The 144,179-nt window shown below is 38.3% G+C and overlaps 1 protein-coding gene across 1 annotated transcript; it reads left to right on the forward strand.

Moving 5' to 3' along the window:
* The first annotated feature begins 31,274 nt into the window (after positions 1-31,274).
* Positions 31,275-117,257, forward strand: Slc13a1 (solute carrier family 13 member 1). Its single transcript, XM_040728655.1, has 15 exons — positions 31,275-31,427; positions 47,689-47,817; positions 59,886-60,022; positions 62,147-62,334; positions 62,946-63,003; positions 63,085-63,133; positions 78,914-79,065; positions 90,703-90,822; positions 95,094-95,192; positions 95,687-95,788; positions 98,605-98,711; positions 100,225-100,334; positions 113,248-113,409; positions 114,937-115,074; positions 116,721-117,257. The coding sequence occupies exons 1-15, from the start codon at positions 31,329-31,331 to the stop codon at positions 116,856-116,858; spliced, it is 1,788 nt and encodes a 595-aa protein (XP_040584589.1). The 5' UTR covers positions 31,275-31,328; the 3' UTR covers positions 116,859-117,257.
* Positions 117,258-144,179: the final 26,922 nt, after the last annotated feature.

Consider the following 144,179-nt stretch of genomic DNA (forward strand, 5'->3'; position numbering starts at 1 on the left):
AGGCAAGTGGATCTCAGTGAGTTCAAGGGCAGCCTGGTCTACAAAGTGAGTTCCAGGAAAGCAGGGCTGTTACACAGAGAAACCCTGTCTTGAAAAATAAAAAAAAAAACAAACCAAACCAAAACAAACAACCAAACAAAAAACTGCATAAACAAAAACAAAAACAAAAAAGGCAGTGGATCTGGATGGGAGAGGAGGTAGGAAGGAACTGGGAGGAACAGAGTGAGAGGAAACCATAATCAGGATGTATTATGTGAGAAAAAATTATCTATTTTCCATAAAAGGGGGAAACACATTCTGAATGGAAGAGAGTTGTGGCCAGGATGGGACAGGAAATTTTTTACCAAGTGACATCAGATATCTTACTGGCTGGAAGGTGGCGAGGCAAAGCATGAAGGCTTTGAAAGTAGTGAGATATGGTCAGATTCTAGGTATAGTTTAAATACAGAACTGAGAGGATGGACTGACAGCTGTTTGTGACAGAGTTCAAGACATTGTTTTCTCTACCAGGTCTTTGTTTCGTTTGCCTTCACAACAAACTTAAGGAGTGGTTGTTGAGATATTTGCTGTGGGCACAAGAGCTACATCCACAACAGAGAAGTAGAGTCTTGGACCTTGCTGTTATGCCTAGCTGCCTTTCCTCCAGGAGACTTTCTGAGAGGTCCCACCATCCCATGAGACACACTCAGTGTCAGAACAAACAGTGGTTCATTTCACAGAGCCATTCTAGTACATATCTATTCCATTAGGCTTTGAGAAATTTCCCAGAATTCTTAGAGAGGGCCTGTATGATGTCCTGGGAAGAAGAGTCAAACCGCTCTGAGCAGCCACCCTCTGGTTGACTGATTGATAACTCTGGTAGCTTCCTCTCAGGCTCAACTCTCCAATGCCATCCATCCCCACAAGCACACAATAGCTACTTGTGAAATATACTAGTTAGAGCCGGGCGGTGGTGGAGCACGCCTTTTATCCCAGCACTCAGGAGGCAGAGGCAGGCGGATCTCCGTGAGTTCGAGGCCAGGCTGGACCGACAGCCTCCAAAACAATACAGAGAAACCCTGTCTGGTAAAACTAATATATATATATATATATATATATATATATATATATATATATATATTAGTTAGGTGTAGTTTCCAGGTTACCATATCGCAAATATGTATTTCATAATGTGGAAGGGTAAAGAAATTTGGTATGGACAAAACAGAAACTAGAATTTAGTCTTCATAAAAGCCAGGTAGTAAAGCCCCACTATCTTCTAAGGATGTCATCTTTGGTTTTGGCTTTGTCTCTCAGTGTAAAAGAACTGTAGCTTTGTGCTTTTAAAACACCCCTGGGACAGGGTTAGGGGAAAAGCGGTTTGGGGGCGCTGAGGCAAAAGGCAGTTTTTAAGTAGGCAAGTTCTTTCCCTGAGCGTAATTAGGATTTAAACAGCATGGCACTGATTTTTCTTACTTCACTCTGTGGTGGTGGAATAATGAGAATTAACAGCGTTCTGAGTGAGACTAAATATAAAGTGATTCTAGCTTAGTACCTTAGAAAATCAAGCTAATTTCCATTCCTGGGATAAACAGATCCTCAAAGGCCCATAAATGAAAACTCAAATACGATCCTGGGCAATTTTGTTCACTTTAAGTCCTATTTGCTCTTTTATAAAGGCAAGCACAGTATGGGAGGGCCATTATTTGGTCTCCAAACAACCCTTTAGTTCACTCTGAGACTCGGAAACTGGTGAGCCTGTTCAAAGAGCCACAGAATTCTGTTCTCGTGCTGGATTTGGCATGCAGGATGCCTTTCTCCCTGAGCCAACATGGCACCAATATAGAGTAATTTGGCTGGATGGATTTCCTCAGGAATTGGGCTGTTATGTGTTTTAGTATCCTCAAACCCTGTGTAGAGCCAGAGAAGGTCCCAGTGTGCCTACCGGTTATTGTCTTTGCATGCGAATCTCCTTTTGTTGTTGTTTGTTCTTTTGCTTGTATGTTTTTTAACGTTGCCACTTTGTCTTCAGTCAAAGGAGTCTGTGTAGTTAGCGTGGAGCTGTCGTGAGGAAGGATGATGTACAAGTGTTCTGACCATGATGCACACTGTCTCACGAAGACGGCAAAGTCCAATCTTAGTCCAGTGCTTTGCTTTTGCGGGTCTGCCCTATCCTTCTAAAGAATGGCAAGTCTTACGTTGAGATCAATGGGCAGAATGAGTTTTCCACATCAGTGAATCTATAATAATGATCTTAGAAGTAAAATAAAAAGTGTGACCTTCTCACAGAAACCCAAGGAAGTGCTAATTGACAAATGCACAAAACAAATAGATCTAGAGTGTGGTCCAGTTACCAATAAAAATCAACTTGTTACTATGCAGCCATTGTTTTCTGTAGATCTCATTCATTCATTCATTCATTCACTCATTCATTTGTTATTTGTAGTCACATGAAAAGTATATGTTTTTGAGTAACATACTAGGTTATTGGTTACTATCAAATTTATTGATTGTTGTAGGTTAAATCATTCAAAAAATAATTAAATGCTGGGCTTAGTGTGGGCTTGCTTAGGACATATAGCCACCTGAACACACTTTTTGCTCCTTTGATTTGAGCTCAACTGTTTGTCCTGTTGGCCAGGGAGGTGTTAAGAAAATCAAACTGTAGCTGCATGATTCCCCCAATCTCCTTCATTTCCGCCATTGCTATGTGATATGTTCTGGATGTAAAGATATCTTAATGGTCTGCCCATTAAAGAGGTGGACCCACGCTTGACACTATTGAGTTGTGGTAGGAAATGAAAGAGGCTCAGTGATAGAGCACACACCTATATGTGTGTAGTCCTAGGTACAATCCCAGGGCTGAAAAAGGAATAGAACTAAATAAAGACACAGGACCTTGTGAGAGATCTGCCTCTAGGACAATAGAGAAGGGTCCCTTCAACTGACCTGCATACATGTAGGAATATATTGTTTAAGTCACTATGTATATGTCTGGAAGGGTCATTATTATGCAGTTACAGCTAGGTAAAACAATGGGTGCCTGGTGGTTAAATATACTTACTATGCTCTCACTCACTGTCTCATTTAATTCTTATTTCAAGCCCCTGGACTAGAGGGTATTATTCATATTTTGAAAAAAGTAGCATCAGATAGGGGATGTGAACTTTGAAACTAATAAGGCCCCTTTCTGACTCTAGAATCAGTGGAGATCAAATATTTTTCAAATAAAAATTATTCATTAAAATTAACTGGGTATAATGACACACACCTTTAATCCCACTACTCAGGAGGCAGAGGCAGGTGGATTTCTGTGATTTTCAGGTCAGCCTGGTCTATAAAGTGAGTTCCAAGATAGCCAAGGCTACATAGTAAGACCGTGTCTCAAAAATCATTAAAATTAACTAGTTCAGAAGTAGTTGTCCTTAATTTTGAAAGTTGTTTCCTTTCTATCATTTGGATTTCATAAAAGCCTACCTGACTACAGTACAGTGTCTTCCTTTCTGTTATTCCCTCTCTCACTTCCTCCTTTGTTTCTGCAGAGTGTTGTTACACTTTGGAAACGTTTTATTCCTCTCTATGGTGCCCACATCAGATGTAATTCCCTTTAGGAGGAGAATATGTTCATCTAGTTGACGTTTGTATCTAATACATCTATTAAGAGAATGGTGGCTGATATGCAGCATGTGCTCAGTGCATATGTGCAGAATAGATACGAGATAGGATGGGGATATGGGAGGAGGCTGGCAAGCAGGGAACTGCAAACCTGAATTGGAAACTTTGAAAAGGAGCCCCGAGTAACAAGAGCCAGATTTAGGATTTGATATATGGGATACGTGGGAGGGCTTTATGCATGTATGGAAAAGAGTAAGAAAAGAAATGCATCCACTTCAGGATTATACACAAAGCATGACCTGTGTAATCAAGATTCTTTTCTTTTTGATAAACTCTAGCCAAATACACACTATAAAAAACACATCACTGTGTGGACATGACTAGTTTTTAATTTGAAATGTATGGGTAAATTTTTAGGGTTTTATTAAAAAAGCCAAAGAACAAGTCTCGCAGTAACTGATGTTTAGGAATCAAGGGGGTTGCAGCAAAAAGGACCTCCAGGAAGCTGTCTTCTCCAGCTTCTGTGTTCATATCCAATCCTGAGACTAGTGAGAGAGTAAGTCATACAGCAGACCAGAGAATGATGAGACTTTCTTTGCTGATTTCTATGAGGTCAGGAGAAAACAAAAACTGTGAACACAGATTTGCTTTATTTCTACTCAGTTTCTAGCAGACTACCACCCACAGGATTTAAGAAATGCCTTGTTTGCTTCTATGGCTTTCTCCCCAGTATTTATTATGATCAAAGGACTCACTCATGGCAGTAAGAGATATGGCTCAGGGGTTAAGAACACTTCCTGCTCTTACATAGGACCTAGGTTCAATTTCTAGTACCCACATGGGCACCTCACAATTATCGGTTACTCTAGTTCCACGGGATCCAATGCACTCTTGTAACCTCCACAAGAACCAAACCAAATCAAGATGTGTGTGTGTGTGTGTGTGTGTAAGTGTGTGTTTGTGTGTAGGCAAATATGTATGCGTACCATGTACACACATATGTATATATAAGTGAAGACAAAACACTCAAACACATGAAATAAAAATAAATACATCTTAAATGACTCAGCGAGCAATCAAAGAACTTATAACAGTGGTCCCAGGTCAATGGAGGTTATTAGTCTTACCATGTTTCCCACCATTTAGAGGCAGCCAGCTAACCAAGTAGAATGATTCTTTGAAGACAGGTATAGTACCAACTAGGTGTAACTATCTTGCAGGGATAGGAAAGATTCCTCAGGAGTCTGCACTCATTCTTAGTTCCTAACATTAATTACCCTTTCTCTGAATTCATGGGTAGAAATAGGAGTGGCATCACTCATTAAACTAGTAATCCAATTGTCTCCTTTTAAATTTTGGCTTCTTGTCTTGGCAACCTTATGCTTTGATAATTACATATCTCAATTCCAGAGGGAATACTGCTTCCAAAAGTAGATGTAACAATTTCCATTTAACTCAGCAATTGTGTGCTTCTCGTGCTTTTGAGTCAACAACTGAAGATGAGAATTACCATGTTGGCTGTAGTGACCAATATGAACTACCAAGAGAACACAGAAATTCTCAACATTGGGACAAGAAGGAGTAATGTCTAAATCAGAAGACATTTAGGGTCTCTTAGGCTTGACAAGCTCTGAAAAGAATAAGCGTGAAAGTACAAAACTGATTCATGGCTGAAGTATAAATGTCCCAGAGTCCTCAGGTAGAAAGGGCTGGCTCGCCCTGCTAAGCCAAGAACCATGACTACCTAAGTCTCCTGCTGAAGGCAAGAATGGAAAATAGCTGATTATAAATAAAGTTACAACCAGGTGACCACTGAGAAGTGAGAAATGTAACACCCTCCTTATATTGTTATTATTCATTTTGTAAAACGTTTTCTGGGATTAGTATCCATGACTTCCTGGTTCGCAGACTTGGAGACTCAGACAGAATTATACCATTAGCTTTTCTAGTTCTTCAGCTTGAGATGGACTGCCATGGGGTTCTGAATTTGTTTACACAACTAGTTGAGTCAATATGAATTTCTTCTTATGTATCTCTGTCATCGGCGTCTATAGGTCCAGCCTCTCTGGATAACCCTCATTAATATAGCACAGGATGCAGAGATGCCATAATAGGTTGTAAAGGTGAAAAGGAAAGCTTAAATGATTTTTTTGAAGACATGTAAGAAGTAAATGTAACATAGCAAGAGACAGGAGATGCTATACTAACAAATATTGAGACCGAAAAATTAAAATACAGTTATTTAAAGAGAGTAAAAGGCTCATACAAGTTCTTTTAGAAAGCTGTCTTCCTTTTTTTACTGTTGTTTCAATTTATTCTGCTAGAATTTATTTCTGAACACATGCATAAGTATTGTGAATGTACACAGTGAGGTCTTTTGTTGTTAGGTTTAGGAACAAGTGAATGAGGTGGGTTTTGTTCATATTTTCTGGTTTTTATGATTATCCTCTATTCTGTTTGCCACGTTCTTAATTGTCATCGCTAGGATGATGAAAGTGTTTCATACCGCAGACGCTGACAACAAACAAATTTGTTACTTTGGAAAAGGAAACTCCAATCTGTAGATAAATGAATGTTTGGAAATACAGAACAGAGATTGTATTTATAGACAAAACAGCTTATCTGATGTTCCGGAGTTCAGGCTGAGAATATCTGACATAAGGAATGACTTCCATCCCAATTCTAACAAGAATATTAATTGTTCTCCTCTTGCCTTGCATCTGGTGCCACAGAACAAACCTTGCTCCTTTAATTAGATTTCAGAAGATTGAAAAAAGTTGAAGGCCATCAACCAACCACCAAGTTTCTACAGCATCCCTGCTATGGAGCTGTTTTTGTGTGAGGAGTGCTCTAGGAGTACATAATTAAATTGAGGAGGCAAAATCTGCACATATGTAATAGTAAAAGAATAATGAGGGCCACACCAAGTGGAACCGACTTTTAGTACAATATAAATTTAGAAAAAGGAGAAGTCAGTATAGGCTAAATAGCCAAAGGCTTTTAAAATTATTGTTATCAATTACTATCATTATAACAACAATGCATTTTCAAACATTATGTATTCACCACATGACAGGTAGTATGCAAAGCACTTTGTGAGCCTTCGCCGATTTAATAACCTATTATTATTCCTACTTGTAGAGAGAAAACAATGCAGTCTTACAATTTGGAGATATTTAAGGTGGTTAGGTAATTCATCCATACCTATTAGACCCATAACAAGGCAGAAGCCATAATTTAATGCAAGTTTTCACAATCCCAAACCACTATACCCATTACCAAGATTTAGGAAGGTGTTTACTCAGATTTATAGCATGCTGCAACAGGTAGATTCCAACAGGCAGGACAGAAGAGTGAAGGCATGCATTTCTGCAGAAGTCTGTGTAGACATCTAGAGTCAGATGAGGGCATACAATCTATGAGGCACAGTGGAAAAGCACATGTGCAAAGCTGACCCCTTGTGCCTTGAGGCTTGGGAAAGCCTGGGTGGGGCCATTTTGCACAGCTAAACTGTATCTCTGCTCAGAGCAGTTTGATGTAAGAAGCATGATACTTTTAAGAAATAACTATCATCTTAGCTATCAAAACCTCTACCTCAGATTGAGTGTTCAGGAGACCGAGGAGCAAATGAGTCAGAGGAATAGAGGATGACTAAGCAGTTTTTGTGTCCGGTTTGGCATGCTCAGTGGTTTCATTTTTATTAGTTCACATTTCGGCGAGAATTTATAGGTGTAGGCTCTAATATTACTAGGAGACACAATCTTGATATCAAACTTCCTGGTCTACTGGCTCTTAAGATCTTTATATTGTTCTGCAATCTTCCCTGCCTAGGTGAATGTTTTGTGATGTATCCACTGGGACTGGGCTCCACAACTCTACTTTTGTTTTTCCATATAAAGTTGATTAATGTTCTTTCCAGGTCCTTGAAGAATTGTGATGGAATTTTGATAGGGATTGCATTGAATCTGTAGACTGCTTTTGGCAAGATTGCCATTTTTATTATGTTGATCCTACCAATCCAAGAGCATGGGAGATCTTTCCATTTTCTGGTATCTTCTTTGATTTCTTTCTTTAAAGACACAAAGTTCTTCATATACAGGTCTTTAACTTTCTTGGTTAACATTATCCCCAGATATTTAATGCTGTTTTTGGCTATTGTAAAGGGTGATGTTTCTCTGATTTCTTTCTCAGTCACTTCATCATCTGTATATAATAGGGCCACTGATTTTTTTAAGTTTACCTTGTATCCTGCCACATTGCTGAAGGTGTTTATCAGTTCTAGGAGTAACCTTGCGGAGTTTTTTGGGTCACTTATGTAAACTATCATATCATCTACAAATAGTGAAAGTTTGACTTTTTCTTTTCCTATTTGTATCCCCTTTATCTCCTTTTGTTGTCTTATTGCTGTAGCTAGAACTTCAAGTACAATATTGAAGAGATATGGAGAGAGTGGACAGCCATGTCTTGTTCCAGATTTTAGAGGAATTGCTTTGAGTTTCTCACACAGGAAAGACATCAGACCCTCCAAGACCCCAACCCCAGTGAGTCCAGCTTCAGGTGAGATTGGGTCTCCCGCGGGGACCGCCCGCCCATCACCCATCCCCTTGATCTTCCGGGCCACTCCTGGCATCCAGAAGACTCGGCCACACAGGAAAGACATTAGCCCCTCCAAGACCCCAACCCCAGCGGGTCCAGCTTCAGGAAAGACATCAGCCCTTCCAAGGCCCCAACCCCAGTGAGAGACATCAGCCCTTCCAAGACCCCAACCCCAGCGAGTACAGCTTCAGGAGACCTGCCCACACAGGAAAGAAGTCAACAATTCCAAGACCCCAACCCCAGCGAGTTCAGCTTCAGGAAAGACATCAGCCCTACCAGGACCCAAACTCCGTGTCAGCATCTCCAGCTTCAGCTGCAGGAAGGAAGGAGACCAGTGGAGACGGAAAGACCCCACCAGCACCCACTGGAAGAAGAGATGGGAAGAAGACAGAATAAGAGATCACTCAGCAATAAAAACACCAACATGACCCCACCAGAATCCAGGGATCCAACACCAGCAAGACCAGAAAGGCACTACATAGACGAAGAAGAGGAGACAGACCTTAAAAATTATTTCATGAAGATGATGGAGACCCTCAAAGAAGAAACGAGGAAATCCCTTAAAGAAATAGAAGAAAAAACAAACAAAAAATCCATGAAATGGGGGAAAATTTCAAGAAATAAACAAATCTCTCAAAGAATCTAAAGAGCACCAAGAAAAAACAACCAAAAAAATTAAGGAAACAACTCAAACAGTTGAAGGATTGAATGCTGAAATAGAAACGATAAAGAAAACACAGAATGAAGGGATGCTGGAAATAGAAAAGTTGGGTAAACGATCAGGAACTACAGATGCAAGTATCACCAAAAGAATACAAGAGATAGAAGAGAGAATTTATGGTGTTGAAGACTCATTAGAGGATATAGAGTTGTCAACCAAAGAAAATCTCAAAACCAACAAATCCTTAACACAAAATATCCAGGAAATATGGGACACCGTGAAGAAGCCAAACCTGAGAATAATAGGTATAGAAGAAGGTGAAGAAATTCAACTTAAAGGTACAGAAAACATATTCAACAAAATCATAGAAGAAAACTTCCCTAACCTAAAGAAAGATATGCCTATGAAAGTACAAGAATCTTACAGAACACCAAATAGGCTCGACCAGAAAAAGAAGTCACCTCGCCATATAATAATCAAAACATCAAACCTACAGAGTAAAGAGAAAATATTAAGAGCAGCTAAAGAAAAAGGCCAAGTAACATACAAAGGCAGACCTATCCAAATTACACCTGACTTCTCAATGGAAACGATGAAAGCCAGACGATCCTGGACAGATGTCCTACAAACGCTAAGGGAACAAGGATGCCAGCCCAGACTACTATATCCAGCAAAGCTCTCAATTACCATAGATGGAGAAAACAAAATATTCCATGACAAAGCCAGATTTAAACAATACGTATCCATGAATCCAGCTCTACAGAAAATGCTAGAAGGAAAAGCTAGAGCCAAGGAAGATAACTACATTCACAAAGACACAGGCAATATATAATCACACTTTACAAAACACCAAAAGAAAAAGGGAGGAGAAACTACACAAAATAACTTCACTAACAATAAATCAAGCACAAACAAGGATCACTAATCAATGGTCATTAATATCCCTCAATGTCAACGGCCTCAACTTGCCTATAAAAAGACACAGACTAGCAGAATGGATTCGAAGACAGAACCCTTCCTTCTGCTGCATACAAGAAACACATCTCAACATCAAAGACAGACATTATCTCAGAGTAAAGGGTTGGGAAAAGATCTTCCAATCAAACGGTCCCAAGAAACAAGCGGTGTAGCAATCCTAATATCTAACAAATTAGACTTTAAATTAAAATCAATCAAAAGAGATGAAGAAGGACACTTCATATTCATCAAAGGAAAAATACATCAAGACGAAGTCTCAATTTTAAACATCTACGCCCCAAATACAAAGGCACCTACATTCGTGAAAGAAACATTACTAAAGCTCAAAATGCACATAAAATCTCACACACTAATAGTAGGAGACTTCAACACTCCGCTCTCACCGCTAGACAGGACCTCCAGACAGAAACTTAACAAAGAAACAAAAGAACTAATAGAAGTTATGACCCAACTGGGTTTAACAGACATCTATAGAACATTCCACCCAAATACAAAGGGATATAACTTCTTCTCGGCACCACATGGAACCTTCTCTAAAATTGACCACATAATAGGAAACATAGCAAATCTCCACAGATACAAAAAAATTGGAATAACCCCTTGCATCTTATCAGACCACCATGCATTAACATTAGAATTCAACAATAACACAAATCGCAGAAACCCTACAAACTCATGGAGATTGAACAATGCACAATTGCACCATCCCTGGGTAAAGGAACAAATAAAAAAAGAAATTAAAGACTTCCTCGATTTCAATCAGAATGAAGACACAACATACACAAACTTATGGGACACTTTGAAAGCAGTGCTGAGAGGAAAGTTTATAGCACTAAGTGCCCACATGAAAAAACTGGAGAACAGTCATACTAGAGAATTAATAGCACAGCTGAATGTTCTAGAACAAAAAGAAGCAAACTCCCCAGGAGGAGCAGACGCCAGGAAATAATCAAATTGAGGGCTGAAATCAATCAAGTAGAAACCAGAAAAACACTGAGAAGAATCAATGAAACAAAGAGTTGGTTCTTTGAGAAAATCAACAAAATAGATAAACCTCTGTCCAAACTAACCAAAAGACAGAGGGAGAGCATGCTAATTAACAAAATCAGGGATGAAAAAGGGGACATAACAACAGACTCTGAGGAAATCCAGAGAATCATCAGGGCATACTTTGAAAATGTGTACTCCACAAAATTTGAAAATTTAAAGGAAATGGACAATTTCCTGGATAGATATCACTTGCCAAAACTAACTCAAGAACAGATAAACAATCTAAACAGACCTATAACCCCTAATAAAATAGAAGCAGTCATCAAAAGTCTCCCAAACAAAAAAAGCCCAGGCCCAGATGGTTTCAGTGCAGAATTCTACCAGAAATTCAAAGAAGTGCTAATTCCAATACTCCCCAAAGTATTCCACACAATAGAAGCAGGAGGCTCACTGCCAAACTCTTTCTACGAGGCTACAATTACCTTGATACCCAAGCCAATCAAAGACACAACTAAGAAAGAGAACTATAGACCAATTTCCCTCATGAACATTGATGCAAAAATACTCAATATAATACTCGCAAACCGGATTCAAGAACACATCAGAAATATCACCCACCATGATCAAGTAGGCTTCATCCCAGGAATGCAGGGATGGTTCAACATTAGAAAATCTATCAATGTAATCTACCATATTAACAATCTGCGAAAGAAAAACCACATGATCATCTCACTAGATGCTAAAAAAGCCTTTGACAAAATCCAGCACCCCTTCATGATAAAGGTCCTAGAGAGATCAGGGATAACAGGAACATACCTGAATATAATAAAAGCAATATACAGTAAACCAACAGCTAACATCAAACTAAATGGAGAGAAACTCAAAAATATTTTTATTCTCTTAATGGAAGACCTTGCCTGATGTTCAACCACATACGGCATGGGGCCAAATCTGCTAGGACATGTCACCAGTCATTCAATGTCTTCACCAAGGGACGAAAACTCCAGGTTCCAGCTAGGGACAACATATTGAAGGCATTCCTACCATGATCTCATCTAAGATTAAAAGAGAACCTGCTGTAGTAGATGCCTTCTGCTAAACTACCTGGAGTAGAAATTTGAAGACATGGTCTGGCTCTAGAGTTTGCTAAGTTGTATAAAATCAGTATGTTTGGCTCTCAGTAAATGATAAATGATAGTAAGAGCATTCAGCTATGTTTATGGTTCTCAATAAATAGTAAATCTATCTAGTAATAAAAGAATGCAGGTGTGTTTATTCTGTGTTTCATGATTTGCCTCCTCCCTCATTACAACAGAAGCATGTCAGGGAAAAAGTTACAATGATCCAAGAAATTGTGCTTGCTTACACAAACTAGCCTCTGCATCACTGTGTTTAGAAGTCCAGTGCTTGTAAGAACAGAAAATTCAGTAACAGAAACCCTTCTCCACACCAAAGAAAGGGGCTTTAAAGGGCAAAGTAGGCATGAAGTAGTATGTGTTTACAGAGCTTGAGAAGTGAACAATCCAGTTTTAATTTGAGGCAAAATTCCTGTAAGAAATGGAAATCACAAAAAGGAATATGTAATAACAGAATTAGTTCCTTTAATGCCAATAAGACCACAATGTGCATTTTAACTTGGAAGACATATATCTGACAATGGAGTATATTGAGAACATATAAAAACATTTTCAATTTGATAATAGCAATAATAGTAGGAAGAGTGAGACAACAAAAATTCTAAATATGCATAAAAGATTTCATATATCACCAATGAACACATATGTTTATATATACACATATCTATCTATGTATATACCAATTTATAATAACCTCACAGAAAGAACACATCACTAATCAATAGAGAAATAAAATTTAAGCTATACTTAGACACCAGTAAAATAAACCACAATTATTAAACTTACAGCTATTGATACTACCAGCTATTGGTGATAATGTAAAAAACTGGAACTTACACTTCACTAACAAATAAACAAAATAATTAAGCTTCACCAGAAAATACTGGGGTAACCTTCTATCAGGTGCTCTCCAAATGCTCCAAGTTCCTGTTCTTAAGTGTTTGCTCAAACACAGAGAAGACATAAGTCCACAGAAGACATAATGCAAATGTCTTAATAGTTTATATGTAGAAGTAAAACACTTGGAAACTGTCCTCATGCTCATCACTTACATTATGGCTTCATCTACTCACAAAACAATATTGTCAGTGACAAAAAGGAAGGAGATGTTGGTCACACATCCAGTAGAGCTCAATCTCATAAGCAATATAATTAGTTTAAGATGCATATTTTGTGAGTACACTATGTAACATTCTGTAAGGACAAAATTATAGAAATGTGAACAAAATCCTTGGAGGCTAGTGGATACATCATGATGATCAGAATGTGGGGTCAATTGATTTGAGTGGTCAGTCTAAAGAGCAAAACCTCAGGGTGCTTACCTACACAAGAAATCCAAGATTTTAACTGGAGATAAAAAGAAAAAGGAAAAGATGTAGTGGGTACTAGTCACCTGATAATAACTCTTGCCTTCTGACAGTGTCTATCTCAGAGGCTGTCACTATTTATATTCAAAAGCTGTCAGATGAATATGCCTCTCGCACGTGTCATTATCCACTTTTCCTGGCCCTTTAGGAGACATGAGTTTTCCCTAATCGCACACAGTTCCTCTAATTAAAGATGTTTTCCCAAAAGGAGCTTTGGATTTCTTTTTTAATCAAGATATTTCACCTGAGGATTGAAGAGCTGGAAAGAATGCTAGAAAATTGCTGGCAGTATGAAGTCTTACAGAGTCTTGATGTGACACATATATGATCACTGAGTAAGCAAGGGAGAGTAAGCCAGGGGAAGATGATGGAGAGTAAGGATAGAGTTTCCTCAGAGTGGTCAGATAATTGAGGACATTATAGGCTTTGCAGGCTCCTAACCATGTCACAGATCATTGGTCTAGGAATCCTTCATGGCCCATCTGTTTGTAAACTTTCAGAAACTGATATAGCAGTTCAAGAATGATCTCAAAGCCCTTAACATGATTCTGCGTTTTAGACAATGGCCAAATATGGTAACTGACTTGCTCAATTCAGAGAGTTTAAATTAAAATCAATCTGCAGCATGGGCACTATAACATAAGATTGAGCTGGGGAAATGGTTCAGTAGCTAAAGTGCTTGCCGTGCAAACATGAAGACTGGGGTTTGGATCACTGGGACCCATATAAAAAGCCAAGTTCCATAGCATGCACCTATTTCCTATACACAGGTGATTAAGGAGTTCATTGGTCAACTAGTTTTGATAAACCAATGAGATTCAGGTTCAGTGAGAGAACCTGTCTTAAAAAATTAATCTGGATAAAAATTGAAGAAGACTCCTGATGTCAACATCTGCCTTCTACATACACATGTGCACTTGCACTTTCCAAACACTTGTGCACATGCATGTATGCCCCAAACACACATATGCTCACCTTCCAAATACAAAAGAACCCATGCTTGACAACTCCAATCCTCAAGATTTTCCCATCACATGACAGCTAATATTTTGCTTACTAGATTATATGCACCATATTCAGGCAAGTAAGCAATGTTCTGATGAAATGAGACTTCCTTGTCTCTGTTATACAAAGATCATTCAAAGATGTCAAAAGCATTTTGTTGTTGGTTGGTTGCTTGGTTGGTTTTGTAAGACTGTCAGAATCAAAAGACAAGGAGTGGAATTTTCAGGCCATATAACACTAGTTAGGTAGAGCCACTTGGGTGAATGGACTCTATTAAGGCAGATCTGTGTTTGGAACTGGAGGAACCTACTTTTTCCAGCCCCTGCCCTTGAACAGATAAGACTATCTACACTCTTCACACACAAATGCAAAGAAAATGAATGCTTGTACCTTCCCAAGTGGGAGAGATGACAATGAAAGGTTATTGTCATACCCAACAAAGGTCCTAAAAATCCAGAGAGAGCTAGAAGGAGGTGATCAACACAGACAAGGCCCTTGCTTTGCTGTTCTGGAGCATCCTTCTGTGTACTCAGCCAGGGGCAGTCTGTGCCTGTCAATCAAAGCTGTCTAGGACTGTGTTCGACGACTGCCAGGTCTCTGCTGAGAATAGATCAGGCTCACTGCTTCCTCCCATTGACATTCTCAAGAAATTCACATAGTTCCTGCTATGGTAATGATGGGGTAAGCAGTAATCTTTCCTCGTTATTTAAGTTTGAAGTCCAGACTGGCTCAATTACCACAAACTTTGCATAGGGAAATGTTTCCTATAGATACTACATAGCAACACCAATTATGTGTTTAGATAAGTAAGTCATTAATTACTGGCACAACCATTAGCTGGACAATGAACTACCAGGAAAAGCAGCATCTGATGATTTACTTGACTCTTTAATATTGTTCTCTCTATATAATCATCATTTGAAAAATTATAATGCATACCTATTCCAGAAAAAATTAGAAGTCAAATGGTTTTAGTTTACTTCATTGAACATAACCAGCAACTTTGTGAGTATATTATTTCATTTGGTTAATGTCACTGGAAGACAAAAGATTTCTATATCACTAAAAGTTAATTCTTTAGATGTCAAAAATACATTAGTTTCTTCTTGTTACCTTTATCATCAATAACCTTTCTTTTTCATAGTTCTACTTAAGGATGACATTTTGTCTGTCTTGAAGATTCCTTTTTTTCCTCAGGTTCCTTACTTGATGCTTCTGTTCTGTAGCTGTCACTCCTAAATGTTCAGTCTCCACTTTCCCTTTGCATTCACACGACTGATGCAAGAATCCATTTATCACTTGTGCAGTTGTACAGTGCTCTTGGTGTTGATTCCTTCCTACTCATCATAAACTGCATGGTCATGTGAGGTGGCCTCTCAATTGGAAAGCCCAGCCAGCACCTGCAGTCTATGATAACTTGACTGGAGATTTTCTACTTTACAGACCCATTATTCCTATGGCATTGCCAGAGATCTACCTTCTCATGCTGCTCACTACTAAGATCTCAGACATGAGACTGGGGAGATAGTAACAACTGTTCACAAACAGCCAGATTCCTGGGAGAGCAGGTGGAGGATGACGGTTTCCATGAATTCCACTTTGTTAGTGATGGCGGTGGGAGTATTATGACAGCAGAGTTACTCTAGTATCCAGTGGCAGCACTTTGTGGTCCATTTTGAAAGTGATTTTGAGTGTCAAGTCTCTGATTAGCCTTGAGTCAAGTCCTTCAGCTCTCCTGAGGGTGAGGGTTTCTGTGTATCACCAATGGCCTTTAAGGAAATTCAGTTCAATTTCTTGAGCCTATTGTAGTAATCTTCCTGAAAGCAAAACCGAATCTCTTCAATTTCAGATTAAGGTAGTTCACGGATCCCTGCTGTTCGTGGAATAATGTCTAGATTTCTTAAGATGTAGTTTAGGACCCATCATCATTTACTCTCCATTGGCTTTGTCAGGTTCTTTCTTTCCCCTCATCCATAAAGATACTATAATCCAAACACACCAAACAACACACTAGATTCTACCTGCTTATATTTCAATGCTATTGACCCTTTGGTGGGTTACCCTTACTTCTTCTTCCATTGTCTAATAGATGGCCATGCTTTTGTATCTTGGCTCATGCCTGTCATTTATTCCCTATTGTCTCCTTGTCAAAGTTATGCATGCTTTTTCTGTGTTTTTACAATGTGCCATACAACTGTTTTGCTGAAAGTTGTGGTGATATAAATTATTTATGATTTTTTAAAGCATGCCTGAGGATTCAGAAAGCAAAGTCAGGCACACACCTTTAATCCAGCAGCCAGAAGCTAGGAGGTAGTGGTATACATCTTTAATCCTAGAATGCAGGATTAAGAGGTAGACTGATCTCTGTGAGTCCAAGGCCGCCCAGATCTACACAAGAGTGAATTAGTCTAAAAGAGAATTATAGCTCACACCTTTAATCCCAATATTAGGGAAGTATATAAGACGGAAGCAAGGTCTGAGAGAGTGGAGACATTCGTTCTCCAGCCACACTGAGGAGAGACAGCAGTTTAAGGATTGGTGAAGAGCTCATGCAAGGATCAGCCCTTTCAACCTGAGCTAGAGGTGAGAGCTAGTGACGGACTGCTGTGCTTCCCTTCAGCTCAAACCCAAATATCAGTCTCTGGGTCATTTAACTAATTTCTGTTACAGAAAGAATATGTTAGTCCCTCACTTACCATTTTCTTCTTCCTTGTAACCCCACTCCTAGTACAGTACTAGATATTTGAAACAGATATGATAAATGAGTGGATTACTTACTCCTTTTAATTCACCTTCCTTTAAGTTTCTCAATTCACTTCCTACCTACTTGAGCAAACACTTCCTCAAGTAGTCATAAAAGTCCCGAGGGCTCTCTATCCTTGGCTGAGAACTCCTTCTTCCAAATATTCTCTTGGAAATACCAACTCTGCTAAAAGGTTGGTCCCTTTACTTTGAGCAATTCTATCCTTACTCTGGGACATTTGACTGTTCTACTATTGGCGTTCAAACTATGCCCTGTTCCAAAGCTCGTTAGTTTCTTCTCACGCTGCTGTGACAAAAGATGTAACAAAAGTAACGGGCGTGCAGTTCTAAAGGAGTCTGTCATGGTGGGGACATCATGGCATCGGGGGGCAGAGTGCTGCTGTCTCATGCTCAGCTTGCTTTCTGCCTTTATGAGGCCCAGGATGTCAGCCACTGGAATAGTGCAGCCTGCATTGGAGTGGATCATCCACCTAAAGGAACTCAATCCAAATAATTCATCACAGCCATGTGCAGAAGCTGAAGTGTCTGGGTCCCGTCAAGTTGAGAGTCTGTGTTAACCACCGCAGAGGAGACATGAAATTCTACAACAGTTTATTGACCTTTTTTCACAGATGCTATTTTTTTAAACTGTGCTATGAAGTTTTTGAGGGTACCATGGTTTGAAATGGTCATAATTGTCATATCACAGACACTCTTGAAACAGTTAATAAAACTTTCAAAAAGACTTTAGGTTAAAATTGTTACATTATTTAAGTACTGAAGTCACATTTTTGGTTAAAGCAATATTTTAGACTTTCTTCTTCATGCCTTCTATTTCTTTCTGTCTTCTTTTCCTTTGCCCTAATTACTAGTTTACTTAAACAGAATATTGCCAAATAAAGTAGCATTTAAAATTTAGTTTTTAAAGGAAATGAACAGATAGATAAATAGATAGACAAAAATGAAGCACTACTTAAAATTTTAGAAATACTATAAGTTGGTGTAGCTATATTGAAAATATTCTTGGATTTCCTCAAAAAATGAAAAACAGAATTAACATAAGCATCTCTAATTCTTATAATGTATTAATCCATTTTCTGTAACTATAATGAAATATCTGAAGCAATCTATGTTTATGAGCATCAGAGATTTATTTAGTTCATAGTTTTATTTGGCTTTCAGATTGGGTGGGTCCCAAAGATTGTACCTCTGACAAAATGTGTGTGGAAGCAAGAGCTTATAGAGCAAACCAGAAAGTCAGAAAGTGGCTCAGGTTTGCTCTTGTGACACTTTTTCTGGTAGCCCTGCCTATGCTTCCTGCCTGCCTACTGACCAGTGTTTTTATTCATCAACCAATAAGAGAAACATACACAGACATTCTAACACGTTATTTTTCAATTTTAGAGGAAACAACATCAAAGGCTAGAAATCATTTCTAGAAGTTTTGATAATTACAAATTTATTACACAGGAAGAACAATGCTGAAGAGAGTTTTTTAAATCAATTCTGAACTTACACAATAGAGAGTTTAATGAGATATATTCTATCACATAAATATCTGATTTTTTAAAGGGGGCATAATGATGCCTACAAAATAGTTATTTGTCTGGAAGATGCCAATATAAAAGAAGCCATACAATGAACAAAGAAAATAAGGACATGTTAGCCTTGCACTGCTAAAACTGACCTCAAGTTTACTTGGCTCAGTTTTGGACATCCCTGCTCACGATTGGGTGCCTCATGAGCCTCTATGTAGGGGTGTGTGTGAAGGATACAAGGCACTTACCTTCTCTCTGTGAAGCAGGAGACTGAGATATCAGAATCCAACAATCCCCTTGATGCCACACCACCATATTAATTCCCTTTCAATAGGTCCCACCTCCTAAAAGTCCACAATATTTCACATATCGACAACCTGGGGATCAAGCCTCAAATATGAGTCTTTTGTTAACACTTACCTGAATCACAGCAAGATGCTATCTCTAATATCCTCAAAACATTAGAAGGAATGAAGGGATTTTCAAACGAATAGTAACTGTTAGAGGGGAACTAGAGAGATGGCTCAGAGGTTAACAGCACTGACTTCTATCTCAGAGGTCCCGAGTTCAGTTCCCAGCAACCACATGGTGGCTCACAACCATCTATAATTGAGATCTGGTGCCCTCTTCTAGCAAGAAGGCAGAACACTGCATACATAATAAACAAATACACATTTTTTAAAAAGTAACTGTTAGAGAAACCACCTGCTTAGTAAGCAGCTGGGAAATTTTCTTCAAATATGACAACACTGATGTATTAACTGTCATGACATCACACTAGCTAAGCTAATGTAACCAAGCAGTATGGTTGCCATAGAAAGCAGTACCTGAGTGTATCAGACCAAGTATGCTTCCTGAGTGGATTTTAAACTCAGCAGCAGAGCTTAGAGAGATAGCCCATCTGTCGAAGGAACTTATTTTCTTCAAAGGACATGTGCAAGGTCCTAGGAAACCCATGTCTCCTGCTTCCTTTTACAAAGCATAAAGCCCTTGGTTTTATTCTTAGCTCAGAAATAAAACTAAAAATTTTGTGTGAATGTATGTATGGGGAGGGAACAGTAGACCAATGATGTATGCCTGAGAAATGAAGAGACTCTTTAAGTTGAAATGAATAAGCTTGAACAAAAGCAACATTTCAAATATTTAACTAGGATTTGAAGAGAAATCTATAAAAAGAGACCAAGTATTTTTTTCCTTAGGAAGAATGTAAGTTTGCCAATCTGATTGATGTTTTTTGAAATGCCTTGGATGGTAAGACTATTGGTATTGCCTGCATTTATTTTGCATCTTCATGTAGGAAGGTATCAAGTCCCTCTAATTTCAGCCCAGGTGCTCGATCTAGGTATTTCCACATGGGTTAATGCACATGGATACAAATTAGGAAGATGGCACAGGACTGTGCCTAGCAGCCAGACTGGCACATAAAGTTAGCAAAAGAGAGCTGGAAAGTGTTTTTGTATGCATTGTGTTTCATTGTATTTACAGTGCTATTCACAGTATTGTTAGGTGATGGATATGAGGTTTTTGGTAAACCACAAGAGTACTGGAGTTAGTGGACATGCTTACCTGTTTTAGAGAAATTTAAGTACTTATTTTGAATCATAATTTTTTCTCAGTCTTTACTAGCCTTGTAGGCATACTTGAGTGAGATTTTCAATCAAGTGCTTTTATAATTAAATTTTCTCTCATTAGGGTTCTATAATCCTTCTACCATAGATATAAGCCCAAAATGTCTATTATGCTGTTTGTATATGTAAAAATTGGTAACAAAAGCAATTATCATCCCAAGGTTAACAGTCAAGGCACTGAGACTCAGAACAAAGGTCCAGTTGAGAAGGCTCCTTGCCACAGTTTTAAACTTTGTGTCAAATATGATGGCATACCGAGAAAATGATAAGAGGATGACAATCTCAACAACACCCACATGGACACTAATCTCTCTTTCCATATAGCTTATTTTAAAGTCATTATTCTAAACAACTTGTGTCTGTTTACCCACTTAAAACTCCACTCCTTGGAAAGAGTAGAAACTGGGGCACAGAGAAGTTAGAACGTTTGAACCTGTAATATGGGCTGAGGGTGGGATACTGACACTGTATTCTGGATTCATACATTGGTCTTCTTCACAGAAAATCATCATCATTTCTCCTAATCACAAATGGCAATTTCACCAAGAAGACACGATGCTGCTGCCCAGGGAAATAGCTATGAGATACAATGACTTAATTTTATAATATAGAATAGATTGTTACACTTGGTTTGTGGAGAAGTCAAGATTGTTTCCATGTTCATGACCGTTATCTAGTAGGGCATTGCAAAAACATGTGACTTGGCTAGGGAATGAAGCCAGAGGTTGAGTGTTTACTTGGCACCTCAGATTAAATTTACGGTACTGGAAAGACAGACAGACAGACAGACAGACAGACAGACAGACAGATACCATTCTGTTAGTCTAATGGTTCTGTTACCATCTAGGGGCTTGACTGCATTGGGTTCTTTCTGTTAATTAAAGAATTAAAAGGCAGGAAGACTCTCAGACACAGCAAACAGCAGTAGTTAGCAACTTCATTAAAATAAAGGAGCACAGAAAGAGAAAAGAAGGGACTGGGGATCTTAAGCAGATTTGGTGGCTTTCCATGGGTTTCTTTCCCTTAGTTTTGAGCTAGTCAACTTAAGCAAAGAAAGGGAAGCTGATAAGGTAAACATTGTTCAGGACCAGACTTGAGCATTTGATGGGTGAAAAAAATATTAGCTATCAATAATTTGAATATCTTCTCTTGGATCTTTCATAATCTGATGAAACCCTGTGATGGAGAGCTCCCTGAGGGCTTCTTGCAGAGTTTTCACATATTATTACATGTTACCTGGGGAACATGTTACTCACACATGTGGCATTATGTATATTTTATATTGAGTATAATTCCTTTATTAAATGTATAAAAATTTCTAATTTTCTAGTTAGAAAATTAGGGCAAATGTATATTTCATACTATGGTTTCTTTATGTTCTATAGTTAAAGTGTGTGCTTCTTCAACAATAGGATCTTACCATATAGTAATGGCAAGCAGCCAATAGCAATGGCAATTGCATGCATTGTTTTGGAGACCTCTGTGGTCTCCCTGACCAATAACTTGTTGCGAAGTATTCCCATGACTGGCACTGCAATTTTCATTTAATAACTCATGTCTTCTGGAAGCAGCATTGCCCACACATACAAGGTAGCTTAGTTCAAATGCATTCAAAATTATATTTTGAAATTCACATTCTATCTAGTGGATTTCATAAAGCTTTTCATATATCCTTAGTTTTTCTTAACCCTTTCACTATCCCCATCTTCCCTCTACCATCATCCTTGATTAAACCTTTAATCTCTACTATCTTCTCACTTATTCTCATTTGGCAAGGTTCTACTACTGCCTCCAATTATACTTCTAATTGGATTGTGAAATAGTAGCTTTTAATATATATTTCATACTCCTGCCTTCAGGTTAACTTTTACCACACCACATAATTTCCCCATATTTTCCCTTGGTCTTCCCTGACATAGAAAATCCCAAGAATAATTAAGACAGTAGATAAACCTACAGGAAGACAAAATTTGGCTCATTGTCACTGAAAAAAATAAAATGAACAGAGAGGAAAGGAGTTGTTTAAATCTGGAAGGAGAAATGAGCCACCTGTCAATAGAGAAATCCAGCCGTATGCTGAGAAGGAACAGGTTTTGACCTGCCTATCTCCTTAGACTTAGAACAGTTTTGCAAACCAAAAGTACTGAGACTCTAAAAATGTACAGGAGACCATATTAGGATGAGACATTTGCTTGAGAGTTTATAATGAATTATTGTAGAGGAATTATTATGCACACTAACAAGGTATAACTAATTATCCTCCAATAACACTTGTCTTATCTCTACCAAATCAGAGGATTCCTTGCCATGTCCAGACAGTCTTTCAGTTTGCAAGAGATAGTATCTGTGGATAAGATAAGGTGATTATCAGAGACTGTATTTGGTCCTATTTTATTAGCCACTAAGTTGGCTTGTGTTCTGTGGCTTTAATGAGGTGTCTGAGTCTGGTGACTTTTTAAGGAAACTGCTTTAGGACGTGTCCTTGGAGGTGCAGAAGTTCAAGAACCTAACCCTGTTTTTGCTTGGCTTCCGATGAGGCCCATGTAATGGAAGATAGGTTGGCTTGTGTGGGAGAAAAGTCACATGATCACAGAGAAGTAAGAGATGCTGGTGTGCTTGATATTAAACCAGTCTCACAGTCAGTCTCAATCCCATCCTGTCCTGAGAATACTAGTCTCTTGAGAAGTACTTTCGTACATTTATGAGTGTAGTTCCTGTAGGCATTTCGGGCGGATCAAGATGGGGCAGGTATTCTGGCACTCGGGAGTCACAGAATACTGAGTGTTACACAGCTCAGATGGAAAAGTATCCTGGAGCTCGGGAGCCAAGGACTACCACAAGCCGCAGTAAGCATAGCAGCTTACAGCCCTGCCTAAGGGAAAGGCTTCCCCAGTGTATCAGCTCTGCTCCTGCAGGAGAGGTTCTTCCAGTTGGGGATGTTTGCCTAGGGTAGCAGTTTTGCTTCAGCAGGAGGTTTCCCTGGAGAAGTTCCTACCGTTAGCTCTGCTCCAGGAAGAGTGGAGAGCAGAGTGTAGCAACTCCACTATGCCAAGAGAAGGTTTCCCAGATAAAAGTATTACAGCCCTATTTGCTCTGCTCTGCCCAGGGTGGTCTCTGCTCTGGCACAGAAGAAGGTCTTCACCCAAAGCTCATCCAAGGGATTTATTGGGAGGCAAGAATCCAGGAGAGTGGCTGCCCTCTGCCAGAGTGGCAGAGGACAGCCAGGTAGCGTGAACAGCCACAGGCTGAACAACACATGGTTTATTTAGGGCTTCCAGGGTGGGGACTGGTCAGATTTCAATGCTGAGATCACATTGGGTAGAGCTCCTGCTCGAGGATTGGTTAGTTTTCTGCACAGGGTTAGGGTCATATTTGGCTCTGGTTTTAGGGCCAAAGTGTGTTTCTTTCTCTGGTCCTTTTTAGCCTTTTGGCTCCAATTTTAGGGCCAGGGTGTGTTTCTTTCACTGGCTCCAATAAGAGGGACAAAGTGGGTTTCTTTGGCACTGGTTTCAGGGTCAGGGTACATTTCTTTGGTTCTGGTTGCAGGGCTAAAGTGTGTTTCTTTGGCTCTGCTCAGAGTGTGTTTCTTTGGCTGGACCTTTTTCCCTATAGTTCTCATACTCGATTTTTGTTGAGTTCCACCTGTAAAGCATTTTGTCATCACCTCTCAATATTGTTAAATTGGGAACTAAACCTCTGAACTTTGAGGGGAACACACTCATCACAAGCACAAATGCCTAGTTCCCTTTCAAGTGTCCCAGAGTTCACACTGTTCCTTAATACCATTGTTTGTGCACTCAGGTCAAAAGTATATACTCAGATGGATCCTCAGGGCTTTTCAGATGAGATGATTTAACCATACAATGATATAAGTTAGGAAGAAAATGTTCTGAGATTTTATCTCTGTGTGTCTATGATAAGAGAAGAGGAATTTGCCACCAAACTAAATAATAAAAGAATCCAAGTGGTGAAGAACAGAGAATGCTGTAACTATGCCAACAGAAAATTATTGCAGAAGGGCAGTCTGGCCAGCTTCCATCTTCATGCTAATAGCATATTGTCAAATAGTCTACACTTAGGTAAAAAAAATAATTTTTGAAAGAGATGGGTCAGCTTGACTGCAAGCTGGACTGTGTCAAGGCCGTTTACTACACTTAAAATAAAATCGCCATTAGGAACCTTAACATTGTGTTTCATCATCATCAGGGACAGGAAATGTTTCAAAGGGAAATATTTTTGGTAGTCAAATAGGGGAATTTTTTCCTTCCTACTAAGAGAGATAAACAAATACATTTGATTGAGAGCAATAATGATTTTGTAGCAGAACTGAACCTGAGGGTGGGGGTGTGTCTCTGTAGACTTTCTCAAGAGTTGTTTCTGACTGACTCAATATATCAACATGACAGAAGTCTTCTGACTTCACAGGAGGTGTGACAACTTGCATAAGCTCATGTTGTATGGTAGACCCAAATAATCAATTGCCAAGAGTCTTCAGTTTTCCTTACTGAGAGTACTAAACTTCTGTCAATGTTCTAGAACATCACAGACCCTACTTCCTTCCCAATTCATGAGCAAATATAATAATGTTGCATTCAGGAGTCCTGGGTTTGTTTCTGAATATTCTGGAAACTCTCATTAGAACTGAGATACTGACCACCAAGACTGTTGGAATGTGAATATTGCACTAGGTAGCTAGGAAAGAAAGTAAGACTCCAGCATACAAGAGGCAAAAGCACTAACCTTGCACTTCTTAGGATACTTTTACTCACTTTCCCTTTTTATTCTAAAAAATTTGGATGATATTTTGTTTATTAATTTATCTTTTCATTCCTATATCAGACATTTATAAACGGCTACTCTATGAAAAATGCCCACTGAAAAATGTTCATAGCGAACTTGTGCTCTATTCTTCCTGATAAATAGCAAATCAGACTATGCAACAAAAATAGTTCGGCATTAAAAAGTCATGTCATCTACTTAGGGCTGAGAGGTCATAGATCTTACAAGGGAACCATTTACCACCACTAGACCAGCGTATTTCCTAAATACAATTTAAAACTTCTCATATTTACAGATGTTTGTAGGTCTCACTTTCATCAAAGAAAATTCTCTACAAAGCAAACAAAGACCATTACAGAAAACTACAACAGGTCATAGAGATAAATAGATCATGTAGAACCAGCTCCAATAGATACAACTACTACACAAGCCCTGTGCTGAAGGCACAGGAAACATCATGGAAGAAGGGATCAAAAGATTCTAAGAGCCAGCGAACCAGGCTGTGAAGCTGTGCCTACTGGAAATGACAAGGAAGTGTCACCCTGATATTGCAACCATATGGTTGCCTAAGCATCAAGCAATAACACCACTGATAGACAAGCTAATGTGAAAAGAGGAAATCTCATCAAGTCCCATTTCCCATACAAAAACGACTGATAACTAATGACTGTTGAGAGAGTGAGAATTAGACTTTCCTAGAGATGAGATTCCTTTCATTATCCAATACACAGTGGTAATCATTAAGTTATATACACACAGGACACACTGAATAGACTCAAGAGGTTGTATTTATGTATTTATGCATGTATGTATCATATTAAGAATCAAAAAGGGTGGTCAATGTGAGAGGGAATAAAGGGTGGCACATGATGGGTTGGAAGTAATGGGGAAGGAACAAGTGATATAATTTTATTTTAATACATTTTTGATAAAAGAAAAAAGTTAATTAAAGAAACAATAATTAATAATATAAAACAGATTTATATAAAATGTCTGTCCATAATAAATAGAAATAACCACACTAAACCATAAATGGTAACTATTTTCTCAGCTGCTTTATAATATATTATATTGGAGGTCATTTTACCTTATAGAATATAATCTTACTTTAGAAAAAAATGACTTATTGTAAAACATTCAGATTGTCAAGTAAATAACATCATCTGTGACTTTAGTTCTATCAATGACATTGATCCTTCAAAATATAACTTCATCTGTTGGCATTATTAGCTAGCAGCACTATGGGCTTATTATGTAAGTAATAATTAATTACATTTGTTTACAAATCATAATGCCAGGGACTCTAGAGAGAAAATATGACACTCTATAAAGAATACATTCATCTAATTTTATTTAATATTCAAATCTCTGGGCTTACAACTAACATTCACTGCTTATTATCCCTTTTGAATGAGTTAGTGTTCTAAATGTTCTTTTTCTTCTTCCCTCCCTCCCTAGTCCTCACCTCCATTTTGTCATCTCTGAGTTTCTCACTTCTATCTTCAAGTGGTCCCAAATAAAAATGAGGTAAGATTTACTCCAAAAGAAGCATTTCTCAAGCTAGCAGAGGGCGTGGCCAGTCCTGTGTTGGCCCCGCTGCTGAGACAGTTGCCTAGTCATTGTGTAGTCCCTCCTCCTTTGGAATTTGCTTCTCTTCTCGGTTCACAGAAGCCTAGGTACCTGCCTCTCAGGACACAGTTCAATCTTTATCTACTTGGTCAGTTATTTACTTCATGATTATTGAGGTTACGGTTAATGAATGATGCCAACTTAAGCATTTGGGAAACTAGTGTTTGAATCTATAGTCTACATGGTAGACATCAAACAAATGCTTTATTTGCCAACATATTTTTAAATTTAGTTTTGAAGCATGGTCTCACTCTGTTGCCCCTGTTGCCTTGGCTGACTTGGAACTCATAATTCTCCTGTGTCAGCCTTCTCAGTATTTGGAACAAATAATTATTAGTCATGTAACATCACTGCCTACGTTTTGGTTACATCAAGAGGATTTTGTTCATCTTAAGGCTTTAATGTGTGAACATGAAGTAATTGAAAACAATAAAACATGGCAAGGTAAATGACAGGACTACTAGATGGTAGTAAGAGGAAAATGTCTTAATGGCTTGTAAAACGTTTGGAGGATGTCTCACATACAACACTTCATTTCCCCCATGCAATGTCTAAAAGCTTTGAAGTTTATGATGCTGTTTGGAATATATAAATAGAAATCTCAGCTGATGAGCTGGCTCAGCAGGTTAAAGGCACTTGGTACTGAGCACAGTGACTTAAGTTCAGTCTTCAGTACCCACATGGCCAAAGGAGAGAACTGGTGCCTACATTTGTCCCCTGATCTGTATGCATGTGCCATATTGTGGAAGTGTGTGCACAGCCATACACACAGAATAGGAACATTTTAAAAGTAAATAAATAAGAACCCATCAGGAATGACATTCAGTTTGGGGAGTGGTGGAGGCTTAGGAACAAATGAACACCAGGAGGAATCCTGGTTTTCATTCCCTGATCAAAGCCTCGGCTGAAATTGATTGACTAAAGTTGATAAGCAGTTTATACTCTAAAAGTTCAAATAATAAAAATAGCAGTGTGACTGAAGCAGATGCTGATTTGGTAGAGAAAAAGCATTTTGACTTTTGGTGTTTTTCACCCTTCTTAGCAAGTGCACATTAGTAGACACTTTGTTTTTTCATTGTAGAAGCTTTTGAAATGCCTTGTGTCTTTTGAAACCTGAACACTCTACTTATCAACAGCACACTATATGAGCAGTGTATCTATTTGGCTTCATTTGATTTCAAGCACAGGTAAGCACAGAGATGACTACCCATTGAGTATGTACTTACACCCAGAACTTTGCTAGAGACATGAGAGGTAAATGAATGCCCCATCACTCAAACAATTAACAGTCTTACTGAAGATCTAAGATTTATATGCATTAGTAAAGTAGTGAATAATGTGAGTTATTCTATTCCAGAGCCACCAAAGAGTATTTTACAGATCTTTAAATCAATGATTCTCAAAGTTTAGAGTGCATAAAATTACATATTATGCTAACCAAACATGAAGAGTCTCAAGACTCATTTTGGTCCAATGATATACTAATTTGCATTTAGAACAAGCACTACAGGATACATAGATGCATTTGGCCTCCGAGGCTTCCTGGGCTATACTTGTAAAGTAATGACTCAGGGACTTGGGCACAGATTGGAGTTATCATTATACAGAAGCAGATTGGATGGGAATAAGTAAGATCAAATTTCAAGAAGAGTAGGATTGGAGGAGAGAAGGAAAGCATATTCTTAGCAGGAAAGGCTTGAACAAAAGCACAAAATGACAATGAATATGTCATAAGAAAAAGATACCCAGAAAACAGGTATGAGGGAAAATCACTTCTGCTGTTTCTACTGATTGTTTGCATAACTCAAGTGTGACAGGTAATTGTGCTGCCTTAAAATAGATGGGATAGGGGGCTTCTTTCATCTTTTCTCAAACCTTTCATATCATTTATGTTATCTATAATGACTAAGAGTGAATCACAAAGATATGATCCTTAAACTTATCAATCCACATCCAAAGTCTGTATTTGCTGATGAGTTGAATAATCAATATTGTAGATGTGTGCCATAGTTTATAAAAGAAAAGAAAGCATTTCCTCAGGAGTCAGAAAGCATTGGAATCAAGTTACTACTGTGCCACTTAATTCCTGACACATTTTATCTGACCTCTTTGATTCTGATAACAGCAAATAACAATACAGATGCTCATGACTTGTATTTGTGTATTCCCCTGTTGTTAGAGAGTGAACCTAGAGTCTCATACTTACTAGGCAAAGGATATTCCACTGAGTTATTATCCCAACCTACTGCCCCTTTTTGCTTTTAAATACTGAGACAGGGTCTCACTAATTTGTCTTAAGCTCACTCTGTAGCTCAGAATGTCCTTGAACATTCTGTCTTTCTGCCTGAGTCTCTCAAGTAGCTATATTTATTGCCTGGATTATAATAGGTTTTGAAAATTAAATGGGGTAGAAATTGCAAAATCCCTGGTGCATAGTAAAAAGATGTTGTAGAAGGCAACAGTATTAATAATTTTTATATTTGAACAGAATGTGTCTTAAATGAACTAATGTTCACCTGATAATATAACTTAATTTATATACAACACAACTATTGTATATTAAAATACCAAAACTACAGTATGTCACAGAAGTTTAGGTTTCTCTTCATAAAAATGAGGCACACTTTGCCACAGGAAACTAACTTGTCTTTGACTTGAAACTGGCTAACACTGGGGCACAATTTGCAGGCACTTAAGACACATTCTCTAGAAGCTCCAGATATCTTGGGTCTTCATTCCCTGGAGGCCCCCGAGTGACATTCATTGCCTACTAACTAACCCTTTGTGTTCACTGGGAATTACTTTGTCTGATCTTCCCTGTCTGTGACGGCAAGAGAAGGAGGATTAGGCAAATGGATGTACAGCAGAGGTGAAGCAGAAAGTGGACATTTTGCAAGTATGGGCTGCAATTTCTTGTGTGGACACCCACAGGAGACTGGTGTAGCTGTAGCTTCAGCCCACAGAATGAGGGTCCTGAGAACCTCCTTACAGGGAGAAACTATCCCCAGAAGAGAGCAGAGGCACAGACGAGTGTTCTCCTTAGCCTCTGAGTCACTGAAGTGCCTCCTCTCCCAACACTGCATAGGGACTCATTTTGGTTAAATGACACACAAATGCCTTTTCATTTTTTGATATCGTTTCACAAAGTAATATCCTCTAAGATGAGAAAGTGAAGTTCAAATGGTCGCACCAGGTGGCCTAAGAAAATCAGAACAAAAGTTTCCCTTCAAAAATTTGAAAAAGGAAAAGTATGTGATGAATTGTCAGGGCCTTAGTGGGAAAAATAGATATAATTCTGAGAAACTCAGCTTCTTTAATCTGGTCTTAATGTTCTTTATTATTGCTACTTTGTGGATAGTCACAATTATATTACTGTCATTACTCAGATGGCCTTTCTTTCATCTGTGAATTTTTTTTTACATAATACACTATTCTTATTTGAAATTTTTTTTCTGTTTACTTGTCTAGTTTTCCTGAATCATTGTGTGTAATTTGCCTGGAAATGTATCGGTTTAGAGGGGAAGAAATTCTTATTTACATTATTAATACAGGGACTGTTATTGAAAAGAATCTTTTTCCTTGACAGAAAAATAAAGCAAAGTCAACACTATGATGGAATTAGAAGTCTGATCTAAATGATAACCATACATTATAAAAGAGTGAAACCTGTGTCAAGAGAAATGCACTATAAGTTATAGGAGCTCTGGGGAAATGCTTTGTCAATACCCAAGGCTGAGTCACAGTTACTTAGTTGAGCCTTAGTGGATAATAAATTTACAATTATAAATACACCAGAAAGTCCCTAACCATCCTTTCTATTCCACCCAGTAACAGTTTTCATCACACACACACACACACACACACACACACACACACACACACACACACACACACCTTGAATGACCCCAGTGAATTATCTCTGTACAGCTCCCTTGATAATTACGTAGCTAGTATCAGGGCAATAATATAAATTCAAACCCATAAAAGTCTTAAAGGTGAGGGTTTATATAAGGCTTATTTTTGTTTCTTTTCTTACAGAACGAGGCATTAATATCTATAAGAGATGCTTGCTTTCAAAGGAAAAGGATAAAATTGCTATCCATTTTTCAGAATGCCGACTCAGTACAGGACCTGACAAGCCCCAGGAAAACTCACCAGCACCAAACCCTTTCCTTTACCCACACCCCCACACTGAAGTCCCTGCTGTTGTAGTTGCTATTTCAACTTAGACATTGAGTATGCTTTCCTAGGAAGGGCTCTGGAGACAGTCTGTGGAGAAATACTGAAGGGATCACAATGGTGACAACTCCAGCTAGGAGAAGCCAGAAATCATCAAAAGGGGATTAAGTGTGGACAAATCCAGTTAACTTCACGAGCTTACTTTCTTCTGGTCACTCAGGATACAATCCAGTTACTGTGCACTAAGGAAGAAAGAAAAGGAACCACTATTACTTTTTACAAACCCCATAAGCATGTGGTCTTTGAGTTCTCAAGCACTCTTGGGCTTATCTCTCTGTTTTAATTGTGATAGTAAAACAATAAAAATGAGATTTAATTTTAACTAACGTTGGGCTCTCTGAGGCAGTAAGTAGAGATGATGAGGTAGAAAAATATTAATCCAGGCTGGTTATTTAACATCTGCCAGAGTGTGAGGAGGATACTGTTGAAGGTAACTGCTCAGGACCATGAAACTCCTCAATTATGCTCTGGTCTATCGCCGCTTTCTCCTTGTGGCTCTTAGTGTTCTCCTTTTATTGCCTCTCCCTCTCATCGTCCGCAGCAAGGTAAGTAAGCCTGGAGCACAGCCTGGCACATTCCTTGAGCTATTCAGGTTGTCCTTCTATGCTGATAATGGCCTGGTTCAAAGCTGAATGAATGGTAATAGTTTATGCTTCGTTATATATTGTATTTTTCCCTGTGGTCTATGTTTTCTATGGTTAGTCTTATTTGTCCCTCAGCATTATTAATTGGAATAACTAAACATAGTAGTCAATAAGAATTGTTCTCCTAAAAGGAAGAACAAAAGAAACACACCCCCCTTCAGATCTGCTCTTTGCAGTTGTCAACCTGTAAGGAATATCATGGATAACAACTCCTTCCCCTGAAAATAGGCAGTGATAAATGTCTGTATAAAAGACTAGCAGGGATGTCCAGTCTTGTGACATTGTGTCATGAAGCTGTTGACATCTACAAATGTGTTCACTGTATTCATGGTTATTCTAGGACACAGGAGGCCTACAGGTTAGGTTACAGGTTAGACAACCCTAGGCAGAGCAATCAGCAGTGGAGGGTCTAGAGTCAGCCACAAAACTTCCCAGAAACTTAATTTCCTCCTGGAATAGACACATTAAAAGTGTGAAGTTGTTTTCCAGGTTAAAAAGAAAATGGAATAAATCACCGTACCATTTCAGATTTTAGTGTGCTTTCTTCGGTGTGCTTATGAATATCTTTCAGTTTGCTTTTGAAAAGAATCAGTATATTAAGTCCAGAATATTAAACTCAGTGAATCTACCGTGTTTTGGTGGTGTGTTCTGAACCAGAGAACACTTAGCGAGTGCCTTCTCTGTGCCAGGCACAAGTGGGATTTGCTGGTAGGAGAACAGGTGCCGAGACAGGCTCTCTGCTTGAGATGCTGCATTTAGCATTTGCAAGCTGTGTGACCTGAGCAACTTACATAACCTCCCCATGCTTCTGTTTTCTCCTAAGAGCAGACTCATAGCAGCTTGTGAGGATGAAATGAAAAGCAGGGGCCTCCAAGTCTCCCTGTGTTACCTGCACAGCCAGGATCATGCTTTTACCTCCTGTGATGTGCAGTCCCTCCACACAGTAGAAGAGAACCTACCCGATGCTCTTTTCTCATAAGTTCTATTGGATTAATAAAATAGAATAAGTAATTGTGACACACTGGGCACTCCAGCTTCTCGCGGAATTCTCAGCCTCCTATCTGGAAATCCCTGAAGGAAGTTCATATGCAGTAATAGACTATTTTATATTCAGCCAAGGCCCCCTCTACTTGCAAAGCTGGCAGAGGGACTGTTCCTGCTTCCCAGCTGTGGGTGGTCCTCTACCAGGCATGATCTTTCTACTGCAACTTCCTACGCTAGATTTCCACCCATGAGGCTAGGCAGCTGTATGACCCTGGTGGACAAACCAGATAACGGGATTGACTTTCACATACAGGGCTCCAATTTAGCCCCTGTCTAGCATACTTGCAGGTCTGTTAGTCTATCTAGTGTGTATAATAACCTCTTTTAAAGCCCACTGATTTATACATTTCCAGATGTGGCAGAATCTTCTCATGGGCACATTTTGATTCACACATTGATGTCACATTTCAATATTTCTGTCTTAGTCTTGACATAGGCCCTTACTGCAGAGAACACAGGAAATTAAACTAAAGTCAATCTTCCGCCATGCCACACATGATTTGCGCTGCTCCTCTGACGTGTGAATGAATCTCACTCTAATTATCATCCATAATTTTAGGGGAAATAGATATAAGTTTATTGAGACAGAAAACAAACACATAAATAAAAAGCAATAATGCAAGTTCATGATTGACTAACTGGAAAATGTACTATTGCCGAGAAATGTACTCATTAATTTTTCTTTTCCAATATGCAGTGATAAAAGTGTATTACGTCTATACATGAGACCAAGTACATTGAGTGCAAAGCAATGAGTCCTGTATGAATCTGTATGAATATGTTCTTCTTTTGTTTCCTCCCAATCAACTCATTTGTTAAAATTCAATTAATGTTAATGAGAAAAATTTTCCTAACATGATAACAGAATTTTATTTTTTGTCTATTTTGAGTAGATATTTTATCATTAGCCAACTGCTAACTGAACTTAGAAGAGAATATTTTAACTCTTGAAATGAAAGCAGGAAAAAGAGTATGAAATTTGATAGAAGCTTACATTGACAAGAATGTACATCGATTTATTGGTAACATTTTTGGTACTGAAGTGAGACAGCCTGCACTTGGAGAGACACAACAATAAGTTAACAGAAACATTAAAGAAAACAAAGTCTAATTTGTCTTTTAAAAACACAATGGATCTATGCGAAATAGAAACAAGAAGCAATGAATCATTGGCTGATAGTTTCATTCTTCTACTGGTGACTGGTACTTTTGGGGACTGGCCTTGTCTCCCATCTCAATTCCATGTACAGCCAAGAAAGTGTCATCAACCAAGGGACCCTCAGAGAATTTTTAAGCAGTGTTAAAAGGGAAGGAGAAAGGACATCTTTACAGGGCACTTCTCTCTTCCAGGCATTCTGCCAAATGCTTTGCTCAAATTGTTATATTTAACCTTCTAACAAACCAACAGACGATGGCAGACATGCCAGCATTCTTATTTTGCATTTGAAGGAGTCCGTGCTCAGAGACACTGAATACAACAAAGGCTGAGAGACTTGTTTGAACTTGGGTTTTATCAAATCTCAGAATTCAAGTATTAACAGGTGTTTTAGACACTTCTCAATTTTGTGTTTTTGAAGGTTTATTCCCTGTGGATGTTAATCATTTATCAACAACTAAGGCAGTTCTAAACATGATAATGCTTCCAGTGAGCCAAAGAGCAAAGGAGGCTGATCCTAACCATTTCCTTAATTAGCATTATGTCATTTAGAGGCTTCAGGTAGAAAAATGGCATTGATTCACAGCACTGGGGAAAGGTCTTTTGAGAAATGATGCAATCAGCTAGGTATGTGCCATTTCCTGATGTCACAGAGTCCCAGCTGTATTGCATGGTTATAGTGACCCTTTCCCATCCAGGACTCACTATGAGTCATGGCACTGGGTTAGTATCTTCTTGCCATCTGGGTGAATGAGAACTGAGTCCATGTTTTTCAGTGCTTTCGTTGGAAAGGTATTTTATAAGAAAGGAGACTGTGCCTTAGCTCTGAAGCTTCTGAGCATAAGTCAAATAGAAAACCAGATTTAATTTTTACCAGTTGGTTATTACTATTACTCATTCTCTCAAAATTTTCAGAGCAAAAATAGAAAGAGAAGCCAGTAAAGAGCATTCCATAACCTAGTTGCTTGCGTTTCCAAAAACTTGTTTGGGTCTATTGTCTGACTATAAGTATTAATTACAAGTGAATCTTTGCATTTGTGTTGCTTCTATGATGGTAAAAAGTTCCATTGCAGTGCATTTCTGTAGATGCTCCTTCAATAAATTGTGTCTTCTCATGAACTGGAAGTACCAGAAATACTTTTGAATTCTCACATAATCACAGTTACTAGTTACTGATCAGTAAGTAGACTTCTAAGGCGACTGTTATTTGTTTGAATTAAATAGTCATAGTATCTTTTTTCTCACTTCAAAGAAGAAATTCCCTATAGAATTCCACACAGAAGTCTGTTAACACTGGCCTAGGCGGTATGCCACAGTTTCATTTATATTCTCTATGTAACTACATTGGTTTATGACTATTTCTCACAGTTTGCTAATTTTAATCTCTTAAGTGTGTGTTCAGTTTTAGCTTCATTCTTATTTTTACAATGCCTTGGCTTTTCTTAGTGTTACTGTTTATGAAACAAACAAAAAGATTGAAAGGAAGACCAACTAAGGATATAGCTCAATCAGTACAGTGCTTGTGAAATCCTGAGTTCCAGGCTCAGCATAGTGTATACAAGGTGTGGTAGTCCCTGCCTATAATCCCAGCATTTGGGATGCAGAGGCAGAAGGACCAGAGGTGGAGGTTAAGGCCAGCCTGGACTTCAGTAGGCACTGCTTCTGTAAATAAGTAAAGAAATAAACAAGCCCAGATTGCTTGAGAAGCAGTAGGAAAAAACCTGAGCCATCATGTATTATCCCATTGGGTGCATTTCTCCAAGCATGCCTCACTCCATCTAATGCCTCACTCCATCTAGCTGATGTACTGGCTAGGAGCCTTTTTCACAATAAAGAGACAGGGAAACAATCATATGGGTACTGAGAAACGTTTATTAGTTGATGGATTGTAGAATGCTGGTAACATTTCAGTTTTCTCATAGGGACGTCTGGCTCTCTTTGAAAAATATTTCACAGCGAGATGGACTCAAAGGGAGGAGAGAGCAGGAGAGTCGTGATATAAGTATGAGTCCCACACCCACCCGTGTGTCCTTTCCGGCTCCATCATCTTTCCATTACTGAGTATCCTGTCTTTCCATTGAGATTTTCCACTCCCCACCCATCTTCTTCCTGTTGTCCATTCTCACTGCACTTCCCTTGAGAGGACAGTCTTCATTTCAGTTTTTCATATATCATCATCTTTTGACACCTTCTTACAAAAATCTCACCATAGTTCTGAGTTCAGAATACCAGCTTGATCCAGTTCTGCATCTATGACATTGGTGGCAAATTTCAACTTTCATGTTTGTCCTGATAACCTCCCATACCTATCTTCTACTTCCCACCATTTACAGCCCCTAGTGTACCAGTGAATATCCCTGGCCATCTCCCCTTACAATTTCTTCCAGGAATGCCCATCTACTTTGTCCTTTCCTCCTTGAGAAGACAGGCTCAGACTGGTACAAAATGAGATTCATTATGGATACTCTTTTTATTTTAACCAGAGCTACAGTGGCCCCATTGTATTTTGTATCCCATGTGTCAGTTATCTTTTCTCTATGGACTGCAAGTGCTCTAAGAGAACCATGCAGATTGTTTACCTGTGTCCCCCAGTCACAAACACAGGACTTGTCATGTAGTTAGTAGATGGCCATGTTGAACGAGCTGATAGATTTTCTCAGGTGGCAGAAGGATTTGGGATTTAAGCTGTATCTAATAATAAGAAAAGGGTGATGGGATGAGATGGCTTCCCACACAGAGAGAAGAGTAGTGAAGAGACAGAACAAGACCATGGGCTCAACAGGAAGATGCCCCATGCACAAAGCTCAGTTTCCCTTTTTTGGTAGGGTCTCGTGCCTTGCTTGGTAAACATGAAAATTATTGGAAATTATTAGAAGTAGTCTCATAATAATTATTAGAAATAGTCAATTTCTCCATCCTGCAGTTAAACAAACTCAGGTTAAAAATTTTTACTCAAAGTCACAGGAACACAAAAATGGAACAAAAAGGTTAGAAAAACACAGACTACCTGACTCTTGCATCCACAGAGACAGTGCTGTTTTTTATTGTGTTTTTAATTTTTAAACTAACATGTAAGGTATTAGAAACACTATGGCATTTTATTCTATTAAAACCCACTTTGTTAGGAAATGCCATTGTTGTTGAATAGTGTTTCTATCAGGTCTTGAGAGGGTGTGCTCATTTTGAATTAAGCTGATGTTTCCACACTTAAAACTATGCAAGGCTCTTTGAGATGCAGCTTCACTGGGCCTGTAACTGTTGTGTGCACCAGACCCTTGACCCACGATGGACTCTTAAGGTGATTCTGATAGCAATTTATGTATTGAATCCGATTTCACAGAATATAGAACTATGGTTATTTCCAAGTCAATGGTGGGTGTCAGTTGTGGGGGTAAGACGAGAGACATGCCTTTAGGATGCTAGCTAGGTATTGAGGGTGAGTGAAAGGGCAGTTAAAACGTATCCCTGACATGGCATAGTGGAGCCACCAATTGCCTGTCTCTGCTATCCATTTTAAAGTGCAAAATCTAACAAGAGGTGCTGTTTTTCCTTTATTGTACTGGTGAACTCCATAATTTCCTTCTTTAAAGACAGGGATCTCTAAAGTCAGTAAGCTTTGCAGTTAATACGGACTCAGCTCTGAGCAATAATCATTGGGGTGTGTGTGTGTGTATCAGAAACCATGCAAAGCCTCCTCAAGTTTTTCCAGTAATAACACCTTCCTTGCAGCACACAGAGTGGATGATCCCCCCTCCTTTCTTATTTACTTTGTGTTCTCTTCAGCAAATCAGTTGTCGTGAGTGAGACTTGTGATGAATCTGCTTTCTGCAAGCTCTGATGGGGGGGGCTAACTCTCTTACCCACACTAAGGACTATGCCATCAGCTAAAGTACTTCCCAGTATCAGTGTGTCATTTAAAAAGGGAAGGAATGATAAAAAGGTATTTTAAAATGGAATTTATATTTCAGTTCCATCTGGAGCCATCATTGGAAAGAGAACCAAGGTGATTTTTAAACCTATTAGCCAAATTTCCCAAGATAATATGACAGAACTTAATGAAAGGGAAAAATGCAAATTATCGAGTCATACCTGCATTTACTTTGGCTGTTCTTAGCTGAGGTGGACGAGACAAGACAGGACTAAGGTGTTCTTAAATCGGTATTGGGTGCTTGGGAGACTGCTTGCTGTGAGGACTTCACCTCTGCACATAAATATTTTGGTTATAATTCTTTTGGTTAGAGACATGAGGACTCTCTGGGCAGAAATGGAAAGACATGATCTCAGTTAGAGGAGAGTCATAGTTCCAGGGCCCAAGCAAGTAGAGAGAAAAAAAGAAAACACACAAGTTAAAGTGACAGATTCCTATGCTAAGATATCTTGTGCTAGAATGGATGGCAAATGTTTCCTGTAAGCATCAAAATAAATCACTAGACATGATAGTAGAATGATCATAGAAAACCTGTGGTCAACAGCTTCCAAAAATAATAATGGAGTCAGATACAGGTCAACACCAGAAGCTGGGGGCTGAAAAGATGCTCTTAAACCCATGAAAGTCAAAAGAATTAAGACTGACTGTTACTTCTGGTCCAGATGAAGCAGACACTGCCAGTTTTCCAGGCCAGGAAGACATAAACATCAGCTCCATTATTTAGTCAGATGTCCCATTTGTGTCATAGCAAGCAAGATTAGGACCCTCCGATGACAGGATCTTATCTAACGAACAATGGAGGTCAAATGTGAAACTCCCAGATTGGGATCATAAGTATAGAAAGAGAAAACATGAAAATAAAATAATTGTGAAGTTCCTTTTGTGTGTATGACTTCAGGACTGACCTCTTGGTACTGGAAACCAATTTGGGGGTTCTTACCCAGGGAAGACAATTTCTCCTATTTTCATCATTCCTTAGTAGCCTGTAAATCTTCGTCTAGGGTTGAAACACCATGATCTTTCCCCCTTCTCATGTAAACACATCTATTGTTGTCATCATGTTTGTTTAAGTCTTGATTAGACAGCTATGTTGATGAGACTTCATGTAAGCAGCTTCTCTGTCGTTTCTATGACGCAAAAATCTCACAGCAAACTTCTTGTTTCTCTGGCTCTTACAATCTTTCCACACCTTCTGCTGTGATCCCTGAACCTTAGGTACAGGAATTGTGCTGTAGATGGATTGCAGGTTGTATTGATGTATTTATTAATATGTATGCAACAAAAATTAAAGAAATAGAGGCCATGAAACTGAGTGATCACAAAGTATTGTCGGGAGGTATGTGGAAGGAGTAGAGGGAGGAATGAGAAGGAGAAAACAATGTAATTTACTTTAATTAAAAAGAGTAAAATTACATAAATAAATAAATAATAAATGAAACAATTATTACCAGGATACATTTGAAAATCTCAGAGAGAATGAATATATTACAATAAAGAATACTGCAGAAATCAATATACAGGTGACAACACCCAAAGTACGATAAAAAATCATCAAGAATGCAAGATATATTAGGGGAGACATAATTTGTTAAACTAAAAGTATAAAGCATGGCATATCAAGTTGAAAAAGGACTAAGTTCCTCCCTTTGTATTAAGTCTGGCCAAGGCAACCCAGTCTGAGGAACAGGTTCCCACAAGCCAGTCAAAACATTAAGAACAGGCCCCGATTCCCCACAAGGAGTCTCACAAATAGACCAAGCTACACAACTGTCACACATATGTAGAGAGCCTGTCACTCTCCCGCAGGCTTCTTAGCTGTTGGTTCAGACTCTGTGAGCTCCCATGAGGCCAGGTAAGTTGTTTCGGTGGGTTCCCTTGTGGATACCTTGAGCCCCCAGCTCATACAATCCTTCCTCCCTGACTTCAACAAGATTCCCCAAGCTCAGCCCATTACTTGACTGTGGGACTCTAAATCTGTTTCCATCAGTTACTGAATGAATGCTCTCTGATGCCAATTGGGATAATTACCAATCTGATTACAGGAGGTAGCCACTTCAGGCTACCTATCCACTATTACTGGGAGTCTTAACTAGGGTCATCCTTGTAGATTGGTGGAAATTTCCCTTTTATTTGATTTCTACATACCCTCAACTTGATATGCTATGATTTTTTGACACCCAAGGGAGGCCTGCCCCTTTCTGAACAGAAACAGAGGAGGAGTGGATTGGGGGTGGGTGGGGGAGGGAATAAGAGGGGGAAACTGCCCTCAGGATGTAAAGTAAATGAATAAGAAAGTTAAATGTAGGAGAAATCTACCTACCAAAATAAACATAGTTTGAAAAAAACTTGCCAATTGTCTCTACTTAATATTTTCAGACTATAGGTAAGTGTCAGCAACTGATGGAAACTATACAAATGAAAGTAAATAAAGAAAGCTCATTTGCTACAAATGTAAAAACATAGAAGCATAAGTAAGAAGGGATGACTGACAAAAATATCCTAGATAGATATCTCAGACATGAATAAAGGCAGTCATAGATATTAAAAACAAAAAAATAAATAAACAAAAAATCAGAAGTGTGTTGGGGGTTTTGAGTTGTCCTAGGTAACCATCTTCCTGAAGGATGTATTTCCTTTTGGGTTTAATTCAGTTCTCTTAAAATTGAATCGTACATATCAACTAATACAAGCAATTTACTGTGACAGCATCACACATGGTTAGATGAATAGCAAGTCCGCACCAATGTCATGGTTCAGGTTTAGCCAGGAGATGCACTTATTAGGAAGGTATCTGTTGGTAAACTCTTGTCCCTTATGCCTGAGTAAATGGGGCACTTTTTCCAGGTGTTGCTTTCCTACAGAGATTTTAAGACATTCCTAGGAGGGTAAGCCTTTTTTTTTCTACTCTTTGCTGTGTTTGTCCCGTCTCCTGAAAATCCCTTTTCCCATTTACAGCAAGAATGGTAGCTAAATGTCAGGTAATAACAGCTCTGCAAGATGTTTGAATTAGGCTGATGTCCATCATTAATTTCAGATTTTCTTAAGGCATACTACATTCCACATCTTCACCTTGAAGGGTCAATACTCCAGTCTGCCAGCACATGAAAAATGTACCCCAGTGGTCTGCCAAATATTAAGGAATAGACATTGGAAAATGAGGACATCTTTCTCCAAAGTCTCTGAGTGAGAGTGTTGAATGTCTTCCAGGCCCTGGGATCAATCAGGAGAACAAATCAAGGGACAGAGAGGCTTCTTAGGTTAGGTAGCTTTGGTCTAGGTTTCTTAAGTATCTGGCAAGAATCATCTACCCATCAACAGCAAGAGTAAAAACTCAAGGAACAGAATCCTCCCTGAATGTCAAAAGGTAGCTAAGAATAACAGTATTATGTAAAAGTATGACCCCTAACAGTCAATTAGAGGACAAAGATCTCAAGAGGTTTGGATGGCAACTGCAACAGATAGGGTATTTTCTTTACCATTATTATTTTGGCCACCAAGGGGTATCTTTTTCTGATATAAGACACATCTACTGCCCCCAAAGAATAAATTCTCCATAACAGCCACCACAATTGCTCTACCACACTTCTATTGAAGAGAAGTGGAAAACAAGAACCTGGAAAACTGGCTACATACATGTAAAGAAATTCAGGAAGAGGGAGGTTGACTCTGGATTGGCTAAATGGGAATTTCTAGAAACAGACCACCATGTTCATTCAGGACTATTCAGGTGAGAGGATGATCACGAAGTCATAATGTAGGCTCCAGTCTGAATCCTATAGGCCAGGGTATCACAATCTAGTGCTAACAAGAAAGGAAAGGGTTCCTTCCACAGAACAATCTGGTGATGCTAAACCACATAACTGTCAGGGAAAGCAAAGTAGGTCCATTATCCAGCTGGGCAGTTAGAGAGCATGAGAGTTAAGCTCAGATATAGATCCAAAGCAGGCACCAGTGGTGAGGTAAGATTGGTTAACAAGCCATCCACAATTGTTTGGGTTGGGACATGGATTGAGTGTGACTTTCTGGGGCTTATATGTTGGAAGGTGAGCCCCAGTGTGATGACATTAAGAAGTGATAAGACTTTTAAGAGGTGGAGACTAGTCACTTGTTGTGGGATTCCGCAAGGGTGAAGCCATCTGCAAGGACTCTAAACAGTTCTTTGGGGCGCTTAGTTCCCATGGAAGAGAGTTATAGAGAAGAGCAGGTCTGGGCCCTCTCTAGTCTCTGGTTATTTGGCCACATCATGTGCCTCCTCCACTGTGACACCAGCCATAACAGGATAATCCTGGTTTCCCAAAGCAGAACACCCAGTCTTGGGTATTTCCATTACGACAATTGAAAAACTTAATAATACCTGGTGCATAGACCAGTTGGAGAAGTACAAGAAGGTCTAGCATGAAACTAAGATTTATTTTTCAAGTAAAGCTCAAGTCTATTAAGGCAAGTTTGAGGAAAATAAAGCACTTTACTATATAGATCAGAAATCTTACTGAAAAACCATAGAAATTTTAAAAAAGAATGATCATTTTGTAAGAAACAATTTGGAAAAGCAGAAATGAGGAAGGGGTTTGGAATTGTTTTGCATTGTTGTACCAATAACAGTATTATAAGTTAGTATAGCCATCTTTTTAGAAAACAGCACAAATGTTGATCTCTGCACCCACTAAAAGCCTGTCAAAAAATAGGGAAGAGAAGTGTTGAGAAAGACATTCTAATATGAACCTTTGATGTCCACACATGCCTGCACAGGTATGTGTATTAGTACACAAATCTTCACACATGCACATACACACACATACACATACACAGAGAGAGAGAGAGAGAGAGAGAGAGTTATTAAAATATTAATTGTCTTGCCAGGTAGTGGCACAATCCTTTAATCTCAGCTCTCCGGAAGCAGAGACACTGGATCTCTGTGAGTTTGAGGCCAGTCTGGTCTACAAAGCAAGTTCCCGGACAGCCAGCTGTTACACAGGGAAACCCTATCTTGAAAAACCAAAGAGGAGGAGGAGAAATATTAACCGTTTCTATATAGCAAAAATCACAAAAACACAGATGGGAAGTGACTAATCACATACTAGCTAGACAGGGGCAAATCTGGGGGATGAGTACAAGGAAAGAATACAAAAGAGTGACTATGACTACTATTTCACAGAAACATTTTATATCTTAAAAACAAAGTAAATGTGATAAACAACTATATCTGTTATGTAATTTTCTAACTGTTCTAAGTATTTTAGAACTTTGAAGGCTCTTTTCAAAGGGTTTGCTCCAAAGCTTTTTCACCTTGATATTTTCACTGTAAAGGGACAGTGGTGTCTTTCCATGACACTTCCGTCACCCTTAGTGGTGGAGAGGCTTCCTGCAGTAGAAAAAGGTAGAGATGCCAAGAGTGGGCAGGGGAGACACACAGGCAAGCATCCTCGGTTACGGGACAGGGCATCACTTCAGTGGGATCTAATGGAATGTCTGATGGCCAAATAATAAACAGTCTCCTCTGCCTGACAAATTATACATAGATAGATAGATAGATAGATAGATAGATGATAGATAGATAGATAGATTATAGATAGATAGATAGATAGATAGATAGATAGATAGATAGCAGCATCTAGAGACTTTTGAATAGATAGGTGACATTTTTAGTCCTGAGGAAGTTAATGAAAATTTTTTGTCTTCCTTTTTCTTCTTTCCCTTCCTCTTTTCATTCTTTCCCCGTCTTCATTTTGCTCACTTCACATGTGACATTTAGAAATCGACATCCAGGATTTTACAGGCATTTTTTTACTGTGATAGTCATAATTCCAAATAGCTCTCTTCTTCCTGTATTTTCTGTCATAATATGTAAACAAGATAAAAATAGCCACTAGTCTGGTTTCTGTCTTTTGGTTCGAGAATTTATAACACTAAAGGGCTTTTCTAACTCTGGAACAGAATTTGGATTAAAATGTATACTTGGCATGGTTGTGGCTTATTATAACAACATCACAAGTATTGCATACTTCTACTAGACTTTGGATGGTGGGGTTGAGGTGGGGAGAAAATAATTTCCCCACTCTACCTGAACAAGGGTGATCCTATTTCTTCTTTGTATAGGCCTTTAGTTTCAACAAGGCATGGAAAATTCCTGTGAATTGTGGCAAGTTAGCTAACAGGGGCAACAGAAATATGGTACAATTAAAATCTCATTAATTGCTCACATGGAAAAAAATTAATGTTCAAATGTCAATGGGGGAAACTCCATGAATGAGACATAATTTTGAACTGCATACTGCAGCATTGTCAGACTTTACAAATAACACATAAATACATCTCACCTGGCAGAAAGGTATTCCCTGCCAGTAAGACACTAGACCAAGGGGTAAATATGAGAAGAAAGGACTAAGTCATCTTAAACCCAATGGATTTTCAATCATTACCCTAAACAACAACAACAAAAATATCACTTGGTTACCTTGAAAATACTGGTCTTGTTTCGGTATACCAAGGAACAGGCCATCATCTTACATTTCTTTTTTTTATTGACCAGAATATAATTTATTGAGATGTCTTTTTAAATTTTTTATTAAAATTAGAAACAAGCTTACTTCCCATGTCAATCCCAGCTCCCTCTCCCTCCTCTCCTCCCATGCTCCCCAACAATTCCCCCAATCCTCCACCCCATCCCACCTCTGCTCCCCAGGGAGGGTGAGGCCCTCCATGGCGGATCTCCAAAGTCTATCATATCAACCAGGGCAGAGCCTAGGCCCTCCTATCCAGGCTGAGAGAGCATGCCTCCATGTGGAATGGGCTCCCCAAGTCATTTCATACTCCAGAGATAAATAATAATCTACTACCTAAGGCCCCATAGATTGCCAAGGTCTCCTCACTGACACCCACATTCAGGGGGTCTGGATCAGTCCCATGTTGGTTTCTCAGCCATCAGTCTGGGGTCTATGAGCTCCCCCTTATCTCTGTGGGTTTCGCCAGCCCAGTCTTGACCCCTTTGCTCATCACTCCTCCCTCTCTTCAACTGAGTTCCAGCAGTTCAGAGAGGGGGAGAAAAGGATGGGAGAGGAGGACATGGGGAAGCAGGAAAGTTGACACAGGAAGAATAGAGGAGAGCAAGATGAGAGATACCATAATAGATGGAGCCATTATAGGTTTGAGGAGAAATCTGGCACTAGTGAGATTTCCAGAGATCTACAAGGATGGCACCAACTGGCAATCTAAGAAATAGTGAAGAGGCTACCTTAAATGCCCTTCCCCGATAATGAGATTGGTGACTACCTTATATGCCATCCTAGAGCCTTTATCCAGTGGCTGATGGAAGCAGAGGCAGACACCCACAGCGTATTACATTTCTTGCAAGTTCCCAAATGATGTAATATCGCTGGTTCATGGATTATATGGGATATATGCAGAGAAAGCCAATGAGCAAGCAAAAAACTCAGGAATAATGATAAAAGCAGGGAAGTAAGAATGAGGAGGGAATGGCTTGTTACTAAACGCTGACTCAAAGGCTAAGGAAGGCCAGGAAAGGAAGCGGATGGATAGGGAGTATGCAGGTGTTACTCAGAGCTAGAAAGCAGCTGTCACTCTCTAAGTTTTCTTTGAATCTGGAGAATTGTTGCCATGTCACAATATGATGCTAACATTACCCAGTCTCTCACTTGCTAACACATAGTTTCACTGTATTTAATATAAGATCTACTGATTTATAAATCTTCCATGTATATAGAGAAATAAACAAGCATTCTGAGTCAAGGAAATTGAATTTTCTTCTTAGACTTTCAACTACTTCAAATCATTAAATAAAGAGTCCAGAATTTGAGTAGAAGTAAGTATAAAGGAGTCCTTTGCTGGGTCCTGAGGCTTACTGGGAGACAACTTGGCTAAATGTTGTGAATGGGAGTTGAGGTATCGGAACCAAACATCAAAATGGTCTAAAAAGGAGAGTTGCTTGCTTTGAGACAATTTTGCTTTGCAGACCAGGCTAGTTTCAATCTCATGGCATTTCTCCTCCTACCCCAGTCTCCCAAACTCTGAGACTAAGGGTGTGTACCACCATGTGTGGCTCTACAAGCATCTTTGTAAATAGACAATTGATGTCAAGAAGAATTGGGATAAGTTGGACTGTAGAGCAAAGGTGGTTGAATACAAAGTTGAAAATCCTGAATTATTATTTGTTTAAAAAAAGCAACTGAAAGGTGCTGACTCTCACAGTTGCATTAGTTAAAATATGAAAATCTCCCAAGAAAGGTGATCATTCAGCGATTAAAATTTTGCTTGTTGTTCTGTAACCAAACAGGCCCCATCTCAGAAGATTAGGGTTGCTGAGGTAAATTTCAAGCCCATGGCAGAGGTTAGAGGTGGTGACCAGAACCATCCAGCCTCATTTGGCTTTTCATTTTATTTATTTATTTATTTTGTGGCAGACTGTTCTATGTGAGTGCTTTAGGGTGGTTTCAGTGTGGTCTGCACTTTAACCTAGCTTTCTGAAAGAGAATGATGAAATCAAGCTGTGTTCTTAGAAGATGGTCCAGTCTTCAAACAAGCTTTCCTTTAATGGCCTTGGGTGGAGGCAGAGGGGCAGATTTGAGGGTTAGTGTAAGGACAGTTAACAGCACCAGGAGGCTGGTCGGTAGGAACTAAGGAGTATACGATAGTCAAGGGGCCCATGTTGTCATTGAAACCTAGCTTCTTGCAAATAAGGCAGGAAACATAGTTATAAGGAAAAGTTTTGGGTCCATCTATGTGTTATCGTTAAAACAAAATACACAGCCTTCCCTCTACACTGGCATTTTAAACTAAACTAGCGCCCACAGATTCTCTCTAGAGCTGTTTCAAGGATTCAGTGAAGGCACCGCTTTATTTTGCTGTTTTATTGTTTGTCAAGACCACAGAGGCAGGCTCTGTAAGAACTGTCAACATCAAAACACCTTTATTCTTTTTCCTTTAAAAACATAACACAATGAAGATATGGCAGCCTCTGGGCTTATTAAGGATCCCTTAGACTCACTGAAAGAGCCAGGACACTGGGGAGCAAATGCCCAGCCCAGAGGATTCAGCCTGATGCAGGTGAATCACAGAGAGGAAATCTGGATATTGTACAGGCCTAAAGAAAAGGCCTCATCAAAGCCCTAGCCGCCTTCTCTCTTGGTAAATTTCCAAATGCAACCCAGAGTTCTCAAACAGCCAACAGCACAGGAATGAGAAGCAGCAGTATAGTGGATGACGACATTGATGGATTGTTTAGCACTTTCCAGGTGATTTCATACCAAATTACACAAATCACAGGTGCTTATCAGTTTAACCACTTCCTTCTAATGGCCGAAAACAGAAACCTACAATGTTTGATTAAGTAAAGCAACAAATTTCCTTACAGTTGAGATTCCCTGTGTTGTCTGTTGTAACTCAGCTGCCTTCCTTAAAACGCAACTTTCTTCTAAGCACATGAACCTCGGCACCCCCAGGTGAACCTCGGCACCCCCAGGTGAACCTCGGCACCCCCAGATTCGTGTGCTCAGCAGCTCTCTCATTGTTGTACTGGCTCTGAGACACACTACCGTGTCTCTTCTTGTAGGTTGATTTTTTTTCACGTTTGGTTAGAAATATCAATGCAGTTCCCATCCAGACATGCACAGTTAAAAGAGAAAAGGGATATGATGAAAAGAAAGGCACATCATGAAGAAATGTCTACAGCCCGCCTAGTTTTCATTCCAACAATTCTCAGAGAACATTTGAGATGCCAAATGACAGTGAGGACAGACGTCTCTGTGCACTAATTTGAGCACAGAAAATTGACTCTAAGATATTCTGTTTGGAAGGCAATGTAAAAGTAAATAGTGAAAATTTTTCCAGGTTTCCAATTTTCATGTTTATTAACTTTTGCTCCAAAACCCTTAAAAACAATGATCTGGTGGCAACTTAACAATGCAGAAATTTCCACAGTTCCTTCCCTCTCAGCTCCACCCAGCAAATGTGGTCAGGATTTGAAGGATGATTTCTGAGACTCATTTTTTCACCTCATGCCTTGTCTTGACTCTTTGCAGGAAGCAGAATGTGCCTACGTCCTCTTCGTTGTTGCCATCTTTTGGATCACAGAGGCCTTACCCCTGTCAATCACTGCTCTACTACCTGGCTTAATGTTCCCCATGTTTGGGATCATGCCTTCTACCCATGTAAGTTCTCCTTCAAATGCTGTCAGAATTTGATTGCTCATTTTATGTAGTGACATCATTTCAGAAAAATTGCCTTAAAAAGCAGCTATGATCCTGAGGCGAGGTCCCAAATTTTCAAGTGCTCCCTCTCTGAGATTCTGCATGTTTGTTTACCTTTGAGGAACAGACAGGTCAGAACTTCTTGAGTCACGTATTTCTAAAGAAGAAATGGGTGCCCATCTTCTCTTGCTGACATTTTCAGCTGGTGCTTTTCTCCCAACAAAAGGGGCCATCCATCCTGGATACTCTTATATGATTCTTCAGAATTTGAACTGACAGCACACACACACACACACACACACACACACACACACACACACACGGAAACACTTTGTGCTTTTAATGAAGGAAAACCTTCCCTGTTTTCTTTTCCAGAAACCTGATATTTCAGCAGATAAAGTCAAGTTAACTTCCATGTGTATTTCTATTTTGTTCTTGCTGAGAAGAGTTTATTCCTGCTGAGAGTAGTTTTGTACCTTTATGCAGTCTAAGGGTGCCCATCTAAAGAAAACAGATTCAGTCTTCCCTTAAATACATGAAACACCTTGGAACAAGAGCACTTATCTCCATGTAATTTCCAGAAAGTGAGCAAATAATTGCCTAAACTAGAGTAGCATTATTCATTGGAACGAGTTCATGTCCAAGGGGTCAGTCAATGCCATCTACCTTTTCTGTCTTCTGCTTAGGTCTGATGCTACTGCCTGGGTGCTCACACATCTTTCATGTGGACAGGGAGTTTTTCCTTCTAAGTAGTCTTGATTAGGTTCTTCCTATGAGAGAAGTTGTTCCTGCTTCATTTTCACATATCTCTTCCCCATTTTGGAGCCAAAATCTGTTTGTGCTTATGAGCCTGCTTGTTCCTCTTTTCATAGCATGTTTCTCCCTTCCTCCTATTTTTGCTTCTGTTCTTTCTCATCATGATTGCTTTGGAGGAGAGTGTGGCAAGGGTTGTCCTTCAGTCCTTCTTGCCTCTAGGCTGAGGTTCAGCTTCTAAGGAATCTGAGATCCAAAGTCTAAGTTTCTTAAGTGGTTTAACATGTTGAAGGGTGGGTAAGACCAACCAGAGACAGCAAATACGTTGTAGTAGTTAACAGCTATGGTACCATTATGACTGGCAGTACCTTCCCAGAACTCTTTATTCTCAAAGGTGACATTGTCACCAGCCCTAGGGTCTATCTAAGACATGGAAAAGTGTTCTTCTGGGGCAACTCTCACGTAGGTCAGGCATCTCCTCCATTTATGTCCTACAAATGACATCACTCCATGTCTTTCTGGTTATAGGTGTTCAGTAACTCAAAAGGGGGGATTTTGACTTTGAAGTAATTCGGATTTGTTTAGATCAAGTCTGATATTCAATTACATTGATCCATGCAACTTTGACCTAACATCTGTTCTACAAACAAACATCATCTTTCTTTTGCACAAAACATATCTTGGATTTTACAATTAATGCAATCTCAACCTCAAGTCTTTATGATTTCTAGACCTTAACTCCTCTCCAATCCTACCACCTCCAACCGTATCACCACCACCATCCCGTCTTTTCTCATCATAGAACTAGCTCTAGTTTGTCAACACTACTGAAAATTAAGCCAGTCAGTTAATTAGCTATGTTTCCTGTTGCTGTGATAAATTATCCAAACATATGTTTGGGTATACAGTCCATCATTCTGGGGATGTTAGTAGCAGGAATTTAAGGTAACCGGTAGCATTATATCTGCAGTCAGGAAGCAGAGAACAGTGAGTACTACTGTTCAGCTCAATTTCTCCTTTGTATTCAGTCCAGGCTAGGGTATACAGAATTGTGTAGCCCACACTGGGAAAGTATTCCCTCCTCAACTGACTCAATCTACATACCTCTCAGGTATGGCTAGAGGCTACAAAATCCCTTATTGCCATCTCCTCAGGCTTGTGTACCAGATGAACCTAGATCTCATCAAATTGACAATAGTATCACAGGTATTAAATATAAAATCTGCTACAAAGTAAGCACTCAGTAAATACTAGCTGGTAGACTGACAAAAACAGATCATTTTAGAAATATCTGGAGTGTTGCAAAGACAAACAAATGTACCATTTATATTGTGGTCTGATGTATTTAAATCTTTTGAGTCTCTACACCTAGTAAGCAGAACTGGAGCCTACAGGAAGTCAAAGAACTTAGAACTTTCAGTAGTTATGTCTGTTCTCCATCTTGTGATCCTTTACAACAAAGGACAATTAAGCTTTAACAAATAAATGTCTGACCAAAGCTGGTATGGACAGAGCTACAAACTTAGCACAAAAGACGTGAGTTGAGTTGTCAAGATCCATCCTTCATATGTGTGTGAATCTTTATCATATCTCTTTATTCTTTTTTTCATCTGCAAGTGGAACAAGAAGCCACATATGTCATGGTTGTACAATCACATACAATATGTGAAACAGTGTTCAAATGCTGATATAACACCCATGAGTTTTCATCTCTCTGACTCTGTCTCTCTGTCTCTGTGTCTCTCTCTGTCTCTGTCTCTGTCTCTGTCTGTCTGTCTGTCTGTCTGTCTGTCTGTCTCTCTCTCTCTCTCTGTCACCATAGTTAATATTATATACTTCAAGGCCAATGCTGAACATCTAAATTTTGCTGTGCACATTACTATAATAAAAAACTATCAACTATTGAATTTTTATACTATTTGAATTACATGTAAACAGCTAAGTACTTGAGTGTGATCAAATCTTCTATAACAGATATTAGTATTACTACTGTTGAAATTATACTTATAAATAACATGAGAAAATCTATGCATATAGATGTTATGTTACATATTTACTCAGTCACTCAATAAATATTTATGTGGTAGGGCCTGCCAGATACTTGGAAAACATTAATAAATAAAACTTGTGGAAAAGTTTATGAATAAAAACAGAGGAAAATCCCCTATTTTTAGGGGGATGGAGAGAGTAAATAATATATCTGATAAATAGATAAGTTGAAGAGTTTGTTAGAAATATAATTGATGGGGCCTAAAGAGATGGCTCAGTGTTTAAGGTACTTATTATGCAAACACAAGGATATGAGTCTAGAGCCCCAGCATCCACACACAAAACCAAGTATGGCAGCATAAGCCTGTAATGTCAGCTCCAGGGAGATAGAGGATAAGGGGTACATGGTCAGAAGCCAATCTACACAATCACTGAGCCAAAAATTCAGTGAGAGAACCTGTCTCAGAAAATAAGGTAGAAAGTGATGAACATATGGTTGACCACTTCTTGACTCTATATATGTTTGTTCAGGCATTGGCACCTGCACACACATGTGCACATACATGGATACATCATGTACTCACACATACACATACAAGAAATGTAATCAATGATAAGGAAAAATGCAAAAAGTTAGTGAAAATCAGAAGGAATAGCAATTTCAGATAGGATTGTCTATTCTAATGGGAGTTTGTTATCAGGGTAGAACAACCCAGTTAATTAAACAGAGAGTTACTGGAGATAAGGAAGCTAACCATTTGAATATTGAGAAATGCCCATGTAAGAGAGAAACACCCAGTACAAAGGTCTCAAGTCAAGCCAGTATCTACAGTATAGCTGTAACCAAAGGAATAAGTGAGAAATCAACTATGGTGTCAATAGGGTAATGTGATAGGATTTTGGATGGCCATGGTCAAACAAGGTCATGGTAAGCTTTTACCAACTGAGGGAGTAGAAACTTAATGGAGAATTTGTAGGAAAAAAGTAACATGATTAACCTGACTTTGATTTTCACAGAATAATTTGAGCTATTGCATTGAGAAACTGAGCCAGAAGACAGGCAAGCTATTGCAAGCTAGGTATAACCATGGTAACCTAGAACAGAGCTCTGACACACACATTGACTATCTTGTTAATGAAGTTTGAAAGAAACTCCAACTGACTTCCTTTACTTATTAGATGTGGCATATGATTTAAAGAAGAGATTCACAGATTACGGGTTTTTGACCCGTCAAGGGGAGAAATGGAATTGCATCCCATGAAATTGGAATCATTATGGGAAGAGCAGGCTGGTTGTGGAAAAGGGTTGAAGCATGGGTTTGTGCAGAATGTGTACTTTTGAAATGCCTGTTGGGTATCTAAGAGTTTGAGAAAGGATGTGGAGATAGCTCAAAAGAAGTTCAGAGTTCCCGAGAGATGGACTTGTCTGGAGTTACTAGCTATGTGACAATCATCAGCATACTGATGTTTTTTAACATCTATGACATGAGATCACTTATAGCAGTAAGTGAAGACAGAAGACTGAATCAGAGTCGTGGATACTCCTACCTTTAGGAGCTGGTGAAGCTGGGTATGGATGGTAACATAAACCTGTAAAACAAGTATAGGTAAATCTGGAGGTAAATTTGAGGCTAGCCTGAGTTACCTTGTAAATTTAAGGTCATTCTAAGATGAATAGGATAAGTCAGTCTCAAACAAAGCAAAAGAGAACAAAAGATGATTAACGAGAAGAGAAAGTACTGGGCAAGAGACCAGAAGAAAAGGTTGCTGAGATAAAAGGAAAATCACAAAGGTGTGACGCCCTAGGATCCAGTGAAGTAAATCCTTCAAGAATGACCCAGTGACCAGGCTGTCAAATTTGCTGTTAAGTCAGTTAATATGGAGACCAGAAACTTTAGCAAAACAGCACAAATAGATATTTTAAAATGAACAACCTAATCATATTAATTTTAACCGAAAGCACATTTTAAAGAAACCTTTTTATTTAATACACAGACAGTGTGAAGAACTACTTTTTTATGACTTTTTATTGATTTGTGCAAAGGTCCCTCAGCTGATAAATTATATGGTTAGGCAGGAACTCAGGTGTTCTGATTGAAAAATTCCATATCTTTAGATGAAATCCCATTTGGGGGCAGGAAAATAACTATCTTGATCTTGTAAATAGACTTTAAATCTCATGAATTTTGTTTGACATATCCATTTTTCTCTCCAAATAGTTATATTCATCAGTGCCATTTCTAAATCATCAGCACTTCCTCCATTTATTTATTTATTTATTTATTTATTTATTTATTTATTTATTTTACAGGCTCATGTATCCAATGCTGGCTTCAGCTTGATATGTAGCCAAAGATGACTGCATATTAAGGCATGCACCAGGCCCTGGTTTATTTGGTGCTGATATTAAAACCCAGAACTTTGTGCATTCCTTGGGATCTGTGTGTTACAGGAAAACACTCTACCAGATGAGTCACATGCCTAATCCCTAAGAGAGTTTTCTGCTGTTATCACCTGTACACCATTTTTTTCTCAAGTCTATCTAATCCTTATGAAAAACTAAAAAGTGTAGAATCTACAATAGCAAACAAAGAATATAGGCCCCCTTGTTTAAGAAAATCCAACTGACTTCCTTTAATTATTAGATATGGCATACAATTGAAATAAGAGATTCACAGATATAACCCCTAGGTTTTTGACCTGTTAAGTGGAGAAATGGAATTGCATCGCATGAAATTGGAATCATTATATATTATTTTACTCTTGAATGCCACTGACAGAGTTGAGTAATTTTTATAGAGAACATATAATTACAAACATCTAGAACATTTACTATCTATCTTTTAAAAGTATAATACTCCCTCAAGAAACTAAATAGGTTACAAAAATATCTTTCTGGACATAGTGGTATATATCATTAATCCCAGCACTCCAGAGACAGAGTCAGGTGGATAACTGTGATTTTGTAGCCAGACTGGTCTACACACAGAATGCTAGGACATCCCAGGCTACAAAGTGACCCTTCTCAGTGTCTCCTCTCCAATACCCATAAAAAGAACATCTCATAGTCATGAACTTATTCTTCTGCTAAATCACTTATTAATGTGTTATTTCCCCCTCACTTTTAGGGGATATATTACAAGATGCCCAGAGATTGACCCCAAACTGTTGGTAGTACTGAACCTCATATGGATTATATATTTTTCTCATGTGATCTTCAGAGCTGTCACATAGTTACAGAGTTAATCTGTCCTTTTGTATTTTATGCCCTGATTTCTTCTTTTGCTTGAGATACACCGGCAATTCAAATAAGAATTACTTAACAAAAGTACTTTGGTACCATACTTATCAATCTGATAACCAAGAAGGCTACTAATGAATAACTTGGAGGTAACATCATGGATACACTAGAGAAAAGGTTGAGTAATATTGTGGTATGGACAGAGAAAGATAGTGTGAGATTTTATTATGTAACTCTGAGCAGAGTACAATTTTAAATCTATGAATTATTCATCAGGATTCTGAAAGAAAATTAAAAAATCTCTTAACTAAGAACTTACAAATAATTGAAATTTAATTGCTCATGGTTCTGAAGGCTGAAATTACAACATCAAAATACCAGTAGAGTAGCTGTAGAGATGGTTCCAGCAACAAAGAGCACTTGTTGCTCTTGTAGAGAATCAGATTATAGCTCCCAGAACTGGCATTGGGTAACTCACAATTGCCTGTAAATCCAGATCTAGAGGATCTGACATCCTCTTCTAGCTTCCATAGTACACCCACCCACCCACCCACCCACCCACCCCCACACACACACACACACATTAAAATATCAATAGATTTGGTTTCTGTTAAGAGTTAACTTAATATTAGTTAACTTTCTTGTTACCTTGCTTCTCAGGAGTTATGGATTTTAGTATGGTTATCCTTTTCTCTATATCTGACATCTATTTATGAATGAGTACATACCATGTTTTTCTTTCTGGGTCTGGGTTACCTCACTCAAGATTTTTCTTTCTAGTTTCATCCACTTGCCTGCAAATTTTAAGATGTTTTTATATTTTACTGCTGAATAGTACTCCATCGTGTAAATGTACCACATTTTCTTTATCTATTCTTCAAATTTCTAGGTTCTGGTTATTATGAATAATACTTCTGTGAATAGAGTTGGGCAAATGTCCTTGTAGTACGAATGTATATCCTTTGGGTATATGCCCAAGAGTGGTATAGCTGGGACTAGAGGTAGATTCATTCCCAATTTTCTGAGAGACAGTCATACTGATTTCCAAAGTTTGCACTCCCACCAGCAGTGGAGTAGTGTTCCCCTTACTCCACACCCTTTCCAGCATAATCTGTCAGTGTTTTTGATCTTAGCCATTCTCACAGGTGTAAGATGATATCTCAGAGTCATTTTGATGTGCATTTCCCTAATGGCTAAGGATGTTGAACAATCCCTTAAGTGCCTTTTGACCATTTGAGTTTCTTCTGTTGATAATTCTCTAAGGAAAACATGCATGGATGTGCCTGGGAAGGGGAAATAGATAAGATCTCTTGAGTAAATTGGGAGCATGGTGGGGGAAGAGGAGGGAAGAGTGAAGAGGAGGAGGAAGGAGAGCATAAGAGAACTGGATGGTTGAGTTGGGGAAGGAACAGAGAGAGAAACAGTGAGAGACAGAGACAGAAAGACAGAGAGAGAACAATGAAGAGAAATCTTGATAGAGGGAGCCATTATGGCATTAGGGAGAAATCTGATGCTTGGGAGACTCCTAGGAATCCACAAGGATGACCCCAGATAAAACTCCTATCAATAGTGGAGAGAGTGCCTGAATAGGCCTTCTTAGTCAGATTGATGACCACCCCAATTGTCATCATAGAACCTTCATCCAGTAATTGATGGAAGCAGATACAGAGATCCACAGCTCAGCATTATACCCAGCTCCTGGAGTTCAGTCAAAAAGAGGAAGAAGGGATTATATGAGCAACAGGGTCAAGATAGTGATTGGGAAATCCACAGACAGCTGACTAGAACAAGTGGGATCTCACTGACTCTGGGCTGACAGCTGGAGAACCTGCATAAGACCAAACTAGGCCCTTTGGATGTGGGTGACAGTAAGTCTGTGGGGCCACTGACAATGCGACCAGAATGTATTCCTAGTGCATATACTGAATTTTTGGAGCCCATTCCCTATAATGGCAAACATTACTCAGCCATGATACAGAGATAAGAGGCCTTACCTTTACTGAGGAGTGGATGGAGAGTTAGGTGGGGGGAAGGTTGGGAGAAAGCAGGAAAAGACGAGGGAAGGAGACTGTAGTTACTATGTAAAAAACTTTTAAATAAATAAAATTAAAATAAAATGAATCACACATGCACGCACACACACACACTAACACAGAGAGAGAGAGAGTTAACTTTCTGCTCTTTAAATGTTGCCTTGATGTTTCACTTATGGAGGAGGAAGGAGCTCCTGATACGCTCTTTTATAAGAAAGTAGAGCCAATATTCTGTTCATGTTGCAGTTCAGTATACACAGTTTGGGGAACAACAGCATTATGTCAATGCAGTCATTGAGTTATTTCCGTAAGTCAAACTCAAGAAGGCATAAGAGCATCTTTCAAATCTCAAATATCAGGTCTTGCAGAATGAATTTCCGCATTTTCTAGAAAAGAGTGGTCACTTACTTTACTTACTGTTTGAAAGTTAATTACATCTTGAAGAAGTATCTCCCATATATCCATGATACTGTCTTGCCTTCTCTGCTAACTTGCTTCTTTTCATTAAATAACTTAGAAGATTTGTGATCCTAGGGACTTGGTAATTAGATACTTATTAAACACAAACCATATATGCTGCCTATATGCTAAGTTCACAACTACCTGATCAATATAATTCATTCTATCTTCAAAATTACCTGGTCTGTTGAAAGGGGAATTACATGAAAAAAATCAACATAGTAAGTACTGATTTTTGTCATAACATGCAGAAATACCACGCAGTACAACTTAGGGTCTCAGAGAAGGAATTTTTGGAGAGTTACCACCTGTTTTAATCCATGAAAGAAGATTAGGAGTATGTAAGAAATGCAAAAAGGCTATTTCAACTTAAAATGGAAACAAATGCCAAATTATTTTTGTTTTTAGGGAAAGCTATACACAAGTAACAGTTGAGTGAGGTGGTAAAACTTTACATTGGGGAGATGAGATGAACCTGAAGTTTGACGGGCTATGGAGAATAAAGGATTTTCTCTCAGATCCCACCGAATTAACTGAAAGGAAATAAAAAGGTCAACAACATGACTAGACTAAAACTTTAGAAAAATAAGTAATGATTGTGTAGGTTGGGTTAGAAAAAGGAAGTAGGGCCCTTAAGATAATCATGTGTGAAGACTCAATGCATTTAAAAAATATAGAAAATATTAAAGGAACAGGATACATATATTAGAAATGAAAAGCGAATTGCCAATAACTCTGAAATTTGACTTAGACAACAGAGTAGATGTAATTTTATTCTTCATGAAACAGGGAACGAGAGGAAGAAAATGTAGGATATTTGGGTTGAGTAAATGGGTGTCACTTTGAATTGTTGTGCTTTTAGATGTTTGTGGAAAATGAACGTGTCTGTTGGGTTCGTATTCTGGAACCTGGACTTTTCTGTGAGGATACAAAGAGCATAGTGTTATACTCAAAACTCATTCAGCAAGTATGTAGTTGATCTCTACTATATTAGATAGTATGTGTATCAATCGTGCTGAGATAGGAATTACATCTAGAGGATTTGCATTGGATGTGTAAAACAAGAAGAGTACAAGTGAAACCTTCTAGAGTAAATGCAATTGTAAAAACAGATTTAAAACATTTCAAAGTAGGCAAGAAAAATTTCTCAAAGAGCAAGGAACAAACTATTGTGTGAAAAATTGTTCACAAGTATAGACACACTAGAAAATCAATATACTAAAGGAGTTATTGCCAAGTAATGTCACAGAGGTAGGTGGCTGGAAGGCTTAGAACAAAATAAATACATTTGGAAGGTAGGAACTTAGGAATAATTTCCTTCACTTTCTCTTTAATTTATTTAGTATTATTTACTGAAACCAGGGGACATGTGGCGTCAGGGGTAAGACCAAGCGCATTGAGTTAAGAAAGAAGTCTCAAGGTATGGCAAAGAAAGTGGGCAGGGTAGGGGGAGTCAGAAAGACAGAAGGGCCTACTTAGAAATTCCAGATGTTTCATCACTGAAGAAGTTCACAGGGGGAAGAACCCATCAGATGTCTCATTCCTTTTGTCTCAGAGGAGAGCTTTGCCAGTTCCTCAAATGATTGTCATTTCTTTGTGTGGTAAACCTTGAATTATTCTACTTTTTTCTTTAAAAGATGTAATAAGTTGCTGTGAACTTTAGTAAACCTATTGTGCATTAGAATATTTGAGTTTAAACCTCTGTTCCAATAGTTCTTAGTACCTGCCCTCTAACCTTCCTTCTTCCTGCTCCCCATTGTAATGTCTACTGGCCATCATTCTCTCTGCTTCTATGAAATCATGTCTTAGTTTCTACCTATGAGAAATCACAACTTATGTCTTCCTGTGCCCAACTTAACTCATTCAGCCCACCTTCAGTGCACTCATGTTGTCAGTCAGTGACATCACATCCTCTACTCCTCCTTTAGGATGGATGACAGATACATTTTCAGGGTTACAGTAATAAATACTAAAATAATATTATTTACTACCCAATTACTGCCAAATATAAATAAGTAACATACACTAAAAATACATTTTAAAAGTCAATGTTTTACAAAACATTGTAAAGGACTCTGCTTCTCTGCTTTTACTTTCAAGGGACAGTATCATCTTTTTATTTTACTGAATTTCTTATGAATCTTTTATGCCTTCTCCCAGGAGTAGTACTTCTTTGCTTCCCCATGAAAGTCCTGAGCATACCAGCCCTCTTTATTTTAGGAAGGTATCCTTATTTACTTGAAAGTTTTCCTTAAGTATTGGAAGTTGTGACACATAAAGAAGCCAGAAGTTTCTTCATGAGGCTCTGAGATATTCTTGAAACATCTACCCTGTGTTTACTCAGGAACAAGATAATTAAAACAGAGTAAACTTTAAAAAGTCTATAAGACTCAATGGGCTATAGGAGTTGGCCACGGATCAGATTGCAAGCCTCGTCCGACTATGTGGCATACACAGCAACAAAGTTAGCTTAGCTAAGTTACCTCTGCCTTACACAGGGATTTATATTGATGGGCTAAGAATGGTGTGGAAAGATGGCAAAAAATAAATGAGGTGTCAGGACCTCCCTCTCTTAAAAAAGTTAGCTCATGCAAGGCCACTGTGGTGTCTTAACCAAACAGCTGTAGGATTAGACATATAAACAAATTCTATAAAGATACAAAATGTAAAATATTATATTATGCCAGAAATTGAATAATAAATGCAGCACCTTTGGCCTGGGGATTTTTCTTGGGTACTCTGACCATTAAGAGTTAATCATACACTGCTTGGGTCATGGCAATCTGCCTGGGATGACTTGAAGATTTTCTTTCTGTCTAGCTTCCTTGAAGCCACAAAAGCTATCAGCCTGAGACCAAGCTGTCACATGCTTTAGATTCTTAACAATTGGGTTAAGGGGTTGATGTGTAAAAATGATTGTAAAAGATAACTCTGCTCTGTCAAGGTTTATCAATGTTGATTAAAATTTTGACCCCAGATATACAAAAGAAAAAAAGTTAAACATATATCTAGAAACAAAAATGGTATGATCTGTGTTTTGGAACAACACGAATGCATCCCTGACTACTGAATTCTATGTAAGTAAAGAAGCACTGTGACTGCTAGTTAGACTGCAAGATTCTCTCGACAATCAAGCCTGGCTCATCCTTCCCTTGCTGACTCCTTACCTCCTTTCTGCAACCTGGCCACCACCAGGGTTCGTCACCCTCAGGTGGGCATGGATGTGAAATTTTCTGATATCTCAGTTATTAGCACTCCACTTTAGGACATTTTAAAAGTAACATTAGTTTATAGATAGAGAAATTATAGCATAAGACCATTTGCATGATATGACTCTTACATTTAAAAATCTAGTGTCCTGTATATGCATATTTCCCTGCATGCTTTTAAACAGCACTATTTCTGAATAAAACAACTATAGATCACATTTAAATTTGTGTTCAAACACATTTACATGTCCTTTGACACAACAGAAAATTGCATAGTTGAAGGTCTTTGTTGTATATTATTCTCTCAACCAAGATACATAATCTTGGGTTTATCTGCAATTTCAGGTGGCCTCTTCTTATTTCAAAGATTTTCATCTGCTGTTAATTGGAGTCATCTGTTTAGCCACATCAATAGAGAAATGGAATTTGCACAAGAGGATTGCTCTGAGAATGGTGATGATGGTGGGTGTGAATCCGGCCTGGTAAGTACTGTGTTCCCTTCATCCATATATCCTAAGCAGACCATTTTGTGTAGAGCAAATAACAAATAAATAGCGCCGAAAATGGCTTGGTGAGAAGGGCGCCTGCGAAAATATGAAAGGGATATGAAGTGTGTCGGAGGAGTAGGAGGAAAAAACCAACTTTCCTTTCACTGCAGGTCAAATTTCAGGGATACTGGAATAAATGCACACAACTCTTTCACCTTCACCTTTAATGCACCACTGGAGTCAAAGATAAGAGGAGCCTTGAACCACAGCAAAGGAGAGTGATATCTTCAGAGTAGATCTCAATCCCCACTTTGTTTATTTGGCTGATAACACATTCAAAACTCAGTCGAGAGCATCCTTTATCAACAGGGAGGATGTTATGAACCAAAGACAAAGTCATTACTGACAGAATACAAATCTGTGCAGAAAAATTTCAAGGTGAACACATTTTTCTTTTCAAATTAGGTGTTGCAAAGTGAAACAATCAATTGAAATTTTTCTTCTATGTATGAAATTACTCATTTGACTGATTTCCCTTCACTGAAACAAATGTTTGTTTTTATTCCATTAAATTAATTGTCTATTTGGGTTCTGCTCCACCTCTTGTTATAAACATGCACATCAGCTAAGGAACATTTCCAGTGTCATATCATTTGCATAATGTTTTACTTTAAAGCCTTAGGTAGTTTTTCCCCTTCTTATCATCCTTTGGAAGATAAGAAAAAAATGACTTCTGTTGCATAATTTCTTCAAGGGCATAGCAGACTCTCTGTTTACCACTGTGGAGTAAATTTCTTTGCTAAAATACTATGTGTGAATATTCATGCACATTTCTCCCTGTGTACATATATATACACATATGAGACAAATTTGACAAAACATGTTGCTGAGAAAATTTAATACACAATATATTTTGTATAGTATATTTACTTTGTAAATACAGTGGAATAGTGTCTCTTCCTCTTGGCTACCATAGAAATCTATCTTCTCTTGACTATCTGCTTATTGCTCCAGGAGAGAGGATAACACACTGCACAGTAGGGCAAGACTCCTATATGACTCTTAGGTTTAATTCAGTTCCACCAGCAAAAGCTTTACCTGATGCTGATTTTTTTAATATGGAAGAACTACACATTTTACAGAAACTATATTAAAAGTTTTTCCATTGTTTAAATTAAGAATTACTTATTATTCAAACAGATATCTAAAATGTTTTATGTTGTTTCACACATAGAAAGTATTCACCATGCTCAAGTCTGAAACATGGTATAGAACTATTTATATAGATTCATTTTTGAAAGGAAGAAGGATCTCTAATTGGTGAGAAATATCTGCTTCTGGCTGATTTGGGGGGTTTCCTACTGGATCAAACTTCCCCCAAGTATTTTTTGAAAGTTTATAGAAATGGTTTGAGTCCAAAAGTCTTAGATTTGTTATTTTAAGGATAAATTACTCTGTTAATAAGAGAAGACAAGTAATAAATCTAATTCTTGACAACAGGAAGAAATGCTAGGTTCAAGAGAACATAAATAATAGAATCTATAGTAAATTCTGAAACTTCATTTTATTGAGTAATTGTAACCATTTTTTCCACCTACTATATATTGAACCAGGAGACTGAAAGGAAAGTTTATAAATATTAATCCCATTCCTGGTTCTGTTTGCTGCACATACTAACAAACAGAAAAATGGCCAAAGGATGAAATAAAAGCAAGGGACTCTCATAAGTTGGTTGTACTTTCATCTTACTTGTTTCTAAAGACAAGTAGTCTTTCATAAAAAAATTACTCAAGTATTAGGGTACCACTGCAACCTGTTGTGCTATATACCAATTTTCAGTTAGCTGTAAATTTAATCATTTATCTTATTTTGGGAAGAATGTTCTCCTAGTACCCTTAAAGGGATATGTATATATCTCTTAATAACAAACTCTTATATGTTTTACTTTGATTCTAACTTTCTATCTACTCTAAGAGTTTCCCATCTGGGAAGAAACTTTACCTTCTATGTTATTAAACACATAGTTCCAAATTTGTGAACAATATACTCTACAGTTGAATTCAGAGAGCTACATGAGCTAGACAGCACAGCTCCACACTAAAGACCCTCTCATTTCAGGCTGACGTTGGGGTTCATGAGCAGTACTGCCTTCTTATCTATGTGGCTTAGCAACACCTCTACTGCTGCCATGGTGATGCCCATCGTGGAGGCTGTGGCACAGCAGATCATCAATGCTGAAGCAGAGGCCGAGGCCACTCAGATGACTTATTTCAATGAATCTGCCGCCCATGGACTGGAAGTTGATGGTATCATGTATTGATATGGCCACAGTGGGGTCTAGTCATTTGGGCAGTAGGCATAAATTCAAGAATTCTGGGTTACATTTTGAATTACATATGCATAATTCATGAGATGCATTTAGCCTCACTATTTTTGTAGTATTCAGTATCTATCCAAATGAATTCTACAAATATGTTACTTTAAGTTAACTGCTGGATATATTCTCTGACATAAAAAGGAAGGATGCCTTTGTACCTCCAGCCAGTCCAATGGAACACTGTCATGTCCTTATCACTAAACATCCAGGTTACTTTCTTTTACCTAAATGGCTTTCCTGCATAAATTATATATCTTTAATTCCTATATCCTATTTGGGTACAATACAGCATAAATTCCAGCCCTGGTATTTCTTGCTCTGATGAACGGCTCTGATGCAATGGAAGATGTTACAGGACATTTGTGCTTATAAAAGAAGACTGTTATATTGGTATAATGTGAATTTATTTACTTTTCATTTCAAACAATGCTTCCATCTTCTAATGCACACATACGCATACATTCACACATGCACACATACAAACAGACCCAATGATAACTCTTTATTTAAATGGTTTTTCTTTCATTTAATGTTTTACAGAAACTGATATTGGACAAGAAACAAATGAGAGAAAAGAAAAAACAAAACCAGTTCCAGGGTAAAGACTATTGATATTTTGATAAGGATTTTCCAAATTACATTTTAATGAAATTACAAACTGGGCCAATTTATGTTTCAGAAGCAGCAATGATGCAGGGAAAATTTCAAGCAAGGTGGAGACAGAAAAGGTATATTACATTTGATTCCTTCTAAATACTTGTACATGAATTACATTAGAACTGTAATTGGATGCCTACCTATTATATAAAATTACTTTGTATGGCTAAGTCCAGGTGTAGTCCAATGGTCTGATAAGCCCTTTTGGATAGATATCCAGATAAGAATTATTTTAGGCTCTGTAAACCAATATCAATACTTTTGTGCTTTTATTAGTATCTCAGTTGGCAATTATACAACTGAGTTTAAAGAAACAGAGTTCTACTTGCATAATACTTTCTCTATTCTTACTAGACTTTGTTGACCTGTTATACTGGTTTTCATTAACGACATCCCTGTTTCTACAGGTTGTGGACTTATAATGCCTTTTCCCATATGATTACAAGTGATCGTGTAATTTTAGTATTCCTGTCGCCATAAAAATTCATGAGTGGAAGTCATGAGTTGCTTCTGTAAAATACAGGCAAGGGAGCTGTGGCTGAAGAGAGGAAGGAGAGCTTAGTAAATGGCACCATATAACTCATTTCCTTAGAATAAATCAATATAAAACACTATACTACATTGCACCAGCAGCCGAATTCCCCAAGACTGCTGAAAATAATGCTACTTAGAGATAGTCCTATAGTAACCATGGCATTAAGAAGAGGAAAGCAAATCATATATTCCCTCTTGAGCTATATGATACATTAGAATGAAGCTCAATGGGAAAGGAAACATTATTGTTGTTCATAGAAATTTCAAGGAAAGAGTGAGTTCTATGGAATGAGAAAATAAATGCAAGATAAAGCTTAAACCACTAGCTGTCTACCTTAAGCTTTTTCACGAGAAAACTTCATATATATTTATGAAATGCTATTATCTTCTAGGGTAGAACTATTCCTTATAAAACATTAAAAATTAACACTGAGGCAGGTGTGTTATAGAAGCATACCTTGGAAAATGAGCTTTGCATATACTCATGAAAACTAGCGAGTCTGAACAGAAATAATAAAGAATGTACACATATCTAGTAACTTGCTTAGAGATCTCTTTAGCAAGCTAGGTTTCTGGCACCATGCTTAAATTTTGAATTCAAATGTATTTGAAATCAGTTGTATCCTGGGCCTTGTAGGGCGAGATGTTAAAAACAGAATGTTCATTGTTACAAGCATCTCAGAATCTAGTGAATGTAAAACAACAAATAGACGCGCACACACACACACACACACACACACACACACACACACACACACACACACTGCAACAAAATTTGACCAGCGGTGAAACCTTCCAAAAGGAGTCACAATTAGTTTAATATGGGTATGTCATGCAGAAGGAATAGGAGATAAAGATGCTTGAGTCTGAGAGCGGACAGTCGGTATGAGAAGAATGCAAATTCCTTGTATTTAAGAACAGATCTACTTTATTCTAATTTTGACCCCAGGATACCCCACAACCTGAAACAAGGTAGGTATTAACTATTCTAAATATTCGCCAATTCTGGAATGAGTGAATGCAAAGTGTGAAAATAGGAGAGACATTCTAATCAGAGAGTATGTTCATGAAAAGCTCAACTCAGCAGAAGTCCCAGCCTTCCGGCTTTGTAGAACAGGTGCTAGAGATGAGTGAAATGATAGGGAACAGTTCTTTGAGCCTGCAGTGCAGTTGCGGGATTCTCTAAGAAGCCTTGAAGCTAGAAAGCAGCATGGCAAATTCTTGGATGGGATGCATTCTCTGGTAACATTGTAAAAGGCAAGAAGGGGGTATGGACCCTATTGTTTCATGATTAATCAGACCCTGGGTCTGAGAAGTTTATAGAAAATGTGTCCACTGTTCTAAAGTAAGTGAGGATAGACTGGAGTACAGTGCGTCAGAATGGGGAGCACAGAAGTAGGAAAACCTTTCCCATGAAGAAAAGTAAAGTGGTTGGAGGCATACTGTAAGCAATAAAAACTCGTATCTACATTGAGGAGAAAGAAAAAACCTTTAAGTGCAGGTTCTATGGTTTCCTCAGACACTAATACATTAAAATTTAGCTATAATGGAAATATGTGGAGTTTTTGTGCTGTAGAATGGACTTTTAGAAAAGGAGAACATGACTGTATATACAGAATATGTTTTCATTTATCCTTTGAAATTTTCATACATTTATGCAAAATATTTTGATCATATAACCTATCATTTCCCCCTATTCCTCTTCCCTCCCAATCTGTCATCCCAACTATGTCTCTTAACCAATTTCATACCCTCCCCCCTCTTTAAAAATAAACCATTGAATCAAATTAGTGCTGTCAATTAGCATGGATGTAAAGCCACCCAGTAGAGCTGGAGCTACATGGAGGAAAACTCTCATTTCTAGCAGCTACCAACTGCCAAGAGTTCCTCAGGTAAAGGTTGGCCTCATGAGCCCCTCCCCCATTGTTTCTGAAATTTTTACTGGCTTGATCTTGTGCAGATCTTACATGAGTAGCTACATCTATTGTGAGTTTCTAAGTTCCTGGCTCTGTTATATCCAGAAAGCATTGTTTTGCAACAGTCCTCCCTAACCTCTGGCTATTCCTTGATGTTCCTTGAGCCTTTGGAAAGATAAAGATGTCACATTTGGAGATGAGCACTTCAGTCACTTATACTCTGCCCTTTGGCCAGTGGTGAGTCTCTGTATTAACCCTGATCCACTGGAATGGGGGGCGCTTCTTTGATGAGGGCTAAGAAACGAATCCAATTATGGGGATTTAGAAGGTCCTTGATACTATGTCTATTTAGAAAAATGATAATAATAATAATAATAATAATAATAATAATAATAATAAGTTCTTCCGTACAGGCAAAAACTTCCCAGTCAGGCTAGTTTGGAGTACTACACATCAGTTCTGTCCTGTGAAGTGGGCTTTAAATTCAACACAAAAGTGGTTGGCCATCCCCATAATATACACACCACTCTTAACCCAATGAGCATACCTTTTCAAACTTGGTCATTGCTATAGCTCACAGAGTTCACATCTAGGTAAGGCTTGAAGATTTTTCTCCCCTACCAACTGAATAGCACCTTTTACTACTGTGAAAACTGGCCAGGAGAGAGGAAGCTTCCAGGTGATTATCAGCTTGGTTTCTCCACATTATGTAAGTCAATTCTGTTGTATCTTCCACAATAGGGTCTTATCTTCAAGTTCTGATTAATGACAAGGAGCAATGACTATAGAGTGTATTGTTTTGGAGGTCTACGACATGTCTCTAACCAACAAATCACACATGGCACTGGGTTCTTTGTTGGATAACTTATTGTGTATTGAAGAGCATTGTCTCCCTGTGTAGGGCAACTCTAAACCCCTTTTAAGACTTATTTTTATTATATCTAACTATGTGTATGTGTGTTTCTGTATATGGATATGTGCATGTTAGTGCAGCAGCCTGAGGAGGCCAGGGTATGGTGTCAGATCCCATGGTGTTGGAACTACAGGCAGATATAACTGCCTGATGTGGGTGTTGGGGAAGAACTTGGGTTCTCTGCAAGAGCAATGTGTATCCTTAGTTGCTAAGCTATATCTCCAGTGTTCATTTACACACACACACACACACACACACACACACACAATAGGTTTCCATATGACTCTTTAAAAACCCCTAAGTGGTAGTTTTCCTTTTCCCACCCCCTTATCAGCCTTATCCTCCCACCCTTCTCCACTTTATCCAAACCCTCCCAATTATTCCACTTTCTGCCTTTATAGCATATGTGCCCTACTGTCCCTCCCTTTAAAAAATCTTTCTTCACCACCCACCCCCATTAGCCTTTCCTAGTTTCCTGGCTTCTATAGGCACTCAAAAATAACAAAACTAAGATTATTTTAATTCTTAACAAATATAGCTCTCTTTTCAAGAATAAAGAAGTCATGTGGTTTACATAGCAATTATAAAGAACTATAGCTGATCTTCATCAGGTTTACATTAGACACATGTACATTGACTTGTTATATGGAAGAATTTATATCTAATTTATGTAGTTATGAAACAGAAGGCATATTTGAGTTCATAATGTTTTGTTTGTCTTAATTCTTCATGAAGTAGATAGGGTGTTCTGTTGATTAAAATAAACCCTATATAGTTTGACATTGGGTTTTATCTACAAGTCATAAAAGATATAAATATTACTGGCGATGGTGATTACAGTGGGCTGGAGTTGAGGGTGATCAGTATTCAGTTGTTCCTTGGGTTTCAAGAACAGATTTAATAGTGTTCACATCTAAGGGGCAAGTTCCTATGATGTATAACTAGCAGGGGAGAATTGTTTTCCCCACCAGGCAGTCCTCTTACAATAGGGTAAGGCCTAAGCATGTCCTACTGATGCCTTCAATGAAAGTGATGGGGAGTGGATAGCCCATCACTTCCACCCAGCTCTCTAAACACACCTGTAATATTTTTAGAAAAAGGAACTGGAAAGAGGAATGGTGACCCCAAAGAGCACTGGCGTACTTGAAGATGATATTTTCCAGGTTCTGTGTGACAGCTAGAAGACCAAACATCACTTAGAGGATTTTCACGAGAAATGAGTTCTAGGCATCCACAACTGAAATCATTGTCACCAAAGGAAGAAGCCACCAGTTCTTTTGCCTCCACTGTGAGCATTAGCATTATTCAAAGAGATAGCTCAGAATGTATACTCTCTTGATCTCTAAATCTTCAGGCATTTTTGAAAGAACAAAACTGGAAAATCAGAATGTCTTTATGAAAAAAATCAAGATAATTGTTTTTCATTCATTTAATATAGCTTATTGTTCCTCAAAGAGAAACAAATATCTTTAAGAGAAAAAAATCCTTGAAAAATTGCATCAAGCTTTTAATTTGGTGTTGTTTACTCTGGGGGTGAAAGTCCTTACAGCTGAAAATTAAATTCTAGAAGACAACACTTCTTAATACTTGACGAGAATTCAGTCTGGAAAGCATGGTAATAAGCATAGTTCTTTTTAAATATGAACTTTTATTTAAATTAGAAACAATCTTATTTTACAAATCAATCCCAGTTCCCTCTTCCTCCCATCCTCTCACGGCCCCCACCCCTCCATCCCAACCTTATCCACTCCCCAGGGAGGGTGAGGCCTTACATGGAGCATCATTAAGGTCTGTCACATCATTTGGGATAGGGCCTAGACCCTCCCCCATGTAACTAGGCTGAGAGAATATCCCTCCGTGGGGAATGGGCTCTCAAAGTCCATTTGTGCACTCAGAATAAATACTGGATCTCCTGCCAGAGGTCTCATAGACTTCCCAGGCCTCCCAACTAACACCCACATAGGGGCCTGGTTGGGTCCTATGCTGGTTCCCCAGCTGTCAGACTGGGGTCCCTGAGCTCCCATTTGCTCAGGTCAGGTGTTTCTTTGGGTTTCCCCAGCCTGGTCTTGACCCCTTTGAAAAAACACAGTTCTCAACTTTAGGAGTGAAGCATATTCTTTCTGCAAAGCAAGGCCAGAGCCATTTAGAACCCCTGGCCTTAGACTATAAGTTAAATTACAGTGGCTCTATAGATGCAAGCTGCTTCATTACTCCTCCCCAACCCTTGTCCAGGTGAAATTCAGTCACCAGGGTAATTACTGTACTAGCCCAATGCTGCTCAGTTCTCACTTGACTCAACTTAGACACCCCCTTCTACTTGTGAAAGTGTCATGACTGAGAGATGATCGTTCCAGAGAAGGTGAGCATCATGGACAGATGGGATTACCATCCACTCTAGGAATTGAATCTGCCATCCATTTATTTATTTATTTTTTAAACCTCAACTGGATTCGAAATTCCAGATACCTTTGTGGCCTTACATCATACTGTTTCGATAAAACATTTCAATTGGTGATCCAGACCCCCTGAATGTGAAAGTCAGTGAGGAGGCCTGGGCAACCTAAGGGGCCCTGAGCAGTGGATCAGTGTTTATCCCTGGCATACAAACAGACATTGTGTGTCCGTAACACAAAGAGGGATGTTCTCTCATCCTGGACTCTTAGAGGAGTGCCTGGACCCTGCCCTGAGTGAAATGGCAGATTCTAGATATCCCCTATGTGGAAGGAAATAGTGATAGGGTGGGAGGCTGGGGGGGATGATAGGGGGGGTGCGGGAGGCGGGGAGGGAGAGGGAACTGGGATTGACAAGTAAAACAAGCTATTTAAAATGAAAATAATAATAAGAAAAAAGAAAAAAATGTACCTCATTCTACTAAAAAAACCCACCCTTTTAATTGTTAAATTACTGTTGATTATATATTTTCCTAGTAAACTTTTCATTGTGTGAATTGTAAAAAAAACATTATTGAGCAGAGAACATAAGCTCAGCCATATTTAAAGCATTTGCAGGTTAATCTAACTTACCAGAAGCTCTGCACAGCAAATCATCCACTTTAGAATCGTTCCTTGGCAACAGGAGCAAAGAATGTCTATGCATCATCCTAAAGCAGGAGTAAGTTTACTTGGTTCTCAATTTGTTTTTTAAAATATATTTTTGTGTATAAAATATTCACAACTTGCACATATCTGATAAAGTAATGGAACCTTCTAAATAACAATAAAATAAATTAAATGACACATATACACAAGAAATAATGGTTAAGAATTTTATAAATTTCCATGAACCTTTCATCTGGTTCTGTTACTCCTTTAAACAGTCTCCCCTGTGCCCTGGCAAAGACAGCCGTAGTCCAAAATTGTGTGCTTGTCTTGGTTTTCCTATGTGTATGACTTTGAACTCTACAGCAAATATACAAAATTTTCAAGCAAATTGAAATAGGCTGCAGTGGTATTTCTTCAACCAGAATGACCTTTATTTTCTGGTTTTCCCATACCCTCTGCACCTGAGTGCTGAAACTGTTAGTTATGGTAGGTCTACCGTCTCCCTTGATCTGGACTGTAGTTAGCAGGGACAAAAAAGAAGAAAGCAAATGAATTCTTATGATTGCCCTGGGCTTAGGACTTCAGATTTTTCTCTTTCATGTTTAATTAGTTCTAGTTTATTGCACATAAATGCAACCATGCAGTTATTCATAATGTTATTTATTTTCTATATGATTTACATGTGCATATTTTGCCATTTCTAATATATTTCCCTTGTAGTTTTAAACCTTATTTTTTGTATTGGTCTTACAAAGTTAGTTATACTTCAGGAGATGGTCTTTTGGTGTTGAATTTCTACTTTTTTGTTTGATAGAAAGCTACTTGTAATTCTTGAAACATGTTTTAAATACTTATGGATTCTCATGCTTTAAATTTCTATTGCCTTTTGACGATTTTTTTCTGGAAGAAGTCAGCAAACTATCACTCAAAATATTATTATGTGTAGGTAGTCTTTTCTCATTGGTTACTCTAGAGGAGTGTGTGTGTGTGTGTGTTTGTGTAAGATGGGGGAGAGGAAAAGAGACAAGACAGGGAGAAGAAGAAGGAGAGAAAGTATGTGTGTATTTAGAATATCATTTGATATTCCTGAGTCTGTGCTGTCTCTTACAAAAGCAGTCAACTGTCAGTCTTCATCCTCATTATCTAATCAGATCGCCCTCCAATTAAACACAGTAAATAACCTTGTCTCCAAAACTTACTGACATCTATTTTGTTTTCTTCTTTGTCTTGTGGACTTGTGGATTATTTACAAATAATTTGAGGAAATCCTACTATACTTCAGAAATTCTTCTTTAAGCTATTTCTATTTCATTGATGGACCTAGTCACTAAGTTTTAAATTATATATTTATAACCTCACATTCTGTACTAATATTTCAAAGATTTATAAAAAGTCATTAGTGACTAATAAGCTTACTTTTATCCTGCATTTAGTAACTTTAATTTTTGGTGCCTTGGTTGATCACTTTCTGACCATTTTTGTTTCCTGGTCCTTTTCATGCTATTAGTCAATTTTCTTGCATGTTTCATGATTCCAAATGTTGAAATGCTAATTTTCCTTGAAATCTCCACAAGAAATTCTGAGTTCTGGGTCGTAGCAGCCTACAGGAATACCGTATTTCAACTGTAGTACCATATTTCCCATAGCATACAAGTAATGATAATTTAAGCTTTGAAGAGCTTATGACAGGAAATTTCAGGATATTTTGTAGTTTTCTTTAGCTCAACTTGACAATTCATTCTCTCTACAGAGGTTATAGGCATTATGAATGTTTTCCTATACTCATCCCCCCACATAGCTGGCCTTGGGCATTTTCCTGCATTCCAAATTCCCTTTGTAACAAGATAAATGAAATCTCTTGAGCAAAGTCAGACACATTACTCCTTTATATTAAACACACTTGCACTTTGTTTTGGGGTTAATACAGATTTCTTCTTTCATACAGTTTAGTGAGATATTTTTCAAAATGATGTTTAATGTTTTTTATTTTAAATTGTTAAACAAGGAGTTTGATTTCTTTTGATACTAAATAGATAATGGTATTATCTGTATATTATTTCAGGCCTTTTACCACTATAGAAAGAACATCTTTTATCTAGCACCACATATATTTTTCTCTTCGCTACAAAATTCAAGGGAAGTTTCCAAATATTTAGCATTTAACTCAATGCAAGTTTGTAAGTAAATCATGTGCTATGAAAAATCATGATCTTTTTAAAGCATTGCTGGAAAATAGCGTGTTTTCACACTGAAGAGCCTCCATGCCCGAATGTTAATTTTTCCTATTTTTACTTACTTTTTATATTTTATTTAACTTTTTATACATATTATTCTCAGTTTCCTTTCCCTCCCCTCTCCCCCCATTCCTCATTCCTTCCTCCCAACCCCTCATCCCACTCCATCTCCCTTCCACTCCCCAGGGAGGGTAAGGCCTTCCATGAGGGATTTTCAGAGTCTGTCATTTAATCCCGGGCAGGGTCTAGGTCCTCCCCCATGTGTCCAAGATGAAAGAGCAGCCCTCCATGTGGAAGAGGTTCCCAGAGTCCATTTGTATGCCAAGAATAAATACTGATCTACTCTCCAAGGTCCCATAAATTGCCGAGGCTTCTTCTCAGACACCCAGCTTGCAGGGGTATCTCGATCAGCTGCATGCTGGCCTCTCAGTCATCAGTCTGGGGTCCACGCGTTCCCCCTTGTTCAGTTCAGCTGCCTCCGTGGGTGTCGCCAGCCTGGTCTTGATTCCTTTGCTCACCACTCCTCTTTACAACTGGGTTCGAGGAGTTCAGTTCGGTTGTTAGCTGTGGGTGTCTGCCTCTACTTCTGTCAGCCACTGGATGAAGGCTATAGGATGGCATATAAGGTAGTCATCAATCTCATTATCAGGGAAGGGCAGTTAAGGTAGCCTTAATGCCAGTTAGTGTCATTTTTGTAGATCTGTGAAGATCTCACTAGTGCCAGATCTCTCCTCCAACTTATAATGGCTTCCTCTATTATGGTATCTCTCAATTCTTGGCCTGGCTCAACCTTCCTGCACTCCTGTGTCCTCCTCTCCCCTACTCTTCTCCCCCTCTCTTTCTCCTATCTCTCTCTCCACCCCTCCCCTTTCTCCCAACCAAATTAGGAGATCTCCTCCCATAACTCTTCTCTGGGTTGCCATGCATATCTCTTTTAGGTCCTCCCTGCTTCCCCTACTCTCTGGCGGTGGGAATGTAGGCTGGCAATCCCCTGCTCCATGTCTAAACTGAATGATAAATTTAAAAAACTCTCCTGTGCACCTCCCTGTTGCTTTGTAAACTGGCATTCCCATTCATAATATGAAACATAGTCCTTCAGTAGCCTCAAAGGATGGAAACCGTAGTTCACATTTGCTCTAGATAATGTCTGTGTTACTGAAACTCTGCGTTCCCCAAGTTACCTCTGACTAGAACTTCAGTAGATCTTTATAAAGTGTCCATCCCAGGAGTTGGGGAAAGAACTCTCTCTTACCTTTCATTCTGCTCACTTGCTTGTTAGTTCCACGCTGTGACTTCTTTGCAGAAACCATTTCCTTACAGAAATTATTCCAAGCCATAAGCACATTATGGAAAGTCAAGCTTAATTAAAACTAAATAACAGTATCTGCTACCCATTGAACTGAGCACATGGAAACTCAATGAGCAAACAAAATAAGGCTCAGTGTTTTCATACCTCTGTGCCTTTGAATTTCCACTCTACCTCCCCTTCATTAGTCATATCATCTGCTGACATATGGGATATAAAGGCACCAGAATTAATCTTCTCACTCATTATTAGTAAAGAGTAATTCATTAAAAAACAGCAGCTAAGCGAGAGTCCCAAGGTAGCACATATGGTAAACATATACTCTGCCAGCAAGCTGTATCCACAGCCTAAGTTTCTCTATTATTTCTAGACAAGGTCTCACTAAATTTCTCAGATTGTCCTTGAACTCATTAATTAATCAGAGACTTTCCTGACTCAGTCTTCCAGGTAGATATCTGTCCTTGAACTCACTCCGTATAACAAAGACCTCCCTACTTCAGCTTTCTAGGTAGATAGCATTACAGACCTATACTATATTTTTGTTGTTGTTTTAATAGAAATATATCCATCAGAGCTTCATTGAAATTACAAGTGAAACAAGCCAGGTTGCTTCAATTCTATTTGAATCTCCATTAAAATACGAACTTTTCAAGGCACAATCACAATCATTTTTGTAATTATAATAGGAATGGAAAACCACAAAATCATTCAGAAGCTGGAATGTGTGGGAAAGACTTTGTTATCCGTGAACATGGAATTGAAAATCAGTACTGAATAAAGCCAATAGATCCATTTAAATAATGTCTTCTCCAAAGTAGTTATGTCAAAATGGGATAGTGTTAACAAACTTTGCTTCTGAAGTCATTAAATCTCCAAATATCTCCCTCAAATACACATAGGATTTGAGCTGCTTCTTCTAGGAGCTACTGCTCCTCCATCAAGGAGAGATGTGATCTTTGCATATGGCAGCACTGAGAATAAAGAGAATCAAAGATGGCAGTGGTCAAGGGAGGGGATCACAGTGAGACTGAGGGCACCAAGTGAAAGCATATGCCTTGGGTACAGGGAACCTGCAGCTCCAATGCCCTCCAGGAGAGCAGGCAGTTGGGACCTGCTTTTTATTCTGCTGGGGCCAGTATCATACTCTAATGCCTTCCAGCTATCAACAGACGACAGTCCAGGAAGGTCCTCCCCGGGGAATGCAATCAGTACAGCAGAAAAAACAACAGCATCCTGACATTAGAATTTTCTGAGAAGAGGCCTTCCAGTGAATCTCACAGACGAGAGCAAGTCCCCAAGCACACATGCAGAGCTTCTGAGCAGCGTTTCACTGCCTTAAATACAAGCAGGAACCCCCAAATTCCTAGATGTCTGAAGAAAGCCTGAGGCATGCAGAAGAAGTTCCAAACAAAGAAATCAGCTATGTGCAGGAAACAGTCAATGCAAGAAGGGGAAAACATGAGAAAGGAAAACATTAATATGTTTAGAGACATAAAGGAGGAAATTTCATTTATAAAATAAACAGGATTCTGGAGAAGAAAAAGAGGAGACAAGAATATAAAGTATAGCAATATGCAATGCAAATAAATGTATAACGTATGAATAAAAGGTAAAGATTTCAGAACAGAACATACTGTAAAGGGAAAAATTCAGATGATGAAATATGAAGAAACAAGAGCAGGAAAATGATGAGAGACTCAGGGAAAGGGTAGAGAACAAAAAGGGAAAGAACTTTGGGAAATTCAAGGGAACTTCCACACTGGAAGAACGAAACGTTCATCAGTAAAGTCTTACTGATGGCAGGCCACAAGGTGAAGCAGACCTCACCGAGTGTATCATATTTGAAATATGAGAGCTCAGAATATAGTGGGTAGAAAGAGGGCTTCACAAACTTCCAGCTTTCAGAAAAGCAAAGGGAATGGGAACTGATTCCTTTTAAAAGATTTAAAAATACGAATAGCTGAGTATTCTGCTCTATTTATACAGAACATTCAGAGACAGTAGAAAACCAAATAATGCCTACAAAATCCCGATTAATGCTTACTTCCAATCTATATCAATGTCCAACAAAAACAGCAATGGAGTATGAGTTATCTGGTTAACTCTTTGTAATTAGGGGAAATAACCAGATGAAGATGTCCTGGCAGATATGATACCTAGACAGTGAAACTGGAGAATATTTGATGTGTTTAAATTAGCCTAGCATTTGATTGTAATGGGAGAAAATTTTCAGAAGGGAATATTGAGAATTGAGTGGCTTTTCACAGAAACCTGAGCAAGAATATAAATTCTTTTGTCTGCTTCTGTCAATCCATGTATCCATTCTTATCCAGCTATTTTACTGAAACCCTGAATTCTATTCTAAGCCAAATCATGTTGTTATAATGTTAGGATCATGGACGCATAGAAAGTGTAGGTGTGTTAAGGGGAGAGAGCTGTGGCAAAAAAATTTAAATGTTGCTTAAGCATATAAAAATTGAATTACAATGCCTATGTCTGAGAAACCAAGATACAGCCTGAGCTGGAACTGGTGGTGCAGGCTTGTAATTCCAGCTCCTTGAGGGAATGATGCAGGAGAGTTTCCAGTTCGAGGACTGCCTGGGTAGGCTACAGAGTGATTTCAAGGCCATCTTGAGCAGATTACTGTGACCTTGTCTCTAAATAGAGAAATAAAAGGGCTGGAGATGTACATGAAGGATTCCAGGTTCACTCTCTATTGAAAAAAAAACAATTGACAGTATGTGAACACTGAAGGGAATGCACAAACACACAAAAAGATCTGCAAGATTTTCAGCTAGCTCTTAGCAAGGTGAAAGAAAGCACTTAGCAAGAACTAATAGCTTTCATAATAATCCCTTTTTAGTGATTGAAATATGAACGGAAGCCTTGACTTGTTCACAGCGTATTCAGGTCGTTCCAGTGAACTAATTTATGTGGCCTCTAGAGATCATTGGTTAGCTGTTGGTAACTCATGAAGTAAAATTTCAACGTTCAAAGTTGGAAGTGTGCATCTTGCCCCTGACAACTACCATCATAGTTGACAACTACCAAAATAGTACCTAGGCCTGGCTGAGGTTTCTGTCTGACTTGTCAATGATTATGTCACAGATTTCTGCATTTGGTCATGATTGAAACTATTTCTGTTATTCAGAAGATCTGGAAAAACATTGGAAGGTCTTAGATGAAATTTCTCTGTGTGTTAACTAACAACACTGCTGTATGGAAGGTACCGGAATTTGGTCAAAGTCTTAAATGTAGGCTTAAAACATTACATAAACAAAAACATCCATTGGAAGTCAGGGTAGTGGAGAGGAAATAACTGAGAGGGAACTAAGCAGTGGGAGTGTGGCTTTATTTCTGTGGTGAATGGCTATCACAGTTATGGCCTTGGCCCTGCCCTGGATGTAATGCCAGACTCTGGAGATCCTCCATGGAGGGTGTCACCCTCCCTGGGGATCTGAGTGGAGATTGCCTGGGGGACTGGTGGGACTGGGGGAGGAGAGGAGGGAGAGGGATTTGGGATTGACATGTGAAATAAGCTTGTTTCTAACTTAAATAAAAAGAAAAGGGAAAAAACAAAATAGGTTTAGAATGAGAAAAGAAAGATCTATACTTTTATTTGTTTTTACATTTGTAAGCTTTAGTTTCAATGGGGAACAAAACATAAATTACAATTTCAAAAATATACACTTATCAGTTTAATAATGTCCAAATTATACATCACTTCCTGGACTATTGGGTAGTAAAAATATTTTGTATAAAAATATTTAATATGTAAGTCATGTGTTTCAGGTTTCACTTAGTTTAACTCATGAAAATTTTAATGAAGTTTGCCATATTTTACATACCCTTTTGGGTAACTTTTAAATAGAAATCACATGGAAAACACAAATCATTTCCATGTAGAAAATATAAGGCAAATAGAGTCTTTATAAATGTCTTTTTTTAGGGTGTAGAGTAGATACCTTGGGGGGATGACCCTTACATTAATTAGAAAGTAAAAGGTAAACTGTAGTCCGTAGTACTTGACCCTGTCATACTAAATCCTACTTCTACACCCATGATGACTTTTAGAGAGTAGTCATTTTTCCTTATCGTGAATTTGTGAAAAGGCCTTACCCTGCCTATATCATGGATAACATGCTTATATGTATAGAATACCAATACACCCTGTTGTGCTTTGTGGGTGAGCATTTACATTGTTGCAGCCATTATATAAAATACTATAAATGTTCTTTACAAAATGAACTATAGAACTAATATATGATCCATAAATACTACTTCTGGGCACATATCAAAAAGAAATGAAATCAAGGTTACAGTTCCCAATATTTATTGTGGCACCATCACAACAGACAAGAAAATATAGATAAATATATTTTTGGAATGTGTTCTTGGGTACCAAGATAACCCAGTGGATATCCTTATAGCAATTCTTAACTATTTAAGATGTGTTCTATACACTACAGATTTTAAAACATCCTTACATATTAAAATACATATGAATACAGCATGATGAAAAACATCAATTGCTTAGATTTATTTCAAGGTATATAGAACAAGTGTGGCAATTATCAAGTATTGATTCATGGAGTCTCAAAGATATTACTAGATCAACCTAGGCCATAGATAATACTGCCTTATATGACATTATGAATTTTATATAGAGGAATCTAAACACAGTTGTGGCACTTTAAGTAAAAGGAAATAAATGGAATTAAGTAAGTAGAGGAAGAGAATACTTTAAGGAGGACAAATAACACAGAGTAAGGGCTGCAGCTCAGGGCTTTAAGGCAAGGCAATTATTTCATTATCCAGGATTGCCACTTTCAAGCACTGACACCAGATAATTTATTGTACCTCTCTGTATCTTGTGTCTTCATCTGCAACTTGGTATGATATTGCCCATCTCACTGTGATATAAAATCTACATGGATACAATGTAGTTCAGGGAATCCTGAACTGTATTGCATGGAAAAGTTATGCTGTGCATAAACAAATTGGATATGACTAGCTCCTGCCGCTGTGACTTCCCTCCATGCTGTACTGAAACCCAGAATTGCATGCTGAGTCAACCCTTTCTCTGCCTTCATTTTTGTCAGGATATTTTCTCACAAAAACAGAAATGAAACTAGGTCATACGTTTTGGGTAAAATGGAGAGACAAAGCTGGACAGGAGCATTAAATGAAAGCACTAAGTGACTACTTCACAGGATATTGTGGAAGACATAGTGAGGAACAAGGATTCTAATTCTGTCTCTCAATATTAAGGATCATAAAGATGAAAACATTTGGTTTATAGAGAGATGGCTTATGACCGTCAACCATCAAAGGACCATGGCGGAGAAAAGGTCCCAAAGATGTTGTAAAACTTACTGACCATGTAGCATCAATAACATCAGGATGCTATACAAATCTTTGGAAGTCATGGGAGAGGGAAGAAATGAAGGAAGAATCGGCTCAGAGACAGGGAAGAAGCAGCAAAGAATGACTGAAATGATGCTTGTGAAATATTTGAATATTTTACTTAAATGTTACATTTCTATGGACAAGAAGTTATTATGTTGTTAATTAACCCTGGCTACTATAAAAAAATACCACAATTTCCCATTCAGTTAAGTCTAGGAAACAGGTCTGGCAGAATTAAGGATCTGGTGAAAGCTACTTCCTGGGCGCAAACATAGCCACCTCTCAACATTTCCACTTGATGGAGAGAAATCTTAATGTCTTGCTTTAAAGGGGCTTTGACCGCCCCTCATGACATTAACTCTAATTATCTACCAAAGGGTCTATCTTCAAAAACCATCATGAATATGAAACAGGAGAGTTGGGATACATTCATTATATAAAAAATGTTGTTATGACCACAAATAAAGCTGTTCTCATAATGTATTTTCTTATTAACAGAACTCAGTCACAGGAGCAAAATATCGGTCAAAGAGGGACCACATGTTGTGTAAACTCATGTGTTTATCTATTGCTTACTCTTCAACAATTGGTGGCCTGACAACACTCACTGGTACCTCCACCAACCTGATCTTCTCTGAGCATTTCAATACGTAAGTAAAATCAGATTCATGATTTAACAAGTGGACAGCAAACAAACCATAGAAATTTTTCTTACCTGACACACAAAATCTACAGACTGAACTGCTATGCAGGATTAACTTATCTTTGATTCTTATCAGGATGTCTTTTAGATATAGAGATTTTCCTTTGGACCAAGGATGAAATATGCAGGCTCTAGTTAATTGACATGTACTTGAAGATTGATTCTTCTAGTAATCTAAGATCAGATCATGATTTTGTGAAATGGCCTTATTCTGCCAACATCGCTGACAGCACACTTATCTGTATGGGATGTAGCAGAACTCCTATCTGAGCATCTTATCAGAGAGGGAACTTCTTTTCATTGCAACTAACTCACTAATATAATAATGAATGGGCATGTAAATGGTCTGCTGCATTAGGCCATATACTCAGATTTTGGATGCTGAGCATTTGAACTTAGATGGTGAACTGTGAACGTAGGCACAAATTGCAAGAGATTGAAGTTGGCAACTCCAAAAATATCTGAAGAATTAGGTAGCTACCAGAGATGAAAGCACTAGAATAGTCTACTGATGTATGGATGAAGAAATTAAAGTTCATCGTTGTGAGACCGGAACATTACAGAATTGAGAAATAGGCAGTTTCAACCATGGTAGTGCTTTAGCTAAAATTTCTACAGCCTTACTTACCTACTTTATAAAATGTAACTAAAAATATCTCCAAGATATAATTTTACATATGCAAAATAGTCATGTTTTTGTTTTTTTGTTCAATTCTTTTATTTTTGTATTTCATTTTAAATTCCAACTACAACCTTCCTCCCACCTCCCCTCACCTCATCCCACCCTCCTGAACCTTCCCCAAGTCAACATAGTCTGACACAGTAGGTTGGAGCAGGGCCCAGCGCCTCTCCTATGCATTAAAACTGAGCATGGCATTCCACCATAGGGAATGGGCTCTAATGAGCTAGCTCATTTATCAGTATTATATTGTAGTTCTACTGCCACTGAACGTGGCATCCCATTCTAAGGAATGGACTACAACAAGATAGCTCATATACCAGGTTTATATGGTGGTTCTACTGCCACCAGTCCCTCTGATAGTCTAATCTTCACAACTATCTCCCATATATGGAGGGGCTAGTTCGGTTCCCTGGAGTCTCCACAGTTCTAAGTCTAGAGTTCAGGAGTTTCTACGAGCTTGGTTCAGCTGTCTCTGTAGATGTCTCCATCATGGTCTTGACCTCCTTTGCTCATATGTTCCCTCCTTCCTCTCTTTGACTGGATTCCTGGAGCTTGGCCTGGTTTTTTGTTGTGAATCTGTGTGTCTGGCTCATCAATTACTGTATGAAGGCTCTACAATAGTTGGGGTAGTCATCAATGTGATTACAGAGGTAGGCCAGTTCAGGTATACTCTCTACAATTTCTAGGATTCTTAGTTGGGGTCCTCCTTGTGGATCTTTGGGAACTACCCTAGTATGGGGTTTCTCCCTTAGCCTATAGTGATTCTCTCTATTAAAATTATCTTTTTCATTGCTCTTCTACTGCATCCCTCCATGACTAAGCCATCTCTTTCCCTCCTGTTCTCATCCCTCTCCCCTCCCCCTTACCACCCCCATCTCCAGTTTACCCTGTAGATATCATCTAATTTCTTTTCCCAGGGTGATCCATGTGTCTCTCTTAGGGTCTTCCTTGTTACTTAGTTCTTCAGAATCTTCTTCGCAATGTGGAGACCTAACTCAAACAGTTTCACTACTGTCAGTATCAGAGAACTGGTATTATGTATAGAATAATTAGACCATTCTAATGATATCACTTTTTACAGTTGAATCCATGCAGCATTTCCTCCTAGCCTTTGCATTTCTGTGTAGTGTATCAACCAGTTTTTAAAATGAATTCTCTTAAATTCTTTGTGTGTACTAACATATTTCTAGTATCAGGTCAAGAGCTTAAACAAATATTTCAATAATTATTTTCATGGATCTCATATCTCTAATAATGAATTTTTTTATTAAAAAATTTAGATGCTACTTAAACATACCTTGAAATGCAGTTTTTCTCCTCAAAATGTTGTTGCCTTGCACTAATAACATATGGAAATCATGATTAGAATAAAATCAGACTCACCACTTGATAGAAAATGCTATTGTAAAAGATAAAAACCTGTCATTTTATAGATTTAATTTATATCATCAAATAAAATAGATGGAAAGCTTTCTTGAATGTTTCTTTGCAAAATATAGCACCTTATAAGACTGCAATGGGACAATGATCATTCATTTTCATTGGGAAAATGTCAGAAGCTTAAAACTCTCCAATATTAGTATTGTTTCACATATTTAGAGCTGAAGTCATATTCAGTGATTATTTAGAAATTTACCAAGACAACACAATCTTTTTCACTTGATACAACTTGTCATTGTTTTGAGCAATAACAAATTTGTAATGATTTTTTTTCTTCCAATCCTAAAGGATATAAAGGAACTTGAATATCAGCAATTTCTGTCATTGATATTTAAAGTAAGGTGCCATCTTCCAAATGCATTATGAAAGAAAAATATTGTATAACCTACTTTGAAATCTTCTCTAGCTATTTACCTGTCTATGTATATTCTAGTTATTAGCTATGTATCCATAAATCCATATCATTTTTATAGATAAGTTAAGAGCTAATAATAGGGCATCATCATAATAGAAATATTTCTGAAATTGCCTTCATGAAAAGTCACCTCCCCAGAAACTGAAGATGCGTTTTAAAGGAGGACTTAAATTTGACATGATCCAGAAAGATTTTAGAGGCAAGTACTATGTAAAGTGATAAAATTGGTGGAAATAACTCATAAATCAATGGAGCAATGTTTACAACATATTTTTAAGGACTGGGGTAATATCTTTTTTACATAGTTTAGAGTAATAGTGTGCTCACAGATTGGCATTCTAAGAGTTGGGGCAAGGAAACCAATTAGGAGTGCATTACTAATGTGCTGTCCAATAATGAAATCCTACTTCTGAGATGTCACTATAGAACCAGAAAGTCATTATAATTAATTGTGAGAGTCTGAGGTTAAAGAGGGGTTAAGGCAACTCTGGTGATATCTGGTTAAAAAGTGGTGTCATGAACTTCTAGAAACGAAAGGAAGATTCACTGTAGAAATTAACAAACTTAATCTGGGCAGACTGGCATGGCCTACTGAGAACCTATACACAAAGAGATCTGCAGCAGGTTTTGTAAGTGAATTCTATGAGGTGAATATAAGTCAAGCAGTATATCTGTAAGAGTAGAGATTAAATTCTTGAACATGGAAATAGCCACAAAGACATAAAACAGTTAAAAGAATACAAATATGAATATACTTCCAGGAAATACTGTCAATAAGAAAGGTGAAGGAAGTAAATTAAAGTAGGACATGGTTTTCTGAGTATCAGAAGTGAAGTACACCTTCAGAGGATAAGGTGGAACAGGGGCTCCAGAAGAGACAGAGGAGCAAGAAGATGGCCAAGAAACGCCAGCATTCCCCTTGATGTTCTGGAAGATGGCAGGTTGAACAGAGAAGTCTATGGTGTACACCATTCACACAAATAAGAGTGGAATAAGTGCACAATAGGGAGGGGAAGATGAAAGTAGAAAAAGACAAGAATAAATTTCAGCTTGGCTAAAACCTAGGGGGGAATTCTTGTAGAACAAAGATAAGAGGTCAGTCTGGTTTTAACACCTGAAAGAAATAGAGACTCATGGAAAAGGGAAGTTGAGGAAAGAAGTAAGGAGACAGATATGAGACAAGCATTGTGTGAGATCCACTATATCAAGACATTCATGGACTCCATAAAGTCCTGATAGTTTCTGAAGCTTGTCCTAACAATGGAATGATCTTCATATCAAGATAAACTTGTGGAGGGAACTATATTGTTGACAATAATTGTTATTTTATAGTGGTACGAAGGTTTTGATGCATTATTAACACAAAATAAATATGACAGCTATCAGTCAAGAAAGAACTATCGAAATAGAAAATGGAATTTTATCCCAAGTAAAATGATGTAGCTTGATTTTTTTTGGTATTTCAAGACAGGCTTTATCTGTGGCTTTGGAGGCTGCCCTGGAACTAGCTCTTGTAGATCAGGCTGGTCTCGAACTCACAGATAATCATAATTTAAATTATGCCACAGTTAGTCCATTCATGTTTCACAGCAGCATGGGATACAAAGGTAGTTATTTTTGTATATATTGTATGTCTATATTTTGTATGAATATCATGGTGTAATAAAACTTTGTGCCCTCCAATCTCTATCTTCATGTGAAGTCAAATAACTATGTGACTAAATGGATGGCTTGAATAAATGAACTACTGATGGGAAAAAAAAAAACATAGCTACTTTCTTTATTGAAAGAGTCAAGGCAAAAGTGAGAATTTTTAGATTATAATTGGTTGCTGACAGCTATTCTGCAGAAAATGAAACTATGGCCAAAGGGTGGACTGATATTCTAAGGTTCATGGGCCAAGGGATAGTAAAGAAAATTCATTTGTACTTGCCTTGGTTTCAAAGCTTACCTGGCTACCTTATTGTTTTTGCTAATCAGAGGTGAAGAAAGTAAATTTATCCTTACCAATACAGTATTAATTCCCTTCAACAACTGCCATGCCCCTCACTTTAGAGCAGCATTAATCTCTTAGAACACATTCCCTGACAACTATCAGAGAAGAAATGTGGGGACCAGAAAAATACCTATGCAGGTAAAGGTGTTTGCCACCAAGCCTGGCAACCTGAGTTTAGTCCTTGGGACCCATGTGATAGAAGGTGAAAGCCAACTGCTTAGAATGCTCTGTGACCTCCATGTGTGTTCTGGGACATGAATACACACACACACACACACACACACACGCACACACACAGATCCACATACAAATAGAACCCTCATACATAAATATATAATCAGTTTTCAAATTAAGAATGCAGACATACAGAATTAGGATCATATCTCACTTCAAATTTTATCCATGTCATATATCAGCTTAAGTTCTTTGAACATCAGGGTTATTTTAAATTAAATAGGGGAAAATATTATAATTTATTATCATAAAGATTAAAGGTGTACATACATATGTGGTTCTGCATAGAGCCTGGGGATGGCAGCATTGTCAACCATTCTGGTTTGTTGCCACATTGTGCTCCTCTCTCTCTCTCTCTCTCTCTCTCTCTCTCTCTCTCTCTCTCTCTCTCTCTCTCTCTCTCTCTCCTCTCTCTCTCTCTCTTTCTCTCTCTCTCTCCATTCTTTGAGATTTTCAAACACCTTTTTTTTTTACCATATTCATACTCCTTTCCCAACGTCGCCATATCTACCTGGCACTTCCTTGCCCACTCAATTTGTTGCCCTTTAAGCTTTTCCTTACCAAGGCCAGTTTGTGCTGCCCAAATATTCTTGGATGTGTGATCAAGCATGGTTAACTTCTCAGGGGCTACACTCCTGGAAAATTGAGCCTTCTCTCCCAGCAGTTGGTAATTGGCAATAGCTCCCCAGCTAGGCATGGGACTCCATGCCCACTCCCCTCTTCATGCTGGGATCTAGTTTGGTTTGGACTTGCACAGGTCTCATGCATGCTGTCATACTGCTGTGTGTTCATATGTGCACCCTTGTTCTTGCTGTTAGAAATTATGCCTGGCTTATGAAAACAAAAAGCAGTCAACACTTTTAAACTTCTATTAAAAATAAGCATCTCTTAGAGTCCTCTAATTCAAAGCTGAGAATTAACTTTGTCTTGTACAATTGAAAATGTTCTAAGTCAAAAGGATTATAATAAAAAAGGATTACAATTGGTATAGACATAAACTCATTAAGACTGTTAATGATCCAAATCTTTAACAAGGCTGCAGATTTCCATAAATGCATCCTTTCTTTTAAGGCTGTTTCTGTACCTCAAAGTTATTCATCTTGTTCGTTAAATTTATTCATCTTGTTCATAGTTGGTCATAAGAATGGCAATAAAAATGGTATCTTATTCACTGTCAACATTTCAGGATATATAAGCTTTAGGTCCAAGCATGTCTTCTTTAAATGAAAAATTCTGAAGCTGTTTTAAATGCCCTTAAAACAAAAAATATTTTATGCCATCTTATGGATATTCTGTGATATACACAGAACTTTCAAGTTTTAGCTAGGGCCCGCAGTTGAAGATGCAGGGGATTAGTGATAAATGGTTTTACGTTAAAACTTCTCCGGGGTTGAAAATCCCACTTGACTACACACTCTATAACCTTAAATAATACACTTAATCCCTGAGACTTTGGGCTTTCCCATGTGAAATAGAAGTATAATGCCATATTCAGGGGATTTCATTAGAATTGAAAGTCTTAGCCTGTGTGCTCATTCCTGCACCTTATCCTGACCCCTCCAATCAAGGCGAACCTAAGCATACACTGCAACTCGGCTCCACATCTAAATCCCCATTTCATCCTCAACTTATCATCCTTCCCTGGCTCAGAATCCCACCTATGTGCTAATGGCTATCTATTTTATATCTATATGTCTGCCCCCTCCTCTTAACTCTAGACTCATGTATATAGGGGTCTATCAAACATTATCACTTAGAAAACTAAAGAAGGGTATATCAAGTCATTCTAAATCACTCTCTTCATGACCTGTTTTTCAGCCAACCTGCCTCTCAGATTCCACCATCTTAACATATAGCACATTTACTCCATATCTATGGAAAGACTTCTCATGTTCATGGATTGGTACAGTTAATATGGTGAAAATGGCCATCTTGCCAAAAGTAATCTGTTTATTCAATATAATTCTCATGAAAATTCCAATGGAATAGTGGCATACAACTGAGGACCCAGACAAAAGTCCACCCACCTACAAACACCAGATTCTTGACAAAGACACCAAAAAAAAAATACACATTTGAGAAAAGAATGATCCTTTAAAACATTTTAAATTAAAATGTGTAATTACATCAGTTTCTCCCTTCCTTTCCTCCCTCCAAACCTTCTCATGTACCCCCTCAAATTTATGGCCTCTATTTCTTTAATTATTTATACATAATATATAGATGCATTGATATATATGTATATAAATGCAACATGTTCAGTCAATATAATGTTACTTGTATGCATATTATTTCAGGGCTGACCATGTATTGGATAACCAATTGGAGGCTCTCTCCTGGGAAAGACATTTTAGTGGCATGCATACCTTGGAGGTAACCAATAGCTCTCTACTTGGACTTGAGGCCCACTACACAAGAGGGGAGTCATGCCTGGTACTGCAAACTTATCCCACTTCTCAGGGTTAGTGAAGTCATGGATCTTGGAGAAGAAGCTACAATGGCCACTTTACTAATTCAGCATAATTCCTAATTATATTACAAATACTTATCCTCATACCCACAGGTGAGACACCACCTTTCACAAGTACTGCTGGGAAAACTGGATAGTGATTGATATTCAGACAAATGAAATTTGATCATACCCTCTTCAATGTGTCCATTTATGTAAGAAAATCAATTTATAAATGGATAAAACCTCTAGCTTTCCTTTTATCTTTACCACCACCACCAACTAAAACTTTAAATTGACACTTTAAAAATTTCATATATTATATTCCTATATTATAGATAATGTTATGTATAATATATTGTAGTTATATGTATTGAAAATCATTTATATATTACCAGCTTACCCACTTAATGCTTGTACTCCATACTTTCATGTGAGTTTCTTCAACACTTGGACCCTATCATGTTCATTTATCCTTGTACCAATGAGACCTAGGAAAATACCTACCACTAATACTAATGTTTAGACATAGCTATACATTCCACAGTGTGGGGTAAAAATAAAAGAATTTTACCAGGACTGAATTTTTAGCATAATTCATAATAGAAAAAAATGGGTGGTTATTTTGGATATAAATTTTCATTCATTAAATTATGAAATATGAAGAGCCATAGGAAATGAATGCTACAGGAAAATAAATTTTTATAGTATACTATTTGGAATATTCATTCTAGGTATCTGCTACAGTGATATTTATAGGGCCATATTCCAATATAATTATTTATAGCGTTCTTTACTACTCAAGAAAAAAGATAACCGCAAAAAATTTAGCTTTTCAGGGTTCCATTGCTTTGTTCTAGATGAACTATACTCCAGGCAAAATTTGTGGAAATCTTCTTTTCAGTCAAATATGCTCTATAGAAGCCTGTACAATTGGAAGAGGAAACAATGCAGCCTCATTTCAAGGTGTAATGCTAAATGTCAAAAGTGAAGTGAGACTTTGGTCAGCCTTGCTCTGATCCTAATCCATATAGTGCATCCAAGTGCCAAAGGGCTGGACAGAAAAAGAAAGGTTATTCCGTAACCCAAGTTTAATATGACTGATGGAATATGCTGCTTGAACATGTCTTCAGATGTTCTGTTTTCCAACTAAAGGCAACAGAACCTTCTGGACAGGGTAAAACATTTTCTTTTTACCTAGTTCTATATATTTATAGACATTTGAAAAATTATCATTCTCCACTTTCTCATTGTACAAACATAAACCAACCCTTGAATTTCTTCAAGGTGGACAAAATATCAATTATTATTAGGTTGATAACGCTAGCTCCAGAGGTCAGGAGACTCAAGAGTTTTTATAAACTCATAGAAAATGATAGAAAGAAATTACAAGTCGAAAGTTGTGAACACCTAATTATTTTTTGATAAAAGTATAGATTCCTTAGAAGTCATGGGGACAGCACAAGCAAGGTGCCTATGGGTCTTTACATCACTTAGAAGCTGTCTTCAAGAAAAACTGAAGTATGTAACTTTGCTACATACATGCAATATAAGACATTTCGGTTATTCATAAGTTTTATTTAAATGTTTACATGCAATTTATTTTGATCATATTTTCCCTCCCTCAAATGCTCCCAGAAGCTCCTCACCTCCTTACCTACCCAACTTCAAGTTCTTTCTGTCTCTCCAAAACAAGAAAAAATCAAAATAAAGAAAAAAAAAGCCCTAATAATACAAAAAATAAATACCCAAAGAAAACAAAATTTCACAGAAAACAAAAACAAATCCAAAACATGGAGTCTGTGTTGGCCAACTACTTCTAGGCCTGGGGCCACTCTGTGGTGTGGCTGACAGTCCATTGGGAAAAACTGATTTTCCCTTTCCCAGCAAATAGCTTCTTTGTTAGTGGTGGACCTCTGTGTCTGCCTGAAACAGAATGGCCAAGATCAAAATGTATATGAATTTTTCTATTATTGAAAATAGATTTTTTATCCAATATATTCTAATTATGGTTTCCTCTCCCCCAAGTCCTCCCAGCTCCTCCAGATCCACACCCTTTCTGTCTCTCATGGGCATATAAGAAATAAAAACAAAATAAGATAAAAGAAAAACAAATAAATTAGAATAAAACAAACAAAAATAGAAGAATACGAGTCTAAGAAAAAGCATGAAGAACACATATAGAGAGACGCAGATATTTGCATACATAGGCATGCCATAAAAACACAAAACTAGAGGCCATAATATATATTCAAAGTACCTATAAGGTTTAAAAAAGAAAGAAAAAGTCCCAACACAACACTATGAGACAAAGACCCTCCAAAGATGCCTTTGAGTTTGTTTTATGTTGGCCATCTACTGTTAGAGCCTACTTTTAAGAGTGGTTTATTTCTTCAGTGAGACTTTCTTGGAGAACACTTATTTCTCATTTTCAAGTGGTATTAGTGGAGCTGAATTCTGGGTTAGGGAAAGAAACATTTTTTCAGTTCCCCTCTCAGCTCTTAAGTCCCATCTGGTACTGACCCAGGTAGACCCTGGGCATGCTGCCTCAATCTCTTTGAATTCATATGTGTGTCAGTGATGCTGTCTTTCGAATGCCTGGTATCCTTGGTGTCCTCTTTCACTTCTGGCTCTTACACTCTTTCTGCCAAAGGGGTCCCATGAGAACCCACAAACAACCCAGGCTGTTGCCAAGGCCTATGGTTGCTCTCCACAAATTGATAGGAAGGCCCCATTGCTGAAGACAACACATACACAACTCACTGAACAAAGAGAAGTTGAGCTGGTGCCTACACAGAGCCTTCACTCCTACGACTAGTGGTCATGCTACTGGAAGGTACTCTGCATTCTACCAAAGGAGAAAGGTAAACATTAACACAGCTACAAACCCTTCAATCCACAGTGATAACCTATCTGCAAGATAAGTTGGCACAATAGTGGCACAAAATTTGTGGGAGCAACCAACCTAGATCTGACTTTATTTAAGGCCCAGGCCATGAGATGGAACCCACACCTGACATTGTTTAGGTGACCAAAAACCGAAGACTAGATAGTCCAGGGGCCTAGAGTAAAGCCAAATGCCATGGCTCTACTAAAGGAACACAGAAATAAAATGACTCTGAGCAACATTCTGCTATATTCATAGTTTAGTGCCTTGTTCGGCTATCATCAGTAGCTCACTCCTTCAGCAGATGGGAAGAAATACAGAGACCCACAGCCAGACAGTTTGCAGAAAGTGAGGCACTTTGGAACATTCTGTGCTAAATGGGATGTCTACATTAATATTCACTTGATTTTTTAAAAATTTATGGCCTTACTATGCGACATAGATGGGCCCGGAACTTGCATCTTCCTATTGCAGCTCCTCAAGTGCTAACTTCTGAGCAGGCCTCTAGGACTTGCTGTACAATTTCTTAAGCAACAAAAGGCAAACTCTTACTTAAATATGTTGTATGTCTTTTCCTGAGGAGATCTGAACAAATGTCTATTCACCCTAGATAGGGTACCCAGAAAAAGTCAAATAAACTATTCTATGAAAGCTCCAATTGGAGGTGCATATTGGAGTTACTTACAGAAAATTGCTTGAGTGGTGACATACAGGAATTTGGATTGGTCAATGGCAGCTGAACCACTAAAAAGCTCACTCTAGCATAAGTGATGACTCTGAAATGCTACAACTCCAGAGATCTCTACTGGACTTCCATGCAGCTCATCGGGTCCCAGAACCTCTTCCTGGCAATGGTTTCCTGATTACAACCTTGGAGAATGGCTTTATGGCTTAGTTTCAGCTTCCCGAACGTGTGTGATTTGTTTACTTCTTTAGTCTGTGAACTTCACTCCTCCCTCCAGAAGTTATGCTTCAATTTTGAGGAAATTGCTATAGAATAAAATATAACAAAAATTGAAAATCTTTGTTTTCCAAAAGCTATCAATATTTTGTCATTTCAAAGAGTACTGAAAAAAAAGGCTGTCGATTTTTTTGTGTATATTTAGATTTCCAACTCTTTTGTTATCACATCAAGGACAAATTTATCAAAACCAATTATTTATTTAGTATTTAGGTCATATTTTAAAGTAATGAATGTAAGATCACTAGAGATTGATTAATAATAATAATATAAATAATAATAATAAAAAGTAAACATAGCTCTCCTACTTTGGTGGGGTACAGTACAATTATGTAGTTACAGAATGAGGGCAGGAGACAGAAAGGAATGCTAGTTAGTATACACACTATGAGTGCACTCCAGGGCAACCTTCCCTTCCCGGAGCACAAGAATGCTGTAGACTGTTGCTCCTCCCTTCATGACTGTTAGTGAAGGCTCCTCATATCTCTTCTCCCTAACCTAGCTTCCTCTTTTCCCATAGACGTTACCCTGATTGTCGTTGCCTCAACTTCGGGTCCTGGTTTTTGTTTTCCTTCCCAGTTGCGATAATCCTTCTACTCTTGTCCTGGATCTGGCTTCAGTGGCTTTTCTTGGGATTCAAGTAAGTAGATATTTTACTTTAATGTGACAAAGATATCTATGTCCCGTGCTTTAAGCTCTATATCCAGTGCTCCCTCTCCCTTATGCTACACAAACCATGTTTCCACACTTTTCATACTTACTTAAAGATTTAAGATACATGGACATATTTTTAGGATAGGCTGGAATAATTTAAGCAGGGTGGTCTTTGACTCTTAAACCAGTGATAAAGTAACTGCTCAAAAGGCATAAGGAACTGATTACATCGTGGTCCCAATCCAACTGTCACAGTAGAGTAGTGAGAAGCCATGGCTTGTGCTTTTTGTAGGATGAATGCCCTTAGATTATCGAGTTACTTTCATCTATTAACATGCAGGTTTTCCTGCTTCATGCTAGCTCCAAAGTTAATAAAACCTTCAAAATGAAAAGTAACATAGAGTCCCTGCGGGGAGCTATTGGACTAGTAATTAGGAGAAGTGAGGTGTCTTTATCAACTATCTATTGCTGTGAAGAGATACCATGACCATGGCAACTCTTATGAAAGAAAGCATTTAACTGGGCACTTGCTTATAGTTTCAGAGGTTAGTCCATTGTCATGCATAGTGCTAGAGAAGTAGCTTAGAGTTACTTCCTATTCTGTAAGCCAAGAGATGATAGATAGATAGATGATTGATAGATAGATGATAGATAAAAGAGGGAGGGAGGGAGAGAGAGAGAGAGAGAGAGAGAGAGAGAGAGAGAGAGAGAGAGAGAGAGAGAGAGAGAGATATTGGGCATAGTTTAGGATTTTGAAATCTCAAAGTCCACCACAGTGACATGTTTCCTAAAATAAAGTCACACCTCCTAATCTTTCAAATCCTTTCGAGGAGTTCTTCTCCCTGGCAACTAAGTATTCAAAGATATGAACTTATAGTGGCTATGATAGTTTGAATGTAATTGACCCACATAAACACATAGGGACTGTCAGTATTAGGAGGTGTGTCTTTGTTGGAGTTGATATAACCTTGTTGCAGGAAGTGGGTCACTGTGGAGGCAGGCTTTGAGGTTTCCTATGCTCAAGATAACTCTCAGTATCAGTCCATTTCCTGTTGTCTTCTGATCAAGATGCAGCTGGAACCCTTTCTTCCTGCACCACTATGTTCCCTGCTGTAATGATAATGTACTTCAAGCAAATGTTTTCATTTATAATAGCTGCTATGGTCATGGTATCTCTTCACAGAAATAGAAACCCTATCTAAGACAGGGTCATGATTATTCAAACCACAAGCAGTAACCCCAGCTTCTCACGGGACAGATAAGTAATCTCAGCGCCTCCCACCATAAAGAATGGGATACGATCATGTCCTGCACTAGAGCGTCAACATTTATAGTCCAAATTGAACACACAGCAAGGAAAGTAAGATATGCTAATCAATAAAGAACAACAAATGCCACTAAAATGTCAAATTCCAAATTTCAAGAGAATTCCAGGATACTGCTTTTCTAGGATGGAAGCAGGTAGTTTGGCAAGTACTCAGTAGTTGTATCACTGATATGACAGCTGCCATGAAAACCGCAAAGGGCTAATCAACACAATCTAAAATACAGCCTGCACTTTGAGCTCTCAGTACTTCATTAGAAATTGGTGGCGCACACCTTTAATCCCAGCACTTGGGAGGCAGAGACAGGTGGATCTCTGTGAGTTTGAGGCCATCCTGGTCTACAAAGTGAGTTCCAGGAAAGCCTCCAAAACAGTACATACCCTGCCTTGAAAAACCAAAAAAAAAAGAAAGAAAGAAATTAGGTACATCATAATTCATGAAAATATTTTCCTGAATAATATTATTTGAAATTCATTTTTATAGTTTAAATGATCTCACAGACCAATGAGTCAAGTAGCATGCTATTCTCTAAGATAGCTAAGGTGAACTCAGCCACTAGGATTTCTTTTGAAAATTGACACAGTACAGTGGGTTGTGGTGTCTTAGCTGTGGCCATAGTTTCCAGGTCTAGCAAGGTAATGGGTGACATTTTCCCCTCTCTATTTTTCATCTTGTTTTTCTTCCTAACTGCCCAATTGTGCTAGTAGTTGGAAGATAGGACTGATGGTTTTAAAAACGTTCTATCCAGATTGTGGGAGCAGCATGTGGCAGTCTTCCTGCTGAAGCAAATGTGTGGAATGTCACTGACTTCAGCAGGTGGCCTTCATTGTGACAGGCCAGCTGCATACTAAGCGCCCCGCCCTGGAAATCCACGCCTTTGGGGCCTGATTCAATTGTATAGGTAGTACGATTGGAATCAGAGAGAACAATCCCAGGAGTGGACAGGGACACACTATCCAGTGACTAGCCCACTGCTGTTTTTCATTCTTTGTTGCTACTTATAATGACTTTAAACAAATACATACACAACTTCCATATTATTTTAATACAGCATATCACTGAGAATAAAAATATTAAGATGATAAAGAGCAGAAATATTAGAATATGCTTCCAACAAGGAACCGAAAAATCCCCCAGAAATGCACTCATTAAGCCAAGTCCAGAAATCCTGATCAATGTTGCATTTAAATGGTCCTCTTGCTGCCCAGGACTGGTTAGACATGGCAGTTTCATGTTCCAGTTAATTTTCAGTCCCTTTTTTAGTTTGCCAGAGTGTTTACCTCTAAAGGCTCTGGACTGACAAGCAGAAATTAGCTGCCACTCCCCTGACAGGCTACCATACATTCTGATTAGTGTTGTGGCTGTTAGCACAGTTAACTCACTCGTTATAAACAACCCCAACATACAAGAAGCTCATCTGTCAGTCTTCTGCATTTATTTCTTTGGGGAGGTAGACATACCCTCATATGCTTCATCAGTTCCCTTGTTCAATATTAACCTGCATTTGCAGCAAAGCAAATTGGGCTTGATCTTACTGTTTACCATCTGCAGCAGAACAGACAAAGGATTCATGAAGCAGTGTAGAGGGCAGAAAAGATGTTCTAAGGGAAAGTTTTATTTTTGACTATTGTTGTCTCTTCTACAGATAGTTCTCAGGGCAGTCCTCAGATTTGCCTTTTTTGTTTGTTTTTGTTTTTTTTTGAATGATAGTATTTATGTTTTGATTAGGGATAAAAATTTGAGATTGGCATCAAAAACTTAATTGAAACAAAAATTTCATTAGTCCTTCTCTGTTCATAAATGAAACAATATAACTATATCCAACTGATTTCAGTCAGAGGTTATTGTGTTTGCGTGAGGATAACTGTGAATGTTTAGGATGGATGGCTTAAGAATCACAGAAATTCTGTACACCCAGGCACTTGAAAGGCAAAGGCAGGCAGATCTCTACGAGTTCGTCAGCCTTGTCTACATAATGAGTTCCAGGACAGCAGCACTATGTAGAAAGACCATGTCTTAGATAAACAAACAGACAAGCAACAACAGCAAAAGAAACCAAGGAATTCTGTTCCTTCAAAATGGAAACATAGAACAATGTTGTATAGCAGAATCATATGAAAAAGTGATGACCAGGCAATATCTATGTTGGTAATTACTTTCTCTCTGTTCCATCTTTGTCCTCACTCTCTCCTAAACTATAACTTTACAGAAGCTTGTTTCTGTGTTTACTGCACACACATAAGGACCTAACTGTGCTAGTCACCATCATTCCAAGAGGCAATCCCTAAGAATCTATTTCCTCATTAGACTCTTCCTCCAGAAGGATTTTTAAAAAATTACATCTAGAGTAATTTGGGACCCACCAAAAATGTTCAAATTTTTAAAGACCCTAGAGTTTGAGACAAAAAACAATAAAAATAATGACAATGAGCAGCTAAAGGCAAAAGTGGAGTGGTATTTGGTCCAAAATACATCTGTGTTACTGCCCTATCCCTGTCCTCCATGTCTATACAATGGGATGAAACTTCCATATGTACACTAGCAACTTAGCAACCAAGATGCCCAATAAATATACATTTTAATGCATTATAGTTATCAATTACAGCTATATATGCATAATTTTCATGGTATAGAGACTGATGAAGCTGAGTGGCAAGTGAAAATATGTGTGTAGTACAAAGGACATGTAAAGGGGAGTAGATGGGTAGATATCATAGAAAGCAATGCAAAAATCAGACATCTAGAAGTGAGCGAGCCAGACAATACAGAGAAGATAATAATAGTCAATGGAAGGGGGGCAGGCACAGTGTATGGACCCCAGGCATCAGCAGAGAACCACGTTTATACACTTACTCAGCCTTCACAAAAGTTCTTCCATAAAGAGGGGGGTGGAATAATTTCCTTAACTCTAAAGCTTTCTTATCTTTTCCAGCTTTAAGGAGATGTTCAAATGTGGCAAAACCAAAACACTCAAAGAAAAATCATGTGCTGAGGTGATCAAGCAAGAATATGAAAAACTTGGTCCGATTAGGTAAGATATGCATGAGTACACACACACTCTCTGTCTCTGTCTCTGTCTCTCTCTGTCTCTCTCTCTCTCTCTCTCTCTCTCTCTCTCACACACACACACACACACACACACACATGCACACATATACACACACCACAAGCATGCATGCAAACCCACACAGATAAACACAAGCAGTGAATGTTAAAAAAATCATGAACTTGGCAGCCAGGGAGACACAAGACTTGACTAAGACCACAAACCTAAAAAGCTCAGTGACTGTAAGCCACTAAAGTTAAATAATACCACTGCCCAACTAAAACTTGCTTGGTGAAAAAACAAAACCACACCAAACTTCAGAGACTAAGGAGAAAGGGTCTTTTCTAAGGACCCTGGAACTCTCCAAATAAGAGCACATCGTGTACCCACAGCGGCCATGGCTTGTTAAGATTAGCATTGACAACTGCTCACCAATGTTGAGAAAACTAGAAATGACAGCAGCGGGTTTTTTTCTACAGGTATCAAGAAATCGTGACCTTGGTAATCTTTGTCATAATGGCCTTGCTCTGGTTCAGTCGGGATCCTGGCTTTGTCACTGGCTGGTCGGTCCTGTTTTCAGAGTACGTATTCACCCGAGTCTGTCAGCCCTTCCTGTTCCGTGCTGTGTCTCTGCTAAAGACTTCCTACTACTGTTGAAAAACTGCGTGAGATATTTTGTCCCTTTCTTTGGAAGAAATATTTTTATGTATAATCTCCTGTGATGAGGTATTAAGTATAAGGAGAGAAAGCAAAGACGATGGCCATTATTACCCTGTATAAAAAGGAGGGTCAGACATTTGAGCGGCATGTAGACCAGGGTCTACACTGGTTAGGAGAGGAGCTGTGAGAACCATATAGAACAGGGTCTTAACACTGGTTAGGAGGGGAGCTGTGTGAGCCATAAAGAGCAGGGTCTACACTGGTTAGAAGAGGAGCTGTGAGAGCCATAATGAACAGGGTCTACACTGGCTAGGAGGGGAGCTGTGAGAGCCACCCTGGCAGGACTGTGCATGGGAATCTTCTGTTTATTCTGGACAAGTCACTGCACTCTCACTTCCTTCACCTGGAAGATGGAAATTAAGGAAGCACAGAGAATACTGCTAATTATCTTTCTAATAAAAAACTATGTTCTTGGTCTATTTTTGACCGATATACTCTGGTTTTTAAATCTAGAAGAGTTTTACCTTGGCCTCCGGTCTCACACTCCCAGCAAGAATCCACATTTTTGGGGAGCACAAATCGAAACTGTTTTGAGTCAGAACATAATTTGGCCTGATGGAAGACAGAAACACCATCTTCCCTCAGCCTGACTTTCCTGTTTTCACAGGCATGGCCAATTTTTTTTTAAGGTGCAAAGGAGGAATTCAAATTTCTTAAGACTGCCTTGCCTCAAGCAACACATGAGGTGGGATGGTTTAAAAGAACAGTTTGAGTCTCTTGATTCCTTTAGTCAAAGAGCTTCTCATTTGGAGATGTCCAAAGCAAAAGTATCGTTTATTTATTTAAAACAAGCTATTGTTTAATAGAAGATTGGTTCTTTGTATTTTTCTAATAGGATTTAGAGCAAAATAAATAGCTCCACCTCCCTTTAAAATTGAACCTCCAGTATTATAAAGGCTCTCTCTCTTTCTCTCTCTCTCTCTCTCTCTCTCTCTCTCTCTCTCTCTCTCTCTCTCTGTCTCTCTCTCTGTGTGTGTGTGTGTGTGTGTGTGTGTGTGTGTGTGTGTGTGTTGTCTCATACACACACATGCATTGAGAACTGGATGGAATAATAGCAAATAAAAACTAGGAGAAAGTCCCAATAGAGTGCTCACTAAACCAGCATCTATTCCTTTCTTCCTTATACAAGGATAACGTCATCCAGGAGATGTTTTTGTTTGTGGCAGGAAAACAGTGTTTGGTGTTTGCTGTGAACAGGTGCTGTCATGTAGCATTGTGAGAGACAACAATAGGAAAGGGGAAAGAGGAGAGAGCTTGAAATTATAAATAAAACAATCACAAGGCAAATAAAATCTGTATAGACTTAATATTTGATAGTGCTAAGATACCCCAGTTCATAATGAATTAAAATTCAAAATAAAAATGAAATAATTATAATTTAAAATGCTTTATGAAAATATCAACATTTATATCTTGACTTAACTAAAGTATCTTTTAAAAAAGATGTACTATGTGCAGATTTTAGGCACTTACAGTTTCTAAATCTGGTAAGATACATTAAGATTTATTGCTACCACCTAATGTTTTCATTCCATCTGTTTGAATCTGGACTGATTTCAATATGTCTTTTCATATAAAACAAAATCCGGTTACATGACACCTGGCCCAGTCTGGCAAAAGCTTAGCCAAAAAATTGTAACTAAAATAGAATAATAAGGAAACGATATACTTACAAGTATTGGTCAGATTTTGAGAAATAATTATGCCACTGCAGGTTTTTTTGTCAAGCAGGACAAAAAGCTTGCATTTAAGATATTTTTTTAAAAATGTATCAAATTGAGAAAAATAATGTACTTTGTTAATTATTTAGATTTTTACACATAAACTGCAAGAGTATAGACACTTGTATAGAAAATAAGTAGACTGAGATATAAGATAGAAAAACAAGCTTATGACGTACATATTTCTTCAGGTTACAAAAGTGCACGTAGTTGATACTACTCACTTCTAATTATTTGTGTCTATTTCATTTGTATGATGTCCAGGTACCTCTTACCTGATGAGGCTTCTGGGAACCTGTCTTTTTGCTAGAATGGTCTGGCAGTTCTTAGTCCCATCTGTTCCTGAAATATTCTTAATTTGTATAGGGATCATTTGTGAGCATTTTGTATGCCATTCTGATAATTAATCTTCTTAAGTTTCTAGAGAGCAAAGCATCAAATAGGTTGATTTCTTTTGTATGTATGTTTAGTACCCACTGCAGAAGCAGGTGTTTCATCCTAGAAACCAGATCAATTTGCTTTCACAGTTTATAAAGGAGTTTGAGGGGACACTAGCAACAGCATGTCTTGCTAAATCCAATATAATGACATTATAAATCAATTACATGGGTCTTTGCCAAACTCCAGTAAGTCTTTAAACCTCAATTCTCTGGCATTATAATAAAAGGCAATATTTCTAAGAGAAAATTGGTTAACAAATCTGAAGTTGACCTGAAAATCTGTTGGGTCTCATAAAGTATCATCTATTTATCATTGACAATATAAGAAATGTATTGAATTATTAGGAAAACATTCTGAAATGATTGGTCCCTATAAGTTACATCAATTCCAACTGTCCAGATAAAAAGCCCTGTATTTATTATCATTTATATTTAATGATTTTAACATAATTAATTGGTATCTCATATAAGTTCTTTGTATCATCTTTAATACACACATTTGTTCATATTTTTCAGGTACCCTGGTTATGTTACAGATTCAACTGTTGCTTTAGTTGCAGGACTACTTTTCTTTCTAATTCCAGCTAAGAAATTGACAAAAACTACATCTTCAGGAGAAACTGGTTGAGTATCATTTCTAACACCAAATTTATGGAAAGAGCTTTTAAAGAATTTTAAATTCCATAAGCTTCGGTTAACACATAGAATATTAAAAATGGCCATGTCAGCACAACTTCTATCATCCTGTATCTCACTTATACCCTGAAACCCCTATTCAGCCAGCATTTATTTCCACCTACAGGAAGACTCACTAGAGTTTACAGAAGTGAGAAGTAGATTTCCTTTTATACCCAGGTTCCAGCTCTTCTCTGAGGGATACCATCTCCCTTGCCAAAATCAAAATACTGACTAACAAGGAAAGTAGAATTTAGGTGTCACTTCTTGATGAGACCTCGGCAAAAATGAATTTCATGAGAAAGATTACTTACAATTTCACAGAAGGCCTTGGGAAAAAGACACGAAAAGAAAACAAGTCCCATGTAGACATAACCTAGGGTCACAATTGGAAAAGCTACTCAGTAAGAGCACTCACTGTGCTTGCAACCCATGGACAGAGAAGTGCATATATCTGCAGGAGCTTACTTTTTCCTACATGCATTTCTTACACACAATTCACCCATGCTGGTGCTTTATATTAGTATCAACCTTCAGAGGCTGTATTCTTATGTTCCATACACAGGGCAAATGGGTTATAATAGATTGGAAACACAGCTTCATGTTGACTGCTGACATAAATACCCTGACAACAGAACGGCATAGAAAAGGGATGGCTTATTTGGCTTACAGTCCTGGGGTACAATCCTTTATTGGATAGATATCAAGGTAGGAACTTCAGTCACATCACATCCACAGTCAAGAGCAAAAAGAAACGAGTACATTAATGATTTTGAAACTTCCTATATTCTTATTAAATTCAGAGCTCCCACATCAATGATCAGTCAAGACAGTCCCCCACAAACATATCTAAAGGCTAAGCCAATCAAGATAATTCTTCGTTAAGTCTCCCTTCTCCGCTGATTCTAAGTTGTGTCCACTTGACAGCTGAGTTCAATGCACTGTCCTACAGTAAGAGAAGGAAGATGAGCCAATTAATGAATGACATTACTAATGACTACATCATAAGAATTTAAACATACATCAAATATTATCTGAAGGGTTTGTCCAAGTAGCTTTCTGTATGAGTGTTTCCTGGCACATACATGTATGAACTATTCGGATCCCTTGTGCCTGTAGAGACCAGAAGAGACTGTCAGATCTGGAAGTGAAGTTACAGACAGTTGTGAACCATCACATAGATGGTAGGAATTGAACCCATGTCCTCTGGAAGAGCAGCCAGTGGGCTTGCCTGCTGCATCATCTCTCTAGCACCAAAGTTACAGCATTTTTAATCATTATGATACAATATTCCACCTAAAGTCAGTGGAATCTCAAAGTTGAGGTCAAATCTCTGTATTGAAAATGGTGTCATAATACTGTATGCTTCATATAAAATGACTGCCTATACAGGAGACAGATAAAATTGTCATATTTTCTTATTTTCAACAGTATTTAATTGTAATGTTTTTTGTTTTGCAGTTGCTTTTGATTACTCTGCCCTGATTACTTGGAAAGAATTCCAGTCATTCATGCCCTGGGACATAGCCATTCTTGTTGGTGGAGGCTTTGCCCTGGCAGATGGCTGTCAGGTAATGCTCAGTGTGTAAGATATTTAACAATTAGCTAGGTGGTTGAAAAGAAAAACACAGACACATTCAGGCTTTGGGCATATTCACCTTTATCCTCTCATTTTAATAATGCAGAATTCAAATGGACATGTAGTATCCCACACAGATGAGGTGAGTTCATAGTTCAAGAACTTTTGCAGGCTATAAGCACAAACAATAATGTTACAGTATCTCAGCATGTCAAAGGAAATAATGTGAAGAATATTAAAATTCTTAATCCATGATATTATATTAGAAGAGCAGTTTAGTGAGAGCAAAAACTGAGATTCAAAAACGTGATTCCTCATGGAACATGTTTGTTTGCTTGCTTATATTCTTATGTTGTTTCACATGGAATTTGAGCTGTTCTTGGGTTTCAATTCAATAGGCCATCATTCTGTCATTGTCGAATAATGAGAATGAAAAACAATGCCACAATTAAATATATCTAGTGAATGAAGTTCACTGCCAAGGAGAAATGAAAAGATCATGAGCTAGACAGATGGCCAGTTTATCGATCTAGACACCAGAAGATAGATACAAAGCCAACTTTTATACCTTCTAATAGTTCTGGTCATTGTAGGCTTCTTAGAAAAATTTATCTTCTCTAAAAATTATTGGACATATGTACATACAAGCAACAACGAATAGACTCATATATATATACATATATATACAAAAATAATAGATATGAATAATAAAAGATAATTGAAGAAGAGACCATGAATTTAGTAGGGGAGTCTTGTGAGAAGTTTGGGGAGAGAAGCTTGAGAATGGTGTAAATATAGTATCAATGTCTGAAGCTCCCAAAAAGTATATTTGAAAAGCAAATATTTTTTCCTTCTTTCTGACTACAAACCACTTACTCGTGCATTTTATAGCCTTCTATTAAATATCCAGAGTGATCTGCATCCATTTCAATTCTCAGTCACAAACAGGAGAATGACAAGGGAGGAGTTGTGGCAAGTCCTCTGGCTTCTTAGAAGTTGTGTATATCTTTTTTTTTTTAATTTTAAATAGCTTGTTTTACATGTCAATCCCAGTTCCCTCTCCCTCCCCTCCTCCCACACTCCCCTTCCACCCTCCCTCCCACCCTATTGCCAAATCCTTCAACATAGGGGATGTCTAGAGTCTATCATTTTACTCTTGGTAGGGTCAAGGCACTCCCCTAAGAGTCCAGGCTGAGAGAGCATCTCTCTTTGTGCTATAGGCACATGAAGACAGATTGTATACCAGGGATAGACACTGATCCACAGCTCAGAGCCCCATAGGTTGTCCAGGCCTTCTCACTGACACTCACATTTGGGGGGTCCAGATCAGTCCCATTCTGGCCTCCCCACTGTCGGTCTGGGGTCCAAGAGCACTCCCCTGTTCAGATCAGCTGTCTCTGCTGGTTTTGCCAGCCCATTCTTTGCCAATTTGCTCATCATTCCTCTCTCTCTGTCACTGGGTTCCTTGGGTTCAGTTCGGTGCTTAGTTGTGTGTTTGCCTCTGCTTCCATCAGTCCCAGGATGAAGGCTCCCGGATAGTTATAGACATCAAGTTCATTATCAGGAATGGGCATTCGAGGTGGTCCTTCCACTATTGCTTAGCTTGCCAATTGATGTTATACCTTTAGATCACTCGAGGTCACTCTGGTGCCTGATCTGTCTTCGATCCTATGATTCCCTGTTCCCCCTATTCTACCCCCACCCCCTCAACTTCCTGTTCCCCCATGACCAACTCCCTTCCTCTTTACCCCCTCTATTCTTCCCAGGTCCCACTACCCCCCCCTCGCCCTGTTCCCCATCCATTCAGAGGATCTTGTCTCCATCCTCTTCTCTTGGGTATTATGCATATATGCATATCTTTTAGGTTCTTTCCTGTGTCCCAGACTCTCTATCTGTGGAAGTGCAGACTGGCACTATCCTGATCCATATCTAAAATCCATATATGAGTGAGTACATACCATGTTTGTCTTTTTGGGACTGGGTTACCTCACTCAGGATGGTTTTTTCCAGTGCTATCCATTTCCCTGCGAATTTCAAGATTCCATTGTTTATTTCTGCTGAGTAATACTCCATTGTGTAAATGTACCACATTTTCTCTATCCACTCTTCAGTTGAGGGGCATCTAGGTTGCTTCCAGGTTCTGGCTATTACAAACAATGCTGCTATGAACATAGTGGAGCAGATGCCCTTGTTGTATGAACCTGCCTCATTTGGATAAATGCCTAAGAGTGGAATTGCTGGGTCTAGTGGTAGATTAATTCCCATTTTCCTGAGGAATCTCCATACTGATTTCCAAAGAGGCTGTATGAGTTGGCATTCCCACCAGCAGTGGAGGAGTGTTCCTCTCTCTCCACATCCCCTCCAGCATAAATTGTCTTCGGTGTTTTTGATTCTAGCCATTCTGACAGGAGTAAGATGGTATCTCAGAGTTGTTTTGATTTGCATTTCCCTGATGGCTAAGGATGTTGAGCACTTTCTTAAGTGTCTCTTGGCCATTTTAGCCTCCTCTACTGAGAATTCTCTATTTAGCTCTGTACCCCACCTTTCAAGTGGATCCTTTGGTGTTTTGGAGACTTGTTTCTTGAGTTCTTTGTAAATTTTGGAGATTAGCCCTCTGTCAGATGTAGGGTTAGTGAATATCTTTTCCCATTCTGTGGCCTGCCTTTTTGTCTTTTTGATTGTGTCCTTTGCCTTACAGAAGCTTTTTAGTTTCAGAAGGTCCCATTTGTTAATTGTCGATCTCAGTGCCTGTGCCACTGGCGTTATGTTTAGGAAGTGGTCTCCTGTACCAACTCGTTGAAGAGTATCTCCCACTTTCTCTTCTAAAAGTTTCAGTGTGGCTGGATGTATGTTGAGATCTTTGATCCATTTGGACTTAAGTTTTGTACAAGGCGATAAACATGGATCTATCTGCAGTCTTCTGCATAACACTACCCAGTTATGCCAGCACCATTTGTTGAAGATGCTTTCTTTTTTCCACTGTACAGTTTTAGCTTCTTTGTCAAAAATCAGGTGTTCATAGGTGTGTGGGTTAAAATTAGGGCTTTCGATTCGGTTCCATTGGTCTACCTGCCTATTTTTGTGCCCATACCAAGCTGTTTTCAGGACTATAGCTCTATAATAGAGCTTGAAGTCAGGTATGGTGATGCCTCCTGAAGTTCCTTTATTGTATAGGGATGTTTTGGCTATCCTGGGCCTTTTGTTTTTCCATATAAAGTTGCTTAATGTTCTTTCCAGGTCCTTGAAAAATTGTGATGGAATTTTGATAGGGATTGCATTGAATCTATAGACTGCTTTTGGCAAGATTGCCATTTTTATTATGTTGATCCTACCAATCCAAGAGCATGGGAGATCTTTCCATTTTCTGGTATCTTCTTTGATTTCTTTCTTCAAAGACACAAAGTTCTTGATATACAGGTCTTTCCCTTCCTTGGTTAACATTATCCCCAGATATTTGATGCTGTTTTTGGCTATTGTAAAAGGTGATGTTTCTCTGATTTCTCTCTCAGTCACTTCATCATCTGTATATAATAGGGCCACTAATTTTTTTGAGTTTACCTTGTATCCTGCCACATTGCTGAAGGTGTTTATCAGCTCTAGGAGTAACCTTGCGGAGTTTTTTGGGTCACTTATGTAAACTATCATATCATCTGCAAATAATGAAAGTTTGACTTCTTCTTTTCCTATTTGTATCCCCTTTATCTCCTTTTGTTGTCTTATTGCTGTAGCTAGAACTTCAAGTACAATATTGAAGAGATATGGAGAGAGTGGACAGCCTTGTCTTGATCCTGATTTTAGAGGAATTGCTTTGAGTTTCTCTCCATTTAGTTTGATGTTAGCTGTTGGTTTACTGTATATTGCTTTTATTATATTCAGGTACGTTCCTGTTATCCCTGATCTCTCTAGGACCTTTATCATGAAGGGGTGCTGGATTTTGTCAAAGGCTTTTTCAGCATCTAGTGAGATGATCATGTGGTTTTTCTTTCGCAGATTGTTAATATGGTGGATTACATTGATAGATTTTCTAATGTTGAACCATCCCTGCATTCCTGGAATGAAGCCTACTTGATCATGGTGGATGATTTTTCTGATGTGTTCTTGAATCCGGTTTGCAAGTATTTTATTGAGTATTTTTGCATCAATGTTCATGAGGGAAATTGGTCTATAGTTGTCTTTCTTAGTTGTGTCTTTGTGTGGCTTGGGTATCAAGGTAATTGTAGCCTCGTAGAAAGAGTTTGGCAGTGAGCCTCCTGCTTCTATAGTGTGGAATACTTTGACGAGTATTGGAATGAGCTCTTCTTTGAATTTCTGGTAGAATTCTGCACTGAAGCCATCTGGGCCTGGGCTTTTTTTGTTTGGGAGACTTTTGATGACTGCTTCTATTTCATTAGGGGTTATAGGTCTGTTTAGATTATTTATCTGTTCTTGATTTAGTTTTGGCAAGTGATATCAATCCAGGAAATTGTCCATTTCCTTTAAATTTTCAAATTTTGTGGAGTACAGATTTTCAAAGTATGCCCTGATGATTCTCTTGATTTCCTCAGAGTCCGTTGTTATGTCCCCTTTCTCATCCCTGATTTTGTTAATTAGCATGTTCTCTCTCTGTCTTTTGGTTAGTTTGGACAGAGGTTTGTCTATTTTGTTGATTTTCTCAAAGAACCAAGTCTTTGTTTCATTGATTCTTTGTATTGTTTTCCTGGTTTCTACTTGATTGATTTCAGCCCTCAATATGATTATTTCCTGGCGTCTGATCCTCCTGGGGGAGTTTGCTTCTTTTTGTTCTAGAACATTCAGCTGTGCTATTAATTCTCTAGTATGACTGTTCTCCAGTTTTTTCATGTGGGCACTTAGTGCTATAAACTTTCCTCTCAGCACTGCTTTCAAAGTGTCCCATAAGTTTGTGTATGTTGTGTCTTCATTCTCATTGAAATCGAGGAAGTCTTTAATTTCTTTTTTATTTGTTCCTTTACCCAGGGATGGTGCAATTGTGCATTGTTCAATCTCCATGAGTTTGTAGGGTTTCTGCGATTTGTGTTATTGTTGAATTCTAATGTTAATGCATGGTGGTCTGATAAGATGCAGGGGGTTATTCCAATTTTTTTGTATCTGTGGAGATTTGCTATGTTTCCTATTATGTGGTCAATTTTAGAGAAGGTTCCATGTGGTGCCGAGAAGAAGGTATATCCCTTTGTATTTGGGTGGAATGTTCTATAGATGTCTGTTAAACCCAGTTGGGTCATAACTTCTATTAATTCTTTTGTTTCTTTGTTAAGTTTCTGTCTGGAGGTTCTATCTAGCGGTGAGAGCGGAGTGTTGAAGTCTCCTACTATTAGTGTGTGAGATTTTATGTGCATTTTGAGCTTTAGTAATGTTTCTTTCACGAATGTAGGTGCCTTTGTATTTGGGGCGTAGATATTTAAAATCGAGACTTCGTCTTGATGTATTTTTCCTTTGATGAATATGAAGTGTCCTTCTTCATCTCTTTTGATTGATTTTAATTTGAAGTCTAATTTGTTAGATATTAGGATTGCTACGCCCGCTTGTTTCTTGGGGCCGTTTGATTGGAAGATCTTTTCCCAGCCCTTTACTCTGAGATAACGTCTGTCTTTGGTGTTGAGATGTGTTTCTTGTATGCAGCAGAAGGAAGGGTTCTGTCTTCGTATCCATTCTGATAGTCTGTGTCTTTTTATAGGTAAGTTGAGGCCATAGACATTGAGGGATATTAATGACCATTGATTGGTGATCCTTGTTTGCGCTTGATTTATTGTTAGTGAAGTTATTTTGTGTAGTTTCTCCTCCCTTTTTCTTTTAGTGTTTTGTAAAGTATGATTCTATATTGCCTGTGTCTTTGTGAATGTAGTTATCTTCCTTGGCTCTAGGTTTTCCTTCTAGCATTTTCTGTAGAGCTGGATTCATGGATACGTATTGTTTAAATCTGGCTTTGTCATGGAATATTTTGTTTTCTCCATCTATGGTAATTGAGAGCTTTGCTGGATATAGTAGTCTGGGCTGGCATCCTTGTTCCCTTAGCGTTTGTAGGACATCTGACCAGGATCTTCTGGCTTTCATCGTTTCCATTGAGAAGTCAGGTGTAATTCGGATAGGTCTGCCTTTATATGTTACTTGGCCTTTTTCTTTAGCTGCTCTTAATATTTTCTCTTTGCTCTGTAGGTTTGATGTTTTGATTATTATATGGCGAGGTGACTTCTTTTTCTGGTCAAGCCTATTTGGTGTTCTGTAAGATTCTTGTACTTTCATAGGCATATCTTTCTTTAGGTTAGGGAAGTTTTCTTCTATGATTTTGTTGAATATGTTTTCTGTACCTTTAAGTTGAAGTTCTTCACCTTCTTCTATACCTATTATTCTCAGGTTTGGCTTCTTCACGGTGTCCCATATTTCCTGAATATTTTGTGTTAAGGATTTGTTGGTTTTGAGATTTTCTTTGGTTGACGATGCTATGTCCTCTAATGAGTCTTCAACACCTGAGATTCTCTCTTCTATCTCTTGTATTCTATTGGTGATGCTTGCATCTGTAATTCCAGACCGTTTACCGAGCTTTTCTATTTCCAGCATCCCTTCATTCTGTGTTTTCTTTATCGTTTCTATTTCAGCTTTCAATCCTTCAACTGTTTGAGCTGTTTCCTTAATTTTCTTGGTTGTTTTTTCTTGGTGCTCTTTAGATTCTTTGAGAGATTTGTTTATTTCTTGAATTTTTCCCCCATTTCATGGATTTTTTGTTTGTTTTTTCTTCTATTTCTTTAAGGGATTTCCTCGTTTCTTCTTTGAGGCTCTCCATCATCTTCATGAAATAATTTTTAAGGTCTGTCTCCTCTTTTTCATCTATGTAGTGCTTTTCAGGTCTTGCTGGTGTTGGATCCCTGGATTCTGGTGGGGTCGTGTTGGTGTTTCTATTGCTGAGTGATCTCTTATTCTGTCTTCTTCCCATCTCTTCTTCCAGTGGGTGCTGGTGGGGGCTTTCTGTTTCCACTGGTCTCCTTCCTTACTGCAGCTGAAGCTGAAGCTGGCCTCGCTGGGGTTGGGGTCTTGGAGGGGCTGATCTCTTTCCTGAAGCTGGGCTCGCTGGGTTGGGGTCTTGGAGGGGCTGATCTCTTTCCTGTGTGGGCGGCTCTTCTGAAGCTGGGCTCCCTGGGTTGGAGTCTTGGAGGGGCTGATCTCTTTCCTGTGTGGGCGGCTCTTCTGGAAGCCGGGAGCGGCCCCGAAGATGGAGGGGATGGGTGATGGGCGGGTGGTCCCAGCCAGAGACCCAATCTCACCTGAAGCTGGGCTCGCTGGGTTGGGGTCTTGGAGGGGCTGATCTCTTTCCTGTGTGGGCGGCTCTTCTGGAAGCCGGGAGCAGCCCCGAAGATGGAGGGGGATGGGTGATGGGCGGGTGGTCCCAGCCGGGGACCCAATCTCACCTGAAGCTGGGCTAGCTGGGTTGGGGTCTTGGAGGGGCTGATCTCTTTCCTGTGTGGGCGGCTCTTCTAGAAGCCTGGAGCGGCCCCGAAGATGGGGGGGATGGGTGATGGGCGGGTGGTCCCAGCCGGGGACCCAATCTCACCTGAAGCTGGGCTCCCTGGGTTGGGGTCTTGGAGGGGCCTGTGTGGGCGGCTCTTCTAGAAGCCGGGAGCGGCCCCGAAGATGGAGGGGATGGGTGATGGGCGGGTGGTCCCAGCCGGGGACCCAATCTCACCTGAAGCTGGGCTAGCTGGGTTGGGGTCTTGGAGGGGCTGATCTCTTTCCTGTGTGGGCGGCTCTTCTAGAAGCCTGGAGCGGCCCCGAAGATGGGGGGGATGGGTGATGGGCGGGTGGTCCCAGCCGGGGACCCAATCTCACCTGAAGCTGGGCTAGCTGGGTTGGGGTCTTGGAGGGGCTGATCTCTTTCCTGTGTGGGCGGCTCTTCTAGAAGCCTGGAGCGGCCCCGAAGATGGGGGGGATGGGTGATGGGCGGGTGGTCCCAGCCGGGGACCCAATCTCACCTGAAGCTGGGCTCCCTGGGTTGGGGTCTTGGAGGGGCCTGTGTGGGCGGCTCTTCTAGAAGCCGGGAGCGGCCCCGAAGATGGAGGGGGATGGGTGATGGGCGGGTGGTCCCAGCTGGGGACCCAATCTCACCTGAAGCTGGGCTCGCTCAGTTGTGTATATCTTTATATTTTATTTATTTCAATGCTCAGGACAAATTGCTGTCTTTTCGTCTTGATAATTTGTTAGGAGAATATCATTTGCTTCTAACTTTCTTACTAGTTTCTGCCTAGTGTTTAGATTCTGAACTTTTAGCAATAGGATTCAGTAATAACTGTAAGTCTTAGAATTCAGAGAGCCTTTCGCAAAATTGCTTTAGGCTTAGATTTGCCTTGCCTCATAACCTGTCCAGATGAAAATGGTAGAAATATAAGACAATAACAATTTTCTCTTCTACTGTTTCAGCAGTAATGAGATCTGAATTCTCAGAATAAATCACTGGCATCTCTATGTCTGCTGATTTGAAGTGTGAGGAGAGCAGAATCAGAAAGGCTGGCTCTCATAAGAATTTTGCTCATCTCTCCTCAAAATTTGTCTAGACTGGACTCTAGACACCCAAAGTGGCTTTGAAAGCATCGACCAGACCCTAGAACAGCAAAATCTGAGGAAATGAAAAGGTGTGGATTTAGTCTGATGCATATGGCTCTCTCAGTGGAAGAATTAGGAAAATCATGGAAGGAAGACTAATTCATTTAAAAAAAATCCTAGTCACCAGAATCTGCATTCTGCAACAATTTCCAGAAAACAAAAACAAAAACAAAAACTCCTCCTGAGTAACCAAACTGAAGTCCTCAGCTTCCCACAAGAAAAAAAGTTCATACACAAATATGACCCTAAAAATTCATTTTCCAGAATACTAGGAGACAACTTGAAAAAGTTTTGTTCAAAGTCATAATTTGTTTGGCAAATGTCTCAAGCCAGAGAATATTTCTATTTGCAAAAAAGAAAAAGAAAAAAGCATGAGATAGCAATTATGCACTATTTACCTCATTCTGTGACCTCTCTATTAAATGCCCCTGATTTGAAACGATTGATGTCTTACAAAGTGATAGACTCTCCAACTCTGTTGTTGGTTTTTTTCAACACATTCCTCAAATACTTTTTCTATGATAACTGTGAAAGATTAAATACTGTTTTCTCAAATTTTCCTAAACTCCCAAGAACACAATAATAATAGTGACAAAAATTCTACCAGTCTTTAAAGATTAAAACTGCACAGCACAGTCAATAACAGACAAAAGGTGTTCAAAACTGTACATGACAGCAGGAAAATGTTGTAGGAGTAAATGGTTTTGTGCAAGTGGATGAATGACATGGGTCAGAACATGGAAGAATCCTCAAGAAAAGAGGTGATTTAAGAGTAAGATCCCGAAAGGGAGAAAGAATTGGAAGCAATAAATTATAAGTACAGGAGAAGCCAGATGTGGATATTAAAGATAGTTTTAAAGCTTTCAATGTCATTTTATTTCTTCAAATACCATCCCCATTCATGAAGGGCCACACAGCCTTTAGAAAATTGATTTATTCTATAGCAAAGTTGAAGCATTGTCTCCATCAACAATCCTTGCTTACTGCCAAGAGCTTTAAAACACCATTTAATGGTCTCTTTAAATAATAAAAAAGTAGGCAGTCAAAAGTCACCAGATAGTTGGGGGAAGCCCCATATATAATTACAAAAGACAGAAAAACAAAATGAAATCTAGAAACAAAAAGAAATGGAACAAGGAAAAGGCAAAAAGAGTGAACAAAGCAGAAAAAACATTAAATTTTGTCATTTGTGCCTCAAAGAGATGTTAGAAATATTAAAGATATGAAAATTAAAAATAATACTAAAGTAAATTTCTAAAACTTAGAATTATAATAGCAACTATATATTTAAAAGACAGCAGCAATTTTAGAAGATAAAATCGAACATATGTCAGAAGTACAACAAAAGGGTAAAAGAGGGTAAACACTAAAAGGAGATGATTGTCCAGTGCCAAGTGGTCAGCCTACAACAAACACACATAAGCTACACTAACACTGTCATCATCCTATACATTTATGCATGCATATGTGTGTATATACATTCATGTATGTGAGTCTGTATGTGTGTGTATAACAATAACATAGAAGGGGGCATGAATTTGAGAGGGATTAGGAAGCATGGGAAAGGTTGCAGAGAGGAGAGAGGGGAAAATTATGTAACTATATTTTAATTAAAACTAAAGTAAAATTTGGAAAAGATAAGAAAACTAGAACATTAGTCTACAAACGCCTTAAGAGACTGTTTAGAAAGAGAAAGGGACTAAAAAAGAAGGACACTTCTAAAAATAGCACAAAGAATTTTTCAGAAGTGAATCCTCTAAGATTCTTGCCTAAGAGAGCTATTAAGATGTTCGTGCTGGAGGAATTCCTGAAGATTCTACATTGTAGATCTCAGAATCTTGAGGTGGATATAGAATCATAACGGACTCCAGAAAGGATCACTAGCAAGTGGTGTGTTCCCTTCATGTCTCAATCAGACATATATAAAGCAGACTCTTAATTCATCTCCTAGGAAGTCCTTATAATTTAGTTTATATTCTTCTAACCACTATATTCATTATCCTTATATGTATAAATTCATAAATCTAATATTCATATTCATATATGGCTCATTGGATAAAATGCTTCTTCTACAAGCTTGAGGAACAGAGTTCAAATTCTCAGGACCTGTGTAAGTGGTAGGTGGATGTAGTGGCCTTCTGTAATCCAAAGCAAGCTAGATAGATTAGCCTTATCAGTAGACTTTTGAGTTCAATTGAGAGAACTTGCCTCCACATATAGCATGAAGAGCAATAAACGTAGACTCTTGACATCAAACTCAGGCTTACACACACACACACAAAAGAGCCTACACACTCAACACAAACGTGCACTTGCACAAACATACATGTGCTAAAATACAAACAAATAAAATAGTTAATTCTGTATATGAATCAAAACAATAAACAATACAACTGATACATAGTGCCCATGTCTGTTATGTTTGTATTCACTTTGGAGCTGAGTTTACTGCTTATAGTCAATTTTTTTCTGATGTATAGCCTAGTTTGTCATAAGTATAATCTCACAAAATGTAGGCTTTTCCTAAACTTTAGAGGGAGAAAACAGAATAGCAAACCTGTAATTGTGTGCAGGCAATATTTTGGACTGCATGCAGTGAATCAAAGATCAGTATCCAATCAATCTAAAGAAGCCCACAAAAGACACAAAAAATAGATTAACTGCTTAACATTGCTGAACAATTTCAAAGATTTCAAAGCTAGAATTCTAGAAATCAGAGCAAGGAAAACAGTGTGAAGAGAAATCGAATTTTCAGACCTATGGAGACTCTGCAAATGTACTTTCCATCCAACGACCTCAGCACATATGAAAAGATGTGTTCCTCCAAATGAGTGGAGTGTAGGAGGGGTTCCCACAAAGCAGAGTGGTGAGACAAGTGGGTAGCTAAGTAGACTCAAAATGAGGCTAGTCCAGATGGAGCAGAAGGAGGGTCTGTTCCAAGACACATCTCGAGGGAACATGAAGAAAACAAGTCCACTTTCTTATAGTGTTTGTTGGCTTGTTGGATAGGTCTCCAGATAATTTGAAGAGCATGATGAATTAGTGAGAAGTACTTAGACAACTAAGCAAGCAGAATATTTTCCTTGGAAAACAAGAAAAGTAAATAAAATCTTAGATGGTTAAATGGCCCAGCAATGAACAATATTTATATAATTACAGCAATAAATATCAAATATTGATTTATCCAAAGTATTGCTATGTAATGAGGAATTAAGAGGCAGAAGGTATTATGTAAGATGAATGGCACAAGAAAACATAATCCTCAGGTAACATATTAGGTAATCAATAAATAATGTTTCAAGTTGAAATTTTAAGAAAAAAGCATAATTAGAATGTTATTTTGAAGGGTGACTTATACTAATCCCAAAATATCAGTGCAAGTAGCTAATAACAGTTGAAAGTTCTTGCTTCTGGGGGATACAGTTTAGGAAAAGGGAGAGGAACCTGAGGCTTCCCTATTTTTTAAGCTCTATAGTTCATCATGACTTATAAAGACATTTACATATGTTAATTCCACAAAATTAAGATTTAATAGAGAAAAGCATGGAGGGACAATTAAACTTCTTAAAGCAAGACAATCATATTGGAATAATTCTGAAAACTTGTCCATATCAAAATTATCCATCTTTACCAAAACAAAAATATAGGAAATGATATTTTAGAAGCTAACATATTAAATGTGTGTGTGTGTGTGTGTGTGTGTGTGTGTGTGTGTGTGTGTGTGTGATTAAACTGTGCTTCATTAAAATGAATTCTATGGAGCCGGGTGGTGGTGGTGCACGCCTTTAATCACAGCACTCGGGAGGCAGAGGCAGGCGGATCTCTGTGAGTTCAAGGCCAGGCTGGACCGACAGCCTCCAAAACAATACAGAGAAACCCTGTCTCGTAAAATCAAACAATAAAAAATAAATAAATAAATAAAATTAATTATATGATGTGTGATAGTTGTGTAGCTTGGTCTATTTGTGAGCCTACTAGCAGTGGGGTCAGGGCCTGTCCCTAATGCTTGGGCTGGCTTTTGGGTATCTATTTCTCATACTAAATTGTCTTACCCAGCCTCAATACAAAGGGAGGAGCTTGTCTTACCTCAACTGTATATGTCATGCTTTGTTGAAAGGGACACATGCTCCTTTCTGAACAAAAACAGAGGAGGAGTAGGGAAGGTGGGGGAGATGGGGTAGGGAACAGAAAGAGAGGAGGGAGGGAAAACTGTGGTTAGGTTGTAAAGTAAATGAGAAAATTGAATTAATTAAAAAATGAATTATGTGAATAGTAAATACTGCAAATTTGTTTTGTAGGAATCAGGACTGTCTAGCTGGATAGGAAATAAACTATCTCCTTTAGGTTCATTACCAGTTTGGCTAATAATTCTGATATCTTGTTTGATGGTCACGTCATTGACAGAGGTAGCCAGCAACCCAGCTACCATCACCATTCTTTTCCCAATATTATCTCCTTTGGTGAGTATTACATTTATGTTACTTTCCTCTAGCGTATGTTTTGCTGTTGTTTGGACTGCAAGTTCTCATCCTGTTATATGGAGTTTCTTTTGACCCAAATGGACCTTCTGTAAGCAATTTACATGGTCTTTTTTGTTCTGTTTTTTGTTTTTCAGACAGGGTCTTTCTGTAGCTATGGTTGTCCTGGAACTCACTCTGTAGACCAGGCTGGCCTTGAACTCATAGTGTTCACCCTGCCTCTACCTCCCGAGTGATGGGATTGAACAAGTGCAACACCACCGCCTGGCTAGCAATGTACATGGTGTTTATATGCACTAGATAACTTTGCTCAAGGGAACTGTGTTTGACATTCAGGAAGTATAGTCTTTAGTAAACAATTTACCTTCTCTCTTTCCAGGGTTTTGTTTGTTGTTTTGTTTTCATTTGCAAATGTATGAAACCATCCTGGATCCATGGCAGCTATAAAATGATTCAATAGTTCCTAACACTTTGAAATATCTCCCTTCAGAACAGTGTTCCTAAGTTTCTGAGAAGTTCTTCCTATAAAAGATGTACAGATGAATGACAGATAGTCTTAGCCTTGAGGCCTAAATATCTTAGACAGGAAGTGAGACAATTTGCTAAGACATGGGGAAAGAGCCCCTCTGCCTTTATCATGCTCCAAAGCAATTACACAAGATAGCTTTGAAACGTTTTTCTGATTCAGGTGGGTTATTTTGGTGAAAATAAAGCACTTTAAGTTAAAAATTGAGTTAAAGAAATAAGGATGGTCCTTTTGAAAATGCTTTCCAGCCGCTCCACAGGATTATTTGCTCATGTACTTGAATGCTGATTTGAATTAGCAAAGAAAATATATGTTGTTTATCAGTTGCTTATTGGCAAGAGATCACAGGCAAAATGTCATCTCAGCATTCTGCTTTCTGTTTTATTTAGTGAAATAAAGCTGTTAGAAAATTATGCAACAATTTCCAGATAATAGCAATTCTCCTTAAGTTATGATCACTAAGTACTTTTAAATTTCTCACAGAAGTGATGGAGTTAGTAATACCCTGAGAATCTCTAGAGTCATAGAACCTTCCCGACATGTTCTTGGTTGCTAGTTGCACACTTGATAATTTCTTTTGGTGTCTCTCACATTTGTGACATCATCTATTATTTTGAACTATACTAGTCATCTTACAATACTCAAAAATGTTTACAAATATACAAAGATGCTATATTATAGAGTATATCATGTGCATGTAAATAACACTAATCACATCATAAATAAATTTGGTTTTATGTAGTTTCTGACATAAGTGACACTTTATTTTCTAAATAAATTATAAAGGTCTAAATATTTAACAATAACCATAAAAATAAGAGACACTTTAAAATACTCTGGAAAGGTATAAGTTAGGCATAATTTTGTGCTATTAGGTTTCAACATGATTCTGGGGAAGTATTTTTACAGTAAGTTTGCTCACTTGCATGTTTGGTGCCTGCCCTCAGCATTTAAATTCAACCCTCCTTTGGCTCTTCCCACAGGCTGAAGCCATTCATGTGAACCCTCTTTATATCATGCTCCCTTCCACACTCTGTACATCATTTGCATTCCTTCTGCCAGTTGCAAATCCACCCAACGCAATTGTTTTTTCATATGGCCACCTGAAAGTCATTGACATGGTAAGTCAGCAGCTAAAAGAACACAATACCATTGACTATGCTTTGCATACATGATGGGGCAAATAGGCGCTAACCTTGCACTTGAATCCACCAGTGGGAAAATCAGAGTTTGAAGTCTGTTTCTAAAACTCTGCGCATGACCGGTCCTAGAATTATTTTTTAAAAAGCAGAGATGCTAGAAGAGGACGTGCTGTTAGAATTCATGCTCACAAATACAGATGAGGAATGCGTGAGCACTGGTCTGGGGAAAGGAAAAGTACACAGAATTTGTTAACATGACTCTTTAAACTTATGTCAAGATTAGGATCCATCCTAAGGCAAGAAGTCAAAAAACCCCATCAATCAAAGCAACACCATGGTTCTTTATCACAAATGCTTATGCGCCATTTTCTATGATGAAGACCCTGCCCGGTGCCTGAGGGAAAGTCTCTTTGTTATAGCTTCTAGCACCGGTAGGGCCCCTGGGAGAAACAAAGGCAAATTTAAGTGGTAGAACACACATGTTGTCTCCAAATACAAAAATAGTGGTAGCTGACAACCAATTTGAGGATATTATAATCATAACCCACTCTCTGTCACCAATTTCCAACCCAAATGAGAATAAAGCCAAAGTCAATTCTGTGAGTTTTCTACATCCATGAAGTTACACAGTGAGTTCCTGTTCCTTCTTCCCACCCTGATTACTGTCCCTGCATACAGAAAAATAAAACTGATGGAAATACTTCTGTGTACAAGGCACATAACATTTGTTGGAAAATAGAATATGTTTAATATAAAATATACCATGTATGTATGCATGTGCTTGTGTGTGTGTGTGTGTGTGTGTGTGAATGAATATAAGCAGACTTATGGAATAAATGTGTGACTTGTATGAACCTAGCAAAGGATACCCATAGTAATCATGCTAAACATTTCCCTTTTGCTTTGGAAAGCCATGTTTTAATGCAGAGAATTCAGGAGTAGCTAAATACTGTGAGAGAACAAACCATGACTATTTTAGGCTTTGCAGGTCATAGAGTCTCTGTCATAATTACCCTCCTCTCCTATTGTATCATATAACCAGTCAAAGATATTCTATAAACAAATGAGCAAGGTTATATTCTAGGGAAGAAACAAAAACAAACAAATGGTAATAACAAAAGCAATTTACAAGCAGCAGGTGACAATCTCTGATAGGTAAAAAGCTATTTTGAGATTGTTCAACGGACTCTAGAATTATTATGTAAGACTTTCAAAAATAACTATATTATGATAGAAGAATAGTAGTGACATTACAAAATTTCAATTAAAGAATACTCGTGTGGGGAACCAATAATGCTAAGTAATCCTAAAGAATAAAGTTGTCACATGGCATTCTGAAACCTATCCATTGAGAAACAAGATCATCAATCTCCAATTACAACTTAACATACAAGGGCAGATTGACTTTACATATATTCTAAAGAGAAACCTCTCTGGTGCCATCAAAATGGTAATTAGGGACAGATTCTCATTTGACATGAAAGGAAGAATATCCCTAGTTGACGATAATCACAACATACACAGGTCATTGAGAGTGGATGTAGATCAGGTTATGTGATGCAATTCTGAAACCTTTGTAGGATTTTTCCCTGGTAGACTGACATTTATGCTTTTTCCTTTTCTAGATTAAAGCTGGACTTGGAGTAAATATTTTGGGTGTTGCTGTGGTGATGCTGGGCGTGTTCACCTGGATGGACTCTATGTTTAACTTCACTGAGTACCCTTCCTGGGCTCCTGGCTTTGTTAATCAGACCATGCCATGAGAAGCACAAAATTGCTACCTACTTCATGGTGACTTTGGGACTTGCTAAGAATTCATTGTAAGATGTAGCTATGTATAAACAACACATATAAATCAGTGATGTAATCACTGAAGTCCCAGTGCATGCTTCATACTCATTGTCATAGAGTCTATATGTATTTTGAAATACAACTAAAGAACATCTACATGCCTTCATCCAGAAACCTAAGGTTGAAATTGTGTTGGCAGACATCTACATGCTCTTTCTCCACGAACATGATGCTAATGAACTTCAAAGAAGTTAGGCCATTTGCCATATCTTATACTTGGAATTCACTGTAGCATTTCAAACATCAGTTTATTATTTGAAAATCTTCTTATAAAACTAAAAGCAGAAAATAAAGTGTAAAAGTGAACATGATACTTGGATAAGTCACTTCTATAGTATTTGTCAAGGGACTTTGCTAAGGAATCAAGACATGGCCATCTAGAATCATCAAAGTGAAATGTGTATTTATTTATTTATTTATTGAAAACTCCAACTGCATTATCATTAATGTATAGAAAACATGAATTGAAATTATAATAGTTATAAATTCCAAAATTCATGAATCTATTTGATAGTAGAAAATTCATAATGATTAATTTGTATGAGCTTCTATGCTTCTATGGCTTCTATGCTAAGCCACATCTTTTGAATAGTTATGAATAAGTGAGTTATGATTTCTAGTATTTTTACAGTATAGTTAGAATAGCTATGCATTAAAGCTATTAACACATCAATGCAATGTATAACTTTTACATTTATCAGCACAGAATCACATTCCTTTGGATTCTCTCCTGCTTAGTCTCACAGAGGAAAAATCTAAATGAAGCCCCGAGTTTCACAAACCTTGGGTTGACATGAAGATTACAAATTTTGAATATCATAACTAGAAGCTTACTAATTTCTCCCTAGTACTGTGATAACATTGGTTAACTTACTTTGTATGGACCTGTAACCACTTTTTTGTAGACACTGACTCTTCGTTTGGATTAGCAGATAGCCAGTAGATGACCATAGCAGGATAAAAACATTTGAAATGTTTTCATTATATTGTTTCTGTCATTTTGCTCTAGTTATATTTATTGTTTATTTTAAAAAGTATTTGTTTTAGTAAACAATATATGAACAATGAGCCATAATTTGAAAATATTACTGTATATAGAAAAAAGTCACATAATTCCACTGTATCATACTAAAATATTTTAGAAGTAAAGTACAGAATAAAAAATTAAAATGATATACTTGACAAAAGAGGAAAAACTATTTATGATCGAAGTAAAAGAAAACCAATCTCCAAGCATACAGACAAACAAGCAATAAGATGGAAAAAGAGAAAGATCTTTGGCATTCTAAAAATGGACTAACAAAAATAAAATTACCAAACCAAAATAATCAGCCAGGTAGGAAAAGACTGAGGTGTTAGAGTATGGAACTTTCTTGCTAAAAATGAAATGGAGGACAAAAATACACCTTTACTTTTTAACCCTCATAAGCACATTCCTTTATGTTGAAGACCTGGTTTGGAAGTCTTTGTAAATGATACTATTTATAACATTATATTTGAAATTAAACAGCAAGAAGTTTCTAAAAATTATGATTTATCTTTTTGATAACTTTATTATTAAAGTGATTTTTAAATTGAAATATATTTTGATCATATTCTTCCCCTCCCCCAATATAACAAAAGCCCACAAAACCTAAGAAAAAAAATAAAACACTACCCCAAAAGAAAACAAACTATAACCAAACAAAAGTACACATAAACACACACAAAAAGAAAAAATAAACAAAACTCTGGAGTCCATTATATGTTGGTTATCTATTCCTGAACATGAGGCCTGTCCTGGAGGGGTTGATATATCCAGTGTCACTACATCGAAGAAAAATGATTTTCCCTTTCCCAGCAAGTATTAAGAGAAGATTCAGTTGTTATCCTTTACACTAGTGACTAGGTTTCCATTCATTCATTCATTTTTTGAAATATAACAAAATAAAATACAAGATAAAACAAAAACTATCACTCTGAAGTTGGACAAGACAGACCAACAAAAGGAAAAGAGCCCAAGAGAAGGTACTGGAACCAGACCCCACTTCTTCACATGCTTCGGAATCCCAAAAAAGCACCAAATTGGTGCAGACCCATGCAGGCCTTGTGCTTCCTGTGGCAGTAGTTGTGAATTCGTATGCATTTTGATCATGTAGAGTTAGAGGGGCTTTTGTTTGCTTGGTGTCCTCTACCCCTTCTGATTTTATATTCTTTCCACTTCCTCTTCCATAGAGTACCCTGAGCTCTTAGAAGGATTTTATGGAGACATCCCATTAGGGATGAGTGTTCCAAGGTCTCTCTCACTCTCTGTGTATTTTGTCTGGCTGTGGGTCTCTGTATTTGTTCCCATCTGCCACAGGAGGAACCCTCTCAGACGGTGGATGGACAAGGCACTGACCTATGAGTATAACAGAATATCACAAGGAATCATTTTATCACAATTTTTTTTCTATTTTTAGACCAGTAGCATTTGGTTTTATCCCAGGTCCCTGGACTATCTAGTCTCAGGGTCTGATCACCCAAGCAATGTCAAGTATTTCTTCTAAAATAATGTACAATGAATTGCCTACCTTCATTACTTGTGACTGCTAATCAATGAAAATTATATCTTCAAATAAAAATTCACTGTTTTCAGTCTTAACATACAGTGCTGCTAATATGTGAAAATCATTTATGTTCAATTAATTCATTTATTCCTCTATTCTTTTCTCTATTATATGTTACACTCTTATTTATGACCTGGAATATTGATTAAATTCTACTCACTTCTTGTCATTTATCACTGCTGAATTATATTCTATGTGAGTACATTTTTATTATGAAAAACTAAAATGAATTTTCAAACTATCCTGAATAAGTTTTGGTCTCCAGAAAATTATAGCAGAATTTCGGCTTGAAGAACTTTAATGTATTACTTCAAGCAGCTGCCATCTGAGTATAAGAACAGTAATACTTAGGCCAAAATTGTTTAATTGAGCCATCCTATTTTCTTGCCGCATCTGTATGTTCAGTTGATATATCAGAACTGACTAATTCATTTCACAGTAATCCCTTTTACATCAAAGCTCTTGAGCTTTTTAAATCTGAGGATTGCATGGTGTCTTTGAAATTTCTGTAAGACATTCTTAAACAGATGATCAAACACATCTTTGTCCTCCCACTCTGTAGCAGATAGTATTTTTGCTATTATCTTGAACATTACTTAAAGGTTAACTGGAAGTCGTTGTCACTTTAAATTCTAGTATCTTACTTAGGATCAGATCTTGTCTGGATAATAGTAGCAATTTCACTAACTACCCCTTCACTGTTCATGCAAGTACTTGGAAGGCTCTACTGACATATGTATGTCTTTCATTTGCCCCAGTTACTGCTGTACACTGTAATGTCTCCAGAATACAGCCTTCCTTTTTATCTAATGTGTGCGATGTCTTCCCCTACTTGATTTCTAAGTCTTTGTTTTCTAACCTTAGAGGTGGAGAAATTGACAAATGTTACTAATTAACAGTATTGGAGATAGGTGAAAAAACAATAACCATGGCATGTTATTTGTGTTTTGACATGCTTTCTATATGTAAAATATTGTAGCACTTCTGTATCTCTGCCTTGGCTAAATATTTGGTAAGAACTTTTATGATAACTGGTCAAAGTGAAGAGAATAAATTACTATGGAATGCTTAGCCCTATATATGACATTTATATCACAGTCCTTAATCCAAAGAAGAAGTATAAACAGTAAAGAAAGAGGTTAAAGAGGACTTCTGTTGACTAGATCATGCCAGGCAACACTCTGACATCTTTCTGGGAGGGCTGCCCCTAGCTGAAGACTTAATAACAGTTGATGGCTGCTGGAGGAGGGAGAGGTGATTTTCTTCAGCAGTGTTATCCATAGTAGTTTGCCCATGTCCTAGTGGATAATCCTATACACTTCCACACATGAGCAGCACTAATTTGACCTTAGTAGATTAAGAAGAGGAGGACAAAGAAGAAGAGGAGGAAAAAGAAGAGGAAGAGGAGGAAGGGAGGGGGAAGGGAAGATGAATTTGGAAGAGCAACATGAGTAGTGGGATATCAGAGAGTTAGATGTGGGTAACAAGTGGTTATGATCAAACATATAGCAGTATATAAATTTCTCAAAAAATAAAAAATAGTATGTCAATAAAAGGAGCCTTTCTGATGATACTTTTATTCCAAAATTGTATTGACTTATTATGAGTAATATGTGTACTTGAGTAAATATTTTACCAAAGTAATTTACCAAATTAAACATAATTTTTCGACTTACTCTTGGTAGGAAGTACACGCTAGGAAAGAAAGAAGAGAGATGAACCAATTTTACTAGTGGAACACAGCCTGAAAAGTAGTTAAAACAGGTATTGCAGAGCAGCACTAATCATCTTACACTAAAACAAACCACTTTAACTCAGCAAGAATGTTCTGGATAAGTTCTGGGAGTCTAAATATCAAAAGGATAGGCACTTTTGTGGTGGTAATGAATGTTAATTGAGTTGTCACTAGAAATAGTCAATGGGCAGACATTAAAAGGATTTTTCTTGAAATATGAGAACCTTCAGCTGTGTAAGAAACCTGCACATCCTCTGGTCTCTCTGCCATCTCCAGCACTGGAGGGATAGGCACATATGGCCACACCCTCATTTCCAGATAGATGCTAGGAATTTGAACTCAAACTTCCACAGCAAGCATTCTTAACTTCTTGGATTTCTATGCAGCCCTACTTTGTGTGGTGTTATAGTAAAAAACTGACGAATTGTACTGATGTGGACTAATGTGCGTGATCTAACACTAAGAGAATGAATAGAATCGAATGATAAAGGGACCAAGTATTATAATTGTTAAATAGAGGCCATGAAATCATGAGGACTAACATTTGAAAACAAAAGAGAGTTCTGGAAACAGTATAAAGATAGTAAGTGTGATCTGACAACATTCTCTTAAGATTTTAATACCTGTGTGTCCAAGGAAACATTGATGTAGTTATTGATGAGAAGTGTGAAGATGGATATTATCAGTTTATATGAGCAACTGATTTTAAAATAGAGAGATTCATACAGATTATTCAAGTGTGCCCAGGAAAATTGCATCAGCACTTAAAGGCAAAAGAGAAATATAGAGAAGATAGAAAATGACAGGGAATGGAAATTAGAATGAGAACTCAATCTACCTTTGATCGTTGCGGGTAAGCAGATCTTTCTTTTTCATGTATGTTTTTATTTTATTTTACTTTTTATGCAAATTAGAAAGTCTTTTTATCTTTTTAAAATTTAAATTAGAAACAAGCATGCTTCACATGTCAATCCCAGCTCCCTCACCTCCTCCCCACCCCCTACCAACCCCCAAACCTCCTACCCAATCCTCACCCCACTTGCCAAGGAGGCTGAAGCCCTCCATGGTGGATCTCCAAAGTCTGTCATATCATCTGGGGCAAGGCCTAGGCCCTCCCCTATGTTTCCAGGCTGAGAGAGCATTCATCTATGTGGAATGGGCTCCCAAAGCCCATTTGTATGCCAGGGATAAAAACTGATCTAATACCCAAGGCCCCATAGATTGCTGAGGCCTCCTCACTGACACCCAAGTTTAGGGGATCTGGATCAGCCCCATGCGGGCCTCTCACCCATCAATCTGGGGTCCATGAGCTCCTGCTTGTTCAGGTCAGCAGTTTCTGTGGGTTTCCCCTGCCTGGTACCACGCATATCTTTCTTAAGGTACTCCCTGCTTCCCAGACTCTTTGGCAGTGGAGTTGTAGGCTGGCACTCCCCTGATCCATGTCTAAAATCCATATATGAGTGAGTATATACCATGTTTGTCTTTTTGTGACTGGGTTACCTTACTCACGATGGTATCTTCTATGCCATCCATTTGCCTGAAAATTTCAAGATTTCATTGTTTTATTCCATTGAGTAGTACTCCATTGTGTAAATGTACCACATTTTCTGCATCCACTCTTCAGTTGGGTGCCATCTAGGTTGTTTTCAGGTTCTAGCTATTACAAATAATGCTACTATGAACATAGTGGAACAGACGTCCTTGTTTATGAATGGGCATCTTTTGGGTATATGCCTAAGAGTGGAATTGCTGGGTCTTGTGGTAGACTGATTTCCATTTTCCTGAGGAATCTCCATACAGATATCCAAAGTGTCTTCATGAGTTGGCACTCCCACCAGCAGTGGAGGAGTGTTCCCCTCTCTCCACATCCTCTCCAGCATAAACTGTTATTGGTGTTTTTTTATTTTAGTCAATCGGACAGAAGTTGTTTAGATTTGCATTTCCCTAATGGATAAGGATGTTGAGCATTTTCTCAAGTGTCCCTCAGCCATTTTATACTCCTCTATTGAGAATTCTCTATTTAGTTCTGCACTCCACTTTTTAACTGTATCTTTTGATGTTTTGGAGACTTGTTTCTTGAGTAAAATTTGGAGATCAGCCCTCTGTCAGATATGGGGCTTAGTGAATATCTTTTCTCATTCTGTAGGCTGCCATTTTGTCTTCTTGACTATGTCCTTTGCCTTACAGAAGCTTTTCAGCTTTATGAGATCTCATTTATTAATTGTCAATCTCAGTGTCTGTGCTACTGGTGTTATGTTCAGGAAGCAATCTCCCATACCAATTCATTCAAGGGCACCTCCTACTTTCTCTTCTAAGTGGTTCAGGGTAGCTGGATTTATGTTGAAGCCTTTGATTCATTTGGACTTAAGTTTTGTGCATGACGATAGACATGGATCTACCTGCAGTCTTTTACATGCCAGCATCCAGCTATGACAAAACTATTTGTTGAAGACATTTTCTTTTTTCCATTGTACAATTTTAGCTTCTTTGTCAAAAATCAGGCATTTGTAGGTGTGTGGGTTAATATCAGTGTGTTCAATTCAATTCCATCCATCTATCTGTCTATTTTTGTGCCAAGAACAAGCTGTTTTCAGGACTATACCTCTATAATAGAGCCTAAGTCAGGGATGGTGATGCCTCCAGAAGTTCCTTTATTATACAGGGTTGTTTTGACTATCCTGGTTCTTTTGTTCTTCCATACAAAATTGAGAATTGTTCTTTCAAGGTCTGTAAAGAATTGTGCTGGTATTTTGATGGGGATTGCAGTGAATCCGTAGGTTGCTTTGGCAAGATTGTCATTTTAACTATGTTTATCCTACCTATCCAAGAGTATGGAAGATCTTTCCATTCTCTGGTTTCTTCTTTAATTTCTGTCTTTAAAGACTCAAAGTTCTTGTGATACAGGTCTTTAACTTGTTTGATTACTGTTACACCAAGGCATTTTATCCTTCCTTCCCCTTGACTGACTCCCATCCCATCCCTCTTCTGCTCCACAGAAAGGGTGAGGGATCATCAAAGTCTGTCACATCATTTGGGGTAGGGTCTAGGCCATCCCCCATGTGTCTAGGGTGAGAAAGTATCCATTAATGGGGAATGGGTTCCCAATGTCCACTCGTACACCAGGGAGAAATACTGTTCCATTACCAGAGGCCCCATCGACTGCCCAGGCCTCCTAACTGACACCCACATTCAGGGGTCCTGATTCTGTTCTATGCTGGTTTCTGAGCTATCAGTTTCGGGTCCATGAGCTCCCCCTTGTTTAGGTCAGCTGTTTCTGCAGGTTTCCCCAGCCTGGTCTTGACCTCTTTGCTTATCACTCCTCTCTCTCTACAACTGGATTCCAGGAATTTGGCTCAGTACTTAGCTATGGGTCTCTGCTTCTGTGAAGCAGATCTTAAGCCAGGTAAAACAGGCAGCTGATATAGGCTGAGGTTGGTGTTCAACTGAAAACTCCAACTAGAAAAAATAGGGACCTCTGCTCTGCCAACCGTCAGTGTGACCCTTATAGCAGCTGTGAGAGTTGCTAATGCAGTCCTAAGATTATAAATTTTCCCTTCATCATTTTGTTTTATCCATCAATTACACAGAACATCTGATTATGATGAGTGTCATTTTTAGTCACTAAATTGATAGGAATGTGCTATAGTAACAAGAGAAAATAATTACAATAAGCAACATGAGACTGTAAACCATGGTAGAGAGAGAAAAAGATGTGTCAAGTAGACATTTTAGAAGTAGGAAGTATCACAATGTTAAAAACATAAGAGGTTAGGCAACAAGCCTTAGAAAACAGAAGTGTGAATTGGAAGACAAGTTCAAAACTGTAAAATGTATAGCGCAGGGATCAAAAATGGAACTCTGAAAGAGGATTTATTAGCTGCTGGTTTCTGGGTCAAAAATCTGTCTAAATGACTTAAGAAAACTCAGGTTGAAGGTGTGGTCCATCAGGGTGGGGAAGGCATGACAGCTGGAACATGGTGCAGCTGCTCACACTGCATGCACAGTCAGAAAGCTAAGAGGAATGCATAGAGATGCTCAGCTGACTTTCTCCTTCATACTTAGTTTAGAATTCTGCTCTATAAGACAGTGCTACCCACATTCACAGTGAATCCTCTCTCTTCAGTTAAACGTTTCTCAAAATCTTCACAGAAATACCCAGGGGGTATATTTGAAAACAATTATAAATCCCATAAAATAAATAACAATGATTAGTTACCATAGGGACCTAGGAAAAATAAATCTAAAATGAGAAATATACCTTAATCAGAATCAGAGTAGATACTACAAGGGAGAGATGAGACCTCGAGGCATATACCTATAATCTTAGTACTTAGGAGGCTGAGATAGTAGTTCAAGACCAGCTTGAGATATATAGTGAGCCCTATTTTACAAAGAGGGGGTAGGCTGGTACTATAATTAAATGGGAGAGTGCTTGCTACACATGCCATAGATCCCCATATAAGATCCATTAAACCAAGAATTGCATGTTTCAAGAAGGAAAGACAAAAGGGATTTCAAACCAACAAAACTGACCTTAACATCAAGTTATCACTAAATGTCTTCTAATAGATATATCAAGAAAGAAAAAAGTAGAAGATATACATGACCTAATTTGGAAGGGTGAGTAAAACATTTTCAAATATCTATGTAAAAAATTAAATCTAAAAAACTGGAAAATTATATAAGTTCAAAGGACAGTGATTGCCCTAATTGTTGCTTTCTTCAGAATGGTAGAAATAATACTCAATATTGGCAACTGCTCATTTGGCAGTAGCATTTTTTTAAGGAAGCTATGATAGTCTGTGGACATGATTCATTGACTAGAAGCTTGAATGAAAATCATCCCCATTGGCTCAGAAGTTTGAATACTTAGCCCCTGTGTGAGTTGTGTTTGGTGAGGCTGTGGCCAAGAGATGAACTTGTTCTATAGGTTCATAGCCCAAGAATAGTAAAAGAAATGCTGGGGGCTCATCAACTCTTCATTGGCCTTAGAACCTACTTCTTTGGAAATCCATTGTAAAGACCAGCAGATCTCAAAGAATAGTGCTAGGATTACTCCAGCACCAGACTGGATAGTGCTGAGACATCCAGCATTGTGTGCTGAACAAATACTGGATTCTTGGCCCGTCTGTTGAGAAACAGACATTACTGGACTACTCGGACCATAGCCTGGAAGCCATTCTAATAAATCCTCTCTTTTGTAATTGCATTCTATCATTTATGTTCCTTTGGAGAATCATGACTAATAAAAGAGGGAATTTTGACACACACACACACACACACACACACACACACACACACACACACACAAAGACAAAGACTGCCCGAACTAACTATATGAAACAAAAATGCCTACAACATACCTTTTAGTTTATTTTGTATAGACCAACTACTCCTGGTAATGAGGCCTGCCCTGAAGTGTGGTTAACATACCCAACAAGACTCCATTACAGAAGTCTAATTTTTCCTTTGCAGGTGGGTACCAATGGAAAATAGATTCTTGGTTAGTGGTTGGAGCCAGTGTTCACTTTCCTCTCTTAGCACTGAGAAGACATTCTTCCTTAGTGTTCAAACTTAAATGTTTCCTATAGGAAATGTTTTCATCTCTTGCTTTTTCTATTATAGATGTTTTGTCTTCGCCTCTGTGCTTTATTGGTTATTTTAAGAAATTTCCTAGCTGGGCAGGGATGGTGCATGCCTTTAATCCCAGAACTTGGGAGGCAAAGGAAGGCATATCTTTGTGGGTTCAAGACCAGCCTGGTGTGCAGGACAGTCAGGACTGTTTCACAGAGAAAGCCTGTCTTGAACAACAAAAAAAATTCATTGAGATGAAACTTGAACGCTATTGCTATATTCTTTGTTTCTCTGTGAGGACTTTACTAAAATAAATCAGTTTGTTTTTTCCTCAGTCATTTTCTATATCAAAATTATCCAAATATTGATTTTACACAGTTTCCAATGTTGTTCTTTAGAATTAATGATTGTTTTGTTGTGTCTAGTATGCTACCAATTTTATTTAATTTCACATATAGTCATATTCATCTCTAGAAAGTTGACTTGGCCTTAGGCTATAGCTCACACTGTATGGAGTGCTTGCCTGGTAAGCATGAAACTCTGTGTTCCACCCAGAGCACTGGATAAAACAGATGTGATGGCACATATTTAAATCCCAGCACTCAGAAGACATAAGTGGGAGGATCAGAAGTTAGAGTTGTCCTTGGATAAATAATGAATTTGAGGCCAGTCTAAGATAGAGGAGACAATGTCTAAAAGGAAGGTAAAAATGAAAGAAAATTGCCTTTGGCTTTTACTCCCACATTTCCCAGGTATTCATCAAACTACTTTGTACTCTGCCTTCTTCAGTATCTATAAATAGTATATGATTGCTCCATGTCTTTGTCGAGGATATGTGTCATTTCAGTCACTATCCTTTCTACTGCTTGTTTCTTCTCTATTTTGAATCATATTATTTTTGTTTCCTACCTTGATATTTGTTTTGTAATTGAGCACTCGGCTTTGATAATTTATTAATAACTTTTTAAATGCCTGTAATATTCTTGAATATTATTCTGGGTCATTTAAAGTTATTTGGGAATAGTCTGATCTTCTTGAGACTTATTTCTAAGATTTGTTGGTTTATTACTTCCTTTATTTTTGAGAATTTCATATACAAGCACATGGTATTTACATAATTTTTACCCTTCCCTCTCCCATCTCTGATTCCTCCTGCCACTAACAGAGATACCTGACCGGTTTTTTTTTTTTTGTATTATTAGATAGCCATCTAAAGCAGTGTTCTCAAATTTCCTCGTGTTGTCATGACCTGTAACCATAAAATTTTTTCCTTGCTATTTTTTGCTACTGTTATAAACCATATTGTAAATATCTGTGTTTTTGGATGGTCTTAGATAACCTCCATGAAAAATTTGTTTGACCCACAAAGAAGTTGTGACCTATATATTGAGAAACACTTATATAGACACACACACCTTACTAATTTCATTTAGTATTATTCATATGTACTCATACTTTGGGAAGATCACTTAGGTCTATTAAATAACTTACCAGAGTTCTCTTCTCTGCAGAAAACTGATTATCCTTATTTTATCAGTCATTGATTGCCTATAGTTCTTCATCTAGGGGTGAAGTCTTATTAGGGAACCATATTTGTTGTGAGTTCACAGACACAGAATCCCTGTATTGTCTAGGAGGGATTATGTCATGGCAAATATCTTGGTTCTTTGGCTTACAGTCTTCCTTAATATTCCCGGAGTTTGAAGTGTAGAATTTGTAGGGTTGGGTTCCCCATAGTTACATATTCTCTGAAGTTTTACTAGATCTGGATCCACATTGTAAGCCATCTGCTACAGAAAGAAGCTTCTTTAATGGGGGGGTAAGAGTGACATGACAAATATGCAAATTTCAATCACTACCACCTAAATGTCTGACATAAACAATTTAAGGGAAAAAAAGATTCATTTTGGCTCAGTTTCAAAGGATTCAGACCTTGACTCTTGAGCCAATGTGCTTGGATAGAACATCACTGATGTGAGTGTGTTTGTTGAAGTATAACTACTCATCTCAACTAGAATCAGTAGGAGCTTAGAGAAGCTAGGGGCATCATACACACTTTGTGTTCAACATATTACAAGAAGGCATGATTTAAGGTCAGATAGCTCCACTCTTTAGGTAATGAATCAACATTACAGCTGAGTATTGTGCCTGGTGCTCTATGAGTTTAGACTGACAAGCTATTTTCAGTCTTTCATGAGTCCAAGAATTGTCTCATCTGGAATTTTTATGGTGATCACTCTTTAGTAGATTGTATGGGATAAGGGAATGGGGTGCTTCATATATCTGGTGACCTTACTAATAATTTGGATCTATGCATTTTTCTCCTCCGTGATTCTCTGCTCTCCAATCTTTCATCACCTCAAGCTCACATCTCCACAGTGAACAGTGGGATCAGACTGAGTTCCCTTGGATGAACTTCATAAAACCTACCTCCATAGAATAATCTAGAACCATTATAACACTCATTTATTCCTATGTGTCAAAAGTTGCTGTCCTGTGTTGCCTGGAGTTCAAACTCTGGAAATACTGTTTCATATAATTTGCTTTACTTCCTAGTTGTTGCAGATAGAAGAGTGAATGTTGTTCTTAATTCCTGGCAAATGCAGAATGGAGTTCCTAGAACAGTCTAACTTAATTATGATTCTTTTTATTTTTCCTAGGAAGCTTGGAATTAGGACAAATTGAGTTAATAGAGTAATTATGGAATATCTTATAATTGCTTCTGTGTAATAAAGTCCTTAAATAAGAGAATAAACTCCGCTTAAAACTTTTATGGTGGCATTAGGAAGTGGAAAAGATGGCTTTATGAGTTCACATGGAAACCTTGTTCAGTATGAGATGTGTTTAGCAGTTATCAGAAAAAAATAAGGAAGGACTACCTATACATATTTAAATGGGGAGTGAAAACAGTGACCACATAAACATTTTGAATTTCAAAGACAGAGCTTCTACAGGGTGAGGTGAGTATGCCCTTTGCATTTTCTCAGCAAGATTATTCATTATGTTTACTTACTATTTTTACGTTTGTGTATTTTCTTTAGTAATTATCCATATTTACTGAAGTATATCATATACAAAAAAGCTATATGTGGAATGTTGTAATTTTGGACACACACATTCAACTGTGTCACCATGACCATAATCCAGGTAATAACCACGAACATTATCTCTGAGTCTTCTATCTTCCCAATTAAATGTTGTTGCTGGTGTTTGTTTTGTTTTTGTTTTTGGTTTTTTGGTTTTTATGAGACAGGGTTTCTCTGTATTGTTTTGGAGGCTATTGGTCCAGCCCAGCCTCAAACTCACAGAGATCTGCCTGCCTCTGCCTCCAGAGTGCTGGGATTAAAGGCGTGCGCCACCACCGCCCGGCTGTTGCTAGTGTTTGTATTGCTTGTGATTTTCTGGTCCCAGTTATGAAAGGAGAGCTGTGGGTCCTGACCTCAGGGAAACTTCTAGGTTTCTCAGGATATTTTCATCCTCCTTCAGTCTGAACTGACCCATGGATCATCTTCACACTTAGAACAGGGCCAGAATCTATCAGCAAATCAAGGAGTTGACTGTCGTAGTTACAGTTCTACAGTTGTGAAGAGATAGGAAGACCAAGGAACCTCTTACAAAAGAAAGAATTTAATTGGGCATTTGCCTACATTTTCAGAAGTTAGTCTATAATTATCATGGCAGGAAACACATATCACCAGGAACCAGGAAGAGAAAGAAAGACACTTCGCCTGGCTTGGGCTATAGAAACCTCGAAGACCACCCCAAGGACATGCCTTCTCCCCCAAGGCCACGCCTCTTAACCCATCCCAAACAGTTTTACTTACTGTGGATGAAGCATATGAGCCTACGGGGTCATCTCCATTCATTGACATTCTACTATATTGCAACTATGCTCAGAATTAACATCAGGTTTTATGTTAGATGATTTGTGAATGTGAGTTAAAGTCATATTAAAAGTTAATATTTGCAAAGACTAGTGTTACTTATGTTTACTTCTTATTTTCCTTAATTCAAGAGCTGTAACTTTTTTTCATGTATCAATTGGCATTGAAGACCTGACAGCCAGTTCTTTGCATTTTGACCAGTTTGATGGTGGATGTCCTTTTGTATGCAGCAAATGTATGTTTCTGTTATTGGTTGATGAATAAAGCTGTTTCAGCCAATTAACAGGTAGGACATAGCTTTGCAGGAAGTATAGGTGGGGCTACCAGACTAGGAGAATTCTGAGAAGAAGAAAACAGAGAGGAGCCATCAAAGAGAGAGACATCATGTATCTACCGGAAAGGTAGGATATCCTGGTATTCTCCGGTAAGATAAGGCCATGTGGAAATTCTTAGATTAATAAAAATGGGTTAATAATTAAGAGACATCTAGCCAATAAGAAGCCTGAGCCACAGGCCAAACAGTTTATAATTAATACAAGTCTTTGTGTGTTTACTTGGGACTAAATGACTGAGGGGCCAGATGGGACAGAAATTTCCATCATAACTAGTGTGTTTTTCCATAACGGTGTCCCATCTGATATAAAAAGAAGCTTCTTTGATGAGGAGTGAGAGATACACCTATCTGTGTGTACAAGGATAAGTATTTACAATGCATATAGGGATTATACTTGTTTGAAAAACTAACATTATACATTCATACATCATATGGAATCTGTGAGAGGTCACATATCCTGGAGGAGAACCTTCTAATGCTATCAGTAAAGTGACTATTGAACAATAAAGAGAACCTGATTTCTCATGCAGAATGCCTGCATAGAAGCCAAGCAGTGAAGCATACATCCTTTTGTATGTCTCTTTTTTAATTTTTAAATTTAAATTAGAAACAAAGTTGCTTCACATGTCAATCCCAGGTCCTTCTCCCTCTCCCTCCCCTCCTTCTACACCCTTCCACCAATCCTCCTATTCCCTCTCTCCCAATGCTCATTCCTTTCCCCAGAGATGGTGAGGCCCTCCGTGGGGGTGCGTAACCAGAGTCTGTCATTTCATTCAGGGTAGGGCCTAGGCCCTTCCCCAAGAGTCCAGGCTGAGAGAGCATCTCTAATTGTGGGATGGGCACCCAAAGTCCATTTGTATGCCAGGTATAAATACTGATCTACTACCCAAGGTCTCATAGTTTGCCTAGGCCTCCATCCTTAACTCAGCACCTGGCAGGCAGAGCTAGGTGGATCATTAAAGCTCATTGTCTAACCAGAATAGTCAACTTGATGAGATCCAAGTTCACTGAGACACCCTGTCTCAAAAAGAGAAGGTCGACTCCCTTGGTTAAGTACTGAGCTGAACTCAAGAAAGCCAGTAACAGAGAGGGAGGACTGATGATCAAAGGGATTAAGACAGGGCTGGTTTAACCCCCAGAAACAGCTGACCAGACAAAGGTTAACTCTTGAATCCCAGGCATCAGCCTGGGAATCCAGCATGGGACTGATCAAGACCCCCTGAATGTGAGTGTCAGTGAGGAGGCCAAGTAATCTATTGAGCCTTGGGCAGCAGATCAGTACCCATCCCAAGTATACACACGAACTTTGGACTCCCTTAGAAAAATGTGAGGTGCACTCTCACCCTGAACTCTTGGGGAAGGGTCTAGGCCCTGCCCTATATGAAATGACAGACTATGGACACCCCCATGGAGGGCCTCACCCTCCCTGGGGGAATGAGGGGATAACGGGGGAGGGGGGTTGGGGGGAGGGCATGGGAGGAGGGGAGTGAAAGGGAGAGGGACCTGGAACTGATTTGTGAAGCAACCTTGTTTCTTATCTAAATTTAAACTGGAAAATAAAATATAAAAAAATTTAAAAAAAAAGAAAAAGAAAAAAAAAAGAGAAGGTGGAGAACAAGGGAGGAGGTTATGTGGGGAAGATTGGAAGAAGAAAAAAGAAAGCTAACATGTTGCAATTATGTTCTAATTTTGAATTTTTATAATTAAAAATAAGGTAGGGTGTGCAAAATAAAAAGATAATGTGGAAAAAAGAAATAAACATGCCTAAAAGCTCTCTCCTATTTCCATATACCCTAACATATGCATATGTACATGCAAATATGTATGCAAAACACACACACAATAGCATTAACCAAGTACTTTGTGAAACATCAGCCAATGATCAAGAAGGAGTACATTTTTTTACTACAAAACTAATAAAAATACTATGTATATCATAAGAAAATGTATATAGAAAGCAAAAATGATAAATATATATGCAAGTACTTGTTGCTATAATGTACTATAGCAGCATACTCTGAATTTATGTTCCAAATACTGTACATGTTGAAATAGTGACAAGTAATAACTCTTATACACAATTTGAAGTACATTTTAAATTTAGATTTTTGAGTCAACAGATAGTAAATTAATAGTCTACACATTCTGGAGTACATAGCTACACATGTACACTGATCAAGACTGTATTACAAAGGTATAGAATATACATACATATATATATATATATGTATATATATATACATGTACTACATATGTATATATCTATATCCACATATATGTGTGTGAAGATAACAGAATGCCCAAAAACGGTCCCATAAAAATGTGCCTCACTGATCTTTTTTGAAAATAAATTCTTCTCTCATGTAATACATCCAGACCACAGTTTGCCCTCCCTCCATTCCTCCAAGCCTTTGCTACCTCCTCTTTTCCCCCAGATACCCTCTTCCTCCTTTTCCCTTCAGAAAGGAGCAGGCCTCCAAAAATGACAAAACAAGATACAATAAGGCAAAAGTCCTCATATCAAGGCTGGACAAGGAAACCCAGTAGGTGGAAAAGAGACCCAAGAACAAGCAAAAGAGTCAGAGACAGACTTGGTCCCATAGTTAGGAGTCCCATGAAAACACCAAGTTAACAGGCAAAGCATACACACAGAGAACTGCATAGGCCTCACTGATTTTTTATGAAGTTTTAAATGCACTTCACTGCAGGATATGATGATCTTTTTCATCATATAGTGCCAAAACAAATAAGCAGCTCTGTGCCACAAAAAATGAAGAAAAGAAAAAGAAGACTTCAACTTTTATATCTTAAGCAAAAATGACTCAAAAAATGTATCATGGGTCTACATGTAGAATTGAAGATTATATAACTATAAGAACTCAGAAGTAGCTGTGATTGGTGAGAACCTACCGTCATTAAAGGAATAAAAGTACAAGCACAAAAGTGAAGAAACTATTCCCAAACCACATATGTAACAAAGTTTTAAAACTCCACAAGCAACTGATGCAACTTAACATAAGCAAAAGATATGAACAGACATTTCACAGAGGAGAAAATATAAATGTCAAGTAAACTCATGTGAAGATACTCAGCACAGGAGCCAGGACACTCTGCTTAGTGACAGGTCTCTTGCCTGATATGTACAAGACCCTGGGTTTTATCCCAGTTCGGCAAAGCAATTTAAAGAATTTAAAATACCTATCATGCTAACAACCATAATGTAAACACAAATTAAAATTATCAGCTATTGCTATACAGTTGCTGGAACAGCTGCCAGAAAGAAACAATGGAAACATCACAGGCAGAGGAGGAAAAAAAATCACTCAGGCAGCAATATTGAGAGCGTAATAGCTACAGTCAGAGTGGTAAACAGTAGCAATCTGAAAGCAAAACTACCACCTGACCTGCAATTATAGTCTTGAGAAAGGAAAATTTATGCTCAGCCAAAAACCTACATTTAAGTATTTGTAGAGGATTACTAGTAAAGTTTTAAAAAATCAAAAATCTGGATTCTCTAAAAATATCAAATTAATCATAAATTATAGGCCACATCTCTGTGTTCTCACCAAGTGCTCTTACTATGTCAGGTGCAGTTGAAATCACAAACTGTTTATTGACCACACATATTAGCTGGGATTGCCCAGAGCACTTCAGTGTTTTTTCTATTTGTGTTATTCATGTGAATGTTTGTGGGAGGAACTGTATATGTTCTTATGTTATTCTAGTGTCTCTCACTACAGTTGTAAATGCTGCAAAAAATAAGCCTGAAGACTGGGAAAGAAAATGTGATATTTTAGGAGTAGAGTGCTGTCTGAAAACAGGCTCATAGAGTGACTTCCCAGCTATTGTTGAAAGCTGGGTTAGCTGACTGGACAGACTTGGTACTCTGAGCATGTAGGAGTGAAGATGGTTCTCCTTTTTTCTTCTCTGACTTGCATGCTTCTCAATCCATCTGGTTTTCATTCCTAATGTCAGAACGGGTGATGGAGTACCACTTTAAAAAGCTCAGCACATCAGTGTGCTAATTGATAGATGCATTGCAGTATAATTGCACATTCTCAAAGAGGGTTCACACTGCTCCAATTTTATTACATTCTGATGAAGTACTCTCTAAGAGGTAAAGTGGTAAAGCATGCCATATCAAAGTAGACACTACCGGTATGTTTCCACATCTTTTATGAAGAGATATCACTCTGCATATTAGGATTTTTTTCAAAAAATATTTGTTGACTTTTTTGAGTCCCTCTCTTTATTCTCTCAGGGAAAATCTGATGACTTAATTGTGCTGTCATCCTTCCAGTTATGGCTCTAAACTCTTGTGAGTATATTCTCAAGACTTCTGAAGAGAACTGGAAGATTCAGAATTCTCTAGTCTCTCAGGATAATTCAATCCACTGTGCAAAACATTATTAAAAATCAAAACGTCTATAATAGGCTGTAAGTTTTCTCTGACAATCCTTGTTTCATTTGTTCATAAAGATGTACTACCATAAAATCTTCCTACTGCATTAAGGAAAGAGAATATGAAAATTGACAGTGATATTTGGAGGGAACGTTATCCTGTGGTACTGTTAATATGAGTTCATAAATACCTGTGATTATGAAAACTGATGCTCAGTTGATTCTAAAGAAACTATGTGTCAGACATTGTTTTGAAAGTTTAAGTGGAGTTAAGAGGACCTCAGAATGGATGAGATGCTGGAGGGAAAAGTCTTTAAATTATGTAGGGTGAAGACTTTGGTGCTATATTATTTAACATTATATCACATTAGGTAATTTGCTGGAGCACTGATATCTAATTTAATAGTAGTGGAAATTTTTGAAGTTCTAAGAGCCTGGGTTTTTTATTAAAAAAACTGCCCAGGTCTGAACGTTTCTGCTGCATTAACTTTGGTTTGGTTATTTAATTCTTAAAACCCTTGCCTTACTTTGTAAAATGTCATAAGACTAGTGCACATCACATTATGACTCCTGATTTAAGCCTAATTTGTGTGTCCAATTTTTTCATTTAAAATTGTAATGTTAAAAAGTGCTCATTATGCCATCATGGTTTATAAGATGTGTTTTTGCCTGCATGGAACACATTTTTATACAAGAGGAGGACTGACTTGCTTTTTCAGTTTTTTGTTTTGTCATGTTTGCTTGTTAAAAATCATTTATAAAAAATTGTTTATTTTTATTTCATCACATGGTTTTATTGTGTAATATACATTGGTTTCAAATTAATAAATATATTTATCAACATCCAGGCAGGAGTTAGGTTCCAAAAATTTTCACTTTTATTGCTGAAAGTTTGTGCTGTCTGATTAGAGTCTATCCATCTCTCCCACACTGGTCCAGAACTAGTCACTGTTTTAACCACTGTTTTACTCTCTGACCCTATGAATTCAACTGTTTTAGGTTTTACTGAAGGTATAGCCTGCAGAACATGTCTTTCTGTGTCATATTTATCCTAGCATAATATTCTCTGGTTTCATCAGTGCTGTTTCAAAATGGCTCAATTTCTTTCCTTTTCATGTATAAATGCTGTTTGTTTATCAGTACATATTTAGATCATTTCTATATGATAGCTATCATAAAATATGTTGCCAAAAATGTAAGGTTGCACATATTTTTTGAGATACCAATTTCATGTTCTTTAGATACAGACACAGAAATGGAATTGCTATATCACATGGCATTCTACTTTTTTTTTGAAACGATCATATTTTACATATCAATCCCCCCATTCTCTCATCCTCCCATCCTCCCATGTGCCCCACCAACCACCCCTAACCCACCTGCCACCCTCTCCCCAAGGATAGTGATGCCTTCCATGGGGGGCCACCAAAGTCCCTCACATCATTTGGAAGAGGGCCTAGGCTTCAATAGTATCCCTCCACAGGGGATAGGCCCCGAAAGTCCATTTGTGCACTAGGGATAAACACTGGCTCCACTGTTAGAGGTCCCATAGACTGCCCAGGCCACCTAGCTGGCACCCACATTCAGAGGGCTTGATTTGGTTCAATGCTGGTCCCCCTAGCTTTACTACTAGGGTCTCTGTGCTCTTACTAGGTCAGGTCAACTATTTCTGTGGGTTTCTCCAGCATGGTCTTGGCTCCTTTGCTCATTCCTCCTCCCTCTCTACAAGTGGATTCAAGGAGTATGGCTCAGTGTTTAGCTGTGGGTGCCTGCTTCTGCTTCAATCACCTACTGGATGAAGTCTCTAGGATGGTAACTAAGGTAGTTATCAACCTCATTATAGAGGAAGGGCATCAGAGGCAGTCTCTCCACTACTGCCTGAATTCTTAGTTGGGGTTATCCCTTTGTATCTGTGAATATTTCCTCAGTGCCAGATTTCTCTCTAAACCTATACTGGCTCCTCTATCAAGGTATCCCTTTTCTTGCTCTCCTCTATTCCTCCCCTGTCTCAGTCTTCCTGATTCCTCATGTTCTCCCCCACCCTCTTCTCCCCTTATCTTTTTCCTACCTCCCTTCTTATTGCCCCTGTGCTCCCAATTTTCTCAGAGGTTCTTGTCCCTTTCCCATTCTTCAGTGGACCAAATATTTTCCTCTTGGCGTCCTCCTTGTTTCCTAGTTTCTTTGATGGTGTGGATTGTAGGCTGATAGTCCTTTGCTCTATTTCTAATGTCCATATATTAGTGAGTACATGCCATGCCTGTCCTTTCTGTGATTGGGTTACCTCAGGATGTTTTCTTCCAGTTCTATCCATTTGCCTGTGAATTTCAAGATGTCATTTTTTCCCACTGAGTAATACTTCATTGTGTAAATGAACCACATTTTCTCCATCCATTCTTTGGTTGAGGGGCATCTAGGTTGCTTCCAGGTTCTGGCTATTACAAACAACGCTGCTATGAACATAGCAGAACATATGTCCTTATTGTGTGAATGTGTATTCTTTGGGTATATGTCCAAGAGAGGAACTGCTGGATCTTGAGGTAGACTGATTCCCATTTTCCTGAGACACCACCATATTGATTTTGAAAGTGATCGTACAAGTTTGCACTCTCCCAAGGAATGGAGGAGTATTCATCTTTCTCCACATCCTCTCCAGCATAGACTGTCGGTGGTTTTGATTTTAGCCATTCTGGCCTGGATAAGTTGGTATCTCAGAGTTGTTCTGAGTTGCATTTCCCTGATGGCTACAGATATTGAGCACTTTCTTAAAAGTCTTTCAGCCATTTTAGATTCCTCTATTGAGAGGAACTGGATTTTTGGTGTTTTCATGGCTAGCTTCTTGAGTTCATTGTATATTTTGGAAATCAGTCCTCTGTCAGATGTGGGATTGATGAAGATCTTTTCCCATTCTATGGGCTGTCATTTTTGTCTCCTTAATTGTGTCCTTTGCCTTACAGAAGCTTCTCAGTTTCAGGAGGTCCCAATTATTACTTGTCGATCTCAGTGTCTGTGCTACTGGTGTTAAGTTCAGGAAGCAGTCTTCTATACCAATTTGTTCAAGGGTACCTCCTACTTTCGCTTCTAAGAGGTTCAGTGTAGCTGAATTTATGTTAAGGTCTATTGGTCCATTTGAACTTAAGTTTTGTCCATGTCAATAGACAATGGATATATCTGCAGTCTTACATGTCAGCATCCAGTTATGCCAGAACCATTTGTTGAGAATGCTTTCTTTTTTTCCGTTGTATAATTTTACATTTTTTGTCAAAAATCAGGTGTTTGTAGGTGTATGGGTTAATATCAGGGTGTTCAATTCGATTCCATTGGTCTACCTGTCTATTTTTGTGCCAATGCCAACCTGTTTTCAGGACTGTAGCTCTATAATAGAGCTTAAAGTCAGATGGTGATGTCTCCAGATGTTATTATACAGGGTTGTTTTGGGTATCCTGGGTCTTTTGTTTTTCCATATAAAGTTGGGTATTTTTCTCTCAAGGTCTGTGAAGAATTGTGCTGGGATTCTGATGGGGACTGCATTGAATCTGTAGATTTCTTTGACAAGATTGCCATAATTACTATGTTGTTCCTACCTATCCAAGAGCATGGGAGATCTTTCCATTTTCTGGTGTCTTCTTTAATTTTTTTAGTTAATCTTGTGTCCTGCCACTTTACTGAAAGTGTTTATTTGTAGGGGTTCCCTAGTAGAGTTTTTCAGGTCACTTATATACACTATCATATCATCTACAAACAGTGAAAGTTTGACTTCTTCCTTTCCAAGTTGTATCCCCTTGATCTCCTTTTGTTGTCTTATTACTCTAGCTAGAACTTTGAGTACAGTTTGAAGAGATATAGTAAGACTGTACAGCCTTGTTTTGTTCCTTATTTTAGAGGGATTACATTGAGTTTCTCTTCATTTAGTTTGATGTTGGCTGTTGGTTTGCTGTATATAGCTTTTATTATATTTAGGTATGTTCCTGTTATTTCTGATCTCTCCAAGACCCTTGTCATGAAGTGGTGTCAGATTTTGTCGAAGACTTTTTCAGCATCTAGTGAGATGTTGATGGGTTTTTTCTTTTTTAGTTTGTTTACATAGTGGATTACATCTCTTGTATATTCTATTGGTTATACTTATATCTGTAGTTCCTGATCATTTACCCAGGTTTTCTATTTCCAGAATCTCCTCATTCTGTTTTCTTTATTGTTTCTATTTCAGCTTTCAAGACTTGAACTGTTTGAATTGTTTCCTTCACTTGTTTGCTTGTATTTTTCTTGGCTGTCTTTACATTCTTTATGGGATTTGTTTATTTCTTGAATTTTTTGGTTTGTCTTTTCATTCATTTCATGTAATCTTTTTGTTTTTCTTCCATTTAGTTAACAGGTTTTCATATTTCCTCTTTGAAGTTTTCTAATATCTTCATGAAGTTGTTCTTCTGCTTCATCTGTGTTATTGGTGGTGTAGAGTCCCTAGATTCTGGTGATGTCATATTGGTCTTTCTGTTGTTGAGTGTGTTCTTATATTGTCGTCTTCCCATCCCTTATTCATGTGGTTGGAGGTGGGGTCTCTCCCTCTCCTCTAGTCTCCTGGTGGAATAGGTTGGCCAAGACTTCAGTTTCTGCAACTCTGGATGGTCTGACCTCTCAAAGCAGAGGGTTTAGATGGGCTAAGACTCCTGTGGAGATTAGAGGGCAGAGGGTGGTGATGGAGGGGCCAAGACAGGTGTGGCCAGATTCCTGGTGGTCTGTCCTGCTGGGGCTTGTCCACTACATGCAGAGCAGGCCCAGAAAGTTCCAAGGAAACAGAGCCCACACTCAACTCAAGCAGAGGGCAGAGGGCCTCTACTTTTATTTTTAAAATAACTCTTCTGATGTATCCAAACTGACTGCATCAACATACATGCCCACTAGAGAAGAGTTCTATTTCCCTCACCACTTACTACTTTTGTCTTTCTGATAGTGGCTGCCCTATCAGGTAAGAAGTGAGACCTCACTAAGGTCTCATATGTCTCAAATAACCAATAATATTGAGTATCTTTTCATTTACCTGTATGTCATTTGTATAGATTTCTTGGAAGTGTGTCAACTCAGGTTTTCTGTCTATTTTTTAAAAATTATTCCATGCATTTGTTTCTTTTTATTACTAGTAATTTCCTTTGAAATGTAACCACAATACTTTCTACCTCTATTTCCTCTCTCCTACCCTTTGCATGGCCACTACTCCTCCAAATTTCATGGTCTCTCCTTCCTTAAGCATTGTTGTTTTACACAAGCACACGCACATACATATATATATGCTAACAAACAAATAAATATAATCTGCTAATTCTACTCAGTGTTGAGTGTTTCTAGAGCTGAACGCTTGGTTATCAGATAACCTATCAGGGGCTCCTCTCTCAAGAGTTGATAATTGCCTAAAACTCATCTAGAGATAGAACCTTCTGACATTTCTCCCATATAGATTGGAATGCCAATTGTTCAGGTTTTCTCTAGGAAGCCATGTAGTTGAGATTTCACAAGTATAGCTGCATAACACAGTCTCACAGCAAACTTCCTGGCTTTTCCAGTCTTTCCTCTCCCGCTTGCACAGTGTTCCCTCAGCATTGGGTGCAGGAGTGGCAGTGTAGATGTACCAAGTAACTTTGAGGAAGGATGGAAGCTACATTTATCTATAGATATAAAGCTAAGTATTAAGAATGCAGTTAGAAATTATTCTGGTTTGGGAAAGTGGCAGTATGTCGCACCTGCTGTGCGGCCTGCATCCGAGAATGTAGCGAGGTGGTCGGGAGAGATGACACAGAGACCGGTCGGTTGCTTTAAGAAAACTTTATGCTTCCCAAGTCAGCTTAGGAGGAGACCCCAGTCCGCTTAGGAGAGAGCTCTCAGGAGAAGTCTCTCTAAGAAAAAGGAGCTTGCCTTTTTAAGGACTTCTGCCATTCATCTACATACCATTCTTTCCAGACTTCTCACCCTCCTGGCTGGTGGTTTAATCTCCGGCCCCAGAATCGGGGAGACACCACAGGGGGGGACAGGAAGAGGCATCTAGCCATAGGGGGTGTGAAAGGCATGGTATTTCAGTGAGCAAGCCCTTATCTGAGCCCTATCAAGAGCTTTAGCACTGAATTGTTTTCAGTAAACATTACACAGATGCCTGCTCCCAGGCTGAAGGGGAAGTAGGTTTCTGCTCAAGGTCTGGTGTCCCCTCAGCAGTAGTAAGTTCTCATATGAGATACATGACCTTATTACCCATGTGTTCACTAAGTTTAGAATTCTAGGCATGATTTCTCTTCCATTTGTGGTCCTTGAGTCAAATCAGACATGATTTGACATGTGTCAAGACTGTACCTTTAGGTATATCTTGTCATAGGTAACATAGCTTGGTAGGACTATTTCTTGATTTCCTCTTGTTTACTGTTATGATTGGTGACATGAAATGGGAGAACAGGACTAAAAATGAAGCAGACTAACATTTAATGCAATAATCAAATATATTCAGAGCATCAAGCAATTTATCCTCTGAGGGTTAAGAAGAATCACATGAGTAAGGTGTTCAACCAAAAGGACAAGCTACACGTGGCAAAAACATGTTTCTTCAAATAGGCATACAAACAGCAACTGAAGTAAATAAACTATATCCTATCCTCTATGCCTAGGGGGAGCACAAGGATGCATTCTATAAGAACAATTCTGTGTTTTTTGAAGAAACTGAGGTCACAAGGCTCTTATTTTCTTGTAGTTTTCTTACAACAACTCAGAATTTCCCTCACATGATTCTGTTCTTGGACTGTGCTCCAACATCTTTCCTTAACAGCTTACATAACATCTTCAGGTACTATAAAAGCAAGTCATCACCAGCTGAAGAGCAAAACACATGAGGTTATGGGAGAGATTTAATATTAAAACCACAACATGATCAGGAAAATTAATTAAGACGATGGTTGCATTTATAATTGCATCAGGAACAAAGACTTTAAGAACCAATTGGAGGCAAAAGGCTTTTACAATTAAAACTAGAGAGATAACCCTACAGTTAAAAGTATATTCTTCACAGGAGTTGAGTTTGGTTCATAGCACATTGTGCATTTGCACCACCTGTAACTCCAGCTCCAGTATATTTGTCCTCATCTGGCCTCTTTAATTACTCCATTCACATGTACAGATTCATATTCAGATTCACATACTCAAAATCTAAAATGCAAATAAAAACATGATACTGTTGAAAGAAATTGTAAAGAACAAATAAATAGAAAGACACCCTATTAATATCTAGAAGAGTCTATACTGCTACAATGCCCATATGTCCCAAAGCAGTCTGAAGCTTCAATAAAAATTCCAATTATTTTTTTCACTGAATAAAAAACCTTTAAAACTTGTATGGAACAGTCTTGAGAAGAGCAAAGTTAAAGACATCGTTCTTTTTTAACATTAAACATATTATGAAGTAACAGTAATCAAAGTAGCATGATCCAGGCATTAATAGAGACTGATAGAAAATGCAATAGAATAAATAAGACCCCCAATAAACCCACACAACTGCAGTGAACTAATCTTTTGACCCAGTTCCAAGAGTATTTGTTGGTTATTTTTTGTCAACTTGACACAAATTAGAGTCACCCAAGAAAAGGCAACTTCAACTAAATTATTGTCTCCATCATATTGTCCTGTGAGCATGTCTCTTAGAGCATTTTCTTAATTAATAATTGGTATGCATGACACTGCCCCTGAGCAAGTGGTCCAGAGTTGCGTAAGAAAGCAACCTGGGGATGTGAAAGTGATCTGGCTATAACCATTGACTGGCAGGATTGATTCAGCAGATCTGGCCCTTTAGGCAGGTATCTTCTCATTTGCCACACCATGTGAATCCCCCCTGGTAGAAGATGACGACCTCACTGAAATAGAGGAGGACAGGTCAAGGACATGCAAGTTGCTGTACACTCCTGCTAGAACCTCCAAGCAAGCTTTCATCAAAGCAAACTGTGCAAGTCATGAAGAGCAAGCCAGTAAACAGCTCCTTCAAAATCCCTGCTTCAGTTCCAGCCTCCGATTCCTACTCTTGCCTTGGCTTCCTTCGAATATGGACTGTAATCTGTAAGTCAAATAAACCTCTTGCTTCCCCAAGTTGTTTTTGGTAGTGTTTTACCACAATATTAGAAAGGAAGCTAGGACAAATGTATAACAGGGGAAGTAAAGTCTTTTCAATAAATAATGCTTGGAAAACGAGGTATTAATATTCAGAAGAATGGAATAAGAAGATGTCACACCATATAAAAACTTGACTCAAAATGGTTATAATGTCAAAAGCAGAAGTGACAAAAGTAAAACAATCCTAGCCTAGTGTGCTGGCTCTAATCATATCAACAAGGGATATGATTGGGCAGATAGATTATTACTTCAACGTCAACCTGGGATATGGAATAAGGTCAAAATTAGATTGGGAAACTTAACCAGGCACTGAAAAATTTTAAAGCAAGGGGTAGGATGAACATGTAACTTGTAACCATGCCTAGCATGGGTGAGACACCTAGGTCCTAGCTTTCATACCAAACAATTCTTTTCTTTTCTTTTCTTTCCTTTTTGAGATTGTACTTACAATACTTTGCCCTTTCCTTTCCTTCCTCCAAGCCCTCTCATGTATACCTCCACACTCTCCTTCAAATTCATGGCTTCTTTTTTCATCTATTATTATTGTATGCATATATGTATTTATATATACTTATATATTACTATAACAT

The sequence above is a fragment of the Mesocricetus auratus genome, unplaced genomic scaffold (genome assembly GCF_017639785.1).
Source record: "Mesocricetus auratus isolate SY011 unplaced genomic scaffold, BCM_Maur_2.0 Super-Scaffold_100019, whole genome shotgun sequence".
NCBI classification, from domain to species: domain Eukaryota; kingdom Metazoa; phylum Chordata; class Mammalia; order Rodentia; family Cricetidae; genus Mesocricetus; species Mesocricetus auratus.

What these genes read in the sequence shown, in the direction of transcription:
- Slc13a1 (XM_040728655.1), top strand. Translation starts at nt 31,329, where the DNA reads ATGAAACTCCTCAATTATGCTCTGGTCTATCGCCGCTTTCTCCTTGTG. An exon ending in TGGTCGGTCCTGTTTTCAGA is followed by an intron (nt 95,789 to 98,604) that starts GTACGTATTCAC and finishes CATATTTTTCAG; the next exon opens with GTACCCTGGTTATGTTACAG. An exon ending in CCCTGGCAGATGGCTGTCAG is followed by an intron (nt 100,335 to 113,247) that starts GTAATGCTCAGT and finishes TTTGTTTTGTAG; the next exon opens with GAATCAGGACTGTCTAGCTG.